Source organism: Anser cygnoides, chromosome Z (genome assembly GCF_040182565.1).
Source record: "Anser cygnoides isolate HZ-2024a breed goose chromosome Z, Taihu_goose_T2T_genome, whole genome shotgun sequence".
Classification (NCBI taxonomy): domain Eukaryota; kingdom Metazoa; phylum Chordata; class Aves; order Anseriformes; family Anatidae; genus Anser; species Anser cygnoides.
In genome coordinates this window covers 37584686-37711651 of record NC_089912.1, presented here as the reverse complement: position 1 = coordinate 37711651, position 126966 = coordinate 37584686, and the positions used below count along the sequence as shown (strand labels likewise).

The window sequence follows — 126966 nt, the reverse complement described above, 5'->3', positions numbered from 1 at the left end:
TTTTTTAATGAAAATCCAAAGACAAGATCTAATACTTCCTTCAGCTGTTTACTTCTAAATCAGCTCCTAGAAATGCTCAGAAAGGGTTTTTCTTTCCAAAGCAGAAGTGGGGTCCAGCTGGAGATGTCCCCCCTCCAAAGGGAAGCTCATGCAGTGGGTCTCTCTGCAGACTCTTGGGGGAACGTGTGGGGAGATGGTACTTCATAACCCAGCATCAGGGATGTGTAGCACCGTGGTTGCTCTAAGCCTGTAACACGTAGCTGGGCTGAGCCATGAAATAAAGGGGGCATGAGGAGTGCTGCCCTGTGGAGGACAGGTGGCATCCAGCACCCCGGCACAGTGGTACTGAAAGCGTTCAATTTTTAGGCTTGCTGTGGCTGCTTAGAGAAGCAAGGGTCAAGCAGTTATCTCACAACAGCTGCCATGGTCTGTTAAATGCCATCCTCGGTAAAGGGTAGCTTTGTTTTCCTTGTTTTCATGAAACATTCATTCATTGTCTTAATGCTTTTGCTAGACACAGAAATGAAAAGGTTTTTCCTTTACATGTGCATTTTACAGACCTATAAGCATATTAGGATACTGGATGACTTGGGCAATAAGCCCTGAGGAAGTGATCTGTGCTAGATGCAGGTCTGGTGCAGATTAATCCTGACCCCTGCCTGCACAGGCTCCCAGACAGCAAGCCCTGGATCCAACCACGTGCTGCTCCAAGCCACAAGCCTGCTTGAGCAGCCTGCTGGCAAAGCCCTGCCAACGGTTTTGTCACAAGTCTCAGCAATAATTTAATCCTGTGTGCTCAGAGAATTGGTTAATTAGTATCCTGAAAGCAAGAAGTCAAGGTATTATAAAACCATAATTACTGCAACAAAGCAAAGCTTAATCTATAAACTGTATAATATTACACAGGGATTCAGCCTTTTCTTGTACTGCCTCATGATAGTATGCGTGCAGGATCTGGCCCCACTTATCCCAGAGTCTACAAAGTGCTTCCTTCTGTAGTTACAAACAATGCAGCTTCCAGTGATTTCCAAACGTAACAGATCTCAGACCTCAGCAAGAGTGCGCTTATTACAAAAGTTTCTTTCAACTTGCCTTAAGAAGTGGTAAAGGTACCTGATGAGCATTAGATTCATGGTTTGTGGCAACTTTTATTCACTCAATTTATTCTACAAGTCTGGGATATTGTTATTCTTGAACCATATTCCAACAGGAAGCATGTTAGAACTTTCAAGAACGTATCTTACAAACTCCGGATACTTTCTGAAATCAAGTTTACTTCAATTACAAATATCATCGGTATGGCCTGCTTCCAAAGAAAAGAGATCTCTCACCTGCAGATCGCAGGCACCTGTCTGCACTGACAAACTGTAGTTCTACTGCTGTTGCGCCTGCACTCCTCCCACTGCAATCATGGTGAGATCTTTCTGAGCAGAAGTACAGAGCCGTGCCGCTGCACTGCAATGCACTGTAAAGTACATTTGTATGGGATTTCCCTTCTTTGAGGAAAACTATCATGGCAGCTTCTGCCCTCAGCACTGGCTTTGTAATGCTGCTACATTTAACAGGGTTGTCCAGGTGTGGAAGGCTATGCAGGCTTCCAAAATCCAGGCATGCCTCACCTCACCATAAATACAGAGGATTCACAGCCAATTCCACAGGCCTCATCCAGGATGGTGCCATACACGCCAGCAGCAGGACATCAGGGTAATTTCCCACCCCAGTCTGCCAGGAATGCTGCATTGCTCCGAATGCTGGGTATCAGCACTGGGCAGTGGGGACACAGCCCCACAGAGGGAGCCTATGCAACCAGGTTTGCACCCCAATGCCTCACGAGAGCCTGTGTTTCATTTGCAGAGCAACCAGGATCACAGAGGCAACACCTAAGTCCTTCAGTCCAGTCCTGCTTCCTTAGTGTTTCACACAACCACACAACCCTGGCCCTGCTGTGTTGTTCACACTGAAGAACTGCCCCTCTCCCAGGGGCAGCAAGGACTTCCATTGTGAAACCCTGAAATATATGTGTTGCTGAGAAGAAGGGATGGTGGAAAGGGCAAGAGTACACATCCCTGTGAGACTATATCTATTAAAAGCTTCCATCAGAAGGAAAAGCCTTATGCAAGCTCCACAATTGTTGTGTTTCTGTAACACTTAGGAACAAGAGACCTCCTTAGTTAGCAAAATATGAGCTGTCTTAAGCTTGAATGCACATTTATCACAAAAGCTTGAATGCACATTTATCACAAAACTGCATGTGTGCTCTGAAGTACAGCTTCTGAGTCAAAATTCAACCCATGGCCCATGTACAGCTTGCAAAAATGAGAAAGCTTCTTCAGTTTCCGTGTAGGTTTAGGAAGAAGAAAGCTTGCTTAGTTGTAAAGATATTTTTTTTTCTCTGCAAGGCAGGACAAAATCTTGACAAAGAGCTGCCAGCAGAGGTCAAAGAATAGGCTCAGTTTTGTCTTTTCTGCTGTGTTTTTCTCCTGCTAATCTTTCTGATTCCCTGGAACACTCCCACTAAACCACATCCCAGCTAAAATGTACACATCTTCTCTTCCATACGTGGAAAACTACTGTTTTAGCTATGCAATGTCATAAAGAAATCTAGTTCTTCCCTAAAACTATACTTAAAAAAGGTTAATAGTTACCCTCGATCTTCCCACTGTATTTCTGAGTTACGTTCAAAAATGAGTTAATGATATAGCTTCATCACCAGTGTGTAGCAGTACGTCAACTTTGCAAAAGGTCTTAGCATTATTATTTTTTACAAAGATTTACTGGTGTTTTCTTCCAACAGGAAGAAATTAATCTTAAAAAAAAATTATTAGGAATGTTTGTCCAGGACGGCTGATGGTCAGCAGTGGATCTGTTAATGTCTTGTACTTGGTACAGTAATTAGATTCCTACTCTGCAAAATAGAAATTGTATTTGCAAATACAATATGACTGTGGCTACAGGACAGGTTATCATAAAGGCTGTATTTTGTATTTGTGCACTACATTTAAATGGCAGTGTCCACCATTTTGTAAAAGAATCATACAATTTGCATGGTCTTTTTAATGTCTACACATTGCTTTGAACTTGAGAAGCTTTAAAAAAAAAAAAAGAGATAATTAGTAACTCAATACTGCATATCATTTTAAAAATATAAGAATCAAATTATTCACTGTATCTTTACAATTTGGTTAATGTGCATCATAACCTACTTACAACGCACTGCAGGATGTGGCTATCACTAGTAGAATTGCATCTTATGTGTTAAGCACACTTTATTAAAACTCATACAGAGTGTTATCAGGCAGTATAAGCCATGCTACTGGTCTACAACACCAGTTGGAGTGTGTTACTCTAGTATTTTCAAGCTTTGTTAGTGGATAGATGAGATACTGTGGTCTTTTAATTCATCACTTTGCAAGGCAATATCTTATTGCACCCAAAAGTTAAAACATTAAAATAAATAAATTATTGCTACAATAATAAACTCTTAACTGCTCCTGGCTTGCAGTAATAGAAAGTGGCTACTCCAGCAAAATGACAAGATATCCCTATAGAGAAGACATATATTCCTATAGACTGTAGAGGGAATTAGCAGTTTGGAGAAAATATATTCAGATCCCATACAGTATTTTTTTTTTTCTCCTTTAGATTTCATTGGATTTTAGCCCAGGCTTTCTTACTGTTAATCAAAACTGCAATATGATGAACACAGCTGCCTTTAGATGCGCTCTTGACTCGCAATTTCCATTATTGGCTGTATAACTCTGAACCACAATTTCCAAGTTTTGATCTGGTTCCTGGAGAAGGGAATGACACAAGGAAACATTTTTTCCCTTACTGCCTGTGTGAGGGTTGTAAATCTAGGGTCTGCTTCTGAATAATTGATAGCAAGTAGGGTTTTGCTGATGATTTACATATGAAGCAAGACAGAGCTTAATCCCTGTTAACTTATTGGATGTCAGGTACCATAAGGGTGGTTGAAGGAGATTGACTATTGATTCTAATACCTGTCAAGGTACACAGAGGAGAGTGTTATTATTACTGAAAATTTGTAGTTAACTGCAGTTAACCTGATTTTCCGTGAAATGGAAAAAGAACACAGCACTGCTCTGTATTTAACATGATCACTTCTGAAAAGTATAATGATGACTTTCATAATAACCAAAGAAGAACAGGAGTAAAATATATCTTTGTTGTGGAGAGCAAAAAAAAGCTCACAGTTAACTGTCTAGTTTTCCCTTCTCCCCAGAAGCAGGCATTAAATGATGTACAAACACATGCACACAGAAAGCAGTGACTTGACATCAATAAATCATACAGAGTAAATCATATAGCAAATCTATACGAAAAAGTGACTATGCTATGTTACGAATGCATAAACAATAATTAATATTGGTAATAAAGTTTTGTGAAATTTCTAAACAATTAAGAATACTTTGTAGCAAAACAGAATATTTCTGTCTTCATTAATTTATATAAGCATTCATCACATTAGTTTGGTATCAGTTATATTTAAAACAGTCTTCTCACTTGCTGATTAATATTCACCCTAAAACCTGCACTGTCCTTGACCCAAAATCACCCAGGGAGACTAAGGAACACCTCTGCAGAAAAAGAAGGTTAAGATACGTGTAACTCTATAAATGTGGATGAATGACATTGACCAGATGAGTTGTCCATTGATCTTAACTGTGCTGCTCGTGGGTGCCAATATATTACTGAGCATAAATGCTTTTTTGTACCAAGCATTTAGATACAACTGAAAACAAAGGAGAAGCAAATTTTCAGAGCTGGGATTACCCTTTTCTTCAACATTTACATAGGACTGAGAATCAGCAAAGACAACCAAGCTACTACAAATGTAATTACGGTTCACAGCAGGATGAATAATATTTTAGGTAGTCAAAGACTTAAATCCACATGAACGTAACGCCTTAAAAATTCAAAAGTTATGAAAGCTACTTGCATCGCACCTGAAAATAAATAAGTCGATAAATGATTTAAAAAAAAAAAAAGAAAGAAAGAAAAGAAAGAAATATGTAACTGCGTAAGTCTTCATTTTATAATCCATTTGTCTTGTACCCCTAAAAAGGAAGACATCACCATTCCAGTTTAAGATCAGCTGTTAGGTGTAATCCATTACAGAGCACACAAAGACTGAGTGGCCAGTGAAAGAATTATAATTACTGTATTCAAAATCATTGAAAAAAGATTTTATTTACTGTTATCAGCCAGAAATAGGGGATTCTGTATAAGAAAATACCATTATTTACCTTTGATGTATTTATTATCTGTTGCAACACTTTGAACATAGATAACATATAAATATAAATCATTAACATCTGCTTAGATTTCATACCAATTGTAACAATACATGTGCACAGTCATCGTATTACTTTTGCACTTTCAATAGCTCATAAGATAGCCATTCATTAGGTGTTCTTTTATTGATACAGAACAGTCTGAAACTTGATTTCTTCATTTAAGACTAATTGGTCAAAGCTGTGAGTATTCTCTATTAATGCTTTGGAGTGCAGCATACAAAATTTTAACTATTGACAGCAGAATACACCCTTTGAAAATTACATTAGTTTTGTTTATGCAAAGTCACAGTTCCCAATTTTCTCTTCAGTCCTTATAGTTGCCTATTCTAAACTGAAACTTTCATCACAGGTTGTCTTGACATCACTAAGTTAATTGGTACAATTGCAATTGCAATTGCAGTGACAATCAGATGTGAGCAGTGAAGGGAAAAGAGCCCTCTATTATTTGCCAGATTGCCACTTCCAATTGCTTTTGGACTTCTTTACATGTAAAGAGTAGAATCAGAGCATTGATACTTGTCTCCTTGTTTGTATCCAGAGGTGTGCATTGCTGTTGTTCGTCTCTTCCTTCAGGATATACACAGAGGATAGTAGAACTGTGCAGCTGCTGATGGTATCCGTTTAGTTGGGCCCTATGATCTTTAAGTACCTTATTATCAACTGGTTTACTCTCCTAACCTTGTCATTAAATGTTAAATATTACAGCAGTATTTGACCCAGTGTACAAGCCTGTTGGTAGCAATGTCGACAAGAGTCTACTTTCTAAGTAAAACATGTGGTGTGAATGTGAAGCAAGGTGAAGACCATGTCTATTTCTTTTTGTTTGTCATGTTTTACAGTGATGAACTGATCTGCTTCCCTTTCCCTGTCCCACTCTGTCAGCCCTTTACTCCATTGATTCAATCCTCTCATCAGCATTTCTGCCTTTATAGAGATCTTATGTGTCTCTGGCAATTTTTAACAAGCAGTGCTCCATCACCTTGCCAAGAATAGCTGGGGATTTAACAGGCTTCGCCCTCTCAGCTGGGAAGAGTTCTGTCTTTTACACTGAAATTCATCTTTACCTGTCAAGGTTAAAGAAGGAACACAGAATGCCACAGCCACCTGACTGTTTTTCAGCAATGCTGGCTGAGTCTGCTAAAATCTCCCCAGGGTGATGGGGGCATGCAGACTAGGATGGCAGTTCTGACAACATTATGCAAAAATCAGGCTGTGTTCTCTGCTGCTGTACAGCAGCTTGCTTAGGTGACAATGCTTGTCAGAGTGAAAGCTGATCAGACTGCCCTTTCCACACATCCTGTTCCTGGCATTGATCAGGGAGGCTTGTACCAGCAATGGGAGCTGCCTTCTGCCACCTCACACTACAGGGATCTGACTTTGCCCCACCCCACCCCACCTAGAGGATACCCCACACTGACAAAGGCAAAAAGTTATATGTTTTTCCAATATGAAAACTAAGTAGTTAATGAAAATGAGAAAGACAGTTGATAATATCTCTGCTAGATTTCTCCTTGTCACTGCCTAATGCTGTGCCAAATTTTCACTGGAGTTCCATGTAAAAGACAGGAATATCCCTATCTCCCACTATGTCACGGTGATGTTTCAGTTTCCTTTACAGTTCTAGCTATATATTTTCCTATTAAATGTCTTACTATTTAAAGAGCTTTTCTGGGATCTGTACAATTAATCATATCTGCAGGAGTATGTAAAATGTCCTGGCATCAATGACACCTGACCCTTCTCACCAATTCTTCTTGCTCAATGTTGATACCATTACTGTGGATTCACTGCAGAAGCCAATAGGTCAGACATATTTACCCTCTTTACGAGGACAGCCTCTGTTCCCAGTGGGTCTGGGAAGATTTGATTTATCCTTCAAAATAAATTATTATGAATGAAAATTGTTAGCCACACAAAGATGTGGAATTGTCACAGCAAAAAAAGAACAGCATGATAGACATAATTACTTTGTCCTGAATTATCATATTAAATAGCTTGAGCAAGCAAATAAATAAATAAAACCTTTATTTTTTTTTCTTTACTAGCTATTAATTACCTTTGAGAATGTAAAGTGTGGGGTGTTTAGTGGACATTACAAAGTTCAAAGCCACTTTGGAACCAATGTTAGCCAATGTTAACAATGAGGAACAATATTTCAAGACACAGTTTCAGGTAAGCAAAATTTCTTGGCAGAAATTCATCATTCTTATATAATTTGGGGAAAATTATTTACCCTTCTGAATATTATTCCAAGTAAGTAATCTTATAATTCTTTAAATCTTTCCCAAGCACATGCTAGATGATAATCCAAGGACAGATAACTACCACGGTCCTTCTGTAGTTAGAGTTGAGGCCTACAGAGGTGAATTCATGTGTTCAAGGTCATCTACTCTACAGAGAGAGGGCTAAGAATAAACCCTGCTGAGTCTTAGCAGAGCTTTTTGGACACTAGCACCTCCCGCTAATTTCTTATGTTCATTATGAGCAGGTAGCTGTGGCCTCATGGACCAGGGTATTTAAAAGTACTTATTAGGTCATTCATAAGCATTAAGTTAAGTGATTTTCACTGGATTCTGATGATACATCTTCACTGTTATTTAAGGGGGTAGAAGCAGTTTTACTGTAGTTGCATGGATGACAGTAAATTTGCTTGCATGGAATTGTGAGTCCCTTTGGTTAGACTGTTTTCAGAATCAAGTTATCAGTAGAACTTTTGGATATCTGTGTGCTTCACATCAGTAGTCAATAAAGACATAATCTGAGTCACATATAAAGACTAACAAAAATGTTTAAGACCCTGTTTTGTTGTCTAGACATCTATACTCTCTTAGTTTTCATAGCACTCATTAAAATGTATGCATTTTTATGAATCCCCAGAGGTGCTTGTCTTCCTTTTAAGGTGATAGAGGACTTGCAAAACTGCCATTTGAACACTGAAGAAATCCCGGTCTTTTAGCTTATTTTATTTCAGTGACAGTTCTTCCGTGAATAATTTCCAGAATTGTACAGCTAGGAGAACATCACTAATGAACTACAGCTTCTGTAGCCTTGGAACTGAAAGAGGCAGTGAGGATGAGGAAGGAGGAAGTTAATGAGGTGAGAAAACATACATAGACTAAATATGTAGGGTAGAGCTACCAGCTGTTGAAGTCCTAGGATAGCTACAGCAACAATGGCCAGACTCATTCCAAAGCAAGAAACAGCCAACCCTGCATCAAGGTTCAAGGCATGTTTAAAGGTCGAATGCAAACAGAAAAAAACTGTGCTGCTGCCTCCCTTCACTGCTGTGATAATACTTTTGGGAAGACTAGTACACAAATCCCGGCTTGCTGGGCTGGGTAATGTCATTAGTAGCTGTCTGCTCCAAATGGAACTGTGAATCACTGATTGTATATGATGAGGCTTCCCGCATGCAGTTCATGCTACTGTTCTTGAGTACTAAATACAGTTCCTCTGTACAAAATATTCCAGCATCAAAAAGGTGAGGTACCTGTATTCATAAACTGTTCATGGGCATCTCAGAGATGCCCACTTAACGCAGCTGGTTGCCTGTTGATCTAAGATCAAGAAAGAAGAAAAAAAGCGTATGCATCCCGTAGGATGTCAGGAATGTGACTGTAATAAAAATGTTCCCTGCTTGAAATATAACAGCCCTTTCAGTGTAATTTGAATGCCTGCTGTTCATTTAAATTACCCACTGTGTGGGCTGTGTGCTATTATACTGTGCAAATATAAAAGGAATATATAGTATTTGCTTTCCCTAAGAAGAAATAAGGAATGGTAACTTAGCACATTTTCATAAAAGCATAATCATATTTATTTAAGAAAATTTGTTCTTAAAATGAAGAAAAACTTAAGAAATTATACCGCTTATGCAAGGTAGTCATACCCTTCTCTTTGCCATTGTTACTGTACTTTAGGCTTTTAATATGCAAGAACTCGGCTTTGTGTAGAGCATTATAGGCCTCCCAAGACCTGGACTGATTGTGATCATGAAATTCTTTGTGTAGACAACCCATTAGGCACCTACTAGATCAAAATTCAAGTCCTCTGATTATTTCTCTTGAGTAAACATGCTATAATTGGATGCAAGAAAGTGGTACAACTTCTGTTTGTAAGCTCTGGGTCATTTGGAGTATGACTAAAGAACACAATGTAGACTATGCAAAGATACCTGAGTCTGTGCCAAATAAGCTAGCTCCAAAATCAAAAACAGCACAGTCATCTCAGCTCAGCAGTTCTCAGAATAATTGGCTCTACCAAAAAGTGTAGTGTGATGACTTCAGGGACATGATGATTGTACTTCTGGGACCTCTGCTAGTTATTGGCTCCTGTTCTACATGCCTGTTTGCTGCATTTACACATTTCCAAAAAGTCCACCAGCTGCACAGTGGTCAAAAGATTAAAGGTTTGCACTCAGAGCATTAGGACTTTACATAGCTTTATTTACTGTGGAGTAATGCAATAATTTACACTCATGTTAATCTAGGACTACTGCATACTGAGTCACTCAGAATAAGCTGACAGTCACTCAGGGACATAAATGGTGTATCTTACAACACAATTTGTCCTGAAGATGCAACCTTTCTGTATAGACAGCTATGACATGGTCATAATAGTAACACTCATGGCATAACATTCTAATTGTTTTTACACTGGGGCTTTGTAGACTTTCTCTTGAGACAGAAATTTTAGCTAGTAGACTGTTGTAACACCTACTGAAAAAGAAGAGATTTCTCAGAATAAACTGAATTTTTCTATGGGATATTCCTGTATAAGACAACAAAACTTGCGTGCTTAACAAGAGTTCTCTTGACAGTTTTATAAAATATCCCAGGGCTAGCTTTGAGAAGTCTGTTTCTTTTACCCTTTCTAGGGGACAATTTTTAAGAAGTAAGCAACCTTAGGCCAAATATTCAGTGGGTGAACCTTCATTGAAATTACGCTTCAAGATATGCCAGTTTACAGAGCTGAGAATTGAGACCTACCTTCTAAGTGAGTTCTAAATAAATGAGCTCTTTCCGTTCTGTAACACTGCTGCAGTCCTGGAACAAGGATGAATGCAGGTATATTCTGACCAAATCAATCGTGCTGGCACAGACACAGAGAATACACTTGCGTTAGCTGCTACCACTTCATCATTCTGTGAGTAACACGATCTCTTAAAACCTAGGAAATGTTCTTTCCCTGCTAAATTTGCTGACGTTTCACAGAAAAACCTGATCATTCTAATTCACTGCTCTATGGATTTTGAACATTTTATTTATAAAATATTCTCAATATAATTTCAGGGCCAACTATGTTGATGCATACAAATTGGAAATAGGCAGTTTATTAAAACAAGTTTTGGATGGGAATGTAATGTCTTGAAAAGATTTGCTTAGAAATGACTTGCTAACCTGTCTTGCTTAACCACAAAGGAATCTCCCTAGAAAAAGCAAGATTGTGAGGAATAATTTGAAAGATTTTGATGAACTCCTTGTAAGTAATAGAGATGCTCTTTGATTATTTCTATAGCTTGTATTTCATTGGAAGAATCCTCTTTGTTGAGATTTGAGAGGTTCTTTAAAAAAATTTGTGATTTCAGTGAACTTTATAAGGACTACCAATAAGCATGACAACCATGCCATTTCCTTTCGGAAGAGATTGGTTTGTACAATAATCAGGTGAAGCTGCAAAGTCCAGTTAAAGGCTGGAGGTTCATTTGTGAAAGTGACACTTAATATAGGTATGCAGTCTGATACTTCAGTTAAGCCAAAATTCTACATCTACATGCCTGTTTGGTTTGGGGAGCTTGTCTAAATGCAGTATCCCAATATCTTTTTGGTGGTGGTGGTGGTGTGGTTTTCTGTGTTTTATTATTACTTTGCAAAACACCAGCATGACCTGATGATCTTTGCTAACTTTCAAAATAAATAAAAATACAAGCGTTGGGTCCCTCACTAAGTCCATATTGACAAAAGATTATCTGGATACTGTACGAGTTTTTCCTTTCTACTGATTTCATTAATCTTATACTTACATATTATATTAATATATAATCTCTATATATTTTAATTGCTCTTGTCCAACATAGCAAGATCTAAAATTCTGTTCCGGGGTGCATAACTAGGTGTTGTGGTTATATTCTGCTGCACAGCAGAGCTCCACCACAACAGGTCTCTCACTCCCCCTCCTCAAAGGGAAAGGGGGAGAAACTACAATGAAAAGGGCTCAAGAGTTTAGATAAGGAGATCACTCCACAATTACAGTAACAGGCAAAACAGACTCAGCACAGGGAGATTAATGAAATTTATTACCTATTACTAAAAAGCTCGAGCAGTGAGAGACAAAAAAAAAAAAAAAAAAAAAAACTAAAAACACCTTCCCCCCCATCCACCCTCTTCTAACTCTTCCCCCCAAGCAGTGCAGGGGAACAGGGAATGGGGGCTGCGGTCAGTCCCTGACGGCTCTTCAGTCTCCGCCGCTCCCTCACGGTCCCTCCCTGCCCCTGCTCCCCGTGGGGTCCCTCCCACGGGATGCCGTCCTTCCCGAACTGAGCCTGCGGGGGCTGCCCACAGGCAGCAGCTCCTCAAGAACAGCTCCCACACGGCTCCGTACCACGGGGTCCATCCATCCCCCAGGAGCAAACTGCTCCAGCACGGGTCCCCCACGGGTGGGCGGCAGCTCCCCCCAGACCCCCTGCTCCTGCGTGGGCTCCTCTCCACGGGCTGCAGCTCCGGCCCGGGGCCTGCTCCTGCGGGGGCTCTCCATGGGCCGCAGCCTCCTCCAGGCCACATCCACCTGCTCCACCGGGGGCTCCTCCACGGGGGGGCTGCAGCGTGGAGATCTGCTCCGTGTGGGACCCATGGGCTGCAGGGGGACAGCCTGCTCCACCAGGGGCCTCTCCCTGCACAGGCCGCAGGGGAACTGCTGCTGCCTGCCTGGAGCTGCAGGGCTGCTTCTCACTCCTCTCTCCCAGCAGCTGCTGCACAGCAGCTTTTTTTTTTTTTCCTTCTTTGTTAAATCTGCTGTCCCAGAGGTCCAACCAGCGTCGCTCACTGACTCAGCTGTGGCCAGTGCTGGGTCCCTTTTGGAGCCTGCTGGAGCTGGCTCTGCTCTGACATGGGGCAGCTGCTGGGCTCTGCTCACAGAGGCCACCCTGCAACCTCCTGTTAGTAAACCTTTGCCACATAAACCCAATCCAATCAAACAACACTTGTAAGATTTATCACACAGACTGAAATGTGTTGAACAGTGTTGTTGATACTCTTCTCATATGCTAAAATTTTGTAATTGGTATGACTGAATTTTATGTTTTTAATTTTACCTCTGAGTATTAAAAAATGACAAATGCAGGAGCATTTTTAAATAGATATTGGATTAAAACAACACTCCTTTTTAGACTCTTTTAGTGATTTTAGACCTTCCCAGACAGATAATGATATAGAAGAGTAAGGAGAAAAGTGTTTTTAAAACCTAAGGTACGGTAATGGAATTGGCATTATTATACTTATTATACAAACAGAATATGTGGAAGACCTCAGCAGTCCAAAGTGTAGCTGGGAAAAGAATTCAGCAAGAAATCTATGTACAGCAAGTCTCAGAAGGGAGTGGTGGCAAATTTTCTTGCTTCTTGGATGCTGAAAGTAGAGATTTTTCTACAGCAAAAGGTGCATTCCGGTCTGCAGTAATTGTCAATCAATAGGGAAGAAATGATGGAGGGTAAGCTAGCAGAAGACAGTATGGGTGAAAGTGACTGCAACATGAAAAGAATGTAGATGAGCAAACAACAATGTAAGAGTTCAACCACCTAGAAAAGCCTCAAAGTATTATCTTCAGCTTCGAGTCCATACTAAGAAATGTGCTGAAAAGTTGAAGAGGTCTAGAGAAGGTCAATGGGAGTAAGAGGACATCTAGAAAGCCTGAACTATGCTGAAGAGTTGGAAAATAAATAAAAAGTGTTGGGGGTAGCAGAGAAGAGACATGTAGTAAAAGCAGTAGTAGAGTTAATCTATGCCAGTAAGAGAAGAAGAGAGTAAAGTCTGCTCCACATCCGCTGCTGCAGATTTCCCAGTCCTCTGAGCATGGAAGCACCAGAAGGGAGACTGAGCAGGGAGACAAACTGGGCAACTGGGCATCTGTGTCATTGTGTGCAATGTCCTCATCATAGGGTAAAATACTTACTGGCAGGAGAGACATGCTTACTAATGACATAACCTCAGACAGAGCCTGAAAGTCCTCATTTTCTGTTGCTTCTATGATCCATCACAGTCACTGGTGATTGTCCCCCTATGCTCTGCCCTTGTGAGGCATTCCTTCTGCACTGATCTGGGTGTCTGCAGGGATGTTTTTCTGTCAGTTTCTCATCCCTCTCTCCCAGCAGCTGTTGCACAGTTGTTTTGTTTGTTGGTTTGTTTGTTTGTTTTCCCCCCTTTCTTAAATCTGCTCTCACAGATGCACAAACAACATTGCTTATTGGCTTAGCTCTGGCCAGTGGTGGGTGCCTTTGGAGCCATCTGAAACAGGCCCTTACCTAACATTTCTCTTATGGTAAGCACTAGACTGCCATCCTCACTCTAATGAGGCAACAACCCTAAAAGAATCAGCACATGAGCCAGTACAAAGAAATGTGATTTTAACTGTCCTTGTATAGGGTGACTGAAATAAGAGGTAACATTACTCAAACAAAGCTTACACTGATGAAAACAAGTTGCAAATTACACCAGTTTTTGAGCCGCTGGTATCTTTCACCAAATATTCTGCATGTCCATGTTGTGGCCTCACATTATCGACAATTGCCTCCCTTGTCCTCAGTACACGTGTCTTCATTGCTCATTTCTGGATATGGCTGTGCACCCCACACCAGTCACTTGACCCCATTAGTACACATAACTGCAAAAGACTTGCTTGTTTGAAGTACAGTTCCGAAAAATCCCGCATTAATCAGCACTTCACTGAAGCCTTTATATGATCAATGTTCTGGTGATTTCCGTAGTCAACCTTGTTCCACTACAAAGCAGATAAGCCTGAAGTCCTGTTGCTTTCAGGAGAGCTGCCTGTGGCCTAATGGTCAAAGCTGCCTCACTTTGCTAATTATTTCAATCCTTTAGACAGGCTTGACTGATTATCATGGTTCAGCACAAGTTATTTTAAGTCTTCTGTTAATCTTTTCCTTAGACACTACTTACACACCAAGTAATTTCCAGAAATACTATGTCTAGGAATCAGAGAGCAAAAGCTTCTCAGTGAGATTCCCAATGTCTTTTTATAGTTATTCTCTTGAAGTTTATCAGTGTCTAGAAATTCAGTACAGAAAGCTATCCTGAGACAGGACACAGTCACCAGAATAGATTTACCTCTCATCAGGTCACAAAGAAAGCTGAGAAGGAAGGCTTATACCATATTTTAGATTGTGCCCTTTTTAGGAGTTCAAAAACTCAACATTTGCTGTCTGTTGCGTTTTCTACAGTTCTGTGGTAACTGACTAGCAAATAACAGAAACCTCTGCATCCTCTGACATTGCTGCCGTGCAGAAAAAAAAAATAATAATAATAATAAAATCTATTTAAGAAATCCCACCTTGAAACAGAATAAATCCAAGGGAGATTAAATTAATATATTGAAATAAATAATGAAACCTCTGCATCCTCTGACATTGCTGCTATGAAGAAAATAATAATAATAATAATAATAAAATCTATTTAAGAAATCCCACCTTGAAACAGAATAAATCCAAGGGAGAATAAATTAATATATTGAAATAAATAATGAAATAAATTTTGTCAACAGATATTTTTTCTCCCTTCTGTTGTTGTTGTTGTTGTTGTTATGAATGCATTTACAATTTCTACAATAGTAGCTGACCAGTCAGAAACAAAGCTAAGAAAAGTAAAAGTCAGAATTTTACATGCAACAAATTACTAGCTCTCTGCTCTGCCTCAGAGTTTCTTGGCATTTAAGTATACATCTCCACACTGTAGTAATCTGTTTGAATCCTGTCTTTCAAATATCTCCTTTCAAGTCAATACAGTTGTACAGGACCTGATTCTGCAGATGCTTCTTTCAGGGAATTTGTCTGAAACAGCTGAATAGCCTGAGTATAAAGCTCAAGAGTAAGATTTCTCGTAACATGTCTAGTATGTGGACAGCTAACACCTGAGATGAAAAAGGCCTCACTTGTCTGCTGTTTGAAAGACTAAGGATGTCTAGTTTGGGTCAATTTCTCTGCAACACAGGATTCGAAAAGACTATTTCACAGCACATTACTGTCCCAGGTCAGCACCATGTGAAGGACCCTATAGCAGTAGGTTGTGGCTCTTCAAGACTTACAATGGGCACAGAAGTAAAATGTTTGTATTTGGAGCATGAGCAGTCTTATGTAGTCATGTGAAAACACTGCTTTGTGGTGCCCAACTTCACACAGGGAATTTCACTGTTATGTTTGCTGATGTTACACCTTGTTTCTGACCAACCCTTCTGGCAACCAGATATGGCCATTTATCTACTCAGTTAGCATAGTAGATAAATTAGCATTTATTTACTCAATTTTCCCACTTAGGCCCTTTATGATGTCTATGACCGATCTGTGGGACACTGAGGGGTACACTGTGGACTTCATTGCCCAGCTTTTAACCATCATTTGGATGTTTTTGTCACCAAACCCACAAGAGATTTTTCAAGTTGGCAATATGGCCTTCTCCTTCCACCATATGGACACAGAAGATCTGGACCAAGGCCACATATATGAGTGACCTCTGAGTCTGCAGTTATATTTTTAATGATTTTTTTTTTCAAAATATTTCTTATCTAATTATTACTTAGCCTCCATTTTAGCCTCCATCAAGTGCTGAGGCTATTCATTTCTGTCCAGTGAAACTGGGTACATGGAAAGATTTTTTCTGCTCCTCACTGGCTTCATGATTTGGATTAGTTTCTCATTTGTTTGAACTCAAGATTACTATCTGCCTTGTGACATCCGTAACATTGCTCCCAGAAAATTTGCCTTTCATGGGTTAAGAAATAGTGTGACATTTCCACTGTTGGTGCAGTATATATTAATCTTTGAGCTAAGAACAATTATCCAGAATACAAGATTTTTTTCCTGTTCTATTCAAGTATCATAGAATCACAGGATGGTTTGGATTGGAAAGGACCTTAAAGATCATCCACTTCCAAACCCCCTGCCGTGAGCAAGGATATCTTCCATTAGACTATTTTCCCCAAAGCCCCGTCCAACCTGGCCTTAAACACTTCCAGGGATGGGGTGAATTATGGTCTGTGTGAAGTCTGCTGTCCTGTGTGAAGTTCAAGGTGGGACTCAGACTAATAACAGATTATGCTTTAAGCAACCCTGGAAATTTAAAGTAAAATACCCTGTGTTTCATGCTCTGTTCTGTGTTTTCAGGTAATTCAGAGCAAAATCAAGATAAGGAATAGTTAAAGGTACAAAAAGGCACAGACAATGTATAGCATATTCTACTTGATAATGTGAAAGTGGTTGGCCTAAGGGTCAAATCCTGAAAGTGGGTGCTTCTTGAACAAGAAGAAAGACTGTCAGCCTTGTCACCAGTTTCTTGCTGCTAATATAAGAGGTGCAGTCTTTATTAAAGCAGTAATCTCCAGTCTGTGTTTTTCCTTTATCTTTTGAATTCTCTTCCCCAAAACAGTTAAGTTAAGCTAATGCTGTCCTCATGTGGTCTCTCAGTGATCCTTTCACCCTTTGCCCTATTGTCACAGCTCTGGCCTTGCAAACCAGGACAAAGCAAATCCAAGCAAATAAATTAGCTCTGTAATTTCTTAGAGTGCAATTTTCTTTACAAATATTTTCAACTGCCTTTTCACAGAACAAAGGGCCTTAGATTGGAACAAGTCATAGCTGCAACCATTTCAGATCCCTTTTCATTGACATAATACTGTAAAAGGGGGTTCTGCAAATATTAATCACACCTATTACCAGTTTTAGTGGATAGATCTTAAGCACAAAATATTTTCATGTTAGTCATAAAAATTATTTTTACAAGAAAATTCTTCACTGACTTCCTTTCAATGCATGTAAATTTTTAGCAGATATGAACAGAAGTTTGTAGTCAGGAATCGGTTAAATGCAATTAGATGGACAGACAAAATTAATTCCAATGTGGTAGAATTTCAGGGTCCAGCTACCAGAAAGTTCAGCCTAATGTACTGAACAGAAAAACGTGATAAAAGTCAATCAGAAGATGGAGTAGAAATAATAAATAAAAACTATTGTGTCTTTAGCCCTTTTGAAGACAAAGAGAACCAGAGAAAAAGTTAAAATGACATCTTTAAATGATGCCATGACATTCTGTCTCCAACAGGCACAGCAAAAAGTGAAGAAAATCAGAGATGACCACAATTTTAATGGATAATATAGAAAAGCCACAAAGGGAAAGTATAAAAACTTCTCTGTTTGGTTACTCCACAGTGAAGAACTCAGGTTAAAATATTGGGTATCCATTTTTCTATAGAGTTTCTTCTGAAGTTCTCTGAACTACAGAGCTTAAATGACTGTAGTATGTCACCTAGGGGGTTGTACTGTATGTTCTACTGATTTCTATATTTTTCAGTACAGACTTACTTTTTGACATTCATGCACTGTAACAGTTAGATAAGTCAAAATCAGTAACAAAATTTCCCCCAAACTGTGCAATTTCATGGTTTTAACTAGACTGTGTTTTAAATCATGTATCTTTTGTCCTCCATGCATTTCTGTGTATTTATAAACAAATTAAAAAAAAAACACACTTGAAGTTTGTATAATAAAAGATTCATTTAGTTAAAAGTACCTATAGCAGAAATCAATGTATCTCTCAAATAATTATCCATTATTTCCAAAATATGATGACATGGTATATTCAGATATTGAACAGAACGCTTTTGCTCAAAATATTGTACAAAACAAACAAACACGCAACAACAGCCTATTTTTCTCTTCATGGCTCCTTTGTCAATTCTCTACCTCCATGTCAAAATTCAGGGGAAACTGAGACATTTCAATTAAAGGATCTGGTTGAAATTCTTAATGTTTTGTTCATTCATTGAATACGTCACTTTTTTGAGAATCTCAGTTACGATGATCAACTGAATCTGTGCTGATTACTGGTGACATGGCAGTGCTTGCTGTTATTTGTGTAGTATGTTATTATATATTCAATTTCCACAGTCCAACCAATAAGAAAGCCAACATTTTGAGTGGATGTTTCATGCAACTTCTAAAATTTGTCCAGAAAATGTAAGTAACACATATCTTGCATTTTGTTCAACCTTTGAGTGGATGATGACAAAGTAAAAAAATAAAAATAAAAAAATGCAGTGTTAAGTCTCTTCTGTTTCAAGCACCAGAACACAACTAATGTAATTGAATTTGAAACCAGTGGGCTGCTGCCAACCATATGTTTCTGAAAATTGGTCACATGTGAACACTTTTAGGAACTGAAACACACATAAACTAACATTTCTTGAGGATTTGCAAATTTGGAGATGTTTATGATACATCAGAAAAAACATGCCTGCATTTTTAGGATTGTATGGTACTGGAGACCTGCACCATCTTATTCTTATACAAACCGTACCTGTAAGTAATGAACACCAGACACCTCTGAAGAAGAATGGAGTTTCAGAATTAATGCTGGTGCTGATGAAGAAAGGTTCAACCAGTTGCTTTGCATGGGATATTTTCATATGAAACAGCTACTTACTTGTGTGTCAAAACTCCCCAACACTTGGCACTCTTTATCTAAAGTAAAGTTATATGAACAAATACTAAGCCCTTAAACATAGTATTGCACTATTCAATGACAGTTAACATTTTGACAAAAGTCTATTATCCTTTAGTCAGTCTTGCAAGGTCAGATGGGGGTCAGAATCTCAAATTGTGCTTTTCAGCTTTTACTTCATCACCTGAGGTTACTGCAGGCAAATACTCGGGGTTCCAAAATTAAAACCTAAAGTACTACTAAAGTGCATCAGCTCAAGCATAAAGTTCATTTGTTTCCCATTTATAAAACTTCTTTAGTAAAAATTCTGAGAAATTATGTATTTTTTTCTAACTTGCAGCTGCAGTTGCTAAACATATTCCCAGGCTCCTCCTGTACAGCATGTTATTTTACTTACTCCCCTTCAGTTATAATCTGTATTTGAAATATTCTGATTAAATCAGGATAAAAAAGAGAACAAAAGTATCCAGCTTCGATGGGGAAACATAACTGAACACTTGCAACAGCCACGCTTCAGATTGAGTCAGTTGTTTCACACAACTCTGTTTATAGCCATTCACGTTGTGTGACTGAGTCAGAGTAAGCATTAGAAGTGGTTATAGAATGAATCAAGGAAGCTTTGGATTCTAAAATGTATATATAATAAATCTAGAACTATTTGAGTGGCATGAGGTGTAGGATACATTTGTAAACCCATATTAACTCAGTTCTGTCATGCTGAATATAAGTAAGCTGGATATATTAATTCTACTGGTATCTTACAGTACAAGAAAATCCTTATGTGTATGGAAAATGTTAATTTAAAATGAAGCAATTATTATTATAGATTAATGTACCTTCTATGTCCAATAATTTCCCATCCTAACATTTCCTATCATTTCCCAGTGAATCATAGTTCATACTGTTCTGTGTATAAGTTCTCTATGTCAAAGAGCATATGCAGGGGTAAGATTTGCAAAGTGACATCCAAAAATGGAAAGAAAAAAAAAATCCAGAGGAAGTAATGAAAAATTATCACTTCTGCAGGAGTTCTCTTTAAGTATGACGTTAAGTTCTCACAGTGTTACTTATGAATTAGAGATATTTTTGAAAACAGTATTTTTTTTCTTTTTATGCAAAAAGATCAATTATATCTTGAAAGAAAACAGTCTTTTTGTTTTAAGGAATATATTAAAGAGGAGTCATTAATATGTGGTGGAACAAATTCATCCTTGGCTCATCCGAGTCAGCGCTAAAGAGGAAAGCCAGCCAAAAAGAAAAAGCTGAGGTAAGAGTTTCTAAATCCATAATGGGGAAATTAACAAACTATATTTGCTTCCATGCATCATAGATGTTTTGCTTGCTGCTGCTGTTATTAATATTTTGTAATTTTATTACTACTACTACTAGTAATAAGGCCTTATTTCATTCATTCTGTTCAAGGAAAGGAAGCCAGAGAGTAACTGCTTAGTCCTGAGGATATGAATTCCTGCCTATCTCCTAGCATGCAAGTCTGGTACAAATTCTCAACATACTCTTTCTACAGTAAAACTAGACCATGGAGGATTGAACTTTCACTTCCACTGCCAATTTCAAGCAGAGAAATGAAATGATACTAAATCTCTTGCTTCACCTAGGATAAGTAGTTGTTGTATAAGAAGTTTCTCCTTGATAAAGATGTTCTTGTGTCTCTGCCTCTCGGCCTGTGACCATGTTTGTGCCATCACAGACTGTGAAAATGCTGCTGTTTCTCTTCAATTTGTTTCTGCCTTAAAATGGACATAGCAACATTCTAGGAAACTAAATTATATTCAGTACTGAAACACTGTATATTTAAAAATTTTTGCATCAGTCACCTTTCTCTTCCAGATCATAACATGACTTGGCCATGGCAAAGTGTCTCCACTGACTTCCCAAAAGTATTGCTAGGAGTCTTTTACCAGACACAGATTAAATAGTAATTGCAGATCCTTACTTTCTTCCCAGAAAATATTACATTTAGAAGCCAAATGAGTGATATGCAGAATTCCTATTGTCAATAAACCACTTGAGCAAGATTGTGATACAAATATTGTACAAATAGTCCTGGGCCCCCATTTCCCTAAACCAAAGAATTCTGCTACTTTTGCCTGAAAAAAAAAAAAAAAAAAAAAAAAAAAAACACCTTTTTGGACTTGTTAGAATATGTCCTTTGGCCTTCTTGTTCTGGGGGCCCCAGAGCTGAATGCAGTGCTCCAGGTGGGGTATCACAAGAGCAAAGTAGAGTGGGAGAATCATCTCCCTTGAACTGCTGGCCATGCTTCTTTTGATGTGATACAATTGACTTTCTGGTCTGCAAGCCCACATTGACAGGTCATGTTGAGTTTTTCATCCACCAGTACCCCCAAGTCCTTCTTCACAGGGCTGCTTTCAATCCATTCCTCACCCAGTCTGTATTGATGTTTGGGATTGCCTTGATCCAGGTGCAGCGCCTTGCACTCGTCGTTGTTAAGCTTCAGGAGGTTTGCATGGGCTTCCCTCTCAAGCTTGTCAACGTCCCTCTGGATGGCATCCCTTCCCTATGTTGTATCAACTGTACCACTCAGCTTGATGCCATTCTCAAACTTGCTGAAGGTGTACTCCATCCAATTGCCCATGCCACCAGTGAAGATACTAAACAGTTCCAGTCCCAGTATGGACCCCTGAGGGACACCACTTGTCACTGGTCTCCATCAGACATTGAGCCGTTGACTACAACTGTTTGGATTCAGCCATTCAGACAATTCCTTATTTACCAACTTGTCTATCCATCAAAACCAGCTCTCTCCAATTTAGAGACCAGGATGTTGTGTGGGACTGTACCAAAGATTCGCACAAGTCCAGGTAGATGACATCAGTTGCTTTTCCCTTGTCCACCAGTGCTGTCAGACTGTTGTAGAAGGCCACCAAGTTAGTTAGGTATGATTCACCCATTGTGAAGGCATGATGGCTACCTCTAATCACCTCCCTGTCTTCCGTATACCTTAACATGGTATTCAGGAGGGTTTGCTCCATGATCTTACTGGGCACAGGGCTGAGGATGACCAGTCTGTAGTTTCCTGGGTCCCCTATTTTATCCTTTTTAAAATCAGGGGTTATGTTTCCCCTTTTCCATTCGCTGTGAAATTCATCTGACAGCCACAACTTTTCATATTTGATGGATAGTGGTTTAACAACTTCATCTGCCAGTTCTCTCAGAAACCTGGGATGCATCTCATTGAATCCCATGGACTTGTGCACCTTCAGATGGCCTTGACCCTGGTCTTCTCCTATGATGGTTGGGACTTCTTTCCCCCAGTCCCTGCCTTGAGATTTTGGGATCTGGGAGGTATGGTAAGAGCATTTTTCAGTGAAGACTGAGGCAAAAAAGTCGAGTACCTCAACCTTCTTCACATCAGTTGCAGTAGGCCTCCTGTCTCACTCATCAGGGGTACAATTTCTTTTATCTTCATTTGCTGTCTTATATACCTATAGAAACCCTTCTTGTTTTTTACATCCCTAGCTGAGTTTAGTTTACATCCCTACCTGTGCCTTGGCTTTCCTGATCCTATCCCTACACTTTTGGGCCATATCACAGTAATCTTCCAGGATGTATGTGCCTTCCTCCACTGTCTACATATTGCCTTTTTGTGTTTTAGTTTGGTTATGAGTCCCTGACTCAGCCGTGCTGGTTTCTTGCCTTCCTTGCCTGATATCTTGCAGGTTGGTATTGAGACTTCTTCTGAACTAGGAAAACTGTATTTAAATATCTCTCAGCTCACTTCTGCTCCTTTATTCCTGAGGAAAGTTTCCCAGGGGATCCCATGTCCCTAGAACAGCTGAAAGTTTGCCTTCCTAAGGTTTAGGTCCTGATAGTTCTGGCAATATAGGCAGAAGCAGAAAGGAGCTTGATGCATATGTCTACCTTGAACCTTCTCACAGTGTTGAATTAATAATATTTACTGGCTTTTGCTATCAGCTATTGAAGGTCAGTGAATCACATCTGATTTTTTTTCCCTCAAAACAAACAAATAAACAAATCAAAAAACACTAACGCTAGGTGAAAATTCCCCATATCTAAAGAAAATAGAAATCACATAAAAATACGAAACTGATATTTTAAAACTGCATTCCTTTTTAAATTATTTGCATTGAAGAATTAAGTGATTTTTCATGCTGTATTAACAAATGCTAAAGATAGAGTTTCCAACAATTTCTTCTGCTCACCCAAAACACCCATGGAAACTTATGCTGGCATACCTGCGCAATGAATTCTGTAACACCTGTATATCAGATATCTGTCTTGTTCTCTAAAATTTCCACAGTTTCTTCTTTTTTTTTCCTTTGTCTTTCTTCTTTTTCCTTTTTTTTTTCACTCCTTTTTCAAATGAAAGGAAAGGCAAATAGAAACAATTGTAGAGAAATTAAAAATTGCTTTCTAAATTCATAATGAACTCACTGAAGCATTCTGTTATCACAATGGGAAATGGTGCCATTTTCAGTCCTTTTCATTCAGAGGTTTCTGCTACAATACCTTATAAAAGTCAAAGAAATTGACATTAATGAAGTGGAGAATTTGGCTTCTTCTGTCAAGGTTTTCTTCTTTATTGACAGTTCCTGGCAACAGATACAGCCTTTGACAAGAATGCCTTTTCTGATAGACTGCTGCATCCAGAAAGTTTCCAGCTACTCTGTATATTGGTATACTCATTGGTACTCAATATGTTCTATTTTGTACATAGAATTCTGTTTGGAAATGTAGGTTGTAGTGTCAGGGAGCAGCAAGAGCCAACTGCTCCATACAGGCAGGGTTGCCTGGAGGTGACGGAGGCTGGGAGGCTCCAGCAAGTCTTCTCCCAGGTCTGTATCACACCAGTATTTCCCAGGAACATGATTTAAGGTCACTTCATATCAGTGACGGCATTGAGGACACACAGCCAAAGCACTGGGTGGGGAGAGGAGTTGGCAGACGCTATATTGCTGTGCTCAGTTTCTATATGACACTTAGTTTTTCCTTTCTCCCAGGCAAACAGAGATGTTTCCAAACCATAAAAGCTGATTTATACCATATCCCCACCCTCAGTCTCTGATCAGAAAACGAAAACACATTGATAAGCAGTCAGCCATAAAATACAAATTGCTGTACAGCTACCTACAAACACCCCAGCAGAAGAACTCAGTATAAAGAATTACCAATGTTATATGACATTTTACTGGATAACTACTTTGTGTTTCTCTTCTTCTCCACCTAATTATAAAAGAGGTTCTTTAGGGCTGTGAGCATCAGTGAGATACGTGTCCCCAGTAGTGATCAGCTGCTCTTCAGTTCTGAAATAATCATGCAGCTAAGTGAGACTTAACATTTCTTTCATTAGGAAATTGCATAGCACGTGACATTGCTATCTTGCATGTCCATTTTGATTGACAGTGATGAGATTTGTATGCAGTAATTGTCTCAGGCTGACAGTTTAATAATGTCTCTAAATTGCTGTCAGTGATAAACACTAACAATAAGCCTACCATTTCGTAATATAGAAATGATGTCCCTCATTCATTCTTCTTGGATCATCTTGAATAACTTCACGTCTTTCATGTGTCTTTTACCAAATCAGTAAAAATCAAAGCTCCAATGAGTAATTTCCTCCATAGCCTGAATGCACTGCTTTTGGCTTATTTGAGAAGCGAGAATTTGACACTGTTGTCAGATTGATTAGAATCAAATAGATTAGAAATTAGCTTAACGGTGTCAAATAATAGCATGATAGCTTCTCAATAGTATAGAAGTAGTGTTTGGGCTTGTGTATGGAGAAAAGTAAATTACGGAGAAATGTAAGTGAAGAAAAGGTTCAGAATAGCAGCCCAGTGTAGGTAATAAGCCAATATAATCTTCCTTATAATGTATTAATTATTAATATATGGGATGTAATTTCTGAGCATGTACTGCTGTGTACCAATGTTGAGGTGCAAAATTTCTTCTGAACTGCTGTCCCACCATGATGTAAAAACACCTCTGTAAATTTTGTTTATTCTAGTCTGGGGACCAGCTGAAGACTACTTCCAACAGCCACACAGAAAACAAATGTTATGTGAACACAGCTTGAACACTATTGGTAGAGTATATGTGAAGAAGATAGCAATTTAAAATTGAAAGTACAGGGAAAAAATAGTTCTTTGTTTTGTAACACACAGATACTAATGCGATTATATGAGTATCAAGGGCAGATACAGTATAGACTCCACAATCAAATTATAGTGAATGAAATAGCCAATAAAAGAGAAAAATCAGAAGTTTCCAGCAAATATTGGCAAGGCAAAAGGTCTGCACAGCTGGTAAAATAATAACAAAATCTATCAATGTACTTCCTTAATGTAAAATGTTTTTATATATATATATATATATATGATGAGCATATTCTTCTGTCTTGTATGTAGTAAATGAGATTTGGGGGTTCAGAAAAATCAGATGCTAAAAATACTGATTTCAGGCAAAGATTGTAAACTGGTTTACAAAAAATCCCAATCCACTTCTGCCACAACTAATTAAAACTATACAATCAGCCGGTACGTAACTATACACAGAAACAATAAACAGAGATCCTGGAAGAGCTATCACTCAGAGCTTTATTCTTGACCAACATGCTTTCATATCTAATTTTCCACCTGTTGCTCTGTTCTCCTTGATGCCTAGTTAACTAGATTTCCTGTTAACATTCTTACCTTTCCATAAGCACCTATATTCTAGAAACACTGTAGAGGCAAGCTCAACTCTTTTTCATTCATTTTAACCCCTTCTAGAAAGGCATCAGTATGAAATGAACATTCATTAAAAAAATAAAAATAAAAAACGATGCCCTCAGGAGTGAAACAAAGCCATTTGTTCTGTATAACTACCAGGCACATTCTGCTGGTATTGCTGTAACAGGTTTTCTTACATTACTGTCCTTTCATAACCTGTGCATATTGTCTTTTTGCTCTTTTTGGCACATTATGCTACAAATTCTGTAAGATTTTTGCTATCAACAATTGTTCCAGGAAGTACTTAGCAAATCTCTGGGAACTAAATTAAATTGTGGCAATCAGCTGAATGGTCAAAAGTCCTAATACTAAAATGGTAGTACTTGCATAGTTCAAGATAACTCGTAGTTTAATTCATGCATATTTTATGAGGAGAACTTATAAATGTAAATTATTGTCAGGAGTCTACACCACACTTACCATCACAGTGAGCACATTGCATAGGCAATTCATGTTTGAGAGAGGATTTTTTTTTTTTTAATTTCAAAATACTAATATATAATATTTTTAACCTAAATCACTTTTAAGGAATATTTATGTTTGTTTAATACAGAAAGGTGGTTCCTTGATATCAGTGTCAATGGCAATCATTTATTCATAGCTTCTGTTTGCCCCCAAGTTTGAAAAGGCCTTCTGAAGTCAGTAGTTATATTTTCAATTAGGATAGCAATGCCAGCACCTACATATCAGATTCATGCTTCCATCCTACTCAGTGGCACACATTTCTGTGCCAGTCCAGCTTAAATGAGCTGTCCAGATGTATCTGAAGTAGAACTATCTACACGCAGTCCTTTCTTTAAAATAAACAAACAAACAAAAAAACATTTTTCTTTATATATGTAAAAGCAACATGGGTGTTCTGTTTTTCACAGGTCTTGGTCTGTATTTACTCACTCCCAAACTGTCTTATCTATTCATAAGTTCTGTTGCTAGCAGCAGATGGTCAGGGAGTTGTAGAGTTCCCTTTCGTTATTAAAATAATGTTTTAGATGGCAGTTCATATATATATATATATAACTATATATTATATCTTGTATATATAATTTTTAAAGAGAATTACACACACGCAAACACACACAAACAAAAAGACCACACACAAACTTGCCCAACATCCTGTTTAGAAGAGTGGTCAAAAGCAAATAACAAATAACCAGGGAAGATTTTACGAAGAAGGCAAACTTTCTGAATATTTTCCCCGTTGCCAACTACTTGAATCTTAGGGACTTTCTGATCTAGACAAGGAATCTTTGAATAGGAAGATCTCCTTATTTAAAACCCTTCAAAATGTTTCTCTTTTAAAAGCATGGCCATTTGCCTCTTAATCTAGCACCCACTCTTTGAGTCTACAGCAACCTGTAGCAAGGCCTCCCACAGATTAATTAGGTGCTGTAAGAACTAATCCTTTAATTTATTTTGCACCTGTCATCTCAGCTTCAGTCACTCTCTGTAACTTCTTAGACCTGTAACAAGTCCCGGAGCTGACTGCTTCCTGGTTTGAAGAGGCATAATTTTTCTTCTTTTTCTTGGTTATTGTTTTCAAAACAGAACCTGTCACTGTAACAGTTACCATAGTGTAAACCACTGCATTTAAAGCACAAATTCATGCCAAGGCAAGGGCCCAGCATTAAGCAGTAAAAGGCAATACAGAAGGTTTTTCTGCCAGTTATATGACATAAGACTGTTAGCCAAAGTTAAGCTTTTTTCCCTCTAAGTGCTATAGAATGCATAAAAAAATGCATAAATGAAATCACAAGCTCTGCCCTTGCCCCTCCAACTGACCTACCTAACTATGAGAGAAAATTGCCTAATCAGTTTGTCTCAGAATCCACTTTTCATGTCTTTACCTCATGATTTTATAGCCAGAAATTCCCCTGAACTGCAGCTATGGAATACAAAAAACAGGAAGGGGAACATGTTTCTTCTCATTTTTGCATGGTGTCCATCACCATAATACCTGGACCACTGATTTAGGATATCTTGTACCCCCTATACACACAGGCATACACACCACACACACCACATCACCACATAACACACAGAACACTCAACAAGCACTGAACAGTATTTTCCCTCCATTCATGGCACAGGAAATCATACTTACATTTTTTCCTCCAAATACATGGAAGTTCATTGTCCTGCTAGACTACTTTTTTATAACAATGTCTTTTATGATTGAGTGTCTGGTTGGTAGATCATTTTCTTCCAATAAATTCCTTGATGGGGAATATGAACTTCATTTCTGAGGGGAACAAAAAAAAAAATCTCAAAAGATGTGTTCCTTCTGACAAATGAAAATCAAGAAATACAACCAAAAAGTAAATAGTCATACATACATGTGCAAACATGCCTTAGATAACTTTGATGAGGTTGATATAAATATATGCAAAAATAGACATTAAAGATTCCCCAGAAAAGCCAGACAAAACTAGAATGACACCAAAGTAAAAGCGCAACATGAAAAAAGGCAGAGCCTTCTGTACAGGCCTTGCAAAAATTGCATGATAGACCAGATTTCAAATATAAATTATGCTGTAAAATAGATATAGAGCATGAAACATTTTTTCCTATCTAGGATGGTTACAAAATCATACCAAAAAAAAAAAAAAAAGGCTCTGTCTCTATTTTTTTGGGGAAAAAAAAGTTGTCAATTTGTAAAACCGAAACAAAATGCATTCAACATTAAATTGTACATCTCTGCTGTGGTGCACTGCTTCATAGGGGTTAGTGTCCAAGTTGTTGGAAACTCCCATTTTCTTGTATGTGTTAGCACTCAGACCAAACTACATATCATATACCTTAAAACATGTATGAAAAAGGAAATGGCTTCGCATTGTTAAATCTGTAGCTGAAGAGGACCTAAAACACAATCAAGAACTGAATCCAAAACAATTGTGCTCGTACCTTAACTGCAGGTTAGTGTGGGCAATTAAATTTTTATACACTACTCAGCAGCCTGGTTTACCAAACATCATTTCCGCTGCTGTGCATACAAAATGGTTCTTATGGTTATTAACAGAATACTGCAGCACTGGGTCAATTCACAGAGCCCAAGCTAAGCTACCCTGCCAGCTCTTTATAGGGCTTAGGTATCTCTGCACAGTGTATGAACAGGGAATTCAGGAGGGTAAGAGACAGGGTCATCAAGGAAACCCTAGCCACACACCTAGGCGTATCAAGTTGAGCTGTCCATGCTGTATGTTTTCAGTGGTAGAGCTAAAAGCAAGGGGGTAAGAAGACACACCAGAAGTTTCATAATTGGGAACAAAAGAGAAAGGAATAGGAACTTCTAAAAAGCTGTTGAGCTCTAGGAACAATCTGGAGGCAGTGACGTGGAGTACTGCCAGTTTTCTCTGTTGAGGCTTGCTTACAGCAAGATTGCAAACTACTCACTTCTCCTTCGATACTGCATTTTTCTAGCACTAAGTCTACTAGGCTGTGTATTCCAGCTCTGGTAAATGGTGCTGTTTGCAATAGCCAGGTGAATCAGGCATGTATGTGAGTTGTTTCACAGTGCCTGCCTCTGTACTTGAAGAATTATTCATGCAGAAAAAGGCCCAGTTTATTACCTAACATGCATTCCACCATAGATGTAGGCACATAGCACCTTACTGAGATCTCAGACACAATTAGCAGAAACATATAGGAAATGCCTTTTCTGCAAGATATCAAATGCAGTAACAAATTCTGCAACCATCCTGAAAATCAAAGGATTTGACATGATTTAAATGACATCAGATGGATATGCAGGACACGGAGGAAAAATCTGCCTCTGTGATGCAGCTCAGAAAAGTGCAGACAGATGGAGGAGGAAAAAAAAATGAAGGGCTTTCTGTGGACTCCTGTGTCTTTTAAGTGGGAACTTCCTTATTGATATTCAATATGACATCTTACTCCTGCTAAAGCTTACCAAGAAGAGCCTACCCTGCTGAGTTTTGCTCAGTATTGAGACATGATGTGCTAGGAAAGTTGTTTATTTTAGCAGGATTACTTAGGGTTTTCCAGACATTTTGTCCTACATCATGAAGCTCTGAATACAGCTTTTGCTAGCCAATTAATTCACCTTTTGGCCAGCCAACAGTGGAAAGCCCTGGATTAAGTAAATGGACTGTATTCACAGTAATCATGCTTTATAGCAATATTTATAAGTTGCTACATTAAGCTGTAGCTGGGCAAAGTGCTGCAATCATATATCTCACTTTTTGTCAGAAATCTCAGTATGAACACCCTGCTTGAAGATTAGTTTATGGTCCCCCCGGAAAGCAAATTATGCTAAGGAATAAATAAATAAATAAATAAATAAATAAATAGATAAATTACTTCAAGTAGGTGTCAGTACAGACAGTAGATGTCAAGTACAGACATCTGACTGAGGAATTTTTCAGATCATTTTCAGGCCATCTGATTTTTTTTTTATGTGTTACATAAAATATTGTATGCAAATGGATATGGCAGAGCATGCTTAATGTACACAAAGGAAGTAATTAATTTATGCTGTTCAGGTAGCCGTGGACTAAAACAATGTAACAGTGGACTAAAACAATGTAAAAGAAAACAAGTGTCATGTAGCTGTAAGAGCTACCATCTATGTGCGAGTTCAGATGTTTAGATACCCTAAAAAGTATGAAATGCCAGTTTAGACATTGCATCAAAAGTAGTGGTTCCCAAACTAAAAGTAATGACCTCAGTAGGATCTGTGTCACACAAACATGGAGGGATGAACTGAATGGCAATAAACTTGTAGAACTGAGAATCATAAAAGGAGTCATAAATCTGGGGTCGAACTGGAAGTGCGGTCACATTTGTGAGCTTATATTCAAGGAGATTTTGATTTTTTACCCAGATCTCCTTTAGAGAAAATATATGCAATTATTTGCTATGAACTCACCTAAATCATACAGGAACACATTACAATGCTGCTTTAGAGCTTACTGCTTACCTGGCACCTTGCTGATTATTTGATATGACTTGGGTACCATGCTGTGTACAATGACACTGAACAGGAGTCTTCCCTTGTACACCAGAAACAGCAATACTCTGTTAAGGTATCTCTGCAAAGACATTTTGATTACTGCTGGCTCTAAAGCTGCACCATTTACTTGCCACTGATGACCCTCTCCATTCACTTTATTAATGTTTGTGTTTTAAGGTCAGTGGTAGTTTGTTCGCTGATGTTTCACAGCAGAGATTTTTAGTCATTATGACTATTCTAAATAACAGGGTATTAAAATGCACAGATATATTTCTCATCAAATATTTTGGAAGATACTACTCTTGACTGATGTTCCTATTCATGTTAAATACATAAATAAAAGAGGAAGACAGCAGAACAGAAGCTTGTCAAGATACTTTGATACTTGCAGAATCTTTTGAAACCTACATTTTTTGTTGACATATCTTCCAGCTAAGACAACAAGACAGCAAGACAGCAAATGAAGTGTCAAAATAAACTCTGTAAAGCCCAACTGAATTAATATATAATTCCATTGACATTAATTTGGACTGCAAAAACAGTAGTTCAAAGTGGAATTTAGACTTTTAGTTTTAGACAATACATATTAGTTTGTGAGCTGAAGAGATTATAATATTTCTTTAAAAACAAAACAAAACAAAACCAGGATGCTTATTAGTTTTCTAAACTATATTAATAAGAGAATTACATTGTACAATATTTAATATCTATGCTTACTTTATAGCAAAATCAACTGTGTGATAGCTCTTAACTTTAAATAATTGCACAAAGGTCTATAGCCATTTATATGAATGTGTGTCATCAACAGAACATGCAGAGTTATATAATTACTGGTGAATGTTCCCAGAGTTCACTGAAAGAAATTATAACATCTAGGCTTATTAATTGAAGTAAGTTAAAGTCTTCTCATCTTAGTGACAGTCCTTGCCTAACAACAATTATTCAGAAATCTCTTTGTTATTTGAAAAAAAAATAATTATATATATATATTTTTTTTGAGTTGTTGGAAACTTCATTTATTTATCAGAGCAACCTTTATCTGCAGTATATCATTCCATGAGCAAGAAAATACTCAGTATCTTTTTTTTTTCCTCTATCATGGTCTCTTTCCTTAAACATTTTTATATGAAAATCTAACTTAGGACACAATTTTGGAAACCTATTTAAAACTGTATCCTACATGTCAAAATGTGTGTCCAACAGTATTAATTCTGATATTCTTCCAACAGCATTGTCTGTGAGTACCAGTTACTAACCCTATAGCTAAGATGACTCCATCTCAGGCTTATCAGCTAAGCCATTGCAATTCAGACAGCTGCAGTGAAGAAGGTGCCACAGCTCCAAGCTGGCATCCCACTCACATCAGTTCAGCCATACATAAATTAGACATCTATTCTAAGCTGCCTCCACAGTCTACAGAGAGAAAAGAAGGGAGAAATCCAGTAGAGGAATTGTTCCATTTATATTGGACACTTACCTTCCTATAAAATTAATAATCTTTCAACAGTGTCTTTGTCCTTGGTTGGAGTCTAGATAACCAACTGGTACTAAATATACAAACCATTTAGATGGTGAAAGATGTGTGAAATTAGATGAGAGGACTCTCACCCTTTCTCTGTGTTATGGATTAACATGGAGTCTTCATGCAGGGTGTGAATTGTACAGTGTGAATTTGCACCCTAACATATCACAAATTAGTTCCCTTGGGTAGGCTGTTTTCAAGCCTGACACGGTCAGTCAGTCAGAATTGTCCTCCTACTGAAACAGATTTTTACCCAGGCATAGTAAACCATTTTAATTCAAAATATCTAGCCATGCATTATATCAACTTTGGAACTTTGCAGACAATGGAAATCACATCTGTATGTAACAGAGATTGTGGAACTATGTGAGGTGTGGGGGATATCTGGAGAAATGTTTCAAGAATTCATAACAAATGGGTCATGAGAGCATCACCATGTAATCTTCAACAATGTTCAGCATCAAATTGTTATCTTCTAATGACATACCACTGGCTTGTATGAAATTAGGGGGTGTTTTCAGTATGAGTGTCAACGGGCAGGTGTCTGGAGTGTTTTAATTTTTGTCATCTCAGGCATCACTGGTGCCCCCAAAATGACCAAGAAGTAAACATGTTTGGAAACAAAGTAATCCCAATATTTTGTTTTAAGTAAACTGTTTTTCTCTTTTTTTTTGTATTCACTTTTGAACATGTTACTGAAACTCTAGGTGGAATTCATATTTAAATCTTTATTTGCCAAACAAGCCATGCATAAACTGTTGTATCTGGGCTACTGAACAGAGTAGGGAAGGAACCAATGCAAAACATACCACAGTGCTGAGGAAGTCCAAATATCAGGGTGTGAGAGCAGTCAGCAAAGGCTGTGCTAGCTTGCTGAGGAAGGCAAACCTACAAAAGACAGCCTGAGTGCCCAAGCAAGAGTCACACAGCATAAGATTACCCTTAAAATACTTCTCAGTTAGTTTACTTGTAGATTTTCCCAGAATTACTTTAAATTGGTTAGTCGGGCTCTTAAGCTCCCTTCTTTTTCTCTATAGTTTTAAAAATATACTAGTATAATAACTTCTTATGAAAATTGACTACTGACGTCCAATACCTGTGTCCTTGGCCTTTAATTTCCTTTGATATGAAACAGCTTAAAAGCAAACTAAGGCAAACTGAAAGCTTTAAATTATACTGTGGGTAATGTCAAGACTACAACTTTATTGTTCAGAAGTTGTATAAGTATAGCTGTCATTCAGCTTTCAAAACTTCACTCTCAAAAATGCAGTTAAGGACACCAGAACAAGTATTGCTGGAATATATGATGACAATAGGAGGAATCTGCTACCTGTTTCAAGTGGCAGAGATCTTTCCAGTAGCAGAGATCTTTCCAGCTTATTTTATGCAGTTTCTTCCTGAATAATGATTTATTAATTTCTGAATAATGGTGACCATATCGGCTTAAATTTATTTTATTTTATTTTATTTTTTCAGGCTATAACTTTTTGTGAAAAATAAAGGCCAAAATCTACTCCATGTAGAATCAGAAAACTAATAAGGACTGTGAATATTTGCCTATGACTGGGGTTATGAGTTCTTACTACACACATTTCTACAGACCACTTGCTGGAAACATAAAACAAACTAGCATGGATCTGCACACATCTCAAATTCACCATAGAAGATAAAATCTAGTATATTCTCTTGCAGAGACTTGTAGAAAAATAGGCCTAGAAAGACCAATGAGAGGGCATCTATGTTTGTCTTCCTTCCCAACACTGGATAATAGGAGATATATGCCAGAGGCTTGTTTCTGTCTGAAGACCTTCAGAAACAGGGATTCCACGACCTCTCCACACTATCTATTCCCTCTACTACTATTCACTGCCCTCCTTATTAAAATGAATTTCCTCATTTGTAACCAGGCCTTTTTTTGTTGCAGTTCATGCACCTTATTTCTTGTCCTTGCCACTTTTCAGAGACAGGGAGAACAGATTATTTATTTATTTATTTATTTATTTATTTATTTATTTTAATAGCCCCTGTATTATAAAAAGGTTACCATCATGTTTTCTCTTGTCTTCTTTATGCTAACAGTTCCACAAGGCTTGGTTCCCAGACCTCCGACCAGTTCTGTTAACTGCACAATTTCTGAATCTCTCTGCTCTGGACATTTTCCCTATATTTTACTGAAAACACATGTGCCCAGAGCTGGAAAAGGCACTTCAACCACAGCTTTAGTAATGCTGCCTAAAGCAGAAGGAGGATTTTGCATACTTTGTTGGCCATTTTCTTCAAAAATTCCAATGCAATAATTGGGATATTTTGTAGTATTATGATATTGTTAACTCCAATTGAACTTGGTATCAAATGTAACCTCACAGTCACTTTCAGATGAACTACTATCTCCATTTGACTGTTGTCCCCCATTTCTGCCATTGGTACTCCTTCCTATATATAGTTCTTTTCATTTGTTCTTCTTGAATTTTCATTCAATTTTGCTGAGCATTTCTCCACTTTGTTTTCCACTTTTAATTGTAATACTGCTTTCCAACTCACAGTGCCTCCCAGCTTCATATTCCCTGCTGTTTTATTAAGCACATTTTGTATTCAAGCATAACTGAATAAATACTTTGTGCAGAGAAACAATAATAGTGTGAGCTCCATATTCTACATTGTCATTTGAGTAGCAACCTGTAGTTCTGTGTAACTGAGAAATCATCCACACCTCTCTTTCTAAGCATATGAGGTAAGGACTGCAGAAGTTATTCAATGACTCTTAGGAAAGCTTGGACCGTCCTCTGCAGCCTCCGTGGTGTCCCCTCACTGAAGTTAAGCAAAGTGCCCTAGCTGCAAGACAGACACAGAAGCAAGTCAGATATACACAGTATGGTCACAACAGGTTTATTGTCCTGTGCCACTGAGTTAGTGAAGGTCAGGGCTGCTCTACAGAGACCCCCTTCCCAAACAACCCCATTGCTCCTTGTTTTATATATGCCTCCCCTCCAAATAAACAAAGCCACCCATTACATTTTTTACCCTGGTTTTGCTGACATTACACATTTATTTGGTAATTTCAAGCCAACAGCAACTCTGCTGAACCAAAACCACCCTGTTCGCTGTCTTTTGATGTCCTTCAGCCTACTGTTCTCTTTTCAGTAAATGATGTCTGAGTTTCTCTTATTATTGTCATATTAGTTTAGCTCAGTTTAGTTGCAGCTGGCCAACAGCTTATCACTTTCCATTGCATGCAAAGTTCACCAGTTTTTTTGCGTTGTTAGCTGTTAGTCAAACCTTGGGGGAAGATTGGACACCTCTAATATTGTCACAGATACGAGGAGGAAGGAACTACTACAGCCATGGATCAGAAAGAAGGAGATACCCTGTTGTTCTGATTCCTACAAAAGAAAGAAAAATAGAGGGAGCACATGTGTGTGTCTAAGTGTGTGCATCTGTGTTTGTCTGTGTGTGTGTGCCTGTGTGCACACATGCAGGAATGCATGTGACTGTGTGTGCATGTGTGTGTCTCTGTGTATGTAGATAGATTACTGTGAAATAGCCTGGGAGATAAAGACTACTGGATTAGACAGGACCATTTCCACTAACTGAGACAGTCCCACAACAGAATTTACTACAGAAACAAAAACCAGAAAATAATAAAGATTCTGGGAAGCCCTTCAAGTCATTGAAATGTGGAAACCTGACAAAGTCTGCTGAGAATTTTCCCTGGAAAACGATATTAAATAGAGTTACAATATACTAAAAATAATCTTACTTAAAATCTTTCAAGACATCATTGCTCATATGATGAAATCCTTGAAAAGTATGTGCTCTTAGGAGGAATCTGTGCTATTACTTCTGAGTAACTGATATAAACTGTGGAGCTTCCAATTTGTACCATTGGTTAGCCATGGGCACAGACTGACCTGAAACCAAATAATGAGGATTTTTTTCCCAAAGATTTTCAAGTTCATGTATCACAGCTGGAAGATATATATGAACTGTAATGGCATAGAGATAAATATGTAAGGAAAATGAGACTTTTACTTTTTTTGAGTGAAAAAGGCTTTTGTGTTCCTCAATCTGGTAAAATCCTGTAAGTGATGAAAGCATCACCTTGATATGATCCTTATGGGATTGCCATGATTCTGAGTGTAAATGTTTCATACTCTTTATAAGCTGAGTTCCTGCACTTTTTCCAGCAGGGAAGGGTCTGATTATATTTTAGAGATTCTTATTACTATAGCTTTTTATTTTCACTCTCTCTCTCTTTCTGTGCAAGTGTGTGAAAAATACTTTTTTATCTCAGCTGTCACATTTTCAAGATAAAAGAGCAGCAGAGATTTACTGAGGTGAATAACATTGTTGTCTCATAAAGCTCTCTGCCTCACTGACATTTTCAAGGCAATCTTTTTCTCACACCAGAGCTTAGTTAAGGATTGTGTGGTGCAGTGAGAAGGCAGTTTTCTGTTATTACCTCTTACTGTGACTGAGTAAAACTTATGGTAAGATCAGAATGACATTTTGGGAATCCTCCCTGGCACAGCAGCTAGCTTTTCTACATTGTTATTTACTTTTTCAAAATTAATTAGTATTTCATAACAAAATATTGTATAGTGCCATCTCAAATTGACTGAAGTGTGAATTCAAAAAATAATTTTAGACCCTAGGTCAAATTAATCCAATATTTTTAACATTCTACAGCTGATTCCTTGTTATCCAGCATTGTCATCCATTAGGAAGTAATTCAAAAGGAGAGAAAGTGTGAATGGACGTGGCAGCAATTATTAGTGCTAGACTGGCAGTTCTGGGGAAAGGTGCTTATAAACTGATTTACAGAAAAAGCATTGTTTTAGCTTCGTAACATTACTCAGATATTGTGCCTCAGGTAAAACACAATCACTTTAAGTGTCCGGTGTACACAGATCCTACTTTCCATCATTCTATTTTCTCCATCAACTGGGCTATCAGTTAAATCCTGTTGTGGAAATAATGATTTTCATTATCTATATATTCCTTTTTTTTTCTTTTTTTTTTCTTTTTTTTTTTTTTTCCCAGATAGAGACTCCGTATAAGCCACCAGTCATCAACTATGCATTTTATCTGCTACTCATTTTTACCTGACATACACATTTCCTCTTTTCTGTTCGAACTCGTGGGATGAAAGAGTTCAGCTGATCACATGGTTCACAAGTTTTCTTGTAGATCCTTAAATCAACAAGAAGAATTTTCAGGAAGATTCTTAAAACACGAAAGAATGTTTGAATTAACAAAAATCATGGTAAACATTTATTTATCTTTCTCCCTTTCTTACTTTCTAGCCCTGAAATCATCTCTGAACATTTTTTTGGCATTTGGGGAACAGCGAGTATAAACAAAAAATAGAATGATGCAAATGCTGCAGATAGAGTTTTAGCTGAAGTTCATGACCTTTCCAGAAGGCCCTGTCGTCAGCTGCTTATAACATCTTCAGACCATGACCCCTCACTGAGTTTTTACATGCTCCAGTGCCTGCATAAAATTGATTCTTTCATAATTTCATTTTTAAAGTTTATCAGATATAGCTTCTCTGACCCCCTTAAAACACTGGAATAAAGGTACCTTTGTCTATGTCAAAAAATATTTAGACCTATTCAGTAATGAATTCTAACAACTCTGTGAAGTGAAACAAGTATTTGATATATGTCATGGAGTATTTTGAGTGGAAGATATTTTGTGCTGTGTGGTAACTATAATGAGAGCTGACGAGGAATCCATCAGCTGTCCTCCCTGCTGCCCCGTGCGGGCACTCTTAGCCACCCTCCCAGTAAAGGGAAGAGGAGGGGGAGGCAGGAAGAAGGGCTTTCCTCTCCAAAAGTATGATGAGCCAACACACTGACAGACTCTCTCAGTTGCAGTGGAAGGTATCCACAGAGGAGGCTCCATGCACAGTTATTGTGCTTTAAACTTGTGCATGTATGTACAGTATCACACCCCTCCACAGGCAAGTCCTCATTCTTCAAGTGTCCATTTAGGCTAAAAATGCCTGCGCTCACCGGAATTCCATCAGCAGAACTCATCTCCACCCAACCTGAGTCACTGTCAGAGCAAGTGCATCTTGTTCATGCCATGAGTCAGGGTTCCTGGAAAAGATGGCTTATGGGCCATGCAATATCAGAAGATATATGCAGTGAAGCAGGACAACTTAAAACTCTGCACATGACCTTAAATTCTAGCAGTTCTTAACTTTAATTATTTAAGTTTGTGACCTCAATGTTCTTTTACTTTAGTATTTCTAAGCATGTGTCCATACTTAGTAGATACATTTGATTACATACACCCTCTTTAGGTAAGGTCTCATTCCTTTTTTCTTTTTAGTTTTTATTTTCACCTTGTTCCTACCCACACACCACTATATTATTATTAGTCATGTTTTGCTTTACACCCACAAGGCTGGGGATTTGCTTTATAAATCTCTGAAATGTCATCTGTCCCTATGGTGCTATATAAATAATAATAAGTTGAAAAAATAAATCAGAAGCTTATTTTGTGGGCTCATATTATTACGTTTTGAAGAACTGCTGAATGAGATGTTTATTGTTTCAGCACATTGAAAAGTACACTTGATGTTCTCTCATAGCTTTTTTATGTATTTCATTGTATTCAATACAAAATAAGTTATTTGTCTTAGTTGGTTTAATGCAGTACTTGGTGCCACTAACGAGACAGAATTTCAAAGCAGTAACACTTAAATCATGTGTTAATGTAGTACAGTTTTTCAAAAACCTATGCTATCCTTTCACTGACACTCACTCTACTGAAAGATGAAAGCCCATTTCTTTGTCATGCAAGAATTACAGATATGACACATTAAGAATATATAAATTATGGCTATAGATAGAGAGAGAACAGAAACAAACAGATGATGCTGGGAAATCCGAGCATGTGTGTGTGTGTGGATGTAGGAAGTCTCAAAAAGTAAATCAGCTATCCCTAGAGGAATATAACCTACTGCTGCCTTATAGTAACACAGATGCATATAGATGAATACATAATATGTCCAAAACAACGCTCATCACAGATTTCCAAGTGTTTAAATATGAATGAGCTAAGCTGAGATAATGGAAACTTAGGAAATGAGATTTTACAACTGTATACCTGAAATCTGACACACACAAAAAATAAATAAAATAAAAATAAAAATAAAATGATTTCATGCAGTCAAAATCACAGCAAAAATCTGCTATTTCTTCTAACATTTTTTATGAAGAAACCTGTATGTACCTTTGGGATATTGTGAATCCTGATATCACACAATCAGTTGCCGGAATTCTCCTAAGATACCCAAGTAATGGGCTTAGCAACCTGAGTGGTTCCTTAACTCCACAGGCTGACTGGGAGCACCTCTCTCATTTTGTTACCTATGTATTTTTCATGTTTTAAAAGGTGCATGAATTAAGTTGGGAAAGGAATAGCCATTTGGCTGTAACTGCTGCAGAACACATAGAGAACAGAATAATTCATTGAAATGAAATGAAATGAAATGAAATGAAATGAAATGAAATGAAATAATAAATGAAATGAAATGAAACAAAATGAAACGAAACCGTACTTTCCAAGGGAAAAAAAAAAAAAAAGTGAGGGAAAAAAAAACTTATTTCTTCTGCCTGGCCTTTTTAAAGAAGCCCAAATTTCCAACTGTTTGATTTTGTCTCTGACACATCATGCTTTTATAACAGAAAATAAATAAATAAATAAATAAATAAAGACTAACAAAAAAGAACTATCTTTCAAGAACTAGTATATAGTGTGTGTCTGTTCTTTAGGGCTCACATGCTGTTAGAGTGCTGTGGTCATGACACATCGGAAAGGATATCACTCGTGTGGTTAAGGTTGCTGGACATAATTAAGTGCTTCTACCTCCACCCCTATGAGGGCTGTTTGCAATATAATATGTGATTATAAAAGGGCTACTCTTTAACTACCGTTTTCTCTTTCTGACTCAGACATCATGCCTACATTTAAAAAATAATCTAGAGAGATGTTTCTTTCTCATATAAAGCTCATTCATTGAACTTCTCAGTGCAGCTTCATAAGAGTTTTGCTTCTCTATGAGCATGGTTAGACACAACACACACTACAGTCTTTGAAAATAACTTTTAAAACATTATTCAAGAGGTCTGCTAGACTTAAAGTCATTGCTGTATAAAATCAATCTAAATAAAATGAATGTCAAACACTCTTCTGCTTCCTGTTTCCTGCTTCCTATGAGATCCCCAGCAGTTTCAGTTCTCAAGTTACAAGTATTTTCACATATACACTTGCACCTATTCTGATAGAAATTTGGTTGAGACAATTTTTCCCAGGTTCACATTCTGAAGGGGAAAAAGCAGAGACAGCCCACATTTAGCTGGCCCATACTCCCAGTTCATTCTAAACATTTTTGAATTGTTTTGTCCTCTGGAGCCTCATTTTGAACTTGAAGTAGAGGTTGTTCCTGGGTTCTTCACTCTGATGGTATTCCATGGCTGTGTGGGTGCTTCCATTCTTGAACAGACCAGACAGACCTAACTGGTAGCATCAGAGAGGAAGAAAAACAATTATCATGCTGATATAGTTCTTTTTCATACCTTTGCATTTTTCTAAAGGCAAGTATGCTTCTAAAGGCATGTTTGAGTTCAAACTGCTTTAGTTCCATAGAAGCCATTAAAGACTTTTTTTTCTAAGACATTTAAAAATCACATGTGTATATCTGTAAACATATAGAGAAAAACATGCCACTAGACCCTACCAAATTTTGGTTTTATTTTGTGTCTTTCCTACAGTATGACTCAAAATGCAGAAACATAGACTAAAATTTTCTGATTGTGAAATCCTTCTGCTTTTTGGGAAAAAAATCTGTCTTCCTGAAGAGAGACATTTTTCTAGCTCTTGGAAGGGTGGTTTATTTTTGGTAAAATCCTACTGTATATCCAATATTAGGAAACGAGTACCTGTATAAATGACATATTCATTTGGACAGCCATAGTTCTGCTCCTCTTACAGAATAGAAGGAATGTTATGCAGATTTTTGCAACATAATAAGGGAGAGATTCCAAAGTCAATTCTACAAGTTCAAAGCCTTCTGAAAAATCTTTTTTTTTCTTTTTAAATAAAACAATCAACAATAACAACAAACCTTCAGTGTAGTTTTACATACTTCTTTTGCAAGATTTCAGAGACAAACTACAGAAAAGTAAAGTCAGTGCTAAATTAAGTCTCAAGAAGCATAATATGATGGAAAACAGAAAACTGTTATTTGTGCATCTTTAAGATATTCTATGGGTTACAACTTCTCAGCTATAATGGTTCAGCATGAAGGCCCCAGCTACCCATCAGCAGCAAACAAACCCAAACTAAATTATGTATGAAAACTCTTGACGTTAAGGAATTGTATATTATCACTGTAGAGGCAGGAAAATAGGTTATGAGAGCAGATGGATAATATTTAGCATTATAGAAAGGCAGCCTGAGACAACTACAGTGAATCCTGAGTTAGGTGCCCAGACAGTTTGGTGGGAAAAACATCTGTGACTGGGATGCAGCATCAGCTCAGATCTGACAGGACGTGTTAGTTAAGTGCAGTGCTGTGGAAACGTAATCATATCTTTTCCAGTGCTAGCTCTACTCCAAGAAATATGATATATGCTTTCTGTGCATCAGCCAAAATTTGTGACAATTATAATCTGGTTTGACGAAATGACAAAGGGCGTGTCACCACACTCTGTTCTTTTAAAAAGGAGTAGTTCTTGCTATCAGAAAAGCCCTTTCTGCTCTCTTAGGAAGCAGTGTGTTTCCAACTTAGTTTATTAGTTCTGAGCAGTACGTATGGTTGCTAATTCACTTTCTAGAAGGGTTCAATAGGTTAAGTATAAACGCACAGATGTGGACTGGGCCAGCACTGCATCTAAGCAAATAAGAAAGAGGTTCTAGACCACAGTGCAAAGATGTAAAGTGGCTTTTAAGGAAGCAGCTTACATCTGTTGCAGCAAGAATAAATCTACGGCTGGATCCACACTGACTGTTGCACTCTCCCTCTCTCATTTGGTCCCCAGTCCTTAGATTAGGGAAGGGCTCATTAACAAACACACGACATGAGATGCCCAACTAATACATGTCTCTCTAGACCATGGAGTTTGTGAGAAATACTGTAGAAAAGACCTATCAGCTTGGCTGGTACTGAATCAGCTTCATACTATCTGCAAGTATATTTATAAATATATAAATAATACTATTTAAGTAATTCATACTATTTACAAGTCCAATCATGTTTCAGTTGAAAATAAAGATTTAGGACTTTTGTGGGACGCTAGTAAGATTACAATGGGAACACTTTTTTGGGGATGTAGAATCTCTGCTTCTAATTTCTCTTAGGGGCTTGTAGCTTTTTTCTAGTTGACTCTGTATTTGCTGATGCCCTAATTTCAGCTTAAGCCTGTGTGCTTTTAATATGCAAGTGAATATCTAATAGTCTTAGAATTCAATTATTGCCAATGCCTATTACCATGTGGCATAATAGCTAATTGTATTCTATGTCCAACCCATACAGTCTCCCTTAACAGTATGCTTCCATTCATTATTGTCCTGTTTTTATATTTCCGGGATGGTTGCACAGGAATGCCTACCTAGGCATTAAACATTGCAGTATACAAGAGGTGGTACGGTGAATTGTCCTGTCCATTACCTGATCCCCCAACCAGGTGAAATCACAAACAGAACAGGAGTGAGAAAATGTGTACCCTAGCACATCCAGTCCATACTCCAGAATGTCTGTACACAACGAATCATGAAAAAAGGCTTATGTAGGTAGTATGACTTTATGATAAGGCAATCCTCAGCTCTAGCATACTGGCTTCCAACACCATTCTTGTTTGCTCTTTGAGACAGTCCAAGATAGTTTTCAGAAGTATAGAGATCCAGCATTTTACACATTTCAAATCTTCTGGAAATGGTGCTGAAACAGAATCTTTCCTCATTATTACGCAATCCTATGACAATTAAAAGACTAATTTGTTTTGTTTTCTTTAGTTTTGTTATTGCCATTATCATGATTCTCACACAGAGCTTACCAATAGTTTAACTCATGAATTCTTACCATACCATATCATAGAATGGGTTGGGTTATAAGGTATTTTAAAGATCATCCAGTTCCAACCCCCCTGCCATTGGCAGGGACACCTCCCACCAGACCAGACTGCTCACAGCCCCATCCAGCCTGGCCATGATACCCTCCAGGGATGGGGCATCCACAGCTTCTCTGGGCAGCTTGTGATAGTGCCTCACCACCCTCTGAGTGAAGAATTTCCTCCTAACATCTAATCTAAATCTCCCCTCTTTTAGTTTAAAGCATTTCCCCCCTGTCATGTCATTGTTTGCCCAAGCAAAAATTTGCTTTCCATCTTTAAGAGGGCTTAAGCCCTCTTCAAGCACTGAAAAGCTTCAGTAAGATCACCCCCTGAGCCTTCTCTTCTTCAGGCTGAACAGCCCCAGCTCTCTCAGCCTTTCTTCATAGGAGAGGTAATAATTTTCTTAAGGGTTTTTCTTAAGGGTCTTCTTAAGGGTCTTGCTCAAGAGTTCTTAAAAATGTGTTTATCATCTTTTTGTTATCCACTGTTTAGTTATTTTCCTTGCTACAACTAGGCAATTATTTAAAAGAAAAATTCAACGTTGCAAAAGTTCTGGTTTTTGTCATATCCTATCTCTCTGTTGTATATGCTTTTGCACCTCTTGACCATTATACTCAAACAATGATCGAGAAATGCACCATTCTTATTGCTATTAAAACAAGAAAAACAACAAACACACACACACACCAAAAAGCCCAAACTGATAACTAGCCATACTCATGTGGTATATGAAGTCATAAAAGCAGGTCTATTAACCCAAGCCTATATCTTCATTTTAACACAACACATTTTGTAAGGTCATGCAAGTTCAGAAAACATCCTTTCTCAGCCAATCTACAATCTAGCCTGTACTATCCTACATAAATTTAGAAATGTAGTTATCATACTTCCTCACATCATGATTTTTCACAAACAATGAACACATCCTGAGACTACTCTTGATCAATAGTGGGCAAGACTTTCACTAGTTCTATAATAGACATACATAATGAATGTGCTCCATTTTTTATTTATTTATTTATTTTCAAGGTAAAAATAGAGGAGGAAAGTATGAAATGTAGCTCCTACAAGCAAAATTCTGTTGCTTTTATATTATTATTGTCACATACGTAATGCAGATATCAGTGTTAGCTGATAATGAAAATATCTTGATGGCACTGAGTTTCCTAATTATTACTGTTAATTTCATATAGCAAAGAATATCACTACTGGCATCATCTAGACAACAGAAAATTAGCAAAATAGTCATAATTGATAGATTTGAGCAATGAGTAGGCAGGTGAATTAATTTGCTGTACATCTTGCCCAGTTTACTTCTGTGTAATTGTACTCAGTTTTCCCTAGAGATTGCCACAACTCTTTTCCCTTTAAATTCAGATATATGTAAGTCAAATCCTTATGGAAGCACAAATAGCAGTTATTTACAATGTATGCAATATCTTCAGACCTTATTCTAATGTAAAATAAGGGTCTTTACTATTCTTTGGGTAACAGAAAGAGGCCAAAGGATAAAAGAATGCGGTCCTTACTTTTTGAGGCTTCTGATCCATCTTAGTTCCTTCTAACTGTAATACAGGAAATTTGTTTTTGTGCAAAAACATTGCTTTCAGGCTACTGGTTTTTGGTTTTGTATAATGTTGTTTACTGCTATTGTGCTAACACTGAATTACTGCTTCCTTCGAAATTAAAATGAAGTAGACAATAAATGACTCCCAAATAGCATGTATTTTTGTCCAAAGCATGACTGAATTCAATGAACTGTGCAGAAATTTTATATTCCTTAGGCAAAATGAGTCACTTCTATGTTCTTCTCTTTGTGTAGACTTAGAGTGCCATTGTACTGACACTAACTGCTTCTATCACAGATAGATGCCTTTGACTTTAGCTGTAAATATGGTACAGTATCAAGAATTTGTAATTTGAACCTCAAATGAGCTTGTCCATTTGTGGTATATATATTGTGTTGCTACATCTTTTTGAGATTTTAACATTCAGTGAGACAACAAAGTGTCAGCCTAGCTTACAACATCCTTTACTGTGGAAATAGAGATGGCATTTTAAAAAATGCTCAGCTTCAATTTTTACTTACCTGGAGAGTGAGCTGCAGCAGGATCACTTGAGCTGGAGCAAAATTCAACCCTTGCCAACTGCAACTGCTTTCATCTGTTTGAAACAAACTAGTAGAATAAATTTCATCACTGACAGCAATACCCCTCTGCTTCCACTTCTTAGGCCCTGTGAGTTCAAGAGGTCATCTGAATTGCTGTCACTAGGCAGGAAATTCTGCCAGATCATGTGTGGAAATGCCAGGCCAGCTGATGACTGCAACAGTGTCACGGTATGTAAGAAACGGTCTGAAGTTTTGTTTTTTTTTTTTTAATCCAGACTTTGTCTACAGTTAGTAGCTGGACTAAAAGTTAAATTCATCTTTAAGCATAAAGTTTCACCATAAAGAGTCATGGCATTTTTCCCAGGCTCCAGCTCCCCCACCTAGCATTGGTTGATATGGCACATGGTCGTGTGGTTGCAAAGCCTCCCACCACAGTAGATGTATTAAGGAAACAGGCGTGTCCTCAGAAAGCAGATGTCTTTCAAATTGTATTTGTTAGAAACTAAGCATCAAAACTTCCTCAGATGTTCACAAAAAGTATGGAGGATTACAAACTAAATGATTGCAGTTGTTGTATGGAGACTGCTAGTGGGAGGCTACGAAGAAGCTATTGGTTTCTACTGAATGCGTTCATACTGGGCAGGAGATTCCACAGATCTACTGAATCACTCCAGAAGCATTAGACATAACTTGTTCAGAGCTGTTTTGCCAGACATAAATTTCCCCCTCCCCTTCCCCAAAGAGAAGAATTATTTTACGTTATTCTTACTGGCTTCCTAAAGAGTACAGCCATACACCAAAGGAGCGGGACAATGAGCAGTCATGTCACCTCCCACAAGCAGAGCGATGCCCAGGCAGTCTCCGAGCAGTAGCCACCTCAGAAGACAGCACTGCCCCCTGCCCTTCTCCATCTACCCCCATGCTAATTGCTGGGTATGGTATGGAATATTCCTTTGGTCCGTTGAGGTCAGCTGTCCCATCTGTGTTCCCTCCTCTTACTGCCCACTGCTTGCCTGCTCGCCGGGGATGGGGCCAGACTGTGAAACACAGAAAGCCTCAACGCTGTGCATGCAGTGTCCAGCAACAGTCAAAATGGCAGTGTGTTGCTGATACTGTTTTAGTCAAAATGCCAGACACGGCACCATATTGCCTGCTATGAATAAAGTTAAGTCCACCCTGGGCAGGTCCAGTACACTTGCTCATGTATAATTTGAAGTCATGAAGTATTTATGACATTTTACCAATTTGAGACTTCTACTTAAAAACGAGTTCACAGCACTATAATGACTTTCTAAAAGCTGTTTCCTGCACATTATGCCCTATTCACACTTGGATGTTGTTAGGAAAAGAGCCACGCCATCAAAACATGTCCAAGAATCAGGCTTTTTAAACTTTATTTATGTATTTATTTATTTTTCTTCTAGCATGTAGGCAGTGCCAATATGAAGAATATCTACCCTAAAGCAATTACCAAGTCCTTCACTGAAACAGAGCAAAAACAGAGACCTTTTTAACCGATACGAGACATGAGGCTTTTGTACTTTGGCAGCCTTACTAACTATAAGGGATGCGGTCCATCTTGCAATGAGAAAAGAGAGCCACTGTTTCCTCATAGAAGATAAGGTTTGTGCCCCCCGCTGCTGTAATACTGAGACAGGCTTCACGTCCCAGTGGCACTGCCCACCACGGACAGGCTGGATGCCCCACCGTGCAGTCACAGCTGATGGTGACGTGCTGCCTCGGCTGAGTCGGAGGACACTTGTGCCACTCGCCCTCCCAGGATCACTTCATCCCTGGAGAAGGATGGTTGTCACCTTTCAGCTGCATTGGGCCACCTGTGTGGGAATTGGCTCTCCACCACTCGGGGTGCAGAGAAGATTTTGAGAAGGGAGCTTCCTTTAACTGTGTTTTGAGGCAGGGGAGTCTCCTCCACACCAGGAGCAGCTACAAAACTAGAACATGTTTTTGATTGAAATACGTTTTGAGTGAAATACAGGACGAAGGGGAGATGCCGTCCTATGGCAGGCCCCTGCGTTGCTTCGGTGGGAAACTGTTTCCCCCCTCCAAAAGCGATTTTCTCCCCCAAAACCCACCAAGGTCCTGAAACACACAGGACTCCACCATTCCTTTTTATTCCTTTTCTCCCACGTTTATCGCCCCCGGCTCCTTCACGCCGGGAGCGGAGCTGAGCCCCGCGGGGTCCGGGGCCGTGCCGAGCCGTGCCCGGGGGAAGGGGTCCGGGGCACGGCGGCAGCGGCCGTGCCGGAGGAGGGCGAGCGCGCAGGCAGACAGACAGACAGACAGACAGACACCCCTTGAGGAAGTGGCCGGGGCTGCGAGAGAAAACGAGGAAGGGGCGGCTCCCGCGGAGACCAGCGCGGGTCCAGCCACGCTCCCGGCGCTTCGGCGGCCCGGCACGGCTCGGCACGGCTCGGCACGGCCCGGGGAAGCCGCCCTGCCCCGCTCTGCTCCCGGCGGCAGCGGCAGGAGGCGGCGGCGGCGGCGCCCGAGCGAGCGGCGGTGAGCAGCGGGGCAGGGGCTGAAGGGGCGGCCGCTCCGCCGGGCGGTGCGGGGCGGTGTGTGGGGCGGTGTGGGGGGCGGTGTGTGGGGCATCCAGCCCCCCTCCGGGCAGAGGGAGGTTGGAGGAGAGAGGGGGGACGGGGGGCTGCGGGGCCCCGGCACCAGTGTCGCCCGTCGGGAGGTAGCGGCCGGCAAACGGGGCTCCGGACGATGCGCCGGCTGGAGACGTCGGTGGAAAAGGTACAGAGCGCTGTGCCGGCAAATCTGGAATTTCAACGCGGAAAAACAGATTTATCTAAGCCCAGGTGGAGATGGGTTTTAAACAGAGCGAAATTTGTACAACAGGGAGCGGCTGTAGGGCTTCTGAGTGGTGCATGATACGGCAAAGGCTAGACACCCAACAAAATGTCTCTAAAAACGGGCTTCTTTCTTATCAAACTTCCTGATTTTGTTTCTGACAAAGCAACCATAGAGTGTTACTAGAAGTGTTGAAAGCGGGGTACTGCGGGCCTGATGACCAACTCATTGCTGATCACTTCTTGAGTGTGCCAACATTCATTTAATTTTCTTCTTTACCGCCGTACTGCTTAAATTTTGTGCTGGTTGAAGTGATGTTATTGGGGCCGAAGCTGAGCAATACTTCTGTTAAGCGGCACTGACTCTACCAGATGTGGCTAACGGAGTCCCAGTTTGGCCAGATCGCGTGATACATTGTAAAATACTTCCATTTTAAAACAGAATTGTTCCTTTTAAGGGAATGATCTGCTCCTGATTTATTTACCTTTTAATGTTGTTTTCTGTTGAGTTTCTTTCATGCTCTTTTTGTCCGAAGAAGCTTAGGTCTCCTGACACTTTGGGCTGAATCTGCCGCCTAATCCATGGGCACAGCCATCCGGTGCAGAGCCAGTATCAGCATCTAAAGCTGCATATTTTTACAGGCGTGGAGGCCGTAAACTACAGCAGAGTGCAGCACATTGAGGCAGCCCACTTAGAGGAACTATGACTTTTTTTTTTTTTTATCCCTCTGTTGAGCATTGAGCGATAGACAGACAAATAAGGAAGTTTGAATGTTCTTTATATTCTAACAGTTTTCCTGTGGGGGAGAAAGATTATGGTTTGGTGAAGGCAAAATAGTTTGAACTGAAGGGTTTGGAATCAATTAACATGCCCGCAAAAGACTGAAGTAGGTAGAGGTAAGTAATTGCCTCAAATTTCAAATTCACTTGAAATAACTGCAAAATCCCAACGAAATACTTTTGAAACGTTCTGGTTTTGCTTCTTTTTAAAAATGTTAACACCATAAAATGAAGGGTGAACTGTGCTGCTCTTCCATTTTCACACTGTGGTTCTGACACAAGCGCAGGACTCGACCCAAAGTTGCATAAAGACAGAAAAAGAAAATTGTTTTTAGAAGCAGATGGCAGGTTATGTTGAGAACAAAATAACATTTTAGAAGACTGATGGTAAAATTATAAGCTGGATTTAAGCACCTGTGAAGATACTGATAACAAAAAATATTATATGGGGATGTAACCACAGTCTCCCATCCTTTCTTTTGGATCTGTTCTGCCAGAGGCATTAGGAGTGAGAGAAGTTACTTCTGAAATGTATGTTGTGTTTAGAGGTTGTGGGATCACAATCATAATTTTTACTTTTTTATTTTTTATTTTTTTTCCTTCCTAAATGCTTTTACAATATGCAGTATTTAGCAGAAAGCAATGAGTCTGCTGCTGGCATTCCTGGTTAGAATGGGTTAGAATGTTATGGCTGTAAGCAGTTGTGTTTGCATCATCTGTACCAACTGAAAATTGAGAGTGTTTTCCTTTTTTTTTTTTTTTTTAGCTTTGTGGACTTTGTATCTTTAGCTTTTTTGATCAGTGCCTGGAGATCTGTTGTGTGCACATCAGCTGAATGTTTAGCTGCAGAGTAACAGAGCTGAAAATGGGATCTAGTATGTTTTATATCTTAATTACAAGGAATACAATAAATATCTTTGAATATGAGTAATAATTACAGAAAAATCATCCCAATGATCTATTTAAATTGTTTCTTTTGTACTTAGAGATAATCATGTGCTTGTGTGAGTTCCTGACTTGGGACAAACATATGTGTACCACTCAGGCTACCCACGTCTTTGGATCTAGACTGAAGAGTCCTTTTTAGAAGATGAAGATGTTTGTGAGCATGAGTAATAAGGTTCAGTCATAAGAATGAAAACATTTCACCTTGCAAGGGTTTGCAGGATCAGCTTCTTAATTTCTAATTTAGGAGGAAAAAAAAAAAAAAAGGCAAAAAAAAAAAAAAAGCAATTTATTGCAGAGAAACAGTTTCATAATCCAATTTAACAGTATTTTTGCTTGTCTTTGACAAACTAAGATCTTGGGGACAGAGGTTACATTAGCTCACTTTTTGATGTTTTAGCTGGCATTTCTAGGAATGCTTGTACAGATAAACATTCCTAATATTTGCTCCACTTTGACAAAGAAACATTAAAAATTTTTGCAGCCTCAGTTAAGCATTTTGTTTTCTCTCAAGAGAAAAAGAGAAACCCTGGGTTTTGCAGGATCCTCTTACACTACAAAGGGTAGTAAAATACACAATTATTAGTATTTATTTTGAGTGTAATAAAAATAATTTTATCACAAAATTCATGGTTATCATCTGCATTTTCAGCCTGTAATTTCAGGTTTCAGCAGGAAGGTTACATAGGTAGTGTCATGTAGCTTTTAATTTCATGATACAGGGTAACATGGAGGCGTAAAATTAAGCAAAAGAAAACCCTTGGACACCGACTTCTGTGTTGCTTGTTGGGGCAACGAGGAAACGTGAGCGTTGCAAGTGCAAGAAGTGTGAAGGAGCCTTTATGCTCCTGCATCAAACCAGTGGAATACAGATATTGCTGGAGGAATGGATAATTGATATGTTTGACACCTGCCTCAGAGAAATAAAATAAAACTTTGTAGCTTGTCTTTACATTCCAAAGCTAAATTTAGGTCATAACTTCCTGTCCCTGTACGTACAATGACTAAGTGACCACTTCTTTAAATGTGTTTGTTGAAAGGAAAGAAAGGGAGAATGTTTTTGAGACCTGCTGGGATCCTCACGTTCTAAGGACACCCCAGTATTTGCAAGATGCTGCAAGCCTTTCCGCTTTACCGGGTACCAGAGCAACTACAAATTTAGCAAGTGTTAGAATCTAAATAGCAAGCATGCAGAAGTATGATACAGAGTACTACTTTGTGCAGTTTCACTATCAGTCAGTTTGTAACTAGCTTATGTTGGAAATATGTTAATTTAAATGGCTAGAACTACCTTGCCATTTGTCTGGCTTTGTCTTTCCTTGCCTTGGGACAGTGTTCTTCAGGACAGGTATGGGATGCCAGGTGTCTTGGATGGATAAATCCTAATATGTACAGCAATTTCTCTTCCTTTCAAAATGCAAGGAGACAGTACAGGGAGTATTTCAGAGCTGATGCTTAGTAAATATATCAGAGGCACAAAGAGCTTTTGTAAAAAAGTAGGATTTGAGGCACTAATATGTAAATCCAGCCTCATAAATCCACACAGTAACTCCTAGGCTGGGGATGGAGCTGAAGTTACAGGAATGCAGGAATCACAATTGTGGTTGGAGGTAGCTAGAGAAAACACAGGCAGGAAGTGTTAGAGTAGAATATATATACCAGGGAAATGGGTGCACAATCAACTAAATATTTTAACGTTATAAAGTAAACAAAAATAGAGTTTGACCTTTTTTTTTTTTTAATACTTAAAAATTCATATCTTAAGAAACAGATTCAGTGAAATGAGTAAAAGGACCAGGGATCAACACTGAACGCATCAGCCACAGCTGTCCTGCAGCCATCCTCCTACATAGTCTCTCTTATTATTCTCCTTTCCTTGGACTAGATAATGAAGTAAGTGAGAAAAGGAAAAACTCTTTATTTTTTAGACCACAGAGTCTAAAACATGCAAAAGCCTGTGGGATTTCTCTTAGTTAAAGCAAGTGTATCTGAGAGCAGAATTAGACTTTAGGATGATGAGCTAAAATGTTAAAATGGATGTCACTGCTGATCACCAAGTGTGAAGTTCTGCTTTTAAAAATTCTCGTTCAGATTTCACAATTGGCTCGACAAATTTCAGCAGAGTTAATCTTAGTTAAAAACAATGTCGTAATGTTTTTTAGAAACGGTATTTCTTGATTTTTGGTAGGGTTGCCTGAAAAGTTGGCTTCTTAATTTAGATTGAAAAACTGTGGCTAGAAACTTGCTATAAAGACAGATTTCTTTCAACCTCTTTAAAAACATGGCACAGGAAAATTTGAACTGAACCCCCCTTTTTAACATATTATTTGGAACGAACACAAAAGCAAGCTGGCGGGTGTTCTAAGCAGGTGATTATGGATAGGTTCCAACTCTGGGAAACTCAGCCCAACTTTGGTAATGCAAATCAAGAAAACAAGTTCACTGTATGTAAACACTAAAGCAAGACTTTGGCAAAGTGAAGGTCTCCAATATCTGAAATACAGGGAACGTAGGTGAAGGAAGCAACATTAATGTAGTCTCTCTTTGACATACAGTGTTAGAACTTACAATTGTATATCAAAGAATACATGATATTTTACTCAAAATTTAGTAAAACCAATCAGATGTTTAAGTAAGGATTATTTTTGTAAATCAGGCAGTAGGATTAGCTGTCTTTTGAATTAGGGGATCATCATGCAAATTTCTAAGAATCACACCAAGACGTGCGGTGCAGTCGACATGCTGGAGGGAAGGGATGCCATCCAGAGGGACCTGGACAGGCTTGAGAGGTGGGCCTGTGCGAACCTCGTGGCATTCAGCAAGGTCAAGTGCAAGGTCCTGCTTCTGGGCTGGGACTATACCAAGCACACATACAAAGTGGGCGGAGAACGGATTGAAAGCAGCCCTGAGGAGAAGGACTTAGGAGTCTTGATTCATAAGAAGCTCAGCATGAGCTGTCAATATGCACTTGTAGCCCAGAAAGCCAACCATATCCTGAGACACACCAGAAGTGTGGCCAGCAGGGTGAGGGAGATGATTCTTCCTTTCTACTTTGCTCCAATGAGACCCCATCTGGTGTACTGCATTTAATTCTGGAGCCCCCTGCATAAGAAGACTTGTTGAAGCAAGTCCAGAGTAGGTGGTAACAAAGATCTGGTCAGGTGCAAGGAAGTGCAGGAAAATATACAGCAGAGGAAGAGTGAATTCAAATCCACCAGAGCCCTCTTTCTGCAAAAGATGCAGTTTTCTGTTAGCCTGCTGTATCAACTACCACCACTGGACCATTTGGCAGTGTAATCACTGACATTGCACAGAGGACTGTACACCATGAGTAAAGAAGCCTGACTATGAGCTATTTTTTTCCAGATTGGCAGTTTGTCATGCAAGAGCTAGGGAAATACTGCCTGTTGGCCCAGAACGTGTTGAGGCCAGGTGCATCCTCTCTCTGCCCAGAGTGATAAACGTGCCTTGTTGAGAGTCTTTCACTGGTCCAGGTGCTGCAAATGGGCTTCCTCTGCGGGAGGAAAGAGAGGGCTCATCCCTGTCTGCATTGCAGTTCTCGAACATTCTCATGTTTTGTGTGAGAGGTAAGGGTACAGTTCATCCAACTCGTTGTTCGCTAGCTAAAAGTGTTTGCTGTCTCTTAGACTGGACTGTTGATTCAATGATGTGCTGATTGGTAGTATTTTCACTATGTAGTCTACCTTTCTAATGTATGTGTCTTCCTAAATGCTAGCTAGGAAGAGCTGGCCCCATTTCTGGAAGATACTATTTTTGGAGAAGCCTTCCTTTGATCTGGCTTCTAATTAGAAAATTATTCAATAGATTTTATTTAAGAAACTGACCCTTAATGTTGGCAGTCTAGCTGTGTAAACTAATACCACATTACCACCTCTTCCCCTCTGACCACCCCTCCCCAAGAAAGAGAAAAAGAGACCAAAAAAAAAGAGGGTGGAGGTGGGGGGTGGGGGGGCAAGAGAGAGGGGGAAGGGAAGTATTTTTAAAAAGTTTAGTGACATTTTGATGTGTTTTGGTCTTACTGTGACTTCTTGCTCATAACTATTTTGTTGTAGCAGTCTCTGGATTACAACCCAAGTCTTCTGTAAAAAGAATATATTCCATCTGGAAACGTGCTATGCTGACATGCTCAGTGTCACTCTGTCATTGAACCTGAAAATACCCAGGCCATTGGATGGGAAGTTCCAGTTATTTTTAGCAATTCTTCTTGCACGTAGACTGATAATATTTTTGTTTTGCTCTTCACATGTTCTCAATGACTTTATATGTTCATTTCACAGCTCTGTCTAGCAGCAGTGATAGCCTCTAGGGTACGTAAAGGTGCTTTACTTTCTCCTGTTTGAGTGCTATTATTTCTGGAAAGGCACTAAACATGAAATAAACAAACAAACACACAAACAAACAAAAAGAGAAGAACTTTATATAAAAAATAAAAGAACTTTATATATCAGTTCAGTAGCTCAAGTACTTAGAGGTAGCTTTTGGCTCCCCAAATACAGTTTTCTAAGTGCTCCCCTGCCCAGGCTTTTTTGTCAGCTTTGAGAAGAGACAGTTAACCATGTACTCTTCTGTAGTCACTGAAGAGCCCACAGCTGGTGGGACAAATTACATTTTGTTTGTTTGTTTGTTTGTTTTAGAATTCATACAGTGAGCATAGGACACCCCTGAATAGTATACATGGTGCTTTTCCCAAGCATCTGTGTTGGTGAAGGGCAAGCTGTGCCCAAAAAGGTCTGTTCACATCTTGTCACAGGAGGAAAACTGTTTCTCAGGGGACTAGACAAGGGTCTGTCTGGAATATCTTGAATGCTTTCCTTTGAATATTAGCAAATTCCTAGTGAGTCCACTTTTTTGTATAGTGGATTAACGGGTACTGATCAAAGTAAACTACTTTGCCCCAAAGGGAGCATGCTTCTATACAAACGATGCTACCTGTTTTAAGATAGGAATGCTTGCTTTGACAGGAGGCATCCTTAGCCAGAGGCAATCGTTGCATTTGTGACAGCATAAGCTCCCTGGCAAAGGAGGCAAAGAAATAATGACTAGCAGAGCATGGTAAGAAGGGGAAAGGAGGTGTTTATATTTTTGTGATTTTTTTTTCTTTTTTCTTTTTTCCTAAAGAAAAACAAAAAGAGAAAGCTTTGTTTATTTGTTTAAATATGTGTAAAAATGACAGTTTCTATTTCAAGAGAAAGAATAATCCACAAATGTCTGGCGGTATTTATTTATTTCTTTTCAGTAACATTCTGAGCATTTTAAAGTTCAAAGTATAAAAATGCTTTTAGAGGAAAACTGTGAGATGTGAATATTTTTCCAAAGACAGGAGAGTTTGAAAAGGGATGTGTTGTGGAAGAGAGACAACAGATAACGTTGCATCAGTGAAGGATGTTTTTTTTTTAGTGAGCAATGGCTCTCCATAGCCTAAGTACAGAAGCTCATGGAAGGCAGCAAAGGACATTTTGTGAGCACCAGAAAAAATTCCATTTTGTTTGTTTGTTTGTTTTAGAATTCATACTGTGAGCATAGGAAGACCCTGAATAACATACATGGTGCTTTTTCTAAGCATCTGTTTGCCTTGTAATAGGACAGTAATAGTGCTGCCAAGTCAAGTAATATTTCCTCAGGAAATATTTCACTAGCTATAGTGCCTGGAGTCATCTGATGATATCAGAGTGTCAGATGCAGTTTCAAATAACTGAAGGCTTTTCTGTCATGTTTCAGTGTAGATAAAAACATCTATCTAGTCATCTTCAGTACAAATCGAAATGACTCTGGAAAGCACAACCAAACAAAAATATTTCTAAAATGACAGCTTTTTTTTTTTAAGCTGGTAATACTTTTAAGTGTTTGTGATTTTTTTTCAGTTCTTTGGATGAATGACTCTGGTACAAAGGAGTAGATAACTGGTGTTTACTCTAAACCTGATAGATGAAGTATAACTTGTTCAACAAGCAGTTTTTTGTTCTCATGTGGCCAAAATGCTGAGGAGTTACATTAACTGGTGCAAACACTGTTTTTACTTAAGATGAGAAAGCTGATAGCAAGGCCACTGACATTCAGAATCATGAGAACACACACAACCTGGCACAGATGGACAATCCCACTTGTTACTAATGGTATTGTTAGACCCAGGTTGTGAACTGCTCAGCAGAAAAATCTTCTGGTCTCAAAGCTACTATATTATATATCTTAGATACAGAACAGTTCAGTTGGAAGAGACCTTCAAAAACCATCTAGTCCAACTACCTAAGCACTTCAGGGCTAAACAAGGTTAAAGAATATTAACGAGCCCATTGTCAAAAAGCCTCTTGAATAATAACAGGCTTGGGGCATCAACCACCTTGCTAGGAAGCCTGTTACAGTGTTTGACCACCCTCAGAATCAAGAAATTTTTCGTAATGTCCAGTCCAAACCGCCACTGGAGGTGGCAGTTTTATTTTTTTTCCTCTGTATAATCAGAGAACTGTTGAAGTTTCAAGTTAGGTGTTCAAAGTATCACCCTGTGCTAGAACAAATTGTTGTACTGTATTTTCATCATTCTGTCTAGTAAGTATTTCTTATGGCTTGACCATGAGGAAGACATTTACTCTGAACTATACTTCCTTACTTCCTTGACTGCCCACAGAATATTACTTTGAAAAACAAAGGAATGGAAAAATTTACTCTATTCAAATAAAGAGCTTACTCAGAGCTCTGTTTCACCATTGCATGTCTTTTGATCTTTTGTCATAATTCAGTCCTTTTTACTCTTTTTATAGTTGGATGAGTACAGTGATCACTTGGCTGACCCTAAGTCTCCTTCCATATCCTTGTTTGGTCTTTGTAGTGAGATTCATATTCCTATTTATTATTTTTTACGTACAGTGGAGATCAATACCTCAGTAACACTGTGCTCACTGCTAAGAAAACCTTTCAATAACACAACTATTTCAGCCTTATCCTTGTCTAAACATAATAGATTAAAGAGGAGTAAGCTATGGGTATGTGCATGATCAGCACAGATTTTTTCAAACACTTTCAAGGTGTGTTTTCCTAAGTTTCGCTCCTCTGTTTTGTAAGATTGTTCCACCTCTCTCCATGGATGAAAGGGCTGAGATGCTAAACTTGTGTATTATGTCTGGAGCACCCACTCTCTGCAATACTGATGAGGAAGTTACCCAAAGGGAAGTGCGTAACTGATTTTCCTATGTATTTGCATAATACCTTCCCCCCCCCCCACACACACACACACACATATTAGATAACCACGATCTTTGTTTGCATTTTAGCTTCCTTAAAAGTCAAATTTCATGGCTATGGGGAGAGATGTACTACAGAGCCTCTACAGTCAAGTACATCTCTCACGTACTTCCTTCAGCCTTTGGGGACTGAATCTCCATATCAGAGCCTCACATTTGTAACTGTGCTAACTCGGTGAGCTCAGAATTATATGTCCTCTGGAGAAACTGAGAGGAGGGAAAAAAAGTGAATCAAAATACTTCTACTATCTTACTAGAAGGACATTAAACTCCAGAAATGAAGGCAAAATGTGAAGGTCCAGGCAAAGAAAACAGCCATCTCAAACTCAGAAATTCTTCCAAATTTGAAGTTTTTAAACATTATCTAATGATTTGTGTGTATATTTGTCTCCTTGCACGTCCGTGGGGCACTACATCAGTCCAAACATCTTCCGGTGTTGTCAAACACTGATTGTTCTTCGTATATTAGAGGGGGTAAAGAAACCGTGTCTCAAATCCATCAACACTAACCTGCTTTTTAACCAGTAGATTTTTTTTTCCTATTCTAGAATCTATAAACTGGTAAAAAGGGAATACAATATTTTAAAATTAATCCATTACAGGAGGGCATTAGTCATAGCATAGAAACATCGTTTGAAAAAAAAAATAAAATCATAGAACAGAAAACTCTTACTGGAAAGTTTTAAACAGTAGAACATTTGCCTGTACTCTAGGTCTTGTCATAGCCATGCAGCCTTCCTAAGAGAAAGTTTGTGTTCTCTTGGGTACCATCAGAAGGATGCCTAAAGAAGCCAGGTGAAGAGGGGAATCCAAAGATGTTGCTTAATTTTTTCTCATTACAATGAGTTGTGAATAAATTTAATTTAGGGCATAGGGAGCACAATTAAACATACATGTTACTTCTCTTATATTTTGGCCTAGGTGAGAAGCACCTGTCTTTGAGTGAGGATAGGCTTCTAGCCTGGATGACTTTGCTTCAATATGTTTGTTGTTGTCTTTTTGTGGGGAGGTCAGCTTGTAGGTATGACAATGAAAGCAAAGTGAAAGAAAGACTTCTTGCACCTGGAACTGATTTTTTTTTTCCTCTGTCATTCACTGTGTTGGAAGAACCTTCTACGAGGAAAAAATTAATTGGCTTACAGAGGTGTCTGTTGTGCCAAGAATGCATTATTGCCCACAGTCTTCCTCTCAGAATCGTAAAAGTCTTGATTATGACTTTAGCTCATAGCACCCAGCATGTTAAGGAGGAAATGTATTTTACTGCTTTGTAGTAACTGAAGTTTACTAAAGAATGAAGACTTCCTGAATAAATATTCTGTGTAATTCTGAGATATTACATACAGCCTGATCCTGCAAACACACATCTGCCCTATAGATGGGTAGATGCCATTGTTCTGCTGGGGTTTCAGAGCCTACTTTAGCTTTTATGGTATTTCCCGTGCTTTGGAGAATTCTGGATTTGCTGTGAACTGCTAGATCACATTTCAACTATTTTTTGCCTAGTTTTCTGAAGGGACTGTCTTATGCAATCACTATCCTGTAACTGTCTTCCTGATAATGTTTTAATTTTGACCTAATTTCTCAGTGGAGAGGGTCTCATGAAGAGTCCAACAAATAATTTGTGGGAATAAATGAATGCCTACGGAGGAGAACAAGCCAACAAAGTGTCTCCATTACATGAAAACGTGAATTCAACATGTATCTGTTTGTTTTAAGCCTATAACTAGTCCATAGCTGAAGTATGTGCTTCCTACCTATCCAGTAGGTATTGGATTACAAGGAAGCTGAAAGTACTTGTATTGGTAATAATTTGGAAGACAGAGCAAGAGAAAGCCAAAAGGGACGGTCCAGGATTATTGCTTAAAGACTGTAGTGTATCAATTCATAGGAATCCAGGGCACATTCACAGAGCAGTTTGGTATTTCAAGGAGACATTTACATGCAGTTCAATAATAAAAACTAAAAAGAAAAGAGTATTGAAAATAAAAATACATTTAATTGTATTTAAATTTCTTTTTTCAAACATCCATACACTGACTGCTTCTAGAAACATGGTCATAAAATCATATAAAATCATTTAGGTTTTGAAAATGTATATGAGATCATCTAGTCCAACCTTAAGAGACAGAGTAGTACGGTGGATGAAATGAGTAAAGAAGAATGATTAATCCAATTGCCAAATATCAATCTCCTAATAAACCCTCCTCTGACGGATATCAGGGAAGAAGGACTTAATGCTGGGAAAGGCAGAAGGAAATACCTTTGCAGGGCAGAATCCCTGAGGGTGGAAGGGACCTCCGGAGGTCCTCTTGGGAAATGTCCACACTCCAGCAGGCTCCCCTCCAGCAGGTGACCCAGGACCATGTCCCGATGACGTTTGAATATCCCCAGGCATGGAGACTGTACCACCTCCGTGGACAACCTGTTCCAGTCCTAAGTCACCTTCACAGTCCAAAAGTGTCTCCTGATTACTGGCTCACAGAGTCACAGAGTGGCTGAGCTTGGAAGGGGCCTCTGGAGATCATGTAGTCCAGCCCCTTTCTCAAGCAGAGCCTCCTGGAGCAGGTTGCCCAGGACCCTGTCAGGGCGATATTCTGAAGTTCTCCAAGGATGGAGACGCTGCCACCCCTCTGGGCAACCTGTTCAAGTACTTGGTCACTCAGGCTGGGGTGCAGAGCAGGGATGGGGCTGTCAGCATGGCCTGCATTCCTGGCAGCTGCACGAGATGCAGTTCGTCAGGACCTGCAGGCCGGATGCTGGCCGGAGGGCTTGGACAGCCACGGGCTCGTGCTGGGAAGTGGGAGACTGGAAGAGGATGAGGGACATGCCTTCTGTGTTGGCATATGCATTAAATGCAACCATCGTATGCACCACAAAACGCTCCCCCCTGGCTTTCCTCCGCTCTGGAGACAAAGTTGGAAAGTTTTCCTTAGGGGAGGTAGCCTTTTGGTTTTGAAACAAACAAACAAAAAAAGAACAGAAGAACAACGGAAAAGTATCAGGGCATTTATTGCACGTAGAAGAGTTCAATGTGCACAGCTCCTGTTGCTTCCATTCTGACGTGGAAGAAGACTGGAACCACACGCCAGGCCGGGCGCCTCCCTGCACGCCGTGGGGTAGGCCTCCGAGGAGGCCTGCGTGCACGAGCCTGCTGGGAGGCGCCATTTGCAGGCCCCGCAGCTGCGCCGCCCCGGGATGCTGGGTTGGGCCCCACAGGTCCTCTCCTCCCAGCCGAGGGGCCGTGGCTGGTGGGCCGTCCGCGCGAGTTGTAGCGGTCCTGCGGGGATCTGCTGCGCACCCTTTCTCTGTCTCCGTTCCTGGTGCGGCGGGCAGACGAGCCGACCCTGTGCTCCTCGTGGTGTCCTGGCACCCTGCGCACCACCCGCTCAATTGGCTGCCTGCAGAGTGGGCAGGTGTTGTTCTGTCTGCTCCAGCGTCGGATGCAGGTGGAGCAGAAGCGATGGAAGCAGCGGGCCACGTAGGCAGCGTCCGTGATTATATCGAGGCAGATGGGGCACGGGCAGTCTGCCGCGTCCTCGGCTGGCCCTGCCTGCTGCAGCTGGCTGCTGCTGCCCCTCGCAGCAGGGCTGCTCTCCTCCAGGCGTTCCTCAGCACCCGACGCCATATCCTGCCAAGAGAGCCGTGCCGAGTGGCCGAGTGCTCCTTGCGCTCCCCGTGGGAAAGCAAGGAGAGCCCAAGAACGCGGTGGGAGAGGGGTGGCAAGGGCTTCCCAGGGGGCTCCTGGTGGGCTGAGAAGCAGCGTTGGCAGCCTTTGGTGCAGCCTTGGGCAAAAGGGCCTGGGCAGGGGGAGCACGTGCGGCTCATGGTGGAGCGGCTCCAGGTGGGGCTTGGCAGGAGCTGGGGCAGGGCAGACACAAGTGAGTGGGGCAGGATGGGATGTGCTTCTGCACCCTGTTGGACGTGTGAGGCAGAAGAGGAGGAAGAGCAGGAAGGGGAGCCTTGATGTCCTCCTCACTTGCCCAGTGCTCAAGCCCAAGGTGGGCTCTGGCATCCTGTCAGCAAGCGCTGGGGGAAGAGCTGGCATGCCCAGGACCCTGGAGTCCCAAGGCTCCATCCCAAACAAAGCTGGAGTTAGCCCAGGGTACCTGAAGGAGGTGGTCAGGAAAGGCACAGCAATGCACTGGGAGCCTTGAGCACTTCTCACAGCCCCAGCACACTCCTCGTGCCCACAGCCACAGGCCAGTCGCTCTGTGGGACCCTCAGCACCCCACAGCCAGGCAGCAGGGACAGCAGCACTGGCGGGGGGCTGCCTTGGCTCACGTCTACAGCTGTCGCTCTCCGCAAAGCCAAGAGTTGGCCAGCACGCTCACAGTCCTGCTCGAGCCTGCACAACTTGCGCGTGTGCCTGCACGAGCCCTGGACAAAGTGAGTGCGGACAGAGCCTGCGGCCTCGGCTATATACAGAGGTCACACGCAGTCACATTCAGCAATGGTGACATCACAGGGGGCTCTGAGGCTGCCCACTGAAGCTGCCCAGCAACGATGGCAAACTCCCCAAAGAGGGAAAGCCTGCCTCACAGGACATTGCCATCCTCTCGGCAACTCTCTCATCTTCAGGCCTGTTGGGTCCTGTGGTGAGAGACCGGTGCCCCCTGAGCACAAAGGCCCAGCACGCAGCGGGCAGGGGAGCAATGCTGGCAAGGGAGCCCTGCTGACCTCCTCAGTCCCATCAGTGCCCAGATTCAGAGGTCCCTCCGAGGGCTGTCAGAGGAGGAGGACTCAGTGCTGGGAAAAGCAGAGGGAAACCCCTTGAGAGGACAGAATGGCTGAGGGTGGAAGGGACCTCCGGAGGTCCTCTTGGGAAATGTCCACACTCCAGCAGGCTCCCCTCCAGCAGGTGACCCAGGACCATGTCCCGATGACGTTTGAATATCCCCAGGCATGGAGACTGTACCACCTCCGTGGACAACCTGTTCCAGTCCTAAGTCACCTTCACAGTCCAAAAGTGTCTCCTGATTACTGGCTCACAGAGTCACAGAGTGGCTGAGCTTGGAAGGGGCCTCTGGAGATCATGTAGTCCAGCCCCTTTCTCAAGCAGAGCCTCCTGGAGCAGGTTGCCCAGGACCCTGTCAGGGCGATATTCTGAAGTTCTCCAAGGATGGAGACGCTGCCACCCCTCTGGGCAACCTGTTCAAGTACTTGGTCACTCAGGCTGGGGTGCAGAGCAGGGATGGGGCTGTCAGCATGGCCTGCATTCCTGGCAGCTGCACGAGATGCAGTTCGTCAGGACCTGCAGGCCGGATGCTGGCCGGAGGGCTTGGACAGCCACGGGCTCGTGCTGGGAAGTGGGAGACTGGAAGAGGATGAGGGACATGCCTTCTGTGTTGGCATATGCATTAAATGCAACCATCGTATGCACCACAAAACGCTCCCCCCTGGCTTTCCTCCGCTCTGGAGACAAAGTTGGAAAGTTTTCCTTAGGGGAGGTAGCCTTTTGGTTTTGAAACAAACAAACAAAAAAAGAACAGAAGAACAACGGAAAAGTATCAGGGCATTTATTGCACGTAGAAGAGTTCAATGTGCACAGCTCCTGTTGCTTCCATTCTGACGTGGAAGAAGACTGGAACCACACGCCAGGCCGGGCGCCTCCCTGCACGCCGTGGGGTAGGCCTCCGAGGAGGCCTGCGTGCACGAGCCTGCTGGGAGGCGCCATTTGCAGGCCCCGCAGCTGCGCCGCCCCGGGATGCTGGGTTGGGCCCCACAGGTCCTCTCCTCCCAGCCGAGGGGCCGTGGCTGGTGGGCTGTCCGCGCGAGTTGTAGCGGTCCTGCGGGGATCTGCTGCGCACCCTTTCTCTGTCTCCGTTCCTGGTGCGGCGGGCAGACGAGCCGACCCTGTGCTCCTCGTGGTGTCCTGGCACCCTGCGCACCACCCGCTCAATTGGCTGCCTGCAGAGTGGGCAGGTGTTGTTCTGTCTGCTCCAGCGTCGGATGCAGGTGGAGCAGAAGCGATGGAAGCAGCGGGCCACGTAGGCAGCGTCCGTGATTATATCGAGGCAGATGGGGCACGGGCAGTCTGCCGCGTCCTCGGCTGGCCCTGCCTGCTGCAGCTGGCTGCTGCTGCCCCTCGCAGCAGGGCTGCTCTCCTCCAGGCGTTCCTCAGCACCCGACGCCATGTCCTGCCAAGAGAGCCGTGCCGAGTGGCCGAGTGCTCCTTGCGCTCCCCGTGGGAAAGCAAGGAGAGCCCAAGAACGCGGTGGGAGAGGGGTGGCAAGGGCTTCCCAGGGGGCTCCTGGTGGGCTGAGAAGCAGCGTTGGCAGCCTTTGGTGCAGCCTTGGGCAAAAGGGCCTGGGCAGGGGGAGCACGTGCGGCTCATGGTGGAGCGGCTCCAGGTGGGGCTTGGCAGGAGCTGGGGCAGGGCAGACACAAGTGAGTGGGGCAGGATGGGATGTGCTTCTGCACCCTGTTGGACGTGTGAGGCAGAAGAGGAGGAAGAGCAGGAAGGGGAGCCTTGATGTCCTCCTCACTTGCCCAGTGCTCAAGCCCAAGGTGGGCTCTGGCATCCTGTCAGCAAGCGCTGGGGGAAGAGCTGGCATGCCCAGGACCCTGGAGTCCCAAGGCTCCATCCCAAACAAAGCTGGAGTTAGCCCAGGGTACCTGAAGGAGGTGGTCAGGAAAGGCACAGCAATGCACTGGGAGCCTTGAGCACTTCTCACAGCCCCAGCACACTCCTCGTGCCCACAGCCACAGGCCAGTCGCTCTGTGGGACCCTCAGCACCCCACAGCCAGGCAGCAGGGACAGCAGCACTGGCGGGGGGCTGCCTTGGCTCACGTCTACAGCTGTCGCTCTCCGCAAAGCCAAGAGTTGGCCAGCACGCTCACAGTCCTGCTCGAGCCTGCACAACTTGCGCGTGTGCCTGCACGAGCCCTGGACAAAGTGAGTGCGAACAGAGCCTGCGGCCTCGGCTATATACAGAGGTCACACGCAGTCACATTCAGCAATGGTGACATCACAGGGGGCTCTGAGGCTGCCCACTGAAGCTGCCCAGCAACGATGGCAAACTCCCCAAAGAGGGAAAGCCTGCCTCACAGGACATTGCCATCCTCTCGGCAACTCTCTCATCTTTAGGCCTGTTGGGTCCTGTGGTGAGAGACCGGTGCCCCCTGAGCACAAAGGCCCAGCACGCAGCGGGCAGGGGAGCAATGCTGGCAAGGGAGCCCTGCTGACCTCCTCAGTCCCATCAGTGCCCAGATTCAGAGGTCCCTCCGAGGGCTGTCAGAGGAGGAGGACTCAGTGCTGGGAAAAGCAGAGGGAAACCCCTTGAGAGGACAGAATGGCTGAGGGTAGAAGGGACCTCCGGAGGTCCTCTTGGGAAATGTCCACACTCCAGCAGGCTCCCCTCCAGCAGGTGACCCAGGACCATGTCCCGATGACGTTTGAATATCCCCAGGCATGGAGACTGTACCACCTCCGTGGACAACCTGTTCCAGTCCTAAGTCACCTTCACAGTCCAAAAGTGTCTCCTGATTACTGGCTCACAGAGTCACAGAGTGGCTGAGCTTGGAAGGGGCCTCTGGAGATCATGTAGTCCAGCCCCTTTCTCAAGCAGAGCCTCCTGGAGCAGGTTGCCCAGGACCCTGTCAGGGCGATATTCTGAAGTTCTCCAAGGATGGAGACGCTGCCACCCCTCTGGGCAACCTGTTCAAGTACTTGGTCACTCAGGCTGGGGTGCAGAGCAGGGATGGGGCTGTCAGCATGGCCTGCATTCCTGGCAGCTGCACGAGATGCAGTTCGTCAGGACCTGCAGGCCGGATGCTGGCCGGAGGGCTTGGACAGCCACGGGCTCGTGCTGGGAAGTAGGAGACTGGAAGAGGATGAGGGACATGCCTTCTGTGTTGGCATATGCATTAAATGTAACCATCGTATGCACCACAAAACGCTCCCCCCTGGCTTTCCTCCGCTCTGGAGACAAAGTTGGAAAGTTTTCCTTAGGGGAGGTAGCCTTTTGGTTTTGAAACAAACAAACAAAAAAAGAACAGAAGAACAACGGAAAAGTATCAGGGCATTTATTGCACGTAGAAGAGTTCAATGTGCACAGCTCCTGTTGCTTCCATTCTGACGTGGAAGAAGACTGGAACCACACGCCAGGCCGGGCGCCTCCCTGCACGCCGTGGGGTAGGCCTCCGAGGAGGCCTGCGTGCACGAGCCTGCTGGGAGGCGCCATTTGCAGGCCCCGCAGCTGCGCCGCCCCGGGATGCTGGGTTGGGCCCCACAGGTCCTCTCCTCCCAGCCGAGGGGCCGTGGCTGGTGGGCCGTCCGCGCGAGTTGTAGCGGTCCTGCGGGGATCTGCTGCGCACCCTTTCTCTGTCTCCGTTCCTGGTGCGGCGGGCAGACGAGCCGACCCTGTGCTCCTCGTGGTGTCCTGGCACCCTGCGCACCACCCGCTCAATTGGCTGCCTGCAGAGTGGGCAGGTGTTGTTCTGTCTGCTCCAGCGTCGGATGCAGGTGGAGCAGAAGCGATGGAAGCAGCGGGCCACGTAGGCAGCGTCCGTGATTATATCGAGGCAGATGGGGCACGGGCAGTCTGCCGCGTCCTCGGCTGGCCCTGCCTGCTGCAGCTGGCTGCTGCTGCCCCTCGCAGCAGGGCTGCTCTCCTCCAGGCGTTCCTCAGCACCCGACGCCATGTCCTGCCAAGAGAGCCGTGCCGAGTGGCCGAGTGCTCCTTGCGCTCCCCGTGGGAAAGCAAGGAGAGCCCAAGAACGCGGTGGGAGAGGGGTGGCAAGGGCTTCCCAGGGGGCTCCTGGTGGGCTGAGAAGCAGCGTTGGCAGCCTTTGGTGCAGCCTTGGGCAAAAGGGCCTGGGCAGGGGGAGCACGTGCGGCTCATGGTGGAGCGGCTCCAGGTGGGGCTTGGCAGGAGCTGGGGCAGGGCAGACACAAGTGAGTGGGGCAGGATGGGATGTGCTTCTGCACCCTGTTGGACGTGTGAGGCAGAAGAGGAGGAAGAGCAGGAAGGGGAGCCTTGATGTCCTCCTCACTTGCCCAGTGCTCAAGCCCAAGGTGGGCTCTGGCATCCTGTCAGCAAGCGCTGGGGGAAGAGCTGGCATGCCCAGGACCCTGGAGTCCCAAGGCTCCATCCCAAACAAAGCTGGAGTTAGCCCAGGGTACCTGAAGGAGGTGGTCAGGAAAGGCACAGCAATGCACTGGGAGCCTTGAGCACTTCTCACAGCCCCAGCACACTCCTCGTGCCCACAGCCACAGGCCAGTCGCTCTGTGGGACCCTCAGCACCCCACAGCCAGGCAGCAGGGACAGCAGCACTGGCGGGGGGCTGCCTTGGCTCACGTCTACAGCTGTCGCTCTCCGCAAAGCCAAGAGTTGGCCAGCACGCTCACAGTCCTGCTCGAGCCTGCACAACTTGCGCGTGTGCCTGCACGAGCCCTGGACAAAGTGAGTGCGGACAAAGCCTGCGGCCTCGGCTATATACAGAGGTCACACGCAGTCACATTCAGCAATGGTGACATCACAGGGGGCTCTGAGGCTGCCCACTGAAGCTGCCCAGCAACGATGGCAAACTCCCCAAAGAGGGAAAGCCTGCCTCACAGGACATTGCCATCCTCTCGGCAACTCTCTCATCTTCAGGCCTGTTGGGTCCTGTGGTGAGAGACCGGTGCCCCCTGAGCACAAAGGCCCAGCACGCAGCGGGCAGGGGAGCCCTGCTGGCAAGGGAGCCCTGCTGACCTCCTCAGTCCCATCAGTGCCCAGATTCAGAGGTCCCTCCGAGGGCTGTCAGAGGAGGAGGACTCAGTGCTGGGAAAAGCAGAGGGAAACCCCTTGAGAGGACAGAATGGCTGAGGGTGGAAGGGACCTCCGGAGGTCCTCTTGGGAAATGTCCACACTCCAGCAGGCTCCCCTCCAGCAGGTGACCCAGGACCATGTCCCGATGACGTTTGAATATCCCCAGGCATGGAGACTGTACCACCTCCGTGGACAACCTGTTCCAGTCCTAAGTCACCTTCACAGTCCAAAAGTGTCTCCTGATTACTGGCTCACAGAGTCACAGAGTGGCTGAGCTTCGAAATGGTCTCTGGAATTAATCTAGACCATCTTCTCGTCTCAAGCTGGGCCTTCTGGAGTGCATTTCCCAGGATCACATCCTGGCATATTTTGAATATGTCCAGAGAAGGAGACTCCGCTAGTCCTCCTGGCAGTATTTTCTACCATTTTGTCACTCTCACAGTAAAGATTTTTTTCCTCATGTTCTGATGGAACTTCCTGTGTTTCAGTTTTTGCCTGTTGCTCTTGTCCTTTCACTTGTTACCACTGAAAAGAGTCTATCCCTATCTTTTGATACTCTCTCACCAGGTACTTACATACATTGATATGATCCCCTCTCACTCTGCTCTTCTCCAAGCTAAACAGGCTCATCTCTCTGGGTCTCTCTTTGTATGACAGATGCTCTTTGTCTATCATGGTCTTCTTCTGGACTTGCTCTAGGAGCTCCATGTTCATCTTGTACTTGGGAGTCCAGAACTGGACACAATACTCCAGGTTTGGCCTAACCAGGACTGAGTAAAGGGTGGAGGATTACTTCCCTCAACCTGCTGGCAACAGTCTTCCTAATGCACCCCAGGATACCACTGGCCTTCTTGGCTGCAAGGGCACATTGCTTGCTGGTGGTTAACCTGCTGCCACCAGGAATCCCAGCTCGTTCTCCACAGTCCTGCACTCCAGCAGGTCAGCCCCCAGCCTGTACTGGTGCATGGGATTATTCCTCCCTAGGTGCAGGATCCTGCACTTGCCTTTGTTGAACTTCAAGAGGTTCCTCACTGCCCAGCTGCACAGCCTGTCCAGATGTCTCACAGCCCCCTGGTGTATCAGCCACTCCTCCCAGTTCTGTATCATCAGCAAACTTCCTGAGTGTGCACTCTGTCTCTTCATCCAGATCACTGATGAGTAAGTTGAGCAAAACTAGACCTAGTACTGACCCGTGCAAGACACCACTAGCTACAGGCCTCCAACTAGACTCTGCACCTCTGAGCACAACCCTCTGAGCTCTGCCATACAGCCAGTTCTCAATCCACCTCACCGTCCACTCATCTATTGCACACTTTCTGAGCTTGCCTATGAGGTTCTAATGGGAGACAGTGTGAAAAGCCTTGCTAAAGTCAAGGTAGATCACATCCACTGCTCTCCCCTCATCTACCCAGCCAGTCATTCCATGTTAGAAGGCTATCAGATTGGTTAAGCATGATTTCCCCTTGGTGAATCACCCGTTTAGGAATGAAGTTGAGACTGACTGGCTTGTAGTTTTCTGGGACCTTCTTGCCCTTTTTGAAGTCTGGAGTGACACTGACATTCTTCAGTCCTCGGGCACCTCTCCTGTTCTCCATGACCTTTCAAAGATAATGGACTGGACTGGCAATAACTTCCACCAGCTCCCCCATCACTCGGGAGTGCATCCCATCCACACCCACAGATTTGTGGGTGTTAAGTTTGCATAAATGATCTCTGTCCTGATCCTTCTTGACCAAGGGAAAATCTTCCTTTATCCAGGCTTTCTTTCTTGTTTCCAGGGTCTCGGATTCCTGAGGGCAGGCCTTAGCAGTGAAGACTGAAACAAAGAAGGCATTCAATAACTCTCCCTTCTCTGTATCGTTTCTCAATAGGGCACCCACCCCATTCAGCAGCAGACCCACATTTTCCCCAGTCTTCCTTTTGCTACTGATGTATTTGAAGAAGCCCTTCTTGTTTTCCTTGACACCCCTTGCCATATTTAATTCCAAATGGGCCTTAGCCTTCCTCATCACATCTCTGCATTCTCTGACAACATTCCTATATTCCTCCCAAGTGGCCTGTCCCTTTTTCCACATTCTGTACACTTCCTTCTTCTGTTTGAGTTTTGCCAGGTGCTCCTTGCTCACCCATGCAGGTCTCCTGCCCCTTTTGTTTGCCTTCTTACTCATAGGGATGAACCAACCTTGAGCTTGGAGGAAGTTGCTTGAATACTGACCAGCTCTTTTGGACCCCCTTCCTTCTAGGGCCCGAACTAATAAGATTCCTTCAAGTAGGTCCTTGAAGAGGATAAAGTTTGCTCACCTAAAGCCCAGGGTTGCAACCCTTCTTTTTGCCCTGCTTCCTCCTCTACATAGGATCCTGAACTCCACCATATCATTGTCAGTCACTGCAAGCAAGGCTGCCTCCATCCTTTGAATCTCCAACCAGTCCTTCTTTGTTTGTTAGTACAAGGTCCAGCAGCACACTTCTTGTATCCTCCACTACCTGTGTCAAAAAGTTATCACCAATGATCTACAGGAAAACTGTTTGTGCCTAGGTGTGTGGTCTTCCCAGCAGATGTCAGAGTGATTGAAGTCCCCCATAAGAACCAGGAACTGTGACCATGAGGCTACTTTCAGCTGTGTGTGGAAAGCCTCATTGACTTTCTCTTCCTAATCAGGTGGCCTGAAGTAAATACCCACAACAGTGTCATCCATGTTAGCCTGTCCTTTAATTGTTACCTGTCGACTCACTTCCTCATCCACCCCTAGGCAGAGCTTAATACACTCCACTCTCACATAAAGAGCAACTCCCCTACCTCATCTTCCTTTGCATGGCCACAGCCATGCATGCAGCAGGGCTGCCAGGGAAGATGTTAGCCTAGAGCACATTGTGCCAAGAGGTCCTTTGTTAAGATGTCTACTCCCCAGTTGCAGCTTTGCATCATGGGCCCTCCCTTCTTAGGTGGTCTTCCCTAAAGTTCTCTTCACCCATACGCCCGTGATTCAGTTACACACTTCAGCCAGCTACAAGCTGAGAGGTCTGTTAACCCTGTTTATGTACATCTGAATTATTTCATGCTGATTCCGTGGGCTGCTGCCTGGCTTTCCTAAAATTCTGCCCTTCCTTTTAAGTGTGAATGGCACACTGCTTCTGCTGCTAAATCCTGCACAGCAATAGAGACAGGAACTGAGTTTCCAATCCTTTTGTCAGCTTTTATTCAAGGTAATGGAAGGTGGGAAAAGAGAGTTGCAGTAACCTAAATAAAACAGATAACTGGTTTATAGGTTAACATCCCTGTTTTGGTTTAATAATAATAATAATAATAATAATAATAATAATAATAATAATAATAATATAATTTAGCATGCATACATTTTTCTTAATATACATACATTGAAAAAAATAATACAAGATATGCAGTTATCTTGTAAGTATAAAGAGCAACATTTTTCCTTTCATATATTTGTAGTGTTGACTAGTTAGCTTAAAATCTACATAATACACTATAGATAGTGGAGGCTGTCATCTGTTATCTATATCTGAGACTATTTCAAAATTATGTTGTCAAAACCAAACTTAAAACACAAGCAAATCATAATTCTGGCAATGAAGTTGTGAGATAGTTCCTAAGGAAAAGCTTCCTTTAATAAACACAAGTAATGCAAATATAAGTATGTCCTGCTGGTTGTATTCAGCATTTCAGGTATTCTCTGAAAGTCATTATTCATCTGCTGACTTTAAATATGCAGAGGCAATAATACTTAGTGGATTTTTTTCTCTTCAATAGTCGTTCTTTCTAGACTGAAAGAAGATGTAGAACAGATCCTAAATGGAACTTTCAGTTTTATGCCCCATAAACTGTGGATGTAACAGTCTACAATCAGTCCCATTTAAGGTGTGATTGGATCTGGAAAGCATTTGGAGGAGGAAGTATATGAAAACTCCTAATGTTGCAGGAAACAATTCATGAATTGACTGGTGAACTTGGCATGACATAAGTAATTGTAGTTGTGCATCACTTCATCTGTTAAAACAAAGCTTGCAAATATTATTGCAAGAATGCAGTTCCCATTAGTGTCTTAATATATTCACTTCCTGTATATTTTAATGCTGTCAGTAGGTAGCTGTGGTGTTCTTCCCTGTTTCTATTAGATAGTCATTTAAACAGCACTAAGACAAATAATAAACCAAATGCATCTCTTCCATTGTGATGTATATGCTTCAGTGACTTGAAAGTGACAAAAGTAATTCCAGCATAATACCTAGCTGTCCAGATAGTGAAAATGTCATAGGGTTTAATGAAAATAAGTTTCTCTGCTGACAATGTAGAAGACTGAAATAGCTCAGGGGGAAGACAGGACACAAGAAGAAAAGAAGAATAGCATTCCTGAATTCTGAGTTCTGTGAATGCTTTTTTTTTTTTTTTTTAAACATGTGAGTTTTTTAATTATTAAATTAAGAATAAAAGAATTGAAACAATTTATATTGTCTTCACTCTTATTCTTCAGAAATGCTGAACTTGATAATGTTTCAACATAATCTGTTTGAAAAGAAAGCTTTTCAGGATGACACTAATACATTAACTATTTTTTCACCAAAAAAAAAAAAAAGTTTTCTGGTGAAGCTCCGTAAGGGAAAAATGTTGACTATTTTAATATAGGACTTTTGTCCGTATTCAGCCCACTTACTGGCATAAGCTACCCTTATAAGCAAAATTATAGTCACACAAAACTGGAAATAAAACCTACTCAATCAGTCTTTCTTACCTATTTATTTCTTTCCGTTGAGAAACGTCTCAAGGCAGAATGAAAAGATTGATAGAGATATTTGGGCAAGTGAAAATGTCAAGACTCTATATGACTAGGAAAAAGACCAGAGAACACAGAAAGAATTACAGGATACTTGTGGAGTTTGACAAAACTTCTATAGCAGTACATAACCAGGAGAAACTTGCTATTGGCATTTAGAAAGACAATAACCAGGAGAAACTTGCTATTGGCATTTAGAAAGACAACCTCTAACAAGATAAAAACAAAAATGTTACCTTCTTCCCCAAAATTTTTCAAAAATATATTAAAAACATACCACACGTGAACTGCCACGTTATGGCTTTATCCTCTCTTTTTTCAACTGATAATCATGTCTCCTTCTTTCTTTTCAGGTATTAAACATTAAGTTGGCTTCTTAGAAAGAAAAAAAAAAATCATGGCTTCCAGCATGACTAACCCAGCTAACCATTTGCCATACTTCTTTGGCAATATTACACGTGAGGAAGCTGAGGAGTATCTGATGCAAGGAGGTGTAAGTGATGGACTATATCTGCTTCGCCAAAGTCGGAATTACCTTGGAGGCTTTGCCTTATCCTTGGCCCATGGGAGGAAGGTTCATCATTATACAATTGAGAGGGAGCTGAGTGGCACATATGCTATTGCAGGAGGGAGGTCTCATGCAAGTCCTGCTGAACTAATTAACTATCATTCAGAGGAAGCGGATGGCCTAATCTGTCTACTGAGAAAACCTTTCAACCGACCACCAGGCATTGAACCCAAAACAGGGCCCTTTGAAGATTTAAAAGAGAACCTCATCAGAGAGTACGTCAAACAAACTTGGAATTTGCAGGTAAATTTGCAGACTGATTTTGCCATAAAGTGGTCTTCGAATTAGGATAAAAAGAAATTACAGGGTTTGGTTCCAGCAGTTGCTGTTGCTGTAGCTAACATGAGTTCATGAGGGGAAAGTCCTGCTTAACTAACTTGAACTGACTAAGACATCTTGATAGATTAGAGAGCTGGGTAATCACCAACCATATGAAATTTAACAAGAACAAGTGCCAGATTCTGCACCTGGGACAGAGTAATCCTGGATGTCTGTACAGACAGGAGGATGACGACTGGAGATAGGACTAATGGAAAGTGATCTGTGGGTTCTGGCCAAGAACAATTTGAATGTGAATCAACTGTGGCAGTCAAAAGGGCCAACCGTATCCTGGGATACATCAGGCACAGCACTGCTAGCCAGTCGAGGGAAGGGGTTGTCCCGCTCTGCTCTGTACTGATGCAGCCTCACCTCAAGTACTGTGTGCAGTTTGGGGCACCACAACACAAGAGCACAAAACTATTAGAGAGTGTCTGGGGTGGGGGGCAACAAAGATTGTCACAGGTCTAGTGGGCAAGACGTATGAGGAGCAGCTGAGGTCCCTTGGTTTGTTCAGCCCCGAGCAGAGCAGGCTGAGGGGAGGCCTCATGGCGGCCTGCAGCTCCCTCACGAGGGGAGCGGAGGGGCAGGCGCTGAGCTCTGCTCTCTGGGGACAACGACAGGACCCGAGGGAACGGCATGGAGCTGGGACAGGGGAGGGTCAGGCTGGGTGTTAGGAAAAGGTTCTGCACCCAGAGAGGGGTCGGGCACTGGGACAGGCTCCCCAGGGAAGTGGTCACAGACCAAGCCTGCTGGAGTTCAAGTGTTTGGATAGTACTCTCAGATATATGGTTTAATTTTCAGGAGGTCCGTTATGAAGCCATAAGTTGGACTCAATGATCCTTGTGGGTCCCTTCCAACTTGGATATTCTGCCGAAAACACACAAACACAATACATCAATCCCAAATATGCTATATAGTATTTTGTCACAACAGAATTTTAATTATCAGATTCTTATGAGCAGTGGGTATTTTTCGTGCAGTACATTGCAATATGTACATGCTGAAACTGTGCAAAGTGTGTTTAGTTTATTTCAGCAAGCTGAAGGCATGTAATATGGAGGTATGTTATGACATCTCAGAGTGACATCAAGTATATTAGCTATGCCTGACTAGCATAAAAATGTGACACAATTTTTGGTTGAGATGTTGATCTATTTATGGTTTACTCATTATTTTTCCTTCCACTTCTCAGAGATAAAAGAAAAATCCCAGCTTTGTAATGTTTAGATCACCCTATTTTATCTTTTGTTTTAATGTCTTTGTAGCAACTATTGCTTTACCTCATATACAACAAAATGTACAGGTTTCAGATGTCCCAAAAGCCATACAACACTGGCAGTCTATATGTAAACTTTCTATCGCAGAAGACAGTTTGATTGTCCCATTGTGTTTCTACCACTCTAGGGTCATGCTCTTGAACAAGCTATCATAAGTCAAAAACCTCAGCTGGAGAAATTGATTGCTACTACAGCCCATGAGAAGATGCCTTGGTTCCATGGGAGGATTTCTAGGGAAGAATCAGAGCACCGTATCCTCATTGGGTCAAGAAACAATGGAAAATTTTTGTGAGTGCTTTTTCCTACATTATTGCTGTTTGCCCTTAGTGTTATTACATAGTTCACTTGAATGAATCTCAAGTGAGAGAGTGTCCTAAGAGATGGCTTTTTCACAGAGATATATCAGTCCAGCATGATATATATTACATAATGTAACTATTCCTATACTAAACAAGTGTGTCCAAGATTCGGTTTTCTCTTAACTGAAGATGGGAAACTGTAGTAAATGCTTGGTCACTGTTTTTTAAGCAAGTATTCTAAACGGAACATCAAAGAAGCTCAGCGTCAAAAAATAAAAATAAAAAATAAAAAAAAATAAATATTTGGACTTGTTTTACAATTGATAAGCAGTACTAAATGATTGTGGTGGGTTAAAATCAGCCCACCCAGTCAGTCTCATAATCCCCCAGCTCAAATGGACAGGGGGAGAAAATAAAATGGAAAAGCTTGTTGGTCAAGATGAGGAGAGACAGCAGGGAGAGTGTTTACCAGTCCTTGTCACAGGCAAAACAGACTTTGCTTGGGTAAAATTAATTTAATTACCAATTAAAATAATCTGGATTGTAAGTAACAAAGACAAAAACATAAAACAACATATTGCACTCAAACCACGTCCCCACATTTTCACAGGTTCAACTTTACTCCTTCCAGCCCAGCTCTTTTCCCCAACAGATGGCAAAGGGTGATGGGGTTCAGGGGGTTGTGGACATCATCACAGAATCATCCTAGAATGGCTTGGGCAGGAAAAGACCTCAAAGATTATCTAGTTCCAACCCCTATGCCATAGGCAAAGATGCCACCCACTAGATCAGGTTGCTCAGGGACTCATCTAACCTGGTCTTGAACACCTCCAGGGATAGGGCATCCAGAGCCTCTCTGGGCAAACTGTTCCAGTGCTCACCACCCTCTGAGTGAAGAATTTTCTCTTAACCTCTAATCTATATCTCCCCTATTCTAGTTTAAAATCATTCCCCCTTGTCCTGTCATTATCCAATTGAGCAAAGAATTACTCCCCATCTTTTTATAAGTCCCCTTCAGGTACTGAAAGGTTGCAGTAAGGTGCCCCTGGAGCCTTCTCTTCTGTAGGCTGAATATTCCCAGCTCTCTCAGCTTTTCTAAGTAGGAGAGGTGCTCCAGTCCCTTGATCATCTTTGTGGCCCTCCTCTGGGCCCACTCTAACAGCTCCACATCCTTCATGTGCTGGGGGCTCCAGACCTGGATGCAGTACTCCAAGTGGGGCCTCAAAAGGGCAGAGCAGAGGGGGACAATCACTTCCCTCTCCCTGCTGGCCACTCCTCTTTTATTGCAGCCCAGGATGCAGTTGGCCTTCTGGGCAGCAAGCGTGCACTGCTGGCTCATGTCGAGCTTTTCATCCGGCAGAACCCCCAAGTCTTTCTCTGCAGGGCTGCTCTCAGTGAGTTCTTCTCCCAGTCTGTATTCATGCCTGGGGTTGCCCCAGCCCAGGTGCAGCACCCTGCATTTAGAATTGTTGAACCTCACTAGGTTCACATAGGCCCACTTCTCAAGTTTGTCCAAATCCCTTCAGATGGTGTCTCTTCCTTCTATTGTATCAGCTGCACCACTCAGCTTGGTGTCATCTGCAAATTTGCAGAGGATGCACTCGATCCCACTATCCATGTCACTGATAAAGTTAAAGACCTCTTTGTCTTGCATGTGCCTTGACATTGCTTCCAGGAGGATCTTTTCCATGATCTTTCCAGGCACAGAGGTGAAGCTCACCAATTTGTCATTCCCCGGCTCCTCCTTTCTACCCTTTTTAAAAAGAGGTGTGATGTTTCCCTTTTTCCAGCCACCAGGGACTTCACCTGACTGCCAGGACTTTTCAAATGTAATGGAGAGAGGCAACTACATCATCCAGTTCCCTCAGGACCCTGGGATGCATGTTATCAGGTCCTTGTACCTGGACTTGTACCTTTTTAATTTCATCAGGTGGTCTCGAACCTGCTCTTCACTTACAGTGGGTGGGACTTTGCTCCCCGAGCCTCCATCTACGGTTTCAGGGAGATGGACCCATGGCCAGTCCATAACAGTTTCTTTCTGTCTCCTTTGTCCCCACACTCTTTCCTGCAGAAATGCATGCTCTCCGTTGGCTACAGTTCCTCCTGGAACTGTCTACATCCTTGGAGGGCGGCAGTGTGCGCACACGGCTGAGGGAAGAGCGGTGCCCTCCATGGGGCCTACTGCAGACAGCTGGAACTGGCTGGACACAGCCATGCCTGGCAGAGGGCAGCCCAGCCTCCTGCCAGTGTGCCCCCCAACCCAAGCCTCGCCTCCGACACCCAACGCACTGATTTAACCAAAGCAGAATAAGTATTAACAAGCTGTCTGTCTTACACTTCTGGTATCCAGAACTGTCAGTGTTCCTAAGGGCAGAGATGTGCCTTTCTTTTGCAATTAAGCCAGAGAAGGAATTTCTTTCACCTTAGTAACTTCATTTTGTGTCTGTCTCCCTCTGTGTTAATGTAGCCCCATTATTAGAATTTATGAGCGCAAACATGTCAGTTAAGGTGGTGACTAGCAGCCATCATCTTGTCAGGATCAGAGCCAGTCAAAATCTTCTAGCAAAACAGTTTTTCTTTGAGAAAATCCTCATTTGAAAAGTATAAATGTTTTCTTTATGGCATTTTTGCCCCCTTCCAACCTTCTCTCCCCCCGCGCCACTCCCCCCCCCCCCCAAAGAAAGAATCACTTAGAGCTATATAATTCCTGAAAGAAATTTCATCACATCACTATGTAATCTTCTTCAGTACTCATCTATCTATGATTTTCTAAAGCTTGTCCAAAGTAAAACTCTGGAAATGAGTACAGGGTGGACACACTTCTTCAGTACCCACTGTCTCACTTTACTGATTTGACACATTATTTGTTAGTGTCAATGTAGCTTTCATATGTTTCCATATGGAATAGTTTGTATTTTCAGTCTCAAATATTTATTTTAAGAACTATTAAATCCTCTAAATCTTTCTTTACAGTAGAGTTCATTCCTATCAGGTCTTACCTACTAATAATTTGAGTATACTGACATCTCCTTTCTTCAAATCTTATGCCTTGTCTCAGTCTCTTTTTATTTCGTAGTTACTCTCACCCAGGTTGCCACTGTGTAGGGCTTATGTGGCAAAGCTTTGGTAACAGGACGTTGCAACGGTGGCCTCTGTGAGCAGAGCCCAGCAGCTGCCCCATGTCAGAGCGCAGCCAGCTCCAGCCGGCTCCAAAAGGGACCTGCTGCTGGCCAGAGCTGAGCCAGGGAGTGACACTGGTTGGGCCTCTGTGAGAGCAGATTTAAGAAAGGGGGAAACAATACCGATGCTCAACAGCAGCTGGGAGAGAGAGAGAGGAGTGAGAAGCAGCCCTGCAGCCCCCAGGTGAGTGCAGCAGGAGGGCAGGAGGTGCTCCAGGCAGGCAGCAGCAGTTCCCCTGCGGCCTGTGCAGGGAGAGGCCCCTGGTGGAGCAGGCTGTCCCCCTGCAGCCCATGGGTCCCACACGGAGCAGATCTCCACGCTGCAGCCCCCCCGTGGAGGAGCCCCCGCTGGAGCAGGTGGATGTGGCCTGGAGGAGGCTGCGGCCCATGGAGAGCCCCCGCAGGAGCAGGCCCCGGGCCGGAGCTGCAGCCCGTGGAGAGGAGCCCACGCAGGAGCAGGGGGTCTGGGGGGAGCTGCCGCCCGCCCGTGGGGGACCCGTGCTGGAGCAGTTTGCTCCTGGGGGATGGATGGACCCCGTGGTACGGAGCCGTGTGGGAGCAGGTCTTGAAGAGCTGCTGCCTGCGGGCAGCCCCCGCAGGCTCAGTTCGGGAAGGACGGCATCCCGTGGGAGGGACCCCACGGGGAGCAGGGGCAGGGAGGGACCGTGAGGGAGCAGCGGAGACGAAGTGTTAGGGGCTGACCGCAGCCCCCATTCCCTGTTCCCCTTTCCCTTGCGCTACTCAGGGGGGAGGAGGTAGAAGAGGGTGGATGGGAGGAAAGTGTTTTTAATTTGCTTTTAGTTTCTCACTCTTTCTAGTGATAGGCAATAAATTATATTAATCTCCCTATGCTAAGTCTGTTTTGCCCTTGATGATAATTGTTGAGTGATCTCCCTGTCCTTACCTAAACCCTTGAGCCCTTTACATCTATTTTCTCCCACTTCTTCTCTGAGGAGGGTGAATGAGAGAGTAGCTATGGTGGAGCTCAGCTGCCCAGCAGGGTAAAAGTATCACAGCCAAGCACCTTCATATTCTCAGCCTACTACTTTCTGTTTCTTAGGATCACACTCTGAAAGTCATTACCCAGTTGTTTTCTCTGCAAATTGTAAGGAGGAAATATTACAAGTTTGTGGAGCTAAATATTCCCATTGTCACAGATTCACCGCTTCTGAAATCTTCTTTCAGTAGCACAGGAGAGGTTTCACTGAGTCGTAGTCACTGTAGTAGATTACCAGCACAACAATGCCATACTTTCTCTCCTTTTCATTCTCTTGTTACTTTGCTACTCTCTTTTGCTACCTTTCTTCATTGGGGCAAATGTATATATAATCCTAAAATGAAACAACTCTTTTTTATGACTTTTTTTTTTCTAAAATATTATTTTAGGCATTAACATATTTCCAAATGATCGTTTCATCATCTGAGGCGTGATGTTGATGATGTATTAAAATTTGCAGTTTTTCCAGTTTATCCCTTGCACACATTGGTTTCTATGTGCTTCTCCTTGGGGGAAAAAAAAAAAAAAAAAGCTAGATTTCTTTAAAAAAAGAAAAAAAAAAAAGAGAAAATTGATTCCTTAGCTAACATTTCATAAACACAAGGATAGGCTTTGGAGTTAGGGCAGTTTTTTAGCAGACTTTACATTTTCAGTCTCCATTGTAGTTCCTGGCCTCTTTTTAATCTTCTTTAAGCATTCCTATAGTTTTAAATAGAAATTCTTTCCCAGCATTTTCCTGCTTCCCTCAGAGATAGCCAAAGAGGCATCTCTGGTACTGTTTGCAGTGATACACTTGATGAATAGATAGACCTTCTTCCCTGTGGGACTGGTTATGTCAGTGGGTGTGCTTAGCTCTGCTGCAGCTCAGAAGGCTTCTTTCACATCAGGTAGATAAACCCTTAGAGAGGAAAATTCTGACTTAGAGGTTCTGTTTAAACTGTAAGATGTGCCACTGGAGCCTGAATAGTTTTCTTTTGCATCTGCAGGGTGCTTTCAAATGCATTAATTTTTCTTGCACAGACTGCCTATCTGGCGGGTGTAGAGCTCAGTAGCCACCTAGCAGCTGTTGACTCATGCTTCTAGGGAAAAAAACAGGACAAGATCTTTGCCCTGTAATTCAGCAGCCAGACCAGCAAAAGAAGTAGTGTTGCTCATTTGTACCAGAAATCTGTTGTTTTTCCTTCTGGAGTCCTTTTGGCTCTCAGATAAGTAGACCTGTTACTTGCCCATAGCAAATAACAAATCAAATGTCTAATTCAGAGACATTTTCTATTTCTGCAGTGGTTTGCCCAACACGGGCTTACTTTGCTTTGACAAATAAATCACTCATTTTTTAGCTAACTGAAACGGTAGCATCAAAACTGTGAGTGCTAGAGAGGTGCATTGTTTTCTATTTCAGGCACACATATTTTGTAATTTTTCCTTACCCAGTAGCAGTGCATGTCAGAATCTTCTGTACATCTGTGGACTGAATACTGTGAATTTGTGCTTGCAAATGTAGCTGTGCAGGGACTTTTTTCTCACATTGGTTGAGACACTCAAGTGTGGTAGCTTACTGAAGGATAAAATTTAGAAACATTCACTGTCTAAAAGAAGGTCACTTGTTGAAGTGGGAATTGGAGAGCATCCAGGGAACATATAGGGAAGCTAGATTTTGGAAAAGATGAACTCCAGAGGTATTGATCAACTGCACAAGCAGACCTGAAATAAGTGCTGGTATATGACAAACACAATCTTGTTTATTACAGGAAAGATAATAAATTTTAGAAGGCTACAATATTTCTTTATATTATTTTGCAAGGGTCACTAAAAATGTAATCACACCAGAAATCTGATGTCTGACCTACCTTGAAACAAAATTGAGTACAGGGGTCTCTGTGAGACCACATGTAATGCTTAGATTTCTTTACCAGTTTATTGCATCACTACAAGATTATCAGAGCTACATATGTTTGTGTACAATAAATATGGAAATAGTTGAAAAGATTTCTGATTTCATTTCAAAACGTTCTGAATAGCATCAGAAATTTAGCACTGTCCCTCACACAAGCTGCTGGAAGAGTTCTGTGGTAACAATGTTTCACTAAGGTATTTTCGAAGGTCTTTTTAAGTTTTTTGTCAGGACTGAAAAGCCAGGGAAATAAGAATGTATGTAGGTGCTGTAGAGTTTGTTTTCAAAGCCAAATGTAGAAACAATGTCATGACATGACAAGAAATAGGAAGCAGCGCCCACCTCTTCTGGGAAAAAAATTCATGGAAAAGATTGCCACTCTAGCCACAAAATTTGGAGGAAAAATTATAGCGGCAGAATACAAGGAAAATATGACATCTGTAAAATGATCTGAAGAGCAACTGAAAACAAAGGATTTAAATTGTTAATGTTAATTGTTAATGTAAAATGTTAAATTGTTTAAAGACTGCACTCGTTTTATTATTAGTTTTCATGCCATATAGGACTTTGTTTCTTACCAGAATTCTGCAAAGTATTAGTTTTTCATTGAACTTTGCCTGGTAGAGGACATAATTATAGAATATGGCAATCAGTGTTATATAGGTGATCATAGTTAATATTATTATTAATAACATAACAGACTTAATGCAATTTAAGTTGTTGTGTTAAGATGTGTTACTGTTGTTGTTAGTAGTATTATCTATATGAGCTCATGCGTGCATGGACCAGTTGAAAAATAAACTAAATATTTGCTAATGGTGACAGACCAGCAGTATTAAAAATACTTTCTCTGCAGTTTCACACAGGAAACGATTCTGTTGTGTGTGATAGCTCTTGGCACATCTTACTTTGTCATTGGTGGTGACCACTTCAGCTATATAAACATGTGATCTTGTATATGTGCTAAAAACCAGAAATTCTGAAGCTGAAGGAAAATAAACAATTATTCAGAAATACCGTTAAACATAAAAGGTCAACTTTAAGGAAAGTGTGGTTGAAGGCATTGCACAATTAGCAGTTTAGGCTCCATAAACCTTTTTATGTAGTTCACATAAAATGTGAACAGTTATGTAAAAAAATTTAGAAACAAAAAACTGTCTTTAATATGTAACTAGATATATTAAAATGTACAAGACTAGTCTAGACTGATAAATTGGCTCACAGCACTACTCATAATGGCATCTCTTGACCTCTATGGACCGAGCTGCCTCTTATATGCCACAATAGTTAACACCAGTAACACCATTTTCATATAATAAGTTCTGAAGTGCAGTTGTTTGTAAGAGTTTACTTGTCTTTTGTCCAACCAAAAAACTGTAGCTGTCAAAAAATACATGCAGCTGCCTATATTTGCATTACTCTTACTGTCCTCCTCTAGGCATTTGACGCTACAAGACTGCATACCTAGTTAGGTGCACCATTTATCTGACCTTGCATAGTGTTCTTTTATATTCATCTACCCTTATTATGTTTGTATTCATAAATAGACCTGGATATTGTTGACATCAGACAAGATGAAAATAATCCTAGTAAACCTGACCTTAATTCAGGGACATTAATTAATGATGACATTCCTCTTCAAGACGCCGAGCAGTTGCCAGGCTTAGATGGCTATGGCAATTTTACAAGATAAATGACAAAATATAGACTGTTAACCATGCTTCTGGAAGTGATTAATTCCCCTTCACAGAAACCCTCTTTGGAAGAGATTTACTTCCCCTCACGGAAGCTGTCTTTGGAAGATCTGTTTATTTATCTTCGGTTAGGTACATAGGTAGGTGCCACTTGCAGACCACAGCAGTAGTGTTATAAGTGAGACCATACAAATTTCTTGGTCTATCAGAAATATTTTATTAATTAAGTAAGCAGGCACAAACAAAACAGCGCTGGGCGGCTGGGGAGTCTCCGCTCCACCACAGCACGCAACTTTCCCTTTTCAGTGTCGCCGTTTTATAGCGTCCAAGTTTCGGCTTGTCAGGACTTGTTGAACCTTCTGAAGCTGCGCAGTTCGGTGTTGGGGGTCGTTTTTCTTTCAATGATCATGCGTTGTGCTCGTGTTCAAGGGGGAGGGTAGTGAAGCGGGAAACAGTATTTCAGAGTCTTTGTTTTACCAAGGATGTTTATCCAACACCCCCTCCCCACTATCTACTTGCTTAGTCTTCCCCCTTAACAAGGTCGTAAATTGCAAAACCTTATCTTCTCAGCAGATCCTCTGAATTCCTTTTAAAGACAATGAACAAACACCCGCTAATTCATCACAGTAGGACCATGGCTTCTCAAAGCTGTCTCTGTGCTATGTGCTCCAGCAGTAGAGTGTGTCAGAGGTGGTCAGAGAGGTCACGAAAAGATGTGAATCCTGACTGAAATAGCTGTAGTGAGAATCCCTATAGCAGGTGCGGTTTTACAGCAAAGCTTTAGAAGCAAAGTAGGGTTTAGGAGCAGCGTCCCGTATTTTGCTGTGAGCAAAATAGATGCCTGTGATTCAATCCTGCTTGCTAAAGTGTTTTCTCACTGTGCAGCACACCACAACAGCCTTATCAGGAGATCAACTTTTAGGTTCCATTGTAGATAGGAACAGCCTGCGGCTCAGCTAACTCTTAAATTCTATAGTATGCTAACATTTCTGCAGTGGTTTTGAATATGTACCTAAATGGAGGCGTAGAAGTGGTGTAAAGGAAGACTGCAGTCAGTCCTTTTTCACCTCTGTATGGTCCTATTACAGATGGCACCAAGTTCATTCCTTATTGTCCTCAAACTTGGAATGTGTGCAGTGTGCTGCGGATATTTGTAGTGATAATTAATAGCCATGTTAGAAATAACATTACAAGAAAGATGGTCCTAGGGACAGACAAGCAGGGGATGGCTGTGGCTTGATGTACAGACAGGAATGTCAGTGTCTTTGCCATGAAGGAAGCTGTTATGGCTGAGAAGCCAAAACAGTACCAAGAACAAATGTTAACACACCTTTGGACTCAGGAGTGGGCATAAGTTCCCACCATTGCTAAAGCGAGCATTTTGCTTATGGATTTCCCTTGCTTTTCCACACTAGAATGCTGGGTCTTCTTTTATTTATTTATTTGATTGTTTGTTTATTTGTTTATTTATTTTAATACAGTCAATGAGCTGTGTTGTAACAGCAAATTTTTTAATTTTTTTTTTTTACCCTCGGGGTTTTTTCCTTGAGAAGGAAAGAGATCTTCATTTTCTGCGCTCTTCATTTGCCCAGAAAAATTAGGGCATCATTCTGTTTGCTTTCAAACAAAATTAGGATTTCATCAAAGTAAAGAATGTGTAGCTATTTACAGAGTTTGTTATGATACACCAAATAGTTAATAATTGCCATTTGGGTTGCAGGCATAAAAACAAAAGAAATACACGAGGATTGATGGCATGAAAATTAAAATCAATAACTAAGCTTTTTTTTTTTTTTTTTACATTGCATCATGTAACAGTTTGAGAGTTTGAGTTTCTCCATTCCATGTAAAATTGCTGCTTTAAAAATACATAGCAGTAGAAATTTTAGATACTTTAGTGCTTTTCTTCATTGTATCTGTGAATTCAAATTTCCACTCAGTGAAGCTGTTGAAAGTTTAAGGCTCATGTCAGTGGATGAAGGGGCAATATTGATATTGTTTCTTTGCAGGTGTTTATTCTCTTTATTATTTTTTTCTATAGATCTGTAATTCTCTATAACGTCATAAAATGAAAGACCATATGATATTTCACTGCTGGCTTCCTTTCTTGTCAAAATGCTTCAAAAATAGAGCTTTTTTAAATATATTTTTTTTTTACGTTGTATTGAAGAATAGTATATGTCATGCTTAATTTCAGAGCACATTAAAGCACATAAGGCAGTTGGAATTTGGGATTTTTCTCTCAATGTTCTTGAAATTTCCATTTTTCATAGACTGAAACTTCCCTATATATAGTCCCCAAATTTGGTGTGATGACTGAGTATCTCAGGCACCATCAGGATGATGTGAAAACCTTGATTTCTGTTTAAGGAGGTTCCATTTTGTAACCTTTCAGTTTGAGCAGTCTTTTCCTTTATTCCATTTTTTAAGGTAAATGTAAAGTACTGAATACTGCATATCTAGCTGTTGTGGTTTTACTCAAATGAGCTCCACCACAACTGCTCTCTCACTCCCCCTCCTCAAAGGGAAAGAGAAAAAAATTACCATTAAAAGGGCTCAAGGGTTTAGGTAAGGACAGGGAGATCACTCAACAATTATCATCACGGGCAAAACAGACTCAGTGTATGGAGATTACAGACATTTATTGCCTATTACTAACAAGATAGAGAAATGAGAAACAAAACAAACTGAAAACACCGTGCCCCCATCCATGCTCTTCTACTTCCTCCCCTGGAGCGGCACAGGGGAATGGGGAACGGGGGCTGCGGTCAGCCCCTAACACTTCGTCTCCGCCGCTCCCTCACGGTCCCTCCCTGCCCCTGCTCCCCGTGGGGTCCCTCCCACGGGATGCCGTCCTTCCCGAACTGAGCCTGCGGGGGCTGCCCACAGGCAGCAGCTCTTCAAGACCTGCTCCCACACGGCTCCGTACCACGGGGTCCATCCATCCCCCAGGAGCAAACTGCTCCAGCACGGGTCCCCCACGGGTGGGCGGCAGCTCCCCCCAGACCCCCTGCTCCTGCGTGGGCTCCTCTCCACGGGCTGCAGCTCCGGCCCGGGGCCTGCTCCTGCGGGGGCTCTCCATGGGCCGCAGCCTCCTCCAGGCCACATCCACCTGCTCCACCGGGGGCTCCTCCACGGGGGGGCTGCAGCGTGGAGATCTGCTCCGTGTGGGACCCATGGGCTGCAGGGGGACAGCCTGCTCCACCAGGGGCCTCTCCCTGCACAGGCCGCAGGGGAACTGCTGCTGGCTGCCTGGAGCACCTCCTGCCCTCCTGCTGCACTCACCTGGGGGCTGCAGGGCTGCTTCTCACTCCTCTCTCTCCCAGCTGCTGCACAGCAGTTTTTTGTTGTTGCTGTTGTCTGCTTACCACTGGGCAGCAGTGGGTCCCTCTGGAGCTGGCTGAAACTGGCCCTTATCTAACATGGGGCAGCTGCTGTGCTCTTCTCACAAAGGCCACTGCTGCAGCCCCCCGGTTACCAAATCCTTGCCACGTAAATCCACTACACTACCTGCAGTTCTAGTGTTAACTTAACCTAGACAGCTATTATTGCATCTGCACAAACAAAACAAAATTTTGGTGAAATCTGCCATATTACAATCCTTGTCAACAAAGGTAGTAAAGTTTTCAGTTTGGATTGTGGTGTTGAGTTCTGTAGGAGTACTTTGGATATACAGTGGTAGAGCAGTCAGACAGAAGCTGCCACGACTGTGAACTACAGATATCTTCAGAGTTAGGTAGTTGTTTGGTTGGGGAAAGGAAGAGCACAGAAATGCAATTATAACTTTACAAACGTAAGTTCTTCATAAACCATGCACTGGATATTGATAGGGCTGTTGGATCTATGCTGTGATCCTAAGAAATCAGGACTCTCTTCACCCATTGATGTCTGTGCTCTTAAAAACATTTAGAGTGCCTCTTGCGATAGTAACAACAGCTGCAAAAGGGAATCAGTTTCGTTAGAACTAATAATATTTGAGTCACCATTGCCATATATGAAGCATGAAGCAAACTTGTTACTGGGAAATAATCCATTACATTTTATAATCTTACTTGTGCTGTATTCTGAAGAAAACGAAATGCTATTTGTGTTTTAGACACTGTCTTCTATTCTGAAAATATCTTTCCAAGTCTTACTTGGTAAGAGCAAGTCAGAGGAAGAGGAAGACAAAGCATTCTTTGCTCTCCACCGGTCAGTCAGCACAGGAAATCAGCATGCTGAGAAAATACCTGCATGTCATGAAAAACCACGATGTGTTTCAAGTTGCTTTAGACACAGTATGCAAGCTACTTTGGTTTTAGAAAAAAAACATCTCTACTTCCCTTTTCCTTTAGCCAGTGTCCTGTTCACATCTTAGGCAACAAGAAGCACTCTGCATGAAAAATAGTTGCATGAGTAGTTGAAGTAAAACACAGTTGTAGTTCGGAGTTGAGTGAGTGAGTGAGGAGCAGAATTTAATGCTTGCCGCTGCAGTCTCTGGAGATGTGATTGCAAGTAGTAGCATTGCATCTGCAATGCCTCCCAGCACTTTAGCAAGGGTATTCTGTGGTATTTTTTTCATGGCTTTTGAAAAATTACTGAGTATATTGTAACCTTGTCATAGTTACCCACATTATTTGGAATGAAGTAGTGCTGTTTTCTCTAGGTGATAACTGCTGATGGAAATGCTCACAGGTAATGTCAGTTTCAATGTGGAATCTGAGAACTGTTTGGCAGATATAGTTGGCCCCAGAAGTCTTTCCTCTTGCCAAAAAAAAAAAAAAAGAGTTTTGAAAACCCTGCTCTCAAATCTTTCTGAGCAGCAATTTTGTTGTCTGATAAAAAACTGGGATTTGTCACCTGGTGTGCAATAAGCCAATCCACACACGAGGTTGAATTATTGTTTATTTCAGAATTGTGCAAGTCTGTTTGGTTACCAGGTGGTTTCCCACAAAGCTGGTGCACCTTGGGACTTTCCATGCAACTCTTTGTACAATCCCTTATCCCTATATTTACAGGTTTGTACGAGCCCCTAGCCTCAGATTGGTTACAGAACTCTCACGCTGCTGACACAACAGAATCACTCTGCGCATCCTTGAAGTGTCCCTTGATGGGCCAGGGTCTCCCAGGCTATGGGCATGATTTTTATTAATGAGGATAGTTCACAGATAGTTCACATTAGAATACTCTTAATCTTTGTTTTTCAGCCAACTATCCACATTATGTTGATTGGTGATGTACTCAAGGGCATACCTCAGGATGTTTCCATCAAGAATGGCAATGTAATGGTCTTCCTGATTAGCAGTTGCTCAGTTAATCATCCTTTAGACACCTCCAAGGCCTGGGTCATCTTGCCCTTTCCTCAAAGTACATATTTTATCCCTTTCACACAAAACAGAATTAACTGGTATCACTTTGAACATTTTCTTGGGGGACATTCAAATCCAGGCATCATTGATTTGGGAACTTTAAACATTTACTGAGTTGCTCAGTTCTCCACACAGCTCTAGGAGAGAAGTGGTCAAGTGGGTTGCTCCCTAGTTTGCAATGGCTCTTAAGGCCCTGGTTCATCAGCATCATATGCTGTCAGTAAAGTGGGGACCATGATAAAGAAAAGGAGGCAAACTCAATGGAGAGTACCTTTCTGTGCACACCAGAACAGAAAATGTCTGTGTTGCCGAATCCGGGCTTTGCATAGAAGAAAAACATATTATATTGCAGAAAATTTTCAGCTAACTCCACTTCTGTCTCACTATCAGCAATAATTGAACACAGGCATCTCAAACTAAAACCTGCTTTCTAAACTTAGACACCCTGGGCCAACTATGATGGAGCTCGTAGCAAGTTCCTACCTATTCTGGGTCCAGTCACTGGAAGATATTGTTCTCAGTGTGAGCTAGCCCTGAGTAAGCTGTAAACAACTATGCAACACAGTGAAGGTATCTCAGATGTTGTTTCCAGATCTTCTAGAAGCAGGAGATCATGCTGGCTACCCATGAATTTTAGACAATTATTTTATATTACATTCCATGATTTCTCCCAAGTGAAATTAAGAGCAGATCTATAACCAACTACTGTGTGAAATTTCATGTGAAATTTACATGAAATCTGCAAGAAAACATTAACATCTTTCCAGAAATTAAAAGAATTAATGATAACAGAAATGTACAAGATATTTTCATTTCCCAGGCAAACCAGAAACTGCTTCAGTGCACAGAGAAAATTTTCCTTTTATTTGTATTTCGTATTACGTTCTATTTTGTTTTCTCTCCTCACTGTCATCTCTTGGTTTCAAAATTAAAGACAAACAAGAGAAATCTTATTTTAATGGAGGCACTTATCTGTTGTTTTTAATTTTAGGTCAGCTGGGGAAGAGACAGAAGTATAGCTGCTTATACATGCTGGATCCTGTCCTCATACTTCCGTGGGCTTTGATAGGGCTGCAGTGTACAAGCCTTCAAGCACTTCCTAGCTCAGAGAGTACTTTGTGCGCTGCACAGTGTTCTGTAGCTGCCTAGCAAAGAGCTCCACGTTGTGGATTTTCTGTCGTCATATGTTGACTCTTGAGATAAAAAGAGGAACTTAGGGAATTCTATCTGAAAACAAATTACACTAAGAAATAAATGAAAGGCTTAGCAAAATGTCTTCAGAAGTTGCAGCACAGATTTTCCTTTGTTTTTAATTTGAAAGTTGAGAAAAGGTGATTTAAAAAAGCATCTTCAACCTAGTTACTTATTGCTAGCAAAGAATAACCTTAAAAATCTCTCTTATTCCTGCAGAATTCGAGAAAGGGACAGCAATGGTTCCTATGCCCTGTGTCTGCTCAACGATGGAAAAGTACTGCATTACCGTATTGACAGAGATAAGACAGGAAAGCTCTCCATACCAGATGGAAAAAGATTTGACACCCTCTGGCAGGTCTGTTAAGATTGAATTGTTTGGATATCTGTCATCATGTTGCAATATAACCCAGCTAGGCAGTTTGTTTTACTTTGCTGTGCGTCAACTGTCTTTGGCTAAACAGCAGCATGTTTTGGCAGTTTATTTGTCAAGTTTCCACCTTTTTATGGCTTTCATACATGGATAAAATGCATGTTAGTGTAGAAAGCTAAGTAAGAGTAGAGATTTTAATCATATTTAAATGTGATGTTGAAGCCTCACTGGGTTTAATATTGCTGTAATCATTATGCAATTAGCTGAACATTCTCTAAAATGGAAGACCATTTGCATTTGTAAGTGACCGTATTCAATAGTAGCTATACCAGGTACAGTCATTGGCTTATGTCCTTTATAGTAATGATAAGCAGAATTCTGGGAAGTACATAGGTTTTTTGGGATGCTGCACACACACTGCATTTTTTAGCATTGAAGTTCCCGACTTTGTAGACTGAATAAACATAGTTTGCTAACGGTTACTTCCAAAATATGTCTGAATTGTGGTAAAGCTAAAGCAAATGAGGACTGGCTAGTTAACTATACCATAGTTGTTAATAAAACAGAATAAAACTGGAGAAATGACTGGGTAAAGTGAAGTAAAAACCATGAAGAATTTTCTTCTTGCTTAAAACTCTATTAAGACAAATAAAGTCAGTAATAAATCTAAAATATGTGTCTTTAATTGTATATATTAACTCAGTCTTGCTTGTAAATATCCTGCATATTTCTTTCCCTGAGTCACTGAAACTTTAAAGCAACCTGCAAAACTTGCACATTTTTTGAATTTCTGTAAATGTTTCACTTGCAGACACCCACCCACCTTCCTACCCAAATGTACCAAAGCCAAAATAGCAGTCATGTACCTGTGATAAAATGGCAAAAGGCATGGACAGGATAATGCAGGAACACAAATGTGCACAACTATTGGTACTATACATTTATTAATTGTTTACATCCCATTGTGAGTCTGGAGCCCAAAGAAAGCATTAAATAGGAAGATAATTCCTGCCCTAGAGTTTTGACCATCTTTAAAACAAAAACTCAAAAACAAACAACCAAACCAAACCAAAACAAACCAAAACAAAACCAACAAAGATAGAAGTCAGACGTGTAAAAAGAAGTGATTTGCTCAGAGTTACAAAGCTGGTTCATAGCAGAGTCAGGTGTGGCATGTTATATCTCACAAATCCAGTTCTTGGGTGAGGTTCCAGATTCAGCCAGGAGGTTGCTTCAGAAACATACACCTCTGATAGAGAGTAAAATAGCAGTAAAATTCTGCTGTATGCCCAGTTCATTTGCTATAACATATATCAAATATTGTACATATGCATGTGATTATAAGCAGACAATCTATTTAATAATACCTCTCTTACCTTTTTTTTCTCTCTCTTCTCTCTTTTTTTTTTTCTCTCGTTCTGTTAGTTAGTTGAGCATTATTCATACAAACCAGATGGATTATTAAGGGTTCTTACCATTCCCTGTCCACGACTTGGCTTAGAAAGTGGTGAGTTATTCCTATTATTTTGAAATTGATAAATAGCTGTGTTAATGATGACGAAAAATGCATGCATTTTTTTGATTTGGAGGGTGTGTGGGTGCAGATTTCTGTAGATGCAATTTTAAATTTGGATTAAAAAAAAATGAAATATTAAATTTCTAACTTTTCAAATGAGTTACGATCTGCCAGGTCATGCAGGATAGAGTCAGATCCTGTACCTTAAGGGATGATACCACCCCCAGCTCTAAAATTAACGTCAGATCCAAAATGCAGTTTACTGCTCAAAATGGCAGTCTGTTGTACTTGGCCCATACATGCTAACAGCGTGGCTGTCCTGGCACTCCTTCTCCAGTGACCTTTACTTCAAGCGGAGGCTGGCATGCCAGCAGCTCTGGCACAAGCATTTTGGTTGGGTGCAGAGACAGGTGAGCTGCTGGTAGATGAGGACTTCCCATGCTGGGGAGCACGAGAGACAGGCAGTACAAACATTTGGTTGCACCTGATGCTGAAAAGGGGGGTCTTCAAACTGCCACCCACTCACAGTGCCTGCAGGAATTAATTTCTGGGAGGGTTAGGGGTGTCCTGACCTCCAATGTGCTCTTGGGCCTCTTTCTTTTTTAATCCCATTTGTCATCTGTGTTTACACAGATGAGACCTAGTCATCTCTTTCACTGCTTGCCAGGACAAAGGTGATCCTGCCTGATTCTTGTCTGACTCTTGCTGTTCCAGAAGTGGTCTTGTCTCTCTCAGGGCCCCTCTTCTGTCTTTCTGACTGGAAACCAGGGCCATGGTGTACAGATATGCCCTTACTTTTTACACTCCCATTAAGGCAGTGCACGTACCTTTTTTTCCGTAGCGGCAAGTAGCAGAGTGTGACTGCCCCACATTAGAGAAAAAAGCCAAGAAGATGGGCCAGGAGAAATGCTGCAATATGATCTAAAAGCTAGAAATTTGCCCCCCTATGTAATTATGTATTTATTTTCTGTAATTATTATTATTGTAGTACGTTTCTAACCTTGTTCAGTATCTTTCTACATTTGATTCTTTTACAGATAATGTTGTTTTTGACACTCGTCCTCTTCCTGGAACACCTTCAAAGGTAAGAGTAGGTAGTGATGTAGCAGTAAGTTCATTTAAGAAGCCTTACAGACACATAATACTCTAGGAATCATACAACTTGGATATTGTTGCAGTACATTTTTTGGGGGGGATTGTTTTAGAATTAGGTAGCAAATAAGCTAACGTTTTTTGTCATATTTATTGTTTTCATCAGATTTTTGTACTGAGCTATTAAGCATTTAATTTTGTGAACTTGTTTTATATATATATAATATACATGGAAATCAGTATTTTCATATATGTCTCATTGAACATTATGTTCAAAATGCCTCATTGAACATTAACAGTCAAGTTGTCTAGTGACTGTATCATCACTCGGAGGAGAGATACTGCTCTGTTTAAATTGCCCATTTTGAGACTGCTGGCAGAAGTAAAATGAAGGTTCGCTTTATTGAGTAAAGCCAAATGTTTTCATACCTGGTGTATGTGGTTAACATCTGCCTTTGCACAATGGTTTGACTCCTTGTGCAGTGAAAATAATAATTTTCACTACCAACTGGCACTGTTGCTGTCCCTGATTAGGTTTTAAAATTACTATCAGTATCTATTTGACTATCTAATACAAACATTTGAGTTAAGGACTATTACCATAAAGACAGTGGAAATGGCTGCTAGGTGAAGTGCTGGGAGTTACTCATGTTGTAAAAGTATAATATGTAGCCATGTGCTATGTTCACCACATGCAAAGAACACGTACACCCTTACAGAATTTATTTATTGTAAAATAATAACTAAGGAGTGCCTTGGGTTTCCTTTATTCACAATTGGAAAGAGAATTTTATGAGGTAAAAGAAAATAACAGATTCAATAAGCCTTTTCAATATGCAGTTACTGAATTCTCATACAGCTATGAAGAGGGTCAAGGACTGAGGAAGTTTGTTCTTCCATCAGGAATAGGGACTGCATAGCTATACTTGATGCTTTTCAATAAAGGATACCTTTCTATGTAAAATCAAATAAAGATAAGCTTGGAAAAAAATATCATTTCGATCCAATCATTAGAAAAACTATTTTTTGAGCTAAATAGAAAAAAAAATAATTTGAAGTGACTAAGGATGTGGATCACATTACTATTTCAACCTGAGATACAGGCAAAATGCTTGCTCAGTAAGTACTGCAGTTTTAATTAGGCAGGTATGATCTCTCAGTGACCACTAGAAATGCTTACTAGTCACATTTAATTAAATGAATTTACTTTTTTAAAACATAGTTGAAATTTTAAAAGTTATCTTTATATAGAACATAAGTGCACTTGAAAAATTTAAGGCCTGTTCATTTTTGTTGGAATTAATGTCAATTTCTATGCTTTTTGCTTCAATAACCACAATGTTTGTTGTAAGACCAAAGGGTGCTTCCAACTTTGCTTTATACATTAGTCATCCTTCAACACACTAAACTTAACAACTGATTCACATAGCTAAATATGTCTGGGAGGGGTTTAAGCTCAATAACAGAGGCAGAAGAAACATCGTGTAAAGCAACCAGGGAAGGGGCAGTCTATGAATTAAACGCTGCTTTAAGATACATGTACAGATCCAAGGTGGTTTAAAATAATATCGTCTAAAGAAAATTTAGTGTTAAGATTTCATACACTATATTTGTTGCTTTATTTTTGTACTTAACCAGGCACACACACAAGAAAGGTTGGGTTATGTTCTTTTGTACTACATCTGTTTTGTAAAATACCTTCAGCAATTTTCCTGACACATTTACTGTTCCTCTTTGACATTGTGGTTTCTAGAGTTGGGCAAGAGGTGGAATTATCTCAAGACTCAAATCGTACACCTTTCCAAAGGCTGGCAGCAAAAAGGTGCCTCATACAGTCTTCTTAGGTTTTTGGTTGAGTTAAAAGGACTTACACTTAACTAATTTCACTCTTCCTTTTTCCTGTTGGCTTGCTGTTACTGAATGTGTGTCTTGAATACTAACAATCTGATTGTGAAGATTTTGTTAGCTTTCTGCTTTTTTTAGTAATCATCTGCATAACTGTAGCCTTAACTAAAGCAATAGCTTTAAAGAAGTTTAAAAAAAATGGGAGGGGAGGGGAGAGGGGGGCTATTTTCAAGTAATTTCTCACATCCCAAAATATTAGTCCTGTTCTCAACATGTCTGCAAATAAAATGTAAATGATAAAATGCTTCAGAAAACACTTATAGCAGAACAAAGTGATATTTCTAGCAGTAAATACCATTCCTAATTAGAAAATTGGCTTGCTTACTAGATTATTTCTGAGCACATTTAGGGAACAATTTGTTAATAGCAATCACAAAATGTATTCCTACAGAACTTGTGCGCACAAATCCTGTTATACATTGAAGTTTAGGCAAGTGTAAGATTTTACAAGACCAAGCAGAATGGGAAAGTAGATGTCAGGGTGTCAAAGGGAACACAGTCCTGTACTAATGAAAGTGATGCTGCATGGCCAGAAAATGATACTGTCCAGTAATTGGTGCAGTTGTGAAGCATGTAATTAATTATGGGCTTGCATGCTGAGAATAATATGTGTGTTCCTGTTCTACTCACAATTCTCTCATTTTATTTATTTATTTATTTATTTATTACTGGTTGCTCTGGAACAAAAATGAGCAGGCACAAAAATCCCTAGAGATACACTGCTGTTCAGAAAAGCTGACATATAGTATATTTGATAATCCTGATAAAAACAACTATTCTTTTTTTATACAACTTTAGTTCACTGTTATATTAAGGTGCCAGTAGCTGTTGTCATCTGCACACCCTCAAAATTATTATAGGACTCTTGCCTCATTTTTATTCTCTGTCATTTTATACAATTATATATATAATATCTGGGCATGTTCTAAAGCTATCTGGAAAAAATTGCCTTACTATCACATATTAGACAAGAGGGGTATTTTGGCTTTGTTCAGAAAAGTGAGTATGGGGTCTGAAGCCTCTAGACATGGCTTGGGTCACTGCTGTCTGTTCACATGATAAAACCTGTGCTTCTGTCAGGTTGCTTTCTGCAATAAAACGCCTTTATTCTGCTTCCCAGGGAAAGCACACAGAGTACTAACTGCAGCATAGAGAGAAAAACCAATCATTTAAGGAAATAATTCAGAAATCTGTTTGGATCATAATTTTTCTTTAAGCACAAATTTCATCTTACTGACAAATTCAGACCCTAAAGAAAATAAATAAACAAACAAACAAACAGTCCAGCTTTTAACATTTCCAAGATTAGCCATCCGTTAGCCCCAACACAGACAGCTTACCTAACACACCTAACACCCTTACACCTGGTTACTTACATACAGCTACTTCTCTTACATCAGACAGTAAAGCATAAAATTTACACTCTTATATTTTTTCAGACTTGCAAAATGTGTTGGTGGTATTATTATTATTATTATTATTATTATTATTATTATTATTTCACGAACTGGTTATTTGTATGTATTTTTAGCACTCTGATCAATTTTTTTTCAGCTGTTTTACTCATGAAATTGTCATTTTAGACTATTTAAATGAATTTGTGCCACCTAGTGGTAACCTAGTTTTAGTCAAAGTTCGTTGAGTAGTTGGCTACCATGGTCTTTGTCATGCAGCATTTTGCTTCGCAGTTGGTTTAGCAAAGTAAGATGACTTTACGGTCCTAGATATATGTTTGGTTTATTGCAAATCAGAATTACTAACGTGAAAAGAAATAATACTTGCTGTACTGATTGCCCGCATAAATACAATATTTACTATCAAATAACAGTCTTTACTATATAAATGAGACAGAAAAATGGGAGCCTTTTCATTCGTATTTTAAAGCAAATGGTAAATGCATCTCATTCTCAGTGTAGCAACTGGAGGCTATCATACGTGCTTAGGGGTTATCCTACTGAGGCCTTAATCATACACAGAAAGTGTTATTCCTTTTACTAGACAGTTGCCTTTGACTCAGATCAAACTCTCTACCTCCTACTTTCCTCTTATTGTGGATATGGCTCTATTATTACAAGGCTGCTACATCAGTAAAGTCAGTCCCTAATAAGGGAAAGAACAGCATATTTAGATTAGATTAACTGTGTATCTGAAAATTTCAACCAATTGAAATTAAATCCTAGCTGAAAAATAAATAAAATAAAATAATAAATAAAATAAAATAAAATAAAATAAAATAAAATAAAATAAAATAAAATAAAATAAAATAAAATAAAATAAATAAAATAAAATCTGTTCATGTTAAAAAATGGTCAAGGTCACAGCAGCATTCTAGTAGGAAAGCATGATATGACATCTTGCCTCACAGTTTACAAGAGTTCATACAACAAGGTATCGCATAATATGTGCCATTTTTAATGGGTTCCTCTAGCAGAGTCTTCATATATTATTTTTTTAACTGTAAGAGCAAGTTCATAGTTATTTTGCCCATTCTCTGGTTGTGATAAGAATATAAGAAGTAATCCTCTAGCCTATACATGGGCTGTATTAAGGCAAAGCTCCCTTTGTCAGAAAAGACCTGCAGAATTAAACTTGCTGCTTTTAAAGCAAGGACAGAAAGGACTCTGAATTTGAACAACAGTTAAATAAAAGGCAGTTTTTGTTGTACTATTACCCAGGCCACCATATATGCAAAGATACATACCTCCTGCACCATTTCTAGACCGTGGCTCTTGACTGCAAGAGAAAAATTCCAACCTTTCTATTAGAATATCCTGTTCAAAGGCAAGCAGGGTGCTACGTGTCACAAATACATAATTGTCAGAACTAAGGAAGAGAATGCTGCTGTTTGAGGTTTTGAGTGCTACATAATATTCCCAAGTTACTCGCATGAGCTGAAAAGGTGAAGCATCAAATTACAGTTCAAACAAATATTAATTTTATATATATATATATATTGTTAAGCTATTTAATTGAACTGCAGCAATGGGGAATATCATTCCACACATATGTATGTATTAGTTAACTAAGCTAGCCTTAATGATATGTAAGACATTATCACTCATCTTAAACATGAGAAGCTTTCTGAGAAAGAATCCGCTCAAAAGTTTGTTAAATTTGGTGTTACTGTGTCATCTACAGAGATTAATTCACAAGAATAGGAGTAAAGCACTTGTTTTTAATGCACTTTCTGAACAAGATGACCCAGTCCTTTCTGATTCTTTTGTTTTGTTCTTGAATTATAAAGGAAAGGAAATGTCTGTCTACCTCTCACAGAAGGAGTCAGCTATGTCATAGTCAAAAGTATATTTTTACCAATTTTTCTGCACTGGTGAAGAGCTTCTTGTGAGACATATGAATATGGTGTATGTCAGTTTGTTTGTCCAGTGGAAAGTATGCCAGTTCATACACTGAGACCTAGATTCAGGGATATTTTACTGCTTCTCTAGTGCCTAGGTAATACTAATCACATGAAAGTATATGCCCTCTGAGGTTTTTAAAGTTTGAGTTTGAGGAGCTGTCTAGTACTGTCTGAGCCTACTGAACTTCTAAGTGTTTCTGCCCCGTTGTTCAGCAATAATGACATAAATCTCACTTACCAAATTCATACAAGGTATTGCAGCTGAATTACCATCATTATATTTCTGCCTGCAGCGTTATGTTACTACATCAAACAAGAATCACTTATTTCAGCACAAAGTTCACGTCCATTTGAAAACCTGAGTTTATTACTTTAAAGGCCTTTTTCAAAGTGCTTGTATCTCATTTCTCCGAAGCTTCAGCTACAGTGACAACAAGTGGTGCACAAACTTTTTACTCATGTGAAAAATAGAAAGATCTGCTGATATTGTACCCTATGTGGGCATAATTTATATTCCTCATCATGTAACAGCAACCACAAACTCTAGCAAGATCTTGCCCTTTTGTGGAAAGGAAAAAGGGCTACCATGCTTCATTCATTAGCCTGGAGCTACAGATGTGCTTCACATAACTGTGACAACAGAAAGGTTTCAGTGTTTTAAGTGTGAGGTATGATGTGGGACATTCCAAGGCTCAGACACATCACACTTTAGGTTTATTGTCAGGGTACTCCCCAGAATGAACAGAGAACAATTGATAAGTCCTACTAAAGCTTTAAAAAAGCATAGAAGTCCCAGAACAATGTGGTATCTTGGAGATGTCATTTACTGAATACTTTGCATTTCTGTCAGAAAGATTATTTTAAGGATAAAGTATGCAAAGGTATTCTTTGAAACTGATTGTTCTGTGATCATTCCAAACTGTGATCATTCCAAAGTGTTTCAGAACATTTTTTCCAGTATCTTGGAAGCTGCCACTGAAGATTCAGTATCTGAGCCCCTTTCCAAATTTGTCAACATATTTTTCTCCTTTTTTGACTCTCTTGTTTTGAACTTCTTGGCCAAGAAGTGTTAACTGGAGGCTTCCATAAAAGCCATGCAATGTAATAATTTGCAACAGCTTCCTTTGTACATATATCTATCTAACTACAGGTATTAATGTCAACCTATATTGCTTTGTATCCACTCAGTGAGTTACTTGTTTCTAATTATCTTTTGGACTGTAAAATTATCTCCCTATAAGTACACTTAACTGCGGAAGCAAGAACACATCTAGAAAGCCATTCAGTGGAGCTAGAGCCACTTCTCAGTGGTAATAGGGAATGGGTCATAGTAATTATCAGTAAGATTAAAAAACAAACAAACAAACAAAAAAGGAGTCGTGGCATGTTCTGAAGCAATAGAGAATATATTAAATCCACAAACTAAAACCACTGTGTCCTCAGTAACTGTAATTGCATCTGATTTGATTTTCCTTTGGAAAAAAAAAATAGTGTTGATTGACCATAAGTATTTCCTTATATATCTGGAGGTAGTGTAGGGAATAACTATCCTAAGTGTGTTCACAGTAAAACTGGCAGCTCATTGCTTGAGGGGCTTAGGATTGAATTCCAATTTTAGATCCTTTTTTTTTTTTTTTTTTTTTTTTTTGGTTAGTGAATTTTTTACCAAGGCATATGTCCTGTGTGTAAAATCAAGTGATTTAGGCCTTGGAAATGCAGGTCTTAGCATGCAGATCTGGCAAGGTTTACCTGGCTAGGAAAACAAAATCAGGACTGAGGAGAAAGAATGGATCTTGTTCTATACCATTCGTCTCCTTATTCTTGAAGCTGGCTGGTCAGCTTTGTCCCTGACCTATCTCAAAACTGTGTCAGTAGTCTTGTGGCTTACCCTGATAATAAATGGCCTTTCAACACTGTTCCACAAGACTAAATGACTCAAGTCAGAAATGTTACCCTTACTATCTGTGATGCCACCACACTCATCCTGCTAGGTGAGAATCTTGCTGAGCGTTTGTGTCCTACTTGTGGTTTGCTGTAAAGTTTGTGTAGAAACCTCTTCTGCTTTATCTACCTGGGCAGATTACTTCATTATGATTTAATGATCTGTACATCCTGGGTCAAACAGCTGCTTCCAAGTGATAAAATGCCAATTAACTCCTAGACATTTCCCTATTTCATCTTACTTGCAAACCACAACTGTTTCAGGTAGAAACTTATACCACTGAAATCTTCAGTTATTAAAAATAATTATATACTTGAATATTTGCAAAATATCTTTATCCAGTGTTTTGCAAGTACCATGCATTTTTATTTCCTACTAGAACTGAGCAAAGTCTTGCTGATCTCTGAATTTCTGGTTTTGAAGCACTCTCTTAGGATAGTGAAGTCATTCATCACTCGAGTAAAAATTTAACATTGAGAAAGAAACATTACTGATTTGAAGAAATAATTTCTGTAATTCTCTGTTCTTAAAAGTAACATCTCCCTGATCACAGACAGAAAAAAGCAGGTTATAAATTTCACTAACCTATAGATTATTGTGTGAGATTCATCCTTCAACCAAGCAGCTACAGAACGCACAGTGTTTCTTCCAGGTTCGTTTGTGTGCTCCATGAAATTCTTCTGACAAAAACAACAAAGGCAGAGGAATAATATTTGAATCAGATGTTCAAATGTAGTAGAAATTTGGTAATTTTCTCCCTCCTCAGACCAGAAAGAGCATACAGGCTGGCCTAGAGTATCTGGTCCATGATGTTCATTCATTCAAGCCTATTAAAATAATTTCTTTTTTTCCCCTTGTTTCATCCAAGCTGAAACACTCTACAACATCCACAGGAAAAACAGGCTAGGGTTTTTGTTTGTTTTCATTAGTTCTAGGAACTTCTCTACGGCCTAGATATAGTGAGAAAGAACTTGGAGGGGGAGGAAGGACAAATTAAAGGGAAATTCTTAGGACTTGCAGTGTTACATGGCAGATTTGAAGACAGCATGAAAATTTAATATCTGCAGGGTAAGATTTGTGCATGACCCATTCCAGTTAATTCTCTCAGATCAAATGTTCTGAAATATTTGCAGTAACTTTTTATGCTTTAGCAGTGTATGTGTAATTTGGCCTGCATATATACTCAAGCAATACCCTCCAGAATGAATAAGCTTTGTTTGATCCTTTTCTTACTCTCTGATTCTTATCTATGTGTCTCTTGCAATCATTATGCCATAATCCTCTGGAAAAAAAATGCTTTTAACTTACACGTATATTGCTAAACTTAATAATTCTATCTGTGTGCTACAGCTTCAGCCACCTATTGGCTCCCCATCTGATGACCAAGCAGCTTTTAATCCTTACGTGCTACAAAGGACAAGAGGTCTTACAGGAGCAGAGAAAGGTAAGCAGAGTAATCTATGCTATGAATAACATCTGTTTCCTTATGTGAGAGGTCTTCCCTCTACCCACATTTCTTTTTTCTTGCTTATATTTCACACCATGTTGTGTATTGTTTTACTACTGTCATAGCTCAAGTCTGGTAGCTGAGACTGCCAGACGTCAGTGTCTGTAATAGAAGTGATTTAACAGTAATCCCTTTTTTGCATGTTGAAGTGGAGGATTATTATCTCTTTGACTCTAAAAGCTGCATCCTTACACTTCATAGAAAGAATTGTGCCCCACTGAATCCACAGTGCCAACCTGTTGCCAAGGCTTTCTGTAAAATGTAATTAAATATTGCATTCCGAGTGAAGAATTGAGCACTAATGGGAAGCACTAAGAAGAAAGGCACATCTTTAACCCTTCTCCTGTCGAGGAACCTCCTAGCAGTAACATTATGTGGTTATTCAACAGCTAGAACATGTCACCAGGTAGATGTCACTCTATTTTGGGATGTCCTAAAGTACCTGTGGCTGGACTGCATGTCGTTTTGTTATAATGCACTCATAAGTCAAACCCAAAGATGCAGTCGATAATCCTGAACATGAATGTGGTGAATATAAAACTGTGGCAGCAAAACAGTTTCACATAATCTCTGATATGTTTATTCACTGTACTGCAGGTGATCAGAGAGAGGCCTTACCCATGGACACCGAGGTCTACGAAAGTCCATACGCTGATCCAGATGAAATGAAACCAAAAAATGTCACTCTTGACAGGAAATTGTTAACCCTGGAGGAAGGAGAACTTGGCTCTGGCAACTTTGGTACTGTAAAGAAAGGGTTCTATAAGATGAAAAAGTAAGTATTTATTTCTGTTTTCATGAAGTTTAATCCTTAAAATCTTTATCACTTATCTGAGCAGAAGTAATCTTACCTTGTCATTTGGGTTGACAGATTGTACCCAAGTAATTTGGCCTAAAATTCACCAGTTTCTGTCTTTGTACATGGAAGCCTGTGCACTCATTTTCTTCAGCTTGCAAACATCTCTTGGCTGCAGCATAGTCACGTCCTAGTTCTTATTTTTGTCTGTAAAGTGGGGAAATGCCCATTATTACTATTTACTCTCCTCTCTGGGATAAAATAGAGTGAGAAGTCCTCTGCCTTTTCACCACACAATGTATGGGCAGTCATTCTACTCCTTCTTGTCTTTCACAACTGCAGTCTCTCTATGAGAAATTGTGTAGAGTGTCATGCACAGTTTACCTGGAGCAAATGGATTTTCACCTAAAATAATTATGATAAATACCTGTTTCATGAAGCTGGAGGGTTGATTTTCAAGTAGACAGAAAATGTTGTGTCCTCCCTTATCAAGCAATTTCAGTAGGAACAGACCCTGTTTAAACTGGCAGAAGTGGGAGCACCTGACTCTTTGTGCATTTTCATAATAAAATGTTATCAGTATGTTGTTTAAGTGCATGGACTCATTATGTATACACTTTTACCACTCAGAACTGGAGGCATTTCTTTAACTGAGATTTTCAGAGCCAAGGAGGATTTTTCATTTTCCAGTACAGTCTGAGGGGATTTGAAGGGCTCTGGTGCTAGCTTGTGTATTTGCTAATCTTGTTTCACAGCATTTGTTCGTATTTGAGCTCTGCCATCTCATCAGTGACTTTTTCACTTGTATGAGCTGTAGGTTGCAGGAGCAGGTTTAGTTTCTCTGTGGGTCAGAACACTGCCTTGGGGCTTTCCAATGCTGCATATTCTAGTCTCACCCCCAAAACACCTCAGTGCTGAGAAAGGCCATTATAGTTTTTCTTCTGGGAGCTCTTTAGTAAATCTTTCCACTATTCCTGGTCTTTTTATTAGTTGAGACCAGCCAGAATGGACAAGATAATACTGTTAGGTACACTTATTTCAAAGGTTGTCTAGACCTTTTATAACTACTTTTAATTTTCTTTCTATTCTCTTTCTTTTGCTTAGCTGTCCTCTGAGCATTTGATAGAGAGTTATTCCCATTACAATCAGTTTCTTTTCTGTCTTAATGTTCAATTCTGTCTTTTGTCACATTTTGTACTGTGTGCAGAGGAGCATCAGTTGAAGATAATGTACGTTTGCACACAGATTTTTCAGCAACTAATCCCAGAGTTGGATTCTTCTTTGTAGGGGTGCCAAGCCAGTGGCTGTAAAAATTCTTAAGAATGAGAGTAATGATCCAGCCATAAAGGATGAATTACTGAGAGAAGCAAATGTAATGCAGCAACTGGATAACCCATATATTGTCCGAATGATAGGCATATGTGAAGCTGAGGCCTGGATGTTAGTAATGGAAATGGCTGAACTTGGGCCACTGAACAAATTTCTGCAAAAAAATAGGTATGTAAGCTTTGATTCCTTTTCATAGCATTTATCCAAAAGAGGGAAAACAGACAGGTCTGTTTTGTCTTTAAATTCAGGGACATTTTACATTGAAATGCCGTTTATCTAATAATTAGTTATTGTAGTTACTCTTCACCTAGACATAATTGTCTTGCAGATGTCTCCAAACTGTCAAACCTTTCTGGTAAAATAGTGCATTCTGAATAAATTAAAGAATTTTCAGACATTCTTCAATTGCTCATTTATTGATATGTTCACATATTGTCTTGTTCAGGACATGCTTATGCTACCTGTTCTAGTTAAAGCTTAGCTAAACATAAATGGATCGCATTACTAGTATGCTGTGAGGAAGTTCATAGGCAGAATTTGTATTTGAACTTGAAAAATCATGAAAATGAACTCTTAAAGATTCAATTATGATTTCCAGACATGTCACGGAAAAGAATATAACAGAGCTGGTACATCAGGTTTCCATGGGGATGAAATACCTGGAGGAGAATAACTTTGTGCATAGGGATCTGGCTGCAAGGAACGTGCTATTAGTCACCCAACATTATGCCAAAATCAGTGACTTTGGACTTTCTAAGGCTCTTAGCGCTGATGAAAATTATTACAAGGTAAGGTTTACATAAGATACCAAAGCTGTGTATTTGTGTATTAACATACCTTAATGAGATTATTTTCAGATTAAGTGCAGTTGTTTTTAAGAGTTGAAAATAAGAAATGCTATGTGTCATTTATTGTTTCACAGTCTGCTAGTAGGTCATGGATTTTTTAAATGAGTGATCAACGTTAAGAGAGAGGGAGGGAAAAGATAATCCCTTACTTAGTTGCTTCTTTTATTTACTGTCAGTAAATTTGTCATTAGAGGGCAGAAATATTCTGTAGAAATTAGATATTTCCTTCCATAAAAGGGGGAAAAAGTCTTTGTTGCAGGTACGAATTTAGTACATGGTTTTCACCATGTCCAAGGAAAATATAGGCTAGCACACTGTGTAACTAACAGAATTGGATTGGGGGATTTTGTTGAAGGAGTATAGTTGGTAAGCAATCATTGGATATAAGAAATGTTTCTTCAGATTAGTTTTAAATTATTTGCATCTTTGTACAGCTAAAGAGACTGAAATAACTACCACATTTAATGAGGTAAAAACATCCTTGGGAGATGAATGTTCTACATGTCTACATATTCTTTTCTGGTATATTGCTCTTAAAGTTAAAATTATTTATTTTTGCCTGTTTCCTTTCATCAGTAAGTCAGACTATGAAACACTGCAGAGAAGGAGCAAGCACATACTGCCTTCTGATGACCTTCCTATGGGAACAGTAACTGCTGCCAGAAAAGGCAGTGACATCTTAAATCACTGCCACTAGCCTAGCTTGTCAGAGGTTTGAGATCTGGTATCAAAGGCCCATTCCTTTTACAACTTCGCAAAATACAGAGGGATTATATTACCAGATCTAGCATTGTGCTGGTATGGTTTGACACTTGCATTGTTGTAACAGTGTTATGGCATAATTTAAGCAAATTGCAGCTTGCAGCTGCTTTGAAACAAAATATTGACTTCAGCTAAAAAGAAGACTCAGTGTAGCTAAGTAGATATCTCTTACCTCCTGCAAAAAATAGACTTGAAAAATCTTTGAAAGAGCTTAAAATTGAATGCCGCTGAAAACATAACTCCAGGTCCTTTAGCTAAGCTTGGCTTTACCATAGCATTCATTTCAGTGCATTATTTGAGTCTGGAAGATTAAGAACAATTTTGTAACAGTTTTGAAGAAGCTGCTGCATATTTTCTCTAATGCCAGCTACATCAGAAATACTTGGTACAAACGCATGCAAATCTAAGTTAAACTGACTTATAGGAATTACAGTGTTGTTTACTACGTACTACTGTCTCTAGACTGCTTTTTTCTTTTCTGTTATTGCTTATTTTAGGCACAAAGTCATGGAAAATGGCCAGTTAAGTGGTATGCTCCAGAATGTATGAATTTCTACAAGTTTTCTAGCAAAAGTGATGTCTGGAGCTTTGGGGTTTTAATGTGGGAAGCTTTCTCTTATGGGCAAAAACCATATAAGGTGAGTAGTTCTATCTGGCAGTTCTTTTACTGTAAAAATTCAGAGCAAATTTTAACCAACACCTTTCTTTTTATACCTGGAAGAGTAGTTACAGGTTGAAGAAGGTCTTAGTACCCCATCTTCAGGTTGGAAATTAGGAGAAATTTATTCTCAGAAAGAGCAGTCAGGCAATGGAATGGGTTGCCCAGGGAAGTGGTGGAGTCATTGTCCCTGGGGATGTTCAAGGAAAGGTTGGATGTTGTGCTTAGGGACATGGTTTGGTGGGTGACATTGGTAGTAGGGTGATGATTGGACCAGATGATCTAGGAGGTCTTTTCCAACCTTAATGATTCTATGATTCTATGATTCTATTCCAGGGAATGAAAGGTGGTGAAGTCGCACAGATGATTGAAAGAGGAGAACGAATGGAACGTCCTGAAGCTTGTCCAACAGAAGTCTATAACTTAATGAAATTGTGTTGGACATACAAGTGAGTGTGATGCGATGATCTCTCTTTTAATAGCAGTATAATTTAGTCTGCATAGTTGACATCCAGAAAGTATAATATAAGAGTATTTCAAAGCATATCATTTCAGCTGGTATTTAGCTTACAAACAACATGCAAAGGAAGGAGTCAGTTACACTTTCAAATGAAAATTATGTGAGTTGAGTTATTGAATGTACCGCAAGAATCTGATTTTACACAGGTGATCTATTTTTTGCTGGAACCTTTATAAATAAATAAATAATAATAAAAAAAAGTGTCAACAGAAACAATTATTCCACCAGAATGTCAGTCTGATGTATTTCAAAAAGAAAGTTTGAAATTAAGGAAACATTCCTGTTTCATTCTGGGTTGTATTTGGTTTCATTTTGGTTTCCAAGACTTTACTAAAATTTCAATCATGTTATCAAATCATTCCTCTATTGCTCAGTTATTAATTGTTTTGACTTTTTCTTCTCTCGTTTCTAAATATCTTCAGTTTGGATACCACATTGACTTCCTACTAGTGAAAGGCAAAACACCTTTCCAAGTTGTACCTAATGTTTAGGAAACATTTTTTTCTGATCAGCAACATTTCAAAAGTTAGAATTATGAAATACAGATAAGAGGGAAAAAAGAAAGAAAAAGGAAGGAAGGAAGAGAAAGAAAGAAAGAGAGAGAGAGAGAGAGAAAGAAAGAGAGAAAGAAAGAAAGAGAGGAAGAAAGAGAGGAAGAAAGAGAGAAAGAGAGAAAGAGAAAGAGAGAGAGAGAAAGAAAGAAGGAAGGAAGGAAGGAAGGAAAGAAAAAGAAAGAAAGAGAAAGAAAGAAAGAAAGAAAGAAAGAAAGAAAGAAAGAAAGAAAGAAAGAAAGAAAGAAAGAAAGAAAGAAAGAAAGAAAAAGAAAGAAAGAAAGAAAAAGAAAGAAAGAAAGAAAGAAAGAAAGAAAGCCCACCTAATACTCTCTTTTTTTTTTTTTTAAATCAGTATGTTGCAAAATTTCATTTAAAATGTTTTACAATCTGTCATTTTAAACTATTTTGTTGAAGCTACCTTTGGCTGTAGAAAGGGTTCCAAAAAGCATCCGAAGTCCATTGTCACTTACTTTGCCAATTCACCATCTGGAGAGTACACGAAGAATATTTTCAGCAAAGGTCTCTGGGTTCCATTTCAGGCAGTGTGGTACTTCACCTTTAGGTACCTTGCTTCTTCGGTAGTTTTATTACACCAGGTACTCTAGAAAGAACATGGAGCCATAAAATAATTTCTGCATTTTTGTTTGTCTCAGATAATGCCGTAGCAGTTTTAGAGTAAATCTGTATCACATTTTCATTGTGATTAGTAAGCATATTATCAAGGGTATTGGTTTTTATTTGTTTGTACTCAAATATCTTTAACATTGGAAAGAAAAAGAAAAAAAATAAAAATAAATCAATAATAAGAATGCTCAGGTCATGCAGTATAACTATCTCAATATGTAATGTATTATTGTCAGGTCTTGTCACTTTAATTATATTCTCCCAAATCAACAGAGGTGCAGATAAAGAGGAAATGAAAGCAATATGGCCATGTATTGTATGCCTAGGCTTCTCTCAGTAGTGCTAAGCTGCTCTGTATGACTGTAGTACCCATTGTAAGGCAGATAATGCCCTGTAAATTTTCTTTCCATCTTACTACTGAAGTACACAAAGTAGAAAATTAAATGGGGCCAATTTACCATATATTTCTAGTAACACCTTCATCAACAGAAAGTAGTAGGCATGACAATTAATTCACTGACAGGATGCTCTGTATTGTCATTTGCCACTTGGTTATCACTTGGTAGCAACATTTTGGTAGCCTTAAAGTGAGCAGCTTATAGGATCTGTCACTGAGATAAAGTCCAAGGTGTTGCAAGGCCAATGTACCTTTTCAGCTTCCTCCTTCCTGTGCAGTCATATTTGTCATCTTTCCACAGTGTTGATGACCGACCAGGATTCGTTGCGGTTGAGCTGAGATTACGTAACTACTATTACGACATTTCCCACTAACAACATGAAGAACAGCAGCTGCCTTGTCTTCAGCAAACATCTTCTAAGAAGCAGTTCAGTTTCCGAAACCAAGTGACTTGGATTTTTGTACTTCCACTTTCACCATATAAAGCTCAGAGCTAAGCCCTGTTTGTAGGTTTGCCTTTTCTTTCTTTCTTGCAGAATAGCAAGCTCCAAAATAAAGTTGAAAACATTGGGAATACAAAGTGAGCAGCACGAATATAAGTGCGGATGCTTAGACTTTTCCTACCTTCCATTTCGTTTTATTTACAGCTTTATAGGCTTTACATTTTTCCATCATGTAAAAGTATTTAAAGTCTTTCAGCCCTCTTCCTGTATTGTATTTGAGTTCAGATGGGGATTTAAATTCTTGTAAATAATTTTTTTAGCTCTTAAATAAACCAAGTATTGTTCCAGCTTTCCCCCTACCTGAGGAAGAATAGCATAAACACTTCTCACAGTGAAGGAAATTTGCTGTGAAAGTGTCAGTCATTTTGACTGACAGTGTGTTTGATTTTACCCCCAAGCTGCTTTATAACCAAATTGTGTTCTCAGTAATAATGTAAGCAGCAAGAAACTGGGAGATGAGAATTTCTAACATGTGGAAAGAGGAATCATCAGCTCCTAACCTTTAAGTGTTAACAACTCCTTTCTTTCCTCACCTCATGTGGAAGCCCAGCTGTCCATCAGGGTGTTGTTTCCTGGTGGAACCTGGGAACTCAGGGACTTGCTCTCACCTTGGGACAAAGTGTATCAGCACCTTAGACAATGACTCTGGGTTTTAGCCTGAAGTCCATTAAGTGCAGTTCCTGAAAAGGCAGCTGTGCATTGAAAGGTGAAGGAGCAACAACTTTTTCCTTTGTGTGGTCTGAGCCTTCTCTAGAGATATCTTTTCCATGTACCTCTTTGGATATACCAAAGCTTCTTGTGTTTTGTTGAGTGACAACCATTTCTTTTTTCAAACCTTTCTTGAAAAGCATTTGTGAGAATTCACCACAGCTTGTAACCTCTGAAGCTAAGTTTCACTCCCAGATCAGATGTTTTAAAATAGGCTTAAGGATATCCAGTTTACTTTCATCCTTTCCTAAATGTTAGTATTTATCCTGTTATTAATGTTAGTGAGCATCTCAGGAAAAGGTGTTTGTCTTACCATTTTTTTTTAATGGCCCAAGTAGGGTTTCCAGTACTGTGTATGTATAGCAATGATAATTATAAATTATGTAACCAATCTCTATTCCCATTTTTTATCTATATGTGGTTTTTATCCAATCTCATTTTAAATATTCTAGAAATCAAAATTTCTGCTTGCGTATTCCCCACAAGCAGGCACATTACAGGCACTTATGTGTATCTCAGGATTCTACTAGATATAGAGATTTTAGAAGAATATGAAAAATAAGATTTAGAGTTAGATATACTTGTTGCATACAGCTGTTTAGAGCATATGTTTTTAATTGTTTGAACAGGGTACTCTTAGAGATACAGTGATTTTTTCTTTCCCTAGGAAAGAAATTGTGTGGGCAATTACAATGAGAAAGTGTGAAAAAATATGCATAAAATATGACTATAAAAATGTGGGATTTACTGTAAAACTATTTGTTTCTTTATACTCATTTTATGGTGTATTTAAAAAAAAAAAAAAAAAAAAAGCCTGGTGATTTTGGTAGTTTCATTTTGGGGAATCCAGTGCCAGACACTTCAGAAAGCACAAGCTACTGAAAGATACTGAGTGCAATAGGCCATGTTTCAAATGTGAGTCAAACATGACTTATATTCAAGATAATTTTTTTATTATTACTTTTAGTAAACAATTTTTCTACATGAACAGCTTGCATAGATGTTTCCCATAGTTATATATAGTTGTTTTTTAGCATTATCCCTATTGCAGAGAAACTGTCAGCTTTACGTGTGCAATTAGTACATTCATGGGGATATCAGTCATAAATCAATTGCACAAATCAAAAACAATTGCACAGCCAGTGAGTGACAGCACTCTATTTCCCTGCAATATATATGCATATATGTTTTTTAAAATGTTACCTAGTAGTAGAAAACTGGAGGAATAGTTCTTCCCCTCTCTTCTGAGTGAATGTCTCTTTTGGTGTTGCTTGATTGTTTTTAGCTTCACTGTTCTGTAATAAAAGTTTCCAATGAGGATATGAAGTATTTTGAAATAACTGGATTAGGTTTTTAAACTGAGATTAAAGACATTGTTTTAGAAACTCTGCTGTCTTAAGAAGAATCCTTCAGATTTAAAGTGTTTTCTGAAAAATGCTGATGATGTGCAGAGCTTGTGTATTTACTGAATTACTGTGGTTGTTGTAGAAAACTGAGATTCCCTTATTGACACTGAATGGTACCTGACAGGACAGATAAACCCACTAAGGCCTGAGGCTGCTTTTGGAACTACTCAGGACTAGCAGGAAAATCCCTCAAAATATGTGTGTTGTTATTACACCTAAGCCTTTCCAAGATACTGCATTTCAGTGACACTGTGCTGCATATGGGAAGTTAGAGGTGCTGGGAGCCAAGCTATCCAAGGATTTCTGCATTACGAGTATCAGCTGTGCAGGGTTTAAAGTCACATTAGTCCACACGGAGCCTCCCTTAAACATGCAGGCCACTCTTTTAGATATTCTGAAATAACAGAGAGATCTTAACTCTTTCATTTAGCTTTTGCTGCAAGGACAAGTCTCCAGGAAAGAAAAGGCTGGATGTGACTGAATTTGAGACTGAATAATAAATAACAAAGGCTAAGAGATAGACAACACCTCAAGCAGGTACTTCCAACTTTCCATTTGTAGGAATGTGCTATAAACAGCCACTGATATGAAGAGGCCTTTGTCTTTTTTGTATATGTATTTGATTATTATTCTTATTGTTGTTGTTGTTGTTATTGTTATTAATTTTAGATTGATTCATATCAGAAATGACATTTGGCAGTATAGCCCCATAAGTAATTGTCAGAGCAGAGCTAAGGGGTAGCAAACCACAGCATGGAGGCAGGGGAGCTGGTGTGAGTGACTCAGGGAAGAAGAAGCAGGTGAGAACATGTAAAACCAGTTTTTCCTTAAAGGAAAATACAGTGTGTTTACAGTTCTGTAATTTAGGACTCAAATCTACAAATGCATGTTTATTTTTGAGAATGGGAGTCCATCTACCTTTTTCTATGCAGACCAACACAAACTGCACACGCACACACACAAAAAAAAAACCCCTGCACCAATCTCCACCTACTTCAAACACTGTGCAAAACAGGGAAATTTAAGCAGAGAATGGAGGGTATCCATACATTTTATTTCTGGAATGATTGCAGTCAGAACTGCAGGTTTGATGAAGCGAGCATCTCAGAATGGCCTGAAGAGCCTGGTTTTGTGGTTAAGCAGCTCTATGACATGGCCCTGCCAGAAGGTGGCAATACTTGAACGCTTTTAGACTGATGCACTTGTCTGAGCATTTCTGGCCATCTCCATCCCGTCCTGGTTCTTGCTGTGTCTGTGCAGCACAGAAGAACTCGTTAATCTGTTCACTGCTTGCTGTGAAATGTACTCACTTGCTGTGAGTGTACTGCATGTGAGCACAGTTCATGAATGATTTATATCATAAATGGTTAGTTGTGAGTGATTAGCAAAGTCTTCTGAAACTCCTTGTGACCCTTTGTCTCTGATACCAAAAGTGGGAAATTCCAGGTAGCACGATACAGAATATATCCCACATCTGCACAGAACGGAGTGAGGGTGGCATCTGGCTGAGAGACAAGGAATGAAATGCACCCAGCGTGGGTGGGTGCATCTAAGGCTGCACAAGGATATTGCACTTTTGAGAGAGAGAGGGAGTGAGAGAGAGAGAGAGAGAGAGAGAGAGAAAGAGAAGAAAAAGGCTGTGGCTGTGCTGAATACAGGGCACATAGTCAGCAATTATAACTACTAGCTTTAAGTTTAGTGAGCACAAACACCCTTTAAGTCATGCAGAAAAAAAAAAAAAAAAAGAAAAAAAAAAAGATATTTTTTATTTTTTAAAGTACCATATGGTTCCTTACAAACACAGTGAAGAAAACCAACACCAGAGGTAAAATGACCCCAGATATTGAGGGAAAAGAGCCACTTCATACTCAGTATTACCCATTTCCCAGCGCTGTCCCAGCACTGCACAGCATGGTGTGATGCAAGGCTACAGCAAGACTGTGTTTGGTCCCCAGCTCTCCCTGCCGGGGCAGCCCGTGGGCCCAGTGGTGTCAGGCGATATTTGTCAGGCTGATGGGCAAGGCTCAACAGCCAAGTGCCTCCTGTTGCAGCTGCAGGCGGCTGGGGGCTGAGACTCAAACACCGTTACTGGGGCACCCAGACAACCTGTGAAGCTGTCCCAGGGGTTGCAGCTGGCTTTGGAGCTGGAAAAGGAGGGGAGGAATAAAGGCTGAGCATGAGCAATGGTCACAAAGGAAGAGTGTGTAGGGAAAGAAAATTTTTACCCAGTAGATTACTTAATATTGCTGGAAAAAGATGCAAGCCTATGGCATGTGCATCTTTCTTCGACTTTATAATTCACCATGAAATCCAGTGAAACAACAGAGCAACTTACTGCAAACCCAACTGAAAGCAAGAGTTGTCCAAGTATCTAGAGCTCTCAGAAGCCAAACTAGTACTGTGCACTGATCTCCAAATGTCTCCTTGCCTTGCCTTGCCTTGCCTTGCCTTGCCTTGCCTTGCCTTGCCTTGCCTTCCCTTCCCTTCCCACTCATGGATACATGACCCCCTGTCATGCAGGTGCAGCTACAGCTGCCCACCTGGCACACCCTCTGCAACCATGGGTCCATAAGCTCAGTGCTGGGCTCCGCACACCTCTAGCCAGCTCTGCGGTCACATTAGAAAGACAACCTGCAACAACAACAACAAAAACAACTGTGCAAAGGCAGGGACAATACCACAGCAAACAGGGTGAGCCACCAGCCCACGCTGCCATGCAAGTGTCACTTTACATGGATAGTCATTTATCTGTCCTACGGCATTGCCACCAGCAGTGGCTGCATTAATGCAAGTTATCTGTTCTTTCTTATTCCTGCTTTGTCAAAGCAAAGTAAAACTGTGCTGGTTTCAGCAACAGCAAGTCTGTTACTGCATGTCCATGTGGCAAAAGGGGTAGCAGAGGTCTTCAGTAGTTTGAAGATGTTGCTTTAAAACCATTACACACATGTATGTATCTGTAGTTTCTTATCTGTTTCCTACCTGTGTTAGATAACTCCCTGTCCTACTGCCTCTGCTCTTGCAGCACAGTCACAAAGATATATCTTCAGATCTTGTTCTAATTTGTGTGCAGATTTCATCAATATTATCAAGCATATTCTACCTGACTGTTGTAACAGGTAACATGCTCCAGTACCCTGAAGCAATGACCAGCTGGCAAAGAACTACTAAAGTTGGTCTTGAGTCAAATTTCTAGAAGATAGCATGAAAACTGCATGGAATGGAAGGGCTAGAGTCTGGGCGTTGAGGGGTATGTCCAGAGACACACCACAGAAACAAGCCTGCTGAGCTTTCCAAATAACAGGATTTAGTGGTTTTTTGTTTGTTTGTTTGTTTTGTTTTGCCTTTGTGTTAAAGTGGTTGTAAATTGACAGCATGCCTTGATCCAATGTTTCTTTCCCCCACAGATAATTTGGAGCCAATCCTTCTCCATTTTTTCCACAGTAATGACACATTTTAGCCATAGCTGGGTATAATCTCCTAGACTAGCAGCATTGTTCTATTTCAGCAAGTTTTCCAGTGTTCCCAGTATATCCCCCAAATCCAGCACTTTGCATGTGTAGAGCTACATAGCTCTTCTGGCAGCTTCCACCGGCCTTGTTGTTCTCATTACTGCACAAACACGTGCCTATCTTTCAACAGGAGTGCCAGCAGGCATCCTCGTCTTTCCTGCGATGTTCACAGGGGGAGGACAGTGCAGGGAAATGATGTACAACACACTCCTGCTGCCGCCATGGGGAAGGCTCCTAACCTCTTTCTCCTGGGATGGCTGGTTTGCTAGACAGTATGGCCTCTGTAAGAGAGCATACACAAAATGGTGCAGAAATTTAGTATTAGATGGCAGTGGTGTAAGAGGAGCCCCCCACCCCACCTTGCACTGGGCAGTCTCCTCAATTTTTGCAGGCTCCCAATGTACTAAAGCATAAATTGTTTTTTGTCTATGTGTTTGTTTGTTTCTTTTGTGTTGGTTTTGGTTTTGTGTTTTGTTCTGTCCTGCTTGCAGATGCGTTTTTGATGCTGCCATTGATACATGCATGCCTTTATTTTAAAATCTTAGATCCACTGTTATTACTGCTTCCCCAGGGGCATGTAGTAATCAGGTACTATTTTTGAACTCCTCAGTCAAGCACAACTTCCTTTTCATCTGTCCACTCTGCAGCTGCTGTAGGGAGTGAGCATGGCATTCCTCATCTTTTTGTGGTTTCTACTTATAAGGAATAGGCAGGACAAGCAGTGGTTCTTGTTGGTGCTGGAGTACTACACAAGTTAGATTACAGGATAAAGTAGATTGAATCACGTCTCAGAAATTCACCCTCCAGTGTCACACTGTACCCAAGTTAATGCAAACCAGAACTCACAGTACACAAGCACAAGTACAAAGCTCTCAGTCTGTTCCCTAAGCTCCCACAGCTTCTTCTATGCCAACTATGTATACACAAAGAAAATAAGAAGAAAAAAGAAGGAAAAAAAAAAAAGAAACTAATATTACAATACATCAACATACAACACATCAACACATCCCTGTGTTTGTTTGCAGAACTTTATGGGGACTATTCCTTGATTCATTTATAAGGAAACTGAGGTCTTAACGAAGAAATAATCAAGGTTCTTGAGGACAGTCCATGTCTTCCTTTCCTCCAAAATGACAAGGTCCTGAGCTGCTCAAAGTGTGGCAAGAAGGAATGGCACCAAACACCACACCAATCCTGAACATTGGTACGGCTGTAAGATGGCTGGTGCTTACATCTTTTGCTTGAAAACTGTGTTATCTGGTGGAGCTGGTATGCCTTTGTGCTTGGCCACCAAGGGGTAGTGGGACACTGGTGATTACTACCCACCATGTGTTAATAAGCCCTTGTAAGGGATGGAGCTGGAGGGTGGAAAGTACTGGAAGAACCTCAAACCCATACCTTGGATAACACTATAATGCACACCAGCTGTAATCTCCACATAGAGCTTTGTTCTGGGGAGAAAACCAACCAGGCCTCCATCCTAGGAAGAGCAGGGGACCTCCAGAGAAAGGAGTTAAGGAGCTGTGTCCAGGCCCAGGCCCAGGGCACTGTCAAACAGTACTGCAGACTCCCAGACATGTTTTCACCAGAGCATCTCAAGAGCAATGAGTTGAATAGAGCCACTTCAGGAACAATACAAAGTGTCAGGAACAACAATCATAGCTCTGAAATATTAATACTTGTTGCAATTACCTGCTGACTGCATTAAAATAAGGAATGGTATAACACCAAAAGCAGATCTAGGTGAGAATGTTCTTCCATTGTTACATAAGTGAATTACCTTTTCTTTTGTGGACAATGCCCTGCTACCTGTTAATCTACACGTACTTTGCTTAAACTGTTTTACAGCACATGGTGTACTATGCCAGTGTTGCTGCCACCTTCAATGTGTTTTATCTGAGTTATAAAAAGCCAATTAAAAAGTGGGCATATGGCCTTTATTTTTTACATATATTTCAGCGCTATTTTTTCCATCTTAGTTTGTGCATTTCATCCTGTTTTGTCATCTCAAGTCTGAATTACACAGAATTTTGTTTATTGCCAATTAAGGTAAAGCTTTAATGATCAGTTCTGGTACTGAGAAATAAAGACAAGCAATTGAACAAACACTTAAGGAAAGCACCCCAGCTTCTCCTTTGACACCTCTCTTGCCCCCTTCCTGGTCTCCCATCCCCTCAAAACCCTCAGGGAGGTCATGGGCAGCACAGGAGGCCACGGTCAGTCGTCACACTTTATTCACTGTCCTTGAGGTCATGAACTCTTCCCCAGCTGCCAGCACACTGAAACCAGGGGAAATAGTGATGAGTGACCCAGGCACGTGCTAGGAATATGTGAGGGGGTTTAACCTGGGGGATGGGGAAAAGCAAAAAGCAGGAACTGGTGTTATTAGGACCCCTACCATCCTCCCAAGGTAGTACCTGTTGCATCCTATGCCTCACAAGGGTACTCTTCAAGGTATGGTAAGGTACTGCTGATGAGCTGTCTGCCACCAGAAACTGCCACCATAAAATGCCAGCGACGCAATAAAAAGACAAGCATGCATTGCTCCCCAGGGCAAAAATAACAACAAAATACAAGTGTGTTTGGAGGAGAGAATAAAAATAATGAGTGAATATTTGAAGACTAACCTACTGTTCACTTAATTAGAAATGAGAAGCCATGTGATAGCAGTGGGCTATTTGGCCCGTAGACTTTTCTCCAGAAGGTTGTCTTGTCCTTGGATTGAGGTGCTTTCAAGCCCTGCTACACAGCAATCAAAGCACCATTGAATGGGAAACCTCCCCCACAAAACCATCATCCAGTGCCCACCCCATGCATTCCCACCCTGTCAGATTTGGTGAGCACAGACACAGAAAGCCAGTTGCATGAGATATTTATTTGCCTCTCCTCCCAAGTAATAGGGGAAGAAAGTCCTTGCTTTCCTAAGCAGTTTCACGCCTAATGTGTCTTGTCGTAAGTGCCTGCTCCCCTGTAGCCACCAACATAGCCGCTGTTGTCGGTCAGGTCCTCACGGCCAGCAAGACCCTTCCCTTTGCCGCTCTCATCAAAGCGCTCCTTGTGACTGCCGGTGTATTTGCTAGTGTCCGTCAGCCTCTCGACCCCACCAACCTTGGTGGCTTTCTGCAAGAAAGGAGACCAGCAGGAGACAGCCAGCATTAGGAGTGAGATCACAAATAGGCTCTTCTCTACATGCAAGGATAGCCCTTGGGACGTGCGGTCCCACGGCAGCTCCAGGTGCACAGTAGGCAAGGAAGCTCCTACTCACTGTGGTGCCAGCGCTGCCCGGCTCCTTCCCCTCGATGAGACCATACAGAGCCTGCAGTGCTTCCTGTGGTGATTTGCCCTTGAAGCGCTTACCACAGAGTTCCTTCATGGCCTGCTGGAACTCAGCAAAGGTGATGGTGCGGGCACCCTTGGTCCTACAGCCAGGGGAGACCAAGAGGAAAGTTACCTTGCAGGTGGGTGGCAATGGGATGGGAAAACCCCAGGGCTGCCCCTTGTCTGAGAGCCTGGTTGCCATCTCCTCTGCCCACCCAACAGCACTGCCCAATGCCCCTCGCTGCCACGCTCACTTGACTTTGTTGAATACTATGTCGATATCAGTGCTGGTCACGGCTTTTCCATCCATCACCCCACACTCTTTGCACATCTTGGAAAAGTTTTTCCCGGTCATCTCGTTGCCACTGGCAGCTGTGTCACCGTATACTGCGAATTTACGGAAAGCATCTTCTACCCCAGACATCTTGCTGCTGTGGAGAAAAGGAAGGAGAAGAGGAAGGAGCATGGAGTGAGCTAAGATCACCTGCAGCTGCCCGACTGGCACTCACATCCCACCTGTACCTGGTGTCCTGCAGTAAAAATGGCACTGCCACGGGCATCTCTCTGCCATGGGACTGCCATGGCAACCAAATGGGCAACAGCATAGAATGGGCAGGGGCAGGGACAGTTTGGGACCCAAGGGAAGGCAAAGGAGAAGTGGAGGTTGGGCTTTGGGGCAAGTGACCTCTGTATGTGAAGCAATGGGGCAACCAAAGCCTCTGAACCTTTTGGAAATACAAGTTTCAGTTAGACAGCTTCAAGAACAAATGCCTGCATTTGTAAACTGATTTATACTTTGCCTGTCATCTGATGACAGAAGTACCAGATTTGTCTTCCAGGCCCCAGATAATTGCCTAAATGTGGCAGATTGCCTTGTAAGTAGTCACCAAACTGTCCCCATCTTTCCAATTACACTTCGTCCCCTGAACAACTCCCTGAATGAGGTTGTCCTCCTCCTGACCCCAGTAAATTTTCTACTACTGATTAACTTAGACCACCACAACTGGGTAGCAGGGATCTCTGAGAGAATAAAAGCCATTGTGCAGCCTGTAAATCAGTCTGCTACAACTTGAGCAGTCAACTCCTGTTGCTTGTGAGATGCATTTGAATCCTCTTGAAATGCCAAGCCTCTCCTAAAGCCTTGAGCTTCACCCAGGGCTCTGGGTCTCACAGTTGTTTGCACGCTGCTATTTAATGTAAATCCTGGGTGAGGCCCCCTTGAGGCCTGGGCCCAGCTCACCTGTGTGAGGTGGCAGTGCTGGTGGCGGTGCTGGCGGCGGTGCTGGCGGTGGAACTGTCCCTGCTGTGTCCCTGGAGGTGGCGGGCACGCCCTGTGCCTCGCTTGCGGATTGTCTGCCTCGGCACCTGTGTCACAGTCCTCACCAAGAACACCGCGGCCGGGCGGCAATGCCGTGTTCTGCGGGGCGGGGGCAGGGGTCACTGGACCTTCAGCCCACTGGGATAATAAGCAAATACGGTATGGTTTTCAGCCAGCATACGTGTCTCGCGTCATCTGTACTGGGATGTGTACTCTTCCTCCAGTGGGAAGGGGGGCTACCCCTATAACCAGTAAACACAGCCAGCCCTTGTTCATGCTTCCCTGAGGAGATGATCTGCTACCAGCATCAGGCCCTGGCTGGGGGATGAGCCCGGGCAGTCACCAGCAAACCAATGACTCCAGAAGCCAGGGCAGGAGGGGAAGGGGGAGAGATATGACATATGCTACACGTGCAAAATCTTAGAGAAACACTTTTTTTTCCACTCCTATGCCAACAAAATTAAAGTAGAAAACTGAGGTGAAAACAGAGACTAGGCCTTCCAGGACATAAGTAAGGCTCAAGACAACATGGAACCATGTATAAATATACCTTATTTCAGAAATATTTTATTCTTGCCGCTAATTAACAGGAATGTATTTTCTGGTCTTGCTGCCAGTCACAGTATACCCAGCTCTAAGCAGCTGGGTGAGCTTGGTGAAGGTCTACCTCTTCCAGGAGGAAAACCTTGCAGTTACTGCTGTACACTCACTGCCTTTGCTCATCTTTATGGCCTTTGCTCTTCCTGCTGAGCTGTCCATAATTTCTCATCAATTACACTGTTAATGAGAGAAACTCATTTGCCCTTGGCAGGTTTTGTGCAAAGGGCACTGCCTGGCAGTGGGGATCCAAGCAAGGCTGAAATAGCAAAAAAACACCCAGTGCCACCCCTTGCTGCTGCCAGGGATGGGATATAGGCATCCCACCCTACCAGGGCAGCCCCAGAGCCATACCTCTGGCTGGTTTTGAAGTGCCACCAGATGCTAATGAGCTGGGAATGGGCAGTGAGGATGCCAAGATAATCCTCAGCCAAACCAGGCAAACATCACTGGTAGCGAGGCAGTTTCTGCCTTTTAGGCAAATGCTGATCATCTCAAGGAATTGCCTTATTTTTTCTTGTTGAAGATGGCCTGTTTGGGGGCTGCCTGAGCAGGAATGCCAGTAGTGCTGCCAGTGCAAGGAAAGCACAGAAGAAATGAGGCAGAAGATGTCGCCACAGGGAGGCAGGAGATAGATGTGCATGTTGTTGGTAGGGATTTTTCTTACATTCTGGAAAGACTTTTCTATAGCAAAGCATATATTTGGAATAGAACTTTTTTTTTCTTTTAATTGCATTAAATATATATATATGCACATATATATTTTAATTGAGCAATGTATAACTTGTCTAAGGTGACTAAGTAAAGCTGACAGCCTCAGAAAGAAGGCAATATTTTGTTAGAGTGAGTAGCCAAACATCCATAAATTCTGAGGTCAGGAATTCACCTCCTTTTTTCCCCTATAACTCAAAATTATTACAGTTCAGCTGTGATGACAACAGCTTTTTTGTTTCTCCTCCTCCTAGTCTGGATGTGACAATGGATGAACCAGAAGGTCACTTCCCTTAAAGTTATTAGGGCATTGCTCCCCAGTCATGAGCTCAACAAAACCGTAAAAAAAACCAGCTCAAACCAGACAAGTGTCCAAAACTGCAAAGATTGCCATGGAAGGTGGGGCAAGTACTTGAGAGTCTGCAAGGGTTGAACAGGTGGTCTCTTCCAACTCCTGTCTGAGCAAAAGGACAAAGCCCTCTCCAGATATGCACTTTCTAGGTAGAGTAAGCGTACACAAAGCTTACCACAGATCACAAAATTTTAACATGCTTCATAATAATATGCTTGTATATACTATATAATAATACCTATAAGAGAAGTTTGTTATCTCTAACCTTGAGTTCCAGTTCCTGAGGGAAAACAATAAAAAATGTCATATGCACACATGCATGCATGGCCAGAGATTCCTGTTGTCAATACACCTCTTTAGCAAAAAGGCAAATGGCCAGATCGCTGTTCTGAAATTTTCTGCCAGACTTCTCTATACTTATATTTCCCCAGAAGAATTTCAGTTCCTTTTGTGATCAACAAATTTTATCAACAGCAATTTTACCTGTATTTTCTTTTCACTGATAAAAATGTGAAAGAGCATTGGGCCAAGCACTAAAAGCTGCAGATTTCCACCACAGACACCTCTAAGGACAAACATCTCCTACAATCTGCCAGTTCGTTATTGCTAAATTCATTTAACCTGGAGGACAAGGTTTTAAAGAGCCACTCTTTAGAATGATAGCATGCAACTGACAGATCACACAGCAAAATTGTATTAATATGTTCCAGACATAGTGCTCCAGTGAAGTTAACACAGAGATTAATCTGACATTGTGCCTATGGTCTTTGCTTTTCAATTCTCTCATGGCTACATGCCAAATTTTTTCTGCTTTCAGTTGGAAGGGTTTCGACAAAATCAGGCCAAGGGAGTACAGAAATGGTCCCAAGTAACTAGTTAAGTATTTGAGGCTGCTGCCAGCCTGCTATGAGCTCAGCTTAAAATTGCATTTGGGGAGGTTTGAAGTGTCTTAGATTGGCCAGAGATGAAGAAATAGAGGAGAATCACCAGAAGGGAAAAAAAAAATAAATAAAGGACGAGAAAAAGAAGAAGAAGAAAAAAATTGGTGTTTTAATAAAATAATACGAATAACATACAGAAACAGACACACACACTATTCCCCTGTTCCCAAAGCAGATAAACCATTAAAAGGAAGTTCTCATATTATGAAGGGATATGCTAAATTGCTTAAATCCTCAGTCGTAGGGAAGTGATTTATTCTATACCAATAAAATGGTTAGCTGCAGAACAGAGAGCAGAATGCAGTGTTCTATTCAAATTCCTACATAAATCTGCAGGAAAGTTGGAAGACAACTTTGATACCATCTTCATGGAATTAGCATTATTTATTTAAGGAAAAACAGTATTTTGAAGAGACTAAAAAGTACAAAAAAAAAAATGTTAGGGCATCTGTAACATTGAAGCAAACCAAACTAGCTCTGCAGAATAGTAGAAATCCGGGAGAAAAGATTAATTATGTCTGAAGCTCTTTTGTAGGCAAGAAGAATATTAACTTCTGCTGTTATGAATAAATGAATTCTAAATTATTCTTTGTCTGCTAGATTTTATGAACTATTACCATAATCACATAAACCTCCTTTTTTCACATAAAGCTATGTATAGCATAAGACTTCCTTTCCAGTGCCATGATCAGAGAAACTGTTTGAATGAAGACATTAAAGCAGTGAAATTCCAATTACTGTATGAAACATTCTAAATCTGTCAAAATGAGCTGCTCGGATTACAGCTAGACCCAGAAAACCCCAAAAGATGGTGGATGAAGGTAAATTGAAACTCAGATATGGAGCTCTCCATCTGATTCCAGACTGTGTACTTTTGCAGCCAAATTGTCCCTTTCCTGGTCTCTGAGTATGTGAAGAACAAAGTTTTATTTAAAATGAGGGTCAAGTGTGAGAGTGTAATGCATAGCACAAGTTTGAAAGGCAGTGACTTTAGCTGTCTTGCTGAACAAATACAATCTGTCTGATACAGATATATGGGGAAAGAGGGGAGAACAGAGGAGCATGCTGGTGCCTAGACTTGAAAGAGAATTTTAAAGAATAGCTGAAAGAACCAGAATCGTGCACTGACAAATTTGAAGCTACTGGTCAGAAATTAAAATAGAGCTAAAGAGACCAAACATAGCTGCTGCGTGTAAAAACAGTTCGTGGGATTCCTTTTCAGTATTTTCAGTTCTAGTGCATTTTTTATTATTATTTTTATTATTTGTCAGGTATACACACATTCACACACACTATAAGAAAGCCTTTTTAAGACACAGATCAAACTGTTGTTCAAGGGAGTAAATTAGGACAAGTTTAATACACACTAATTGTACAGTTTTATAAATAACAAGCTTCTAATGAAAATTACCAGCCCGGATAAATCCCATCTTGTGTGTGCCCAATCCCAATGTAAGAAAAAGAACAATGTGCAGTAGCTCCTCATGGTCTTTCTGAGCTGAAAACTTCTGTGTCATCCCATAGTGAAGTGACCTCATCTATATGCCGTGGTCTAGCCCACATGAACTAGAGAGTTTTGTCCTTTACTTGGAAACCAACACGTGGAAAACTATGTTTCTGCATTGTCCTGATCTGCAGACCCCTATGGTGAGCCCACAGCAATAAAAAAAGAAGTTTTTCACCCTTATACCTATGGTGAACCACTGTCTTTTATGAGCATACCCATTTAGTAAAAAAATGAATAATTACATTAAATAGATTCCCTCTCTATCAAGGAAATTACCTGTCTCTTGTTTTGGAGGCTGAGCACACAAAGAGTTGAGAACTTTGTTTGTACAGTTCCTTATATTATGCAAATGTTATCCTGTAGTTAACTTCAGTGTCCTCCTCAGGCTGTGTAGGAGGACATGGACTGGAAAAGGTATAAGAACAAGATAAAGTGAAGGTTAAGACAGTTCTCTTTGCAAGTTCCAGCCACTGCTTTGTTCTCTCCTTGAATGCCTTCTGGACCACAGTTTAGCTGGAACTGTTTTCAGCTGGAGAGCCAATGAAGTTTTTCTCCCCAAACACCGCTCCCACATGAGGGCTCCAGCACATTATTGGTTTTCATGTACCTCGTCCCACTGCTTTTTCTCTTTACACAGTAAAATCATTGTGAAAGCGTCTGATGATCTAGATGTACCCTCGTGTTCTTGACCTGTACAAAGAAGTTTCGTGCTTTAGATTGAGCAGTTTTAAACAATGTTAGTTTATTGTTTGTTATACTATCAGATACAATAAATTCAAAATAATTTGTCTAGGATAAATCATGTTCCCCTTGGCCAGAAGTTAGTGCATTACAACAAAAATCTTCAGGAGTAAATTTTTTATATGTATTCCTGTCGACATTGACATCAGTTTTTTTGTTTGTTTGTTTTTATATGGAAAACATTCCACTCTGTTATAATCCAAACAATATTTGTACGTATGAGAAAAAATAACAGAATATTTTCTTAAGGTACAGTGCCCATAACAAGCAGTTTCCAGCTACATGACAAATCCTCTCAAAGCAGAATGAAAGGTACTTTGGTACATGCTTTCCTATTGTAATGGTCTTTCTTGGCATATGTGAGAGTGGGCTATGGCCCACGGTAACATATGAAAATGCTGGATTGCTAAGCAGGTGTGCCACATTGCTGAAACTCTCCCAAGACTTAGAAAAAAGCTCTTAGACAAATGCTGCTACAACACTTCAACTAACTCGTTAGGAAATATGGCATTTAATACTTGATTTATTATGTGATTAGTAACACATTAAAAAAGGTCATTTTCATACATATCTATATGATAATGTGAATCATATTCATCACCAATGTAACATCTGCTGATTCCACTGTAGTTATATTAAGAATTAATTTTGCTCCTGAAGTATGTTTTCCTATTCTATTTTAGCTACATTATATTAGCTCCTTCCACAGCAAAACTGCATTTATCTCAAACTTGATTTGATGCAATTATGCAGGAATAAATGATGTTGTTTTGACTCATTTCAACAAGTTGAACCATTTGCACGCTGTTCCAACAACATCCTTCTGCATGCAAAAGTCTCTTGGCAGTTCTTCAACTCTGACCTAGAATTCCATCTGAAAAGCTACAGCTTTTGTGTGTACATCCTGTAGAAGCACAAATGTTGCTGCTAACTTTTTTCCACAACACATCAAAGCATTCTGTAGGGGGAGGAGGTTCAAGAAATATTAGGTTAAAGCATTTTTATGCATATATAGTTGCATACAAATAGCAAGTGTAACATATATGCGTATATTAAAAGTATATATATATAGCGGCAAATCACATTTTAGGTGCTTGTGAGAAACATATCGCTAGATACTTATTTTAACTCAAGCTCCTGAATTCCTTAGATCCTTATAGAAAGGTATTTGCAAGTCTTCAGTTGTGTGCTGTCATTCAGGCCAGCAGAAAACTCTGATGGTGGCATGCATCAAGAACAAATAGGACAAGCATACTTCCTCATTGCTTATTACCTGGCACCTTTATGAACAAGTTCAATGATCTTCCTGAGCTATTCTCACTCATAACACAGTTGGAGCTGGCCCGCCATTTTCCTATTATAGATCAAGACTTCTGGCCTTTTCCAGCTAGCTGCCCAGGCCTATTTCAGCCAGTGAATGTTATTTCAAGCTTTTAAAAGTGAGTCTCAAGCAAAAGAAGAAAAAATTAACAACTAATTACCAGCATTAATTTTGTGCCTTATTTTATCAAACAGTAAGATTCTTCAATATCATTCTATAAAGGTCATAGTTTAAATAACATTTAAAAATACAGATCTGGCCTTATTTTCTGTGATAATAAGCAATATGACCAGTTTCACAAATTTCAGTGTTAGTATTACACCTTCCTGGCACTATGTCTTTACCATCTCTTATATCTTGCCTTCCATAAAAGCACAGAAACCACTTATACAACAGTGCCCAAACAAAAGCACTGAGCATAACCAAGCTTAAACAATTCAAGATGACTTACATTACATTTTATTCCTATTCTGATCTATCAATGAAAACATACACACACATATATATAATGTTTTTGTCATTACTAAGGCAATACACAGCTTTTTTCAAACCACACTGCAGATGGAAAGGAAGATGCTTGTCTTTTCTTCACTGTAAGGCAACAGCTTAGACTTCAGTCATCTTGGTGAAGTCAAAGAGCAAAGACAGAGAACTGGGCACCCTCCCATTTATGCACTTAGCCAGGTGTTGTGGTTTAGCCCCAGCAGGCAGGTCAGCACCACGCAGCCACTCGCTCCCTCTCCCCAGGTGTTATGGGAGGGAGAACTGGAGAAGTAAAAGAGCAAGAACTCATGGGTGGAGATAAAGACAGTATCCTATTGGCAGGGCAGTGTGAGAAGCTGAAAGGTCCTTGACTTAATGTAAGTACTGCTCTGCAACCGGCAGTATGTCATCACCACTATTTTAATCAAAAATCCAAAACACAGCATCACACAAGCCTCTATGAAAAAAAAAATAGCTCTATGCTAGCCAAAACCATGACACCAGGGAAGTATGTTGGCTAAAATGCGGAAGGCTCTTTCTGCTGCCTTTCTGAGTGGCTGGTGTTGATAAAAAGAGAGTTTCAGCTTTGACTGAACACCTCCTGGACAGCTCAAGAAGGGATGCACCTAGCTGCTGTGGTGGCCTGGCTCCTTCCAAGGGCAGTGGCTGCTCCTGAGCGAGCGTTTTAAGGGCCTAAGAAACCAGTGAGGACTTCTCATTTTTCTGGTTACGGTCTTACAGGTGTTCCCAAAACCTGGGGTGTCTGAGTCCAGGTGTCCAGCAAAAGAAATCTGGTGGCTACCAATGGCCTTGTGCACCTTGTATCTGCCAGCTCTCACTCAATTAATATTTTAGAGGCCTGCCCTCAGGAGCTGATCTGTCTTTTTTTTTCTGTGTGTCTATGGCACCTGGAAAATGCAGATCAGATCCACGTTAGGACCTTTAGGCACAGATGCAGTAAAATTGATCAATAGTGCTGATATCCCTGCAGTGACTCACCAAGCTGTACCAGGTCATGGCACCCTATACCCCTCTAACCTGGGTGTAGCCTAGCAAGAACATTTATAACTAGGAGTTATGCTCCATGGCATAGCCAAATTCACTCTATCTCTGTTTTTTGGTGGGTTTTTTTTTTTCATATCTCTTCTGGGTGCTGTTACAGTCCAATAGGTTTTCCTGTGTTTTTGTTGTTTCTTTCTTTCTTCTTGTGTTTCTGTGCTTTTGCATTAGGCTGAGAAATGGCAACTCCTCACTCTGTCCTTATTTACAGGCTGCAATGTTACAAGCAAGTAAAAGAACATGTTGTTCCTCACAATGTAAAATGGTGGAACTCATCCATCATGAGATGCTTTATGTAAGACAAATATAAAGAGGCTCAACAAGCAATTTGGCAAAACCATGGAAGGAAGTCCTTAAAAGGGTTGCTGGATGTAGAGAGGCAGCAACCTCCAGCCTGGGAAGTCTCTGACTCTGACTGGTATCCAGGAGGTTTTAGGCTGGAGGATGCCCCAGGACCATGTGCTTCCTCTGCTCTGAGCACAGGTCAGAGACAGGACACGTGTGTGGATAAGCTTTTCTTCCAACCTTATATGGTTGCTTTTGTGTTCACAGTCAATTTCATTTATTTCTTTTCTAATTTATGTAGGCCTATCATTTTCTCCCCAGTTCTCATTCTTCCACTTTTCCACTACAGTGCAGCTCCTAGAAAATGGGAAAACCTACTGTGGTCAGAGATTGTTCTAAAGCAACCAAAACAAACAAACTGCTAGCACACCACAACATACTGTTTCTTTTATGCTGGAAAAGTGGTAAAAGCTATGTGCTGCTGCAGTCAGGAGCCAGATCAGCTTACAGCTGCATCCAGCCTTGCAATCAAACTGAAGGGTATTAACAGAGTCCTAGACACATGACACTGAGAGAGGACAGCTTATCAGGTAGCAGTAGAGTGGGAGTGCTCATTTTTCAGGTTTGCAGCTTGAGCCCATATTTGACATAAGTAACAGTGATATTTTCTAGCTTGTGTTGGAAGAGCTGACACCTGTTTTGCATAGTCTGCACGTCTCAAGTACACTTCTCAGTACATGGTGATGGAGACAGAAGTTTGGGCTCTGCATGCCCATGTGGCTGCAGCATGCCTGAACTTTCCAAGGGGAATTAATTTACTCCACGCTGCCTGCTAGGCCTTGTCACAAGCAGTGGCTGAGGCTACAGGGCTGTTCTGCCACCGGTTCACTGATGCTGGTACCCATTTGTTGCTTCTCTGGATGTGGTGCCTGGCCCCTTTTCACAGCTCACTTTGACAATACTTGTCCCATAAAACCAGGACGAAGGACAAGGCAGGCAGAGCCAGTTTTCGGATAGGTCTGAAACCACAGAACAAAACAGAAAACCTCTTCTGGCTAAGAACATTTTGTCTTCGGAAGCAGCATTCTTGCATGATTTCACTGCCCATGTGGGATTATTTTGTGGAATTGGGATGATTTGTGGCATGATTTTTATTTTGAGAAATATATGTGTGCAGCCATCAATAGCAGTCACTGCAGCTTAAAATTCTGCAGGCTGGCAGCCCTGCTCCCAGTGACACTGTGAAGACCAGCAGCAGTCTCAGCTCTGGGTGCGGGCTCCTCAACACCTCGTGAAGCTCAATGCAAAAGGACCTGCTTCTTTTATGCTTTTTCTCGAGGGCCAGACTCTGAGCAGGTGCAAATCAGCCTCCCCATGCTGCAGTCAGC

The 126966-nt window shown here is 40.9% G+C and overlaps 2 protein-coding genes across 9 annotated transcripts; one reads left to right on the top strand and one right to left on the bottom strand.

Annotated features, from left to right (window-relative positions):
• Window positions 1–47811: 47811 nt before the first annotated feature.
• On the top strand, window positions 47812–108421 carry SYK (spleen associated tyrosine kinase). Of its 5 annotated transcripts, none has more exons than XM_048046112.2 (14): window positions 47812–48054; window positions 72227–72684; window positions 74167–74327; window positions 88858–88996; window positions 90437–90518; window positions 91565–91611; window positions 93373–93441; window positions 100175–100268; window positions 100929–101106; window positions 102415–102624; window positions 103055–103244; window positions 104564–104704; window positions 105061–105173; window positions 107121–108421. In XM_048046112.2, the coding sequence occupies exons 2-14, from the start codon at window positions 72271–72273 to the stop codon at window positions 107191–107193; spliced, it is 1911 nt and encodes a 636-aa protein (XP_047902069.1). In that variant the 5' UTR covers window positions 47812–48054; window positions 72227–72270; the 3' UTR covers window positions 107194–108421. The 5 variants fall into 5 exon arrangements, with proteins under 5 accessions (XP_047902069.1, XP_047902072.1, XP_047902070.1 ...); XM_048046113.2 differs by lacking the exon at window positions 47812–48054 and adding an exon at window positions 48145–48294; XM_013195431.3 differs by lacking the exon at window positions 47812–48054 and adding an exon at window positions 48352–49247.
• Window positions 108422–115800: 7379 nt separating this feature from the next.
• On the bottom strand, window positions 115801–117653 carry LOC106045088 (tubulin polymerization-promoting protein family member 2-like). 4 transcript variants are annotated; one of them, XM_013195421.3, is made up of 4 exons: window positions 117504–117653; window positions 116518–116694; window positions 116211–116364; window positions 115801–116065 (listed from the first exon to the last, which is right to left on the bottom strand). In XM_013195421.3, exons 2-4 carry the CDS (start codon window positions 116685–116687, stop codon window positions 115883–115885), a joined length of 507 nt encoding a protein of 168 aa, XP_013050875.1. In that variant the 5' UTR covers window positions 116688–116694; window positions 117504–117653; the 3' UTR covers window positions 115801–115882. The 4 variants fall into 4 exon arrangements, with proteins under 4 accessions (XP_013050875.1, XP_013050874.1, XP_013050873.1 ...); XM_013195420.2 differs by having other exon boundaries at window positions 116518–116691; window positions 117504–117627; XM_013195419.3 differs by lacking the exon at window positions 117504–117653 and adding an exon at window positions 116786–116933.
• Window positions 117654–126966: the final 9313 nt, after the last annotated feature.

Excerpts from the sequence above, each read along its gene's own strand:
- LOC106045088 (XM_013195419.3), bottom strand. The coding sequence starts at position 116,868 with ATGCTGTTGCCCATTTGGTTGCCATGGCAGTCCCATGGCAGAGAGATG. Across the intron at positions 116,695-116,785 it reads TTTTTACTGCAGGACACCAG|CAGCAAGATGTCTGGGGTAG; the intron begins GTACAGGTGGGA and ends TTTTCTCCACAG. Across the intron at positions 116,365-116,517 it reads ATAGTATTCAACAAAGTCAA|GACCAAGGGTGCCCGCACCA; the intron begins GTGAGCGTGGCA and ends CCCTGGCTGTAG.
- SYK (XM_048046112.2), top strand. The coding sequence starts at position 72,271 with ATGGCTTCCAGCATGACTAACCCAGCTAACCATTTGCCATACTTCTTT. Across the intron at positions 74,328-88,857 it reads AGAAACAATGGAAAATTTTT|AATTCGAGAAAGGGACAGCA; the intron begins GTGAGTGCTTTT and ends TTATTCCTGCAG. Across the intron at positions 93,442-100,174 it reads CAAAGGCTGGCAGCAAAAAG|CTTCAGCCACCTATTGGCTC; the intron begins GTGCCTCATACA and ends TGTGTGCTACAG.